At 47.3% G+C, this 141,410-nt stretch overlaps 5 protein-coding genes, 1 long non-coding RNA gene and 2 pseudogenes across 16 annotated transcripts in view; 5 read left to right on the top strand and 3 right to left on the bottom strand.

Annotated features, from left to right (window-relative positions):
* Positions 1-41,048, top strand: part of OLFM2 (olfactomedin 2) — a 73,130-nt gene extending 32,082 nt beyond the window's left edge. For 2 of the 3 annotated variants that reach the window (XM_003123228.4, XM_021083781.1), the window contains exons 2-6: positions 34,045-34,194; positions 37,154-37,300; positions 37,680-37,899; positions 38,234-38,340; positions 39,882-41,048. In XM_003123228.4, coding sequence (XP_003123276.1) covers positions 34,045-34,194; positions 37,154-37,300; positions 37,680-37,899; positions 38,234-38,340; positions 39,882-40,559 — 1,302 coding nt within the window. In that variant the 3' untranslated portion in view covers positions 40,560-41,048. Of the gene's footprint in view, positions 1-24,642; positions 26,099-34,044; positions 34,195-37,153; positions 37,301-37,679; positions 37,900-38,233; positions 38,341-39,881 lie in introns of those variants that run through there. The other variant, XM_021083782.1, reaches the window with a different exon arrangement.
* Positions 45,655-59,228, bottom strand: PIN1 (peptidylprolyl cis/trans isomerase, NIMA-interacting 1). The gene is made up of 4 exons (NM_001244371.1): positions 59,116-59,228; positions 56,379-56,591; positions 47,174-47,284; positions 45,655-46,278 (listed from the first exon to the last, which is right to left on the bottom strand). The coding sequence occupies exons 1-4, from the start codon at positions 59,171-59,173 to the stop codon at positions 46,169-46,171; spliced, it is 492 nt and encodes a 163-aa protein (NP_001231300.1). The 5' UTR covers positions 59,174-59,228; the 3' UTR covers positions 45,655-46,168.
* Positions 67,114-72,648, bottom strand: UBL5 (ubiquitin-like 5). Of its 3 annotated transcripts, none has more exons than XM_013987403.2 (5): positions 68,891-72,648; positions 68,484-68,550; positions 68,196-68,279; positions 67,998-68,035; positions 67,114-67,270 (listed from the first exon to the last, which is right to left on the bottom strand). In XM_013987403.2, the coding sequence occupies exons 2-5, from the start codon at positions 68,537-68,539 to the stop codon at positions 67,227-67,229; spliced, it is 222 nt and encodes a 73-aa protein (XP_013842857.1). In that variant the 5' UTR covers positions 68,540-68,550; positions 68,891-72,648; the 3' UTR covers positions 67,114-67,226. The 3 variants fall into 3 exon arrangements, with proteins under 3 accessions (XP_013842857.1, XP_013842859.1, NP_001191045.1); XM_013987405.2 differs by having other exon boundaries at positions 68,810-68,952; NM_001204116.1 differs by lacking the exon at positions 68,891-72,648 and having other exon boundaries at positions 67,177-67,270; positions 68,484-68,543.
* On the top strand, positions 73,209-82,132 carry FBXL12 (F-box and leucine rich repeat protein 12). 3 transcript variants are annotated; one of them, XM_013987420.1, is made up of 3 exons: positions 73,209-73,555; positions 73,666-73,772; positions 80,649-82,132. In XM_013987420.1, exon 3 carries the CDS (start codon positions 80,649-80,651, stop codon positions 81,468-81,470), a length of 822 nt encoding a protein of 273 aa, XP_013842874.1. In that variant the 5' UTR covers positions 73,209-73,555; positions 73,666-73,772; the 3' UTR covers positions 81,471-82,132. The 3 variants fall into 3 exon arrangements, with proteins under 3 accessions (XP_013842874.1, XP_005654901.1, XP_003123279.3); XM_003123231.5 differs by having other exon boundaries at positions 73,210-73,555; positions 73,666-73,738; XM_005654844.1 differs by lacking the exon at positions 73,666-73,772.
* On the top strand, positions 88,145-88,431 carry LOC110259656 (annotated as a pseudogene).
* Positions 97,471-115,582, top strand: LOC100738906 (zinc finger protein 177-like). 5 transcript variants are annotated; one of them, XM_021083776.1, is made up of 6 exons: positions 97,473-97,690; positions 102,192-102,279; positions 102,809-102,917; positions 103,695-103,778; positions 105,012-105,094; positions 106,574-111,675. In XM_021083776.1, exons 2-6 carry the CDS (start codon positions 102,232-102,234, stop codon positions 107,201-107,203), a joined length of 954 nt encoding a protein of 317 aa, XP_020939435.1. In that variant the 5' UTR covers positions 97,473-97,690; positions 102,192-102,231; the 3' UTR covers positions 107,204-111,675. The 5 variants fall into 5 exon arrangements, with proteins under 5 accessions (XP_020939438.1, XP_020939435.1, XP_020939436.1 ...); XM_021083777.1 differs by lacking the exon at positions 106,574-111,675 and adding an exon at positions 115,452-115,582 and having other exon boundaries at positions 97,475-97,690; positions 102,791-102,917; XM_021083775.1 differs by having other exon boundaries at positions 97,475-97,690; positions 102,791-102,917.
* On the bottom strand, positions 117,216-120,697 carry LOC100513397. Its single transcript, XR_115757.6, has 2 exons — positions 120,159-120,697; positions 117,216-119,253 (listed from the first exon to the last, which is right to left on the bottom strand). It is a non-coding gene; the product is annotated as an uncharacterized LOC100513397 (long non-coding RNA).
* On the top strand, positions 126,013-136,916 carry LOC100738867 (annotated as a pseudogene).

The raw sequence follows: 141,410 nt of genomic DNA, 5'->3' as shown, positions 1-141,410 counted from the left end.
GTGTTGCCGTGAGCTGTGGTGTAGGTTGCAGATATGGCTTGGATCCTGCGTTGCTGTGGTTGTGGTGTAGGCCAGCAGCTACAGTTCCGATTTGACCCCTAGCCTGGGAACCTCCATATGCTGTGGGTGTGGCCCTAAAAAGAACCAAAAAAAAAAAAAATTATTGGAGTATAGTTGCCTTACAATGTGTTAGTTTCAGGTGTACAGCAAAGTGAATCACATAAATCTTTTCCCATGTAGGTTAGTACAGAATATTGAGTAGAGTTCCCTGTGCTATACAGTAGGTCCATGTTACTTATCTATTTTATTTATGGTAGTGTGTATATGTTATTTCAAACCTCCTAGTTTGTCCCTCCCCACCATATATCCTCTTTGATAACTGTAAGTTTGATTTAGAAATCTTTGCGTCTGTTTCTGATTTGTAAATAAGTTCTTTTGTATCATTTTTATTAGATTCCACATGTAAGTGATATCAATCTGACTCATTTCACGTAATATGATAATCTCTAAGTCCATCCATGTTGCTGCAAATGACATTCGTTCATTCTTTTTATGGCTGAGTAATATTCTATTTATATATGTACCTCATCTTCTTTATCCATTCCTCTGTTGGTGGACAGTATTATGTAACTTTAGGGTATACAGTAAGATGACTTGATACCTGTAGGTATCACTAAATATTACCATGATAAATTTAGTTAATACCTCCATCGCTTCATAGAAATATCATTTCTGTGTGTGTGAGGTGAGAACATTTAAGATACTCTCTTAGCGATTCCCTGGTGGCCCAGAGGGTTAAGGATCTATCCTTGTTACTGTGGTGGCTCAGGTTCCATATCTGGCCTGGGAACTTCGGCTTGCTGCAGGCACAACCAAAAAAAAAAAAAAAAAATTACTCTCTTAGCAACTTTCAAATATATAATACGGTGTTGTTAGCTATAGTCTCTATGCCGTACACTAGATTCCCCAGACTTATTCATCTTATAATTAGAAGTTTGGGGAGGTGCCATGAGCAGAGAGAGACCTGATATATGGGGAGTTGGTCATGGAAAGAACTGGGAGAAGAGCACTGTGGGAGAGAGAAGAGCATTCTGGGAGAAGAGCATTCTGGGGGAAGAGCATTCTGGGAGAAGAGCATTCTGAGAGAGGGATTCTGGGAGAGGGAAAGAAGTGGGAGAAGAGCATTCTGACATGGGAGCAAGCTTCATGCCTTCTGGAAAAAGGGCTGGGTGGCTTGAGAGGAGGAGAGGGTAACATTTTATAGGTTGGCAGGGGACACTGCAGGCAGGGCCTCGCAGGCCAACATGAATTGTTGGGTTTTATTCTAAATACAATGAGAAGCTGCTGGACAAGTTGCGGTGGAGAGGGGAGCCATGATCTGATGCACATTGTTTGAGGATCCTGCTATCTTCCGTGATAGGAATTGGTTTCCAGGGAGTGAGTGTGGAAGCAGGGAGATCTGGGAGAAGGTGACTGCAAGAGTCCAAGCAAAAAACCAGTGATGGCTGGACCAGGATAGAAGGATCTGGAATGGTAAGCAGTGGGCAGATTTGGCACATGTCTTAGAGTGAGCCATCAGGACCTACTGCTGGATCAGATGTCGGGGTAAGGGAAAGTGAGGAATAGCAAATTGGGGTGTTTTGGAGAAAGCAGTGAGACCTAGGGAGCATTTTTAAAAGATAGGAGGACCAGAACAGACCAGATATCAGGTGAGTCACCCTGCCTTTTAATAGCCAGGAAGACATAATGGTCTCAACCCCCTTCTAAGCTCCATGGAAGGCCATTTATTCCCCAAGATTCCCCCCACCCCCGAGGGGGGGCTATATTCTCTTGGTCTTCCCTTCCTCAGACTTCTTGCTTCTACAGAATTATTATTCTCCACTTGGCATCTTGTGCCTTTCGGTCTCTGCTCTAACCTTTACCTGGACTGAGAGCTCCATCCTTGAGGATATGGAGAGTCTCAAATGCCAGGGCAAGTCACTCGAACTTGATCCTGAAAGCAGTGGGGCCACCTATCCATCCGTGAATGTATTCAACAGGTACTTTCGGGGAGCTACTGTGGGAGTACTTCAAGGGAGATAAGATGGTGAGCCAAGTCGACAGGTGCGTGGAACCTCCTTCAAAATGGGGAGACAGGGAGTTCCCATCGTGGTGCAGTGATTAACGAATCCAACTAGGAACCATGAGGTTGCGGGTTTGATCCCTGCCCTTGCTCAGTGGGTTAACGATCTGGCGTTGCTGTGAGCTGTGGTGTAGGTTGCAGACATGTCTTGGATCCCGCATTGCTGTGGCTCTGGCGTAGGCTGGCAGCTACAGCTCTGATTAGACCCCTAGCCTGGGAACCTTCCATATGCCGCGGGAGCAGCCCAAGAAATGGCAAAAAGACAAAAAAAAAAGGGGGGGGGAGACAGGAGTCCCCATTGTCACGCATCAGAAACTAATCCTACTAGTATCCATGGGGATGCAGGTTCAATCCCTGGCCTTGCTCAGTGGGTTAAAGATCCAGTGTTGCCGTGAGCTGTGGTGTAGTTTGCAGGCATGGCTCACATCCTGCATTGCTGTGGCTGTGGTGTAGGCCAGTAGCTGTAGGTAGCTTCAGTTCAACCCCTAGCCTGGGAACTTCCATATGCTGCATGTACGACCCTAAAAAGCAAAAAAATAAAGGGGGGTGGGGGAGACAGGTAATGATCAAATATTCACGAATAAATATAAGTGGCAGCTGTGATAACAGCTTGAGGAAAAGATTCTTAGTGTTACAGGAGCGTCTAATAAGGGGATTTAATCTTATTTGGAAGGTCAGGGGAAATAAGAGCTGAGATCTGAAGCAGAGAGAAAAGGGTATTCCAGGCAGAGAGAATTGCTTATGCCAAGGCTGTGGGGTGAGGAAAAATGTAGACAGTATGACAGACCAGAGAAGGCTTTAGAGGAGAAAGACAGTGTAGGATGAAAGCAAAGAGGTACATATAGATATAGGGCAGACCTGCAGGGCTTTGTGGCTGTGTTAAGGAATTTTTTTTTTTGTCTTTTCTAGGGCCGCATCTGCGGCATATGGAGGTTCCCAGGCTAGGGGTCTAATTGGAGCCGTAGCCACCAGCCTACGCCAGAACCACAGCAATGCGGGATTCGAGCCACGTCTGCGACCTACACCATAGCTCACGGCAACGCCGGATCCTTGACCCACTGAACGAGGCCAGGGATGGAACCCACAACCTCATGGTTCCTAGTCGGATTCATTAACCACTGAGCCACGACGGGAACGCCTGTGTTAAGGAATTTTATGTGAATGCTAAGAATAAAAGGACTCTACCAAGGGTTTTGGTTGGGAGGGTGACATGATCAGATATGCATTGTTGGAGTTTCCGTTGTGGCTTAGTAGGTTAAGAACCCCGCTAGTATCCATGAGACGAGGATGTGGGATGAACCCTGGCCTCACTCAGTGGGTTAAGGATCTGGTGTTGCTGTAAGCTGTGCTGTAGGTTGCAGACACAGCTTGGATCTGGCGTTGCTGTCGCTGTGGCATAGACCAGCAGTTGCAGCTCTGATTCAACCCCTAGCCTAGGAACTTCCATATGCCACAAGTGTGGGCCTAAAAAAAAAAAAAGAGATATGCATTGTAAAAATTCCCTGAGGCTCCCATGTATGGAGCGGACTGGTAAGCAAAGGGGGGAGTAGATCAAGGTAGACCAGATAGACTTTCTGAATTGTGAGGCTGGCTTGGACTATTGAGTGGTGAGAGAGAGTGGAGTTGTGAAAATATCTAGGAGTTAAAGTCAACCAGACTTAAGTGAGGGAGTGGAAAATGAGGGTGAGGATAAAGCCTGAGCATCCGAATCACTGGCCTGGGGAGATGGACATGGCGGCATAAGGAGTATTGGATGATGACTAGCTTCAAGAGAGAAGATCTTGAATTTCATTTTGAGCATGTAAGCATTGATATGCTTTTGAGATATCCAAGGGTGGGGGGCAGATCAAGGAGTCAGATGTATATATGGGTTTGGAGTTCCGAGGATGTATATGAATGCAGGTGATGATAGGAGATTTGGTAAGAGTAGGTACTGTTAGAGAAAGATGGAGATAAGGAGAGAGGCTAAAGCTAAGTTTAGAGCAGTGGTTTTGCACCCAGGAGACATTTAGCAATGTCTGAAGTCAAAGCTGAGAGGGGATGCTACTGGTGTCTGGTGGGTAGAAGCCAGAAATGCTGCCGAACATCCTCCAAGGCACAGAATTGTTATCTGACCAAAATATCAGTCCTGCTCGGTTTGAGCTATAGCTGACCTGGAGCAACATTTCATGGCCAGGAGGAGGATGAGTCTGCAAAGGAGTTCCACCAGGGTAAGAAGGAACCAAGCAAGCATGTGTGATGGCAGCCAAGGGACGGACGGAAACATATCAAGAGAGAGAAGTCAACAAGCTTGGATCCTGCTGAGAGGTCAAAAGAGATGGCGAGCTGAAAAGCATCCATTGAATTTAGAAACATGGAGGCCATGGGTGGACTTTGCAAGAGCTGTGCTGGTGGTCAGCTGGGGTCAGAAACCAGAAAGGACTGTGGAGGCATGAGTTCAGAAAGTGAGAGAATGGAGGCAGTTAGTGTAGGCAACTGAGAGGAGAGAATTAGGAGACAGATGGAAGGAGGAGTCAAATAAGGCATTTTGTTTTTTCATAGGAGAGACTTGAGTTTATTTAAAGACCAATGAGAGGAGTTCCTGTTGTGGCTCAGCGGTAACGAACCTGACTAGTATCCATGAGGATGTGGGTTCAATCCCTGGCCTTGCTCAGTGGGCTAAGGATCTGGTGTTGCCGTGAGCTGTGGTGTAGGTGGCAGATGTGGCTTGGATCCTGCATTGCTGTGGCTATGGCTGTGGCTCTGATTCCATCCCCAGCCTGGGAACTTCCATATGCCACAGGTGCGGCCCTAAAAAGGCAAAAACAAACAAACAAACAAAAAACCAAACCAAACAAAACAATGAGAAAGTTCTGCTTGAGAGGGAGAGGTAAAATATGTAAGAGAAGGACAAGGGATAGAATAGACGGATAAATACGGAGAAAAGACAGAGACATGCAATAGATTGTATAGGAAGGCAGAAAAGGACCAAAGCGAGAAGAGCTGTGTGATCCTTAAGGTAAAGAAGAGCTCCTTCAGTGTAGCAGGAGGGAGAGGCTGGGATGGGGCAAAGGTTTGTGAATTACATCAGGGGAGAAGAAAGGTTCCAGTTTATAGCTTCCCTGGATAGTCAGGGAAATTTGGAGGAGAATGGACAAAGGTTTCAAGTCTTCTAGTTTAGCTCGAATTGCCCCGTGAAGAGAGCTGTCTTAAAAGTCCCCTACTGAACCCCTGGCCTGAGCTCTGGCATCTGAGTTGAGAGAGATCTCTGATGGGGAGATGTCCAACATCAGTATTTATGAAGTAAGACTCATGATGGGTTCTTGTAAAGTCCCCAACTCTTGAAGATTAATTCTGTAATAGCTTATCAAGAAAGCCTTGCAATAATCCTGGAAACAGGCCCATAAAATCCACTCCAGTGAATATTTGACAATGACATCAGAAAACTAAAATCTCCCTACCCTCGTTAATCCTGGGACACACCCATCATTTGCAGTGAACATTTATTCAAGAGGCCTGGGGAGTCCCCGTCGTGGTGCAGTGGAAACAAATCCGACTGGGAATCATGAAATTGTGGGTTCAATCTCTGGCCTTGCTCAGTGGGTTAAGGATCCAGTGTTGCCGTGAGCTGTGGTGTAGGTTGTAGGCGCAGCTCGGATCTGGCGTTGCTGTGGCTCTGGTGTAGGCCGGCGGCTACAGTTCCAATTGGACCCCTAAAAAGGACAAAAGACAAAAGACAAAAAAAAAAAAAAAAAAAAAAAAAAGAGGCCTGCCTGGGCTTTATTTATCTATCTATCTATTTATTTATTTATTTATTTAATTTTTATTTTTTGGTGGGAGGAGTGCTCCATGAGTACGGAAATGCCCAGGAAGAGAAAACTTCAGCTACGGATTTCCCACTGATGGTGAAAGTTGAGCTAGAGCCAGGCGGGCTCAGATCACTGAGATAGACCTGGGGGAAACTGGGTTCTATGCTAGACCAAGCTCAGCTCAGGTCCTGAGATTGGGGACTAACTCAAGTCCTGAGCCATAACAGAGATATACCCCTGAGGTCTTAAGAGACTTCATGGTTGACTCCAAGACAGACTAGGGTCAAGGCCAAGCTGTGGATAGACAAAGGCTGAACTTGGGTCTAGGGGTAGACCGAAGATAAACCTAGTCCCAGGGGACCAGGAATGAATCTAAGTCCTGGGTGAGTCAGGACTACAGGCTGAGCTGGAATGGACAAGGCCAAACCCAGATCCTGGGATGGACCAGTGCTGAATCCACATCCTGATAGAAACTAGAGCAGAGCTTATGAGAACAGAAACAGAAAATTGCCTTCTCTTGGGGAAGCTGAGGAGAGCAGGCTTGCCCTCTGTGGGTCTCCCTACCTGTTGAGCCACTTCGCTCAAACTGCTGAGTACCTTTTTGACTGTTGTCCATTGTAAATGACATGGCATGTCCCAAGGACTAATGAGGGGAAGTAAATTTTATTTTCCAATACCAGGTGTTCTAGGACCCCAGCTGGAGCCAGCTCAGGCCAATGAACCCAGAAACAGCTTGGGAATGCCCAGGGTGGCCATGCCTCCCTCTGTGTTGGCAGCTCTGATGCAGACTAGAGGGATGTCCACGCTTCACACAGGTTCATCGCACAACATACAAACCTACCCATGTGTTTCAAACACACAGCAACGTGCTTGACACAGACATGCACATTGACGCAGCAGCTTCACACAAATCCTTGCACACACATGCACAGACCACATGATAATCTCACATATACACTGCCAGCCAGCCAAGGCAGTGCATTCAGACATAGCCTCCCACACTGTGACACTTCATGTTTACAACAGTGGAGTGTTGTAGCCTGTTGTAGCCATGTTGACCACAGTGGCCTGACAAGGGGACAGGGTGTTCTCTGAGAACAGTGCTCCCTGGAATTGTGCAGTGCCTTGCCTTTTGCATTCACATTTTCTTACCCACCTGCAGAATCTTGCACAGTCTTTTTCACTCCTTGTTTTATATACTCATATGTATAGTATGATGCTTGTACACACTCATGTGTGTTTTATATACTCATATGTATAGTTTCATACACTTACTGATGCTTGCACTCACTCATGTGTGTTCTTGGCCACAAGGACCCAGACCTGCCAGTCATTCACCTAATACACTCACAGGTGCTGTGCTAGTCAGTGTAGGTGAGGCTATACTGTGTAACAACCAGTCCCCAAGTCTCAGTGGTTTAGCACAACCAAATGAGCTATTGCTCATGCTGCAGGCGGGTTGGCAGGGCTCTCTGCCTCGTGTGGCCAGCTGCTGGAGGCTTCTCATCAACATGCACTTCTGCAATGGCTGAGGCAAGAACGTGGCAGATAATGTGCTGGCTGTTAAAACTCTTACCCAGAAGTCACTTCCATGCCCGTGGCATTGGCTAAAGGAAGTCCCTTGGCCATTGGCCAGGGAAGCACAGTCCTACCATGTGCCCTAGAGAGAATTGGAATATTTGGGAACACGTCTACCAGCTGCCACAGTCTCTGACACATTCAAAGAGTTATACACTCACAAATGCAAGTCTATACACGCACCCTTTGTTTTTCCCCGGTATGGATTTGTCTTTGGGACCCGTTCCCCTCCATGGGACGAGGTAGGAAGACACATATGCCCTCCCCATGGTTTGCCTCCAGAGCTCCTTTGTCTCATGGCATGGCTAAGGGGGTCTCTCTCTCCCTCCTGAGTTGGGGGTCCCAGGGTAACAAGTTCCCAAGCTGGAGCCATAGTCAGAACTGAGAAAACAACGCACACACCTTCTCTGCCCCCCGAGTGGGCGGTATTTTTCCACTGACACTGGGGAAGAATAATAATAGGCATTGAGAGGTCTCCGTATTAGCCAAGAACCTTCCCCATCTTGCCAGCTGCAGCTTGGAAGAGGAGCCTGGAGAGGAGAAGCAATTCCAGAGAGACCCCAGTCCTCTCCACCCACACGTCTCCCCCTCGCTACAGGGACCCTCTCCTTCCCATCTCACTGCCCGCCCCACTCCTCCTCTGACTACTTAAATATTCCAAGGCAGGAGATTCATGAATATTTATAAGGGCCTGGCAGTTGAGGGAGATAAAAAAAAAAAAAAACATTTGGAATTTATGAACCAGGATCCGTCTATAAATAACAGGCCTGTGGCTGGCGGGGTTCTTCCCTCACCCACCATATTCCTTCAACTTCAGCTCCAGCCCCATCCAAGCCTCCCAGAGCTACCCCCTCCTTCACACGCACACACGTGCACACACACATCTTGGCTGTGGATGCACGCATTCCTGTCCTTCAGGGCTCTCTCTATCTCTCTCTCTCTCTCTCTCTCTCTCTCTCTCACACACACACACACACACACGTTCCCACACAGCTGAGCACACAGACACACATTTGCACCTGCCTGGGATCTGGCCCACTGCCTCCCTTTCACACACAGACACATGCAAAATCTGCCTGAATTTGTTCAGGCAGCCTCCTCCTATGTTTGCGTGCAGGCAGATATAGGCACTCAGGCTCTCACTAGCATACATAACACACACAGTCACACACACCCAAAGAGATGTGTTTGGACCATTCCCTGCTTACAGCCCAAGCACAGCGCTTCCTCTCCATGGGCCTCCGTGTCCGCATCTGTGTAGGGGGTGCTGAGAGTCCCCTTATAGGGTGGTGTGCGAATTATTTTTAAACAATATGAATGGAGGCATTCCTCTTGTAGCTCAGTAGGTTGAGAACCTGATTTAGTCTCCGTGAGGATGTGGGTTCGATCCCTGGTCTTGCTCAGTGGGTTAAGGATCTGGCATTGCCGTGAGCTGTGGTGTAGGTCGCAGACATGGCTCGGATCTGGCGTTGCTGTGGCTCTGGCGTGGGCCGGTGGCTACAGCTCCAATTAGATCCCTAGCCTGGGAACCTTCTTATGCCACAGAAGCGGCCCAAGAAATGGCAAAAAGACCTTTTATATGCAAGGTACTATTCTAAGTACTGGTGAAATAGCAGTGAACAAAAACAGGTAAAGGTCCCCACCTGACATTCTGGAGGGGAGTAAAGATAATACACAAAATGAATGCATAAATGATGCAGTGTGTTGGAAGCTGATAAAGCATAGAAGGGCATGGTTGGTGCTGAGACACTCGTAATTCCTGACTAGTGTCAAGGAAAGTGTCCTGAAACAATGACGTTAGGTAAAGGATGGGGCAGGATGTTGCAGGCAGGAAGATAGCAGGTGCAAAGGCCCATTACAGGAGAAGCATGCTCTTGGTGTTATAGAAACAGGGAGGAGGACTGTGTGGCTGGAGCAGAATGAGTGATGGGGAGCATGAAAGCAGGGAGGTGACAGGGGTAGACTGTGGGCTGTGGGGAGGACTTTGATTGTTACAAGTGAGATGGGAGCCATAGAGGGTTCTGACCAGAGGGAAGAATATGATTGGACGCTTGCTCACAGGCGCCCTCTAGCTGCGGCTGGGGGGAACACTGTGGGTGGCAAGGGTGGGATCCAGGGGAGCAGGGCAGAGGTGACTGCACCAGGGAGATGACCATCAGAAGGGGGAGAAGTGAGTAGATTCTGATTTTAAAGAGGTAAGAGAGACAGTTAAAGCTGTCTCCTAATGCATGTAAAGGATTCATTCTCTAATTCCAGAACCGTTTGTTGAGCACCTACTGTGTGCTCTGTTCTGGCTTGAGGACACAGCAGTGAATGAAGTGATAAACATTTATTGGATGTTGCCCTTGGAATGCTGACAATATCATGGGGGAGACAGACAGAAACAAGATGAATTTTAAAATAGGGTCAAGGGGTAGTATGTTTTATGCAAAAAAAAAAAAAAATGCAGCAGAGTGAGCCTTGGAGCATGAGCTGCACACTGTAGTTTGTGTGGACTGGGCAGAATCGGGGATGCATTTTGAAGTGAGAGCTGTCCTCAGGATTGGCTGATGGATTGCATATGCAGGTGGAAACAGAATTTGGTTCCTGGGTGTGAAGATGAGCTTTGAAGGGACACCCACAAAAATATCCTCTTATGTTGAATGTCCATTGTTCCCCCCATCTTAGATTGGGTTCCTGAGAAGCAGAACCCAAGACAGGGGAGTTCTCACTGTGGCACCATGGGTTAGGATCCAACTGCAGTGGCTTGGGTCACTGTGGTGATATGGGTTTGATCCCTGGCACAGTGCAGTGGGTTAAAGGATCTGGCATTGTAACAGCTGTGGCTGTGGCTTGAATTCAGTCCCTGGCCTGGGAACTTCCATATGCTGTGGGTGTGGCTGTTAAAAAAATAAATAAAATAGAAATTTTTAAAAAGAAGAGGAAGAACCCAAGACAGAGATTTGGAGCACACGACTAATTGTATGTTGGGGGATAGGGGAGGGGGTCAGGGGAGGGGACTCAGGTAAATTCCAGGCTTGATATGATCCATGGGGTGGGGGGTGGGGGGTGTAAATTTGCACTGCAGAGGGGTATACTTTTGGATCCCATGCATCAATCAATCATTGTCTGCCCCTGGGGGTGGGATGCCTCCGAGGCATCTCCGGGGTATGGTAGCTCCAAAAAGCCAAGGACAAGTCTCCAGAGAAAGTCACCCATGCTGTCTGCGAGCCTCCATTCTCAGCAGCTGTGGGGTGGGTGCTCCCTGCTGCAAGGAGATCTGGGCAGAACCCCAAGAGCATCTCCTATACCCTCAGGCTCCAACAAAAAGGGTCACGGGAGCACCAGGCATTTATGCCAATCACAGCGCAGATGTCTGACACCAGAACCTGTTCTCGGCTCTCTCAGGATGAAAATCAGGCCAACTTGGCACTGGGGCTCCCCTGACACAGCTGAGATCCTTTCCGGATTCATTAACTGCTTGGAGACTCAGCCCTCCTCTTGCTAGGTTTGCCCAGGAACTGCAGAAGGGAGCTTCGAGGAAGAGCTACAGCCCCAAAGCAAGTCCAAATAACTCATTTCATTCTCCCAGGGTACTATAGGAAGGCACTGCCGTTATGCCCATTTTACAGATGTGGAAATGGATGCAGAGAAATCAAATCACTTCTCAGGATCACACAGCCAGAAACTGGAAGATGAACTCCCCGGTGGCTCAGCAGGTTAAAGGCCCGGCATTGCCACCTTTGTGGCTCAGGTTGCTGCTGTGGTGGGTGTTCGATCCCTGGTCTGGGAACTTCTGCATGCCATGGGGGTGGCCAAAAGATCCCAAACCCAAAAACCTGGAGGAGCCAGGATTTGAACTCAATAAATCTGGGGCTCTGGGGACTATTCAACTGCCTTAGAACCCACAACTTCTTCAAAACCCAAAGCCTCTTACCCACTCTGAGAGGAGAGGGGAAGAAGAGAGGAGAGGCTGAGAGAACAGAAGAGAGGGCATGTGGAGAGTTGGGGAGGAAGAGGTCACACAGAGGACTTGTAATGTGAAGGAGGTATTCATTCATTCATTCATTCCTTGGTTGTTCATTTACTCATTCAAGCCCTGATGATGCCTCCCTGCTCTGTCCAGCATGTGCTGGTGCTGGGACCACAGTGGGAAAGAGCAAGAGCACCCAACTCTGCCCTTTTGGAGCTCCTGGCCTGATAGGGAACAGACACTCAGGCAGGGAAATTACATATATACATCAGATATAAGAATGTTATGAGAGGGATGGGTAGGGAACCTTGGAGACATACACAGAGGGAACCCTGACCTGTCTGCAGGGATGCGGGAGGCTTTTCAGAGGTGCTGATGTTTATTCTGAGCCCTGAGGGATGCACAGCGTTTGGAGAATCCTGGGGTAGCTGGCAGGAGGGTGGCAGAGTAGAAACACCAGAGTCTGAACAGCCCCACAGAACTGGGTTTGTAAGTCCAACTCTACCACTTAATGTATAGAGCAAGCAGCACTGCATAAAGTAGTGTTTTAAAGAAACATTGTACAGGAGTTCCCATGGTGGCTCACCGGTAACGAACCCAACTAGTATCCCTGAGGATGCAGGTTTGATCCCTGGCCTCGCTCACTGGATTAAGGATCTGACACCGCCATGAGTTGCGATGTAAGTTGCAGACATGGCTTGGATCCCGAGTTGCCGTTGACATGGCTGTGGTGTAGACCAGCAGCTGTAGCTCCTATTCCACCCCTAGCCTGGGAACTTCCATATGCCGTGGGTGCAGCCCTAAAAAGACCAAAAAAAAAAAAATTTTACAAATATTGAGCACCTACTGTGTGCCCGGTGCTGTTCTAGGCATTGGGAACATGGTAGTAGCCAAGACATAAGGTCCTTGTATTTGTACATTTGTCTCCTAGTGGGTCACACACTACACCAGCCAACAAATACATATATATAGTATGATTTCTGCCATGACAAGTGTCAGGCAGGAAAATGGGGCAGAGAAGTTCTTCTTTAAGGAAGTCTTCCCTGAGAAGTCTTTTAAACTTAGCTCTTAACTATGGATAAGAAGAATCCAGCATTATCACTATTCCTTCAAAGACTTATTATTGTGGGGCATGACATTGGACAGTTGACTGGTGCAGACTGGATCTCCATAAGTATGTAGCTTGATAGTTAACAACAACTTTAGAGAGAGGCAGCCTGGCCCTGAGTCTTGTGGGTTGGCCATTTACCTGATGTCCCTCAGATCCATTGCTTGCCCTTCCCTGGCTCTGGGTATCAGAGAGGAGTTGACCCCTGAAAACTACATTTCCCAAGTTCCCTTGCTCACCGGCTTCCTGTTGGGTTTGGCAATTGGAGTTGGAGGCTGGAGGAAGAGAGAAGCCAGGGGACTTCTCCTCCTATTTCTTTGCTGCCGGCGGTGGCCTTAGCATCCTCTCCTTGGGTCCAGCTCCAGTAATCCCCTTTGCCCTGCCAACCCTGCAGCTTCTTACAGTAGCTATTCTTTAGATCACATCACTTTTCCCACCTCCCTCGTCCAGCCCTTCTGGCTCCTTGGCGCCACACTCCAGACATTAAATTCCTTCTGTGGAACCATCTAGCATGGCATCTTTCCACCAACAGACTGTGGCACATCAGGCTCTGCCACTTGCCTTTCCTCCCTAAGCTTTAGCTCAGGATACCCCCTATATCACACAGCTGTTGTGAGGTGAATGGAGGCAATACTCTCAGTAGCTGACCTTTTAGCTTTTTTTGTTATGGCTTTTATTTTTATTTTTATTTTTTATTTTTTATTTATTTATTTTTTGTCTTTTTGCTATTTCTTTGGGCCGCTCCCGCAGCATATGGAGGTTCCCAGGCTAGGGGTTGAATCGGAGCTGTAGCCACCGGCCTACGCCAGAGCCACAGCAACGCGGGATCCGAGCCGCGTCTGCGACCTACACCACAGCTCACAGCAACGCCGGATCTTTAACCCACTGAGCAAGGGCAGGGACCGAACCCGCAACCTCATGGTTCCTAGTCGATTCGCTAACCACTGAGCCACGACGGGAACTCCTGTGGCTTTTATTTTTAAATGCTCCCCCACCCCACGGTATATGGAATTTCCTGGGCCAGGGATTGAATCAGAGCTGCAGCTGTGGCAATGCCAGATCCTTAGCCCACTGCATCAGGGCTGGGATCAAGCCCACATCTCTGCCGCAACCCAAACCAGATTCTTAACCCACTGCACCACCACGGGAACACCCCATGGTTCTTAACTACATGTTAAGAACATGTGGTGTGAAGCTGTATGTGCCCAGGCACTCATTTACCTCTGCCACAATCCTAAGAGGCGGGTGCTGCTATTGCCATTTTACAGATGGGAAACAGGCATGGCGAGGTTCAAGTCGCTTGCCCAAGGTCACACGGCAAAGAGGTGGCACAAGGAAGTCCCTCGTGCACACGTATGCATGCATAGTGCCTGGCACACACAGGTTGCACTTGACAAGGCTGGTGATAATGACAGTCATCGTTACACCTGGAGCTGGTCTCTGGTGAGTGCCAAGGCTGGAGGTGATTCTGAAACTCCACCTTGGACGGATGCGGGAGCCGGCAGCCACAATGCGTGTTGATTGAGGGCCCTTCTGGGACCTGCCACCTGGCAGAACAGTCCTCGGGCTTCTGTTGGCTCCTGTCCCAGCCCTGGAGGAGAGGGGGCAAAGGGCCTCTCTACAGCAGCTTTGGCTGGAAGCAGCTGCTCAGTGTTTAGCCAGGATCGATTTCCCTTCAAGTGGCCCATTCTTGCTAACAAAGGGCTCCAGTGACCCAGGTGGCTGTCACTGCCTCCTCCCCTCCAAGCGGAGGATGTGCCTCGTGGCTAGAGCTCTTTTCTTTGAAAGCTCTGGAAAACTCCAAAGGATGGGCCGAGTCAGTGCTCACCTGGATCTCGCCAGTGAATTTTTCTTCCTCTCCAAATTCATATGTTGAAGTCCCCATCCCTGGGACCTCAGAATGTGACTGTATTTGGAGATAGGGTCTCCAAGCAGGTACTTAAGTTAAAATGAGGTCTTAGATGAGTTCCCTGGTGGCACAAGGGGTTAAGGATCTGGCATTGTCACTGCAGTGGCTTGGCTTGCTGCTGTGGCACAGGTTCAATCCCTGGCCCCAGAACTTCCACATGCAGTGGGTGTGGCCAAAAGAAATAAAGGGAGTTCCCATTGTGCCTCATTGGTAACAAACCCAGCTCGTATCCATGAGGACTCGGGTTGGATCCATGAGGACACAAGTTCTCTCAGTGGGTTAACTAGTTGCTGTGAGCTGCAGTGTACGTCACAGATGTGACTTGGATCTGGTGTTGTTGTGGCTGTGGTGTAGGCCTGCAGCCGTAGCTCCTATTTGACCTCTGGCCTGGGAACTTCCACATGCCACATATGTGGCCCTGAAAAGCAAAAAAAAAAAATAGGAAGGAAGGAAGGAAGAAAGAAGGAAAGAAGGAAAGAAAGAAAGAAAGAAAGAAAGAAAGAAAGAAAGAAAGAAAGAAAAGAAAGGAAGGAAGGAAGGAAGGAAGGAAGGAAGGAAGAAAAGAAAGATTTTATCTCCAAATAGGTTATACTCTGAGGTCCTGAGGATGAGGACTTCAAAATACAAATCTGGGGGGAACACAACTCAGCCTATAACAGGGAGGTTATGCAGAGGAGCCACCAACCACAGGAGAGGAACACAGCCACCGTGAAACCACTGCTTGGCAGGAAGAGAACCAGTGGAGTCAGTACCCCAAACTCTTACCTCTATCCTCCCTCTGTTCCTGCGGTCACTCACTGGCCAGACTTTGCTGGAAGCTGGAGAGTGGGGGATTTGGAGAGATGTGGGCTGCAAGGGTCAGCCTCCTGAAGCACAAAGCTGATGGAAAAGTGAGGAGAGCAGGTCTGGAGGGGTAAATAAAATATCCAGCTCAGCTCCTGGCCTCCCAATTTAAGCTTTAAATTGTGTACCATCCTTAGGAGTTCCCAGGTGGTCTAGCAGGTTAAGGATCTGGCATTGTCGCTGCTGTAGCACAGGTTTGATCCCTGGCTCCAGGAACTAATGCATGCCACAAGTGTGGTCAAAAAAAGCAATTGTGTATGTCCTCTTTGCTTGTCTTGTTTGTCGATGTATCTATAGGACCTGGCACAGAGTAGGTGCTCAATAAATATTCATGGTTGCCTTTGCCCAGGCTGTTCCCTTTGCTGGGAACCCTCAACACCAGGTTCCATGGTCAGCCTCTGCTATTATGACACCCAGTGCTGCTCCCATCATGGCCCTCGTCACACACTGTTGTATAATGGCCTCTTCGCTTGTCTTTCAAATATCTTGGTTCCCTTAACTGTCAAAACACCAATGTTGTCATCACCCTCCTCCCCTTTGAGGAAACTGAGACGCACAGAGAGAATCTTGCAAGGTAATGCAGAGCCAGGATTTAAATACAGGCTGTCTGGCCCCAGATCCTGGGCTGCCTTTCTGTGTTCCTTGTCAGCATCTATTTGCTTATTTTCATGCTGTAATCAATTTTATTGCACTCACTTGTATATTACATTGCCTATGTTAAGCCATTTGAATATATTAACAACAACTTCGGTGACATCAGTACTATTTTTAGCTCCATGAGTGGGGAAAGGAAGGCCCAGGGTGGCTAAATCGCTTGCCCAAGGTCACACAGCAGAGCTGAGATTGGAACTCAGGCAGCCTGGCTCCAGTGTCGGTCCCTCAGTGACTATGCTCTGTTGCCTGATCTTGGTTGGGGAAATTGAATGCCTGTCTTTGAAACCAAAGAATGTTTGTTCAAGGTGTAGCCTAATGATAAAAGATTTGGACCCTGGAGTTCCCGTTGTGGCTCGTAGGGTTAAGGACCTGACATAGTGTCCCTGAGGATGCAGGTTTCATTTCTGGCCTCACTCAGTGGGTTAGGGATCCAGCATTGCCGTGAGCTGCAGCATAGATTGCAGATGTGGCTTGGGTCCAGTGTGGGTGTAGGCTGGCAGCTGCAGCTCTGATTCGATCCCTAGTTCTTAGGAACTTCTATATGCCGCGGGCACGGCCCTAAAACAAAAAACAAAACAAAACAAAACAAAAAAGGGTTTGGACCCCAGATTCACTTGCCATCTCCACTGGGCAGTGCTGATGCCTGGCTGTGCCTGTGAATTATTAGCCTGCAGATCGGACCACTGTCACCTCCTGGCCACACGGTCCAGCCTTCAAGGCCTCCTCGCCACCCCAGCAAAGCCGTCCATTTTGTGCAGGGGCGGTGGGGGAGATCCCTGGCTACTGGCGTGAAATGCCTGAGCCAGCCACAGAAGATCAATTTCCCCCATGACGACCTTTTCCATGCGCCGACGGATTGATTTCAGGAATCTGACCGCAGCCAGCGCACCCGGCCCCCGCCCCCACCGCGGCCGCTGATGGCTGCAAATTTATGCCCAGGCCAGAAATTGAATTTCTGTAAGTCAAGAGAAGTGTCGGAAAAGCTCGCCCAGGCTCATTTTTACTTCTGACAAACTTCAGGCGAGAGATTAAAACCGGGGCCAATGTCTTCCAACACCAGGGACCGTGGCGTCACAGAAATGACCTCAACGTGGACATTTTTCTTACAGTCCCCGGCTTCACCTTGGCTTGCCAGAGCTAAGAAATTTTAAAAAGCAGCCAGTGGCTCAGCAGGTTAAGAACCCAACTAGTCTCGGAGTTCCCGCTGTGGCTCAATGGTTAATGAATCTGACTAGTATCCATGAGAATGCAGGTTTGATCCCTGGCCTTGCTCAGTGAGTTAAGGATCTGGCGTTGCTGTGAGCTGTGGTATAGGTTGCAGATGCAGCTCAGATCCTACATTGCTGCAGCCGTGGTGTAGGCTGACAGCTACAGCTCCGATTTGACCCCTAGCCTGGGAACCTCCATATGCTGTGGGCGTGGCCCTAAAAAGCAAAAAACAAACAAACAAAACCCCAACTAGTCTCCATGAGGATGGAGGTTCAATCTCTCACTCATTGGGTTAAGGAACCCATTGCTGTGAGCTGTAGTGTAGATCAGTAGTTGCAGCTCCAATTCAGTCCCTGGGCTGGGAACTTCCAAATGCCACAGGTACAGCCCTAAAAAGGAAAAAAAAAAAAAAAAAAAAAAAAAAAAGCAGCCAGACCTGCAGGCCTGCATGGTTAAAGGGAATTCCTATTTCTGACTTGCTAATATGAGGAAGGGGCACGCTCTGTGTCCCCAAAGGCAAGCCTCTTTGTTCCTGTGGCAAATATCAAGTCATTCAGAGGGATGGAAGAGAAGGCTTCTAATTCATCCCCATCACCAGCCAGGCCCCTTCCTGGTCCTGAGGCAAACCATCTCAGCAACTCTGTGAGGTTCTAATTAAGCTTTTTCGGGGGAGTTCCTGTTGTGGCTTAGCAGGTTAAGAGCCTGAATAGTATCCATGAAGATGTAGGTTCGATTCCTGGCCTTGCTTAGTGGGTTTTGGATCCAGCATTGCCACAAGCTGTGGTGTAGGTCACAGATGAATCTCGGATCCATTGTGGCTGTGGTTGTGCCTGTGTTGTAGGCTGGCAGCTCCAATATGACCCCTAGCCTGGGAGCTTCCATATGCCGCAGGTGCAGCCCGAAAAAGAAAGAAAGGAAAGAAAAGGCTTCCTCGGGCTGGAACAGAGAGAACATAAAAAATGTGGATAATTCCATAGCCTCTCACCCCCACTCCACCCCCTGCCAAAAGCCCAAAGGCTGGGGAGGGAGAAGCTGAGAAATCAAATGATAGCTCTAGGAAGGAAGAAACCCCGTCTTGCTAGAAAGACCTCTTTCGCTTGCCTTGAAAAATGAGACATCTGATGCAAATGTAGCTGTTTCTCTTTGGTACAAAAGCCCCTAAATATTAAAGAAATGAAGCCTTGATGTCTACAAAGAAGGGATCAAACACGAACTTTTTTGAAAGGAGAAGAGCTTTTATTGCACTGTGAACTTTTCTAGATGTAGCCTCTGGCAGGGACGCCTGCAGAACATGGAGTGTGGAGGATAAAGAAATAAATGACTGTCATTTGTGTGTGCATTCATTCAGGAAGTGTCTGGGAAGCAGCTCCTGCGTGCCAGGCATTGGGCTGTGAGCCAGGGAAACCTCAGGGAGAAATGAGGACCTGGTTCTTGCCCTTCAAAGCCGGGGGAGCACAATACAAAAATCCCTGACTGGTGTGCTTCAAGATTGCCAAGGTCAGGAAAAGACTAAGAAACTATTACAGACCAGAGAAGATTAAGGAGACATGATGATGAAATGCAATGTGGGATCCTGAATGGGATTTTGGACCAGAAAAAGTCCACAAGTGGAAAAACGGGAAATCTGAATAAAGTCAGGAGTTTAATCATAGTGATTCTGGTTTCTTAGTTGTGACAAATGTCCCATGAATATGTAAGAAGTTAACAACTAGAGAAGTCAGGTGAGGGGCGTTTGGAAGCTCTCTGTCCTATCTTCATAACTTTCCTGTAGATCTAAAATCATTCCAGTATGAAAAGTTTATTTTAAAAAAGTCAGCAGGCAGAGTTCTCCAGTGGCTTGTCAAGTTAAGGATCTGATGTTGTCACGGCTGTGACTCAGGTCGCTATTCTGGTGTGGGTTCCATCCCTGGCCTGGGAACTTCTGCATGCCATGGGCATGAAAAAAGAAAATAAATGAAAAGAAAAGAGGTGTTCCCGTCGTGGCGCAGTGGTTAACGAATCCGACTAGGAACCATGAGGTTGCGGCTTTGATCCCTGCCCTTGCTCGGTGGGTTAAGGATCCGGCGTTGCTGTGAGCTGTGGTGTAGGTTGCAGACGCGGCTCGGATCCCGCGTTGCTGTGGCTCTGGCATAGGCCAGTGGCTATGGCTCCGATTAGACCCCTACCCTGGGAATCTCCATATGCCGTGGAAGTGGCCCTAGAAAAAGGCAAAAAGACCAAAGAAAAGAAAAGAAAAGAGATGGAGTTCCCACTGTGGCTCAGCGGGTTCTGAACCCGACTAGTATCCATGAGGATGTGGGTTCAGTCCCTGGCCTTTCTCAGTGGGTTAAAGGATCTCGAGTTGCCTTGAGCTGTGGTGGAGATTGCAGATGTGGCTCGGATCCCAAGTTGCTGTGGCTGTGGTGTAAGCCAGCAGCTACAGCTCTGATTCGACCCCTAAGCTTGGGAACTTCCATATGTCAAAGGTGTGGCCCTAAATAGCAAAATTAATTAAGTAAGTAGGAGTTCCCATCATAGCTCAGTGGTTAATGAATCTGACTAGTATCCATGAGGATGCAGGTTCGATCCCTGGCCTTGCCCAGTGCTTGATCCGGTGTTGCTGTGAGCTGTGGTGTAGGTTACAGACGCAGCTTGGGTCCTGCGTTGCTGTGGCTGTGGTGTAGGCTGGCAGCTGCAGTTCCAATCTGACCCCTATCCTGGCCTCCATATGCCTCGGGTGTGGCCCTAAAAAGCAAAACAAACAAACAAACAAACCAAAAAAAAAAAAGTAAGTAAAAAGAAAAGCACAGAGAGGTTAAGGTACCTGCTCAAGGTCACATAGGAAGGAGTAGGTCAGAATTTGAACTGAAGCAGCTGTGCTATTAAACTCTATACCTGCCTGTTGATGCACAGGTATTTATTGAGCAGCTGCTATACCCTTCAGAGGCTGACTAGAAAACCAGAACCCTTCTAGGGCTTTCAGGGCCTTTAATTCACTTATATAGTTATAAAGATGTCAGAAAAATGAGAGACTAAACAGAGATGGAGATGAAACCCAGAGATTTGCAACAGTGGAGAGTCTTTATCCCTCTAGAACTCAGGGGTAGATAGACCCTAATAGAAGGCGTGGTCTAAACAGAGCCCAGGAGTAGGACTACCAGAGGGAGCTGAAGTCACAGAGCCAATGCTGGAGCCTAGGAGGCAGAGAAATTGGGGTAATACCCCTGCTTCTCCCTTGGTCCCACCCTCGGATCTTCCATGAATGCCTCCCATTGGCTGAACCTTTCCGGAAATGATTACAAAGGAGTGTAGGGGCTGTGGTTCCCAACCATACAGAGCCAAGCGGGGAAAGGAAAGAAAATTCAGCCATCAGGCAGCTGATGTGTGGGGGGTGGGGGGTGGAGGCAGGCGGGAAAGACAAGGGGCAGTTTTAGTTCCCATTTTACTAATGAAGGAGGTAAAGTGATCTGCTTAGGAAGTCACAAAGAGGAAGTGGACCGCCCAGGACTTGAACATTTGATCATGGTTCAACCTCCTACCGTTCTTTTGAGGATTGGCAAGAAACAATCTGCAAAGCCCTTAGAATGGGGCCTGGCTCTCAAGATATGCTCTGTAAATGTTAATTATTATCGATGATAATAATAATTTTATTTTTACTACCACTGCCATTTTTGTGATGCTAGAGGACCTTCCTTTGCATAGAACTGACAAATCCCACTGTCATAGGACTCTGTGTATGTGCGTGCGTGCATGCGTGCGTGCGTGCGTGTGTGTGTGTGTGTGTGTGTGTGTGTAGGGGATGGTACTAAAGTGCCAGGAAACTATTTGGGGCGGGGGGGGGCGGAGTTCCTGTTGTGTCTCAGCGGGTTAAGTATCCATGAGGAGGTGAGTCCCATCCCTGGCTTGCTCAGTGGGTTAGGGATCTGATGTTGCAGCAAGCTGCAGTGTAGGTCGAAGATGCAGCTTGGATCCTGTGTTGCTGAACTTCCATATGCCGCAGGTACAGCCATAAAAAGAAAAAGAAAAAAAAGGGAGGGGCCCAACCTGGAACCAGAACACCCCACTTTGCTGGGGCCTGAGCAGGTTTCCCCCACGTGAAGGAGAGGGGAAGTGTCCTAAGCTAAGAACACAGCACGGACCAAGGTCCAGGGGCAGGAAAGGAGATGGAAACAGGTGTTTGAAGACACAAGCGGTGGGGCTGAGGATTCCACTGCACACAAGTGGGCAGGACCTGCCTCCAGGTGGCATTTGGGCTTTATACTGAGGGCAGAGGGAGCCTTGTGAGTTTGATGTGGGGGTGACATGTCAAAAGCTGGCTCTGCCCTCTCTGGAGAGAATGGATCACAGGGTGATCCATTGAGCAAGGCTCAAACCAAGCTTTGGTGGAGAGAGACTTATAAGCACAGCTGCTAAGAGGGAGGACTGAAAGTCTTCTGGGCCTGGGGTCCAAATTCCACCTCAGACATTTACCAGCTCTGTGAGTTTGGGCAACTGACTTTCCTCTCTGTGCTTCCGTTTTTCCATCCATAAAATGGAGCTAATGTTAGTAGGTACCTCACCGGAGGAGGGGCAGCTTTCATATTTGTAAAGGCAGCTTAGAAGAGCATCTTAGTTCCTTCAGGCTGCTATAACAAAAATACCATAGAGGGGGTGGCTTAAATGACAGATATATATTCCTCACAGTTCTGGAGGCTGGGAAGTCTGAGCAAGGCATCAACAGATTCAGTGCCTGCTGAGAATCAGATTCCTGGTTCATAGATGTGTTTTTATACTGTGTTCTCATATAGCACAAGGGTTCAGGGAGCTCTCTGGGCTCTCTCTTGCTCTCTTTCCTTTCTTTTTTGGGCTGCCCCAAGGCATATGGAATTCCCAGACTAAGGATCAGATCCAAGACACAGTTACAACCTCAGCCACAGCTGCGGCAACTCGGGATCCTTAACCCACCGTGCCAGGCCAGGGATTGAACCTGAGTCCCAGCACTGTAGAGATGCCACTGATCCCATTGCACCGCAGTGGAAACTCCCTGGGGACTCTTATAAGGATATTAATTCAACTCTCAAAGGCCCAATCTCCAAATACCCCCACATTGGGTATTACGTTTCAACATACGAATTTTGGGGAGACAGGAACACTCAATCCGTAGCAAAGAGCACTGTATTATAAGTGTTACATAAAATATAAAACCAATTAGAGAGGCTTCCCAGGACTTTTAATCCCATCTCTCTGCTGAGGGTACCCAAGTAGGTATCTCTAGCCAAACCCTCTCTCCTCGGCCCCACAGCTGCCTCCTTGATAGTTCACCTGGATGTGGTCACAAGCATCGTGAACTGAATATGCCTCTTGATTTCCATCCCCCCTCCCCCGTTTTCCTCAACATCCCCCTCCCACTCTCCATGCGCTCCTCCCCCAGCTCAGTAAATGGCACCCCCTTCCGTCCACTCCATTGCTTCGGCCCCAAAAGTCAGAGTCATTTTCAACTCCCCTCCTTCCCTTCTACCCCATATCTGGTCCATCAAATTGTGGGGGCTCTGCCTTTAAAACATAGGAACCTGGGAGTTCCCGTTGTGCCTCAGCTGGCTAAGAACCCAACATAGTATCTAGGAGGATGCGGATCTGATCTCTGGCCTCGATCAATGGGTTAAGGATCCGGCATTGCTGTGAGCTGCAGTGTGGGTTGCAGATGCGGCTTGGATCTGGCGTTGCTATGGCTGTGGCATAGATTGGCAGCTGTAGCTCCGATTCTACTGCTAAACTGGGAACTTCCATATGCAATGGCTGTGGCCCTAAAAAGGAAAAAAAAAAAAAAAAACACCATAAGAACCTACCCCTTTGCTTTCCCCATTACGTCTACTGGGGTGCAAGCCCTCATCGTGGCTCATCTGGAAGACTGTGGGTGTGACAGCACGTTCAAAGGCCATGGCCTGATAAAGAGCTCAGGCGTCACTGAAGATCTGAAAGGAGGCCCATGAGACTCAGCATACTCAAGTTAAGAGTTTGTTTCTTCCCAGAGGGATGTCCTCAAATAGGGTCTTCTCTTATTATTCTTTTCTTTTTTGGCCGCCCCACAGCATATGGAGTTCCTGGGCCAGGGATCAGATCTGAGCCACGCTGCGTCCTATGCCACAGCTGTGGCAGCTCGGGATCCTTTAACCCATTGTGCCCGGCTGAGGATTGAACCTGCAACCCAGCGCTCCCAAGATGCCGCCGGTCCTGTTTCACCACAGCAGGAACTCCAGAATGGGGTGTTCTTGAGTGCTGGGGATGAGGAGGAACTTGGATTTTCTCAGAGCAAGCTGGTCTGATGACCAGAGTGGCCCTTGTGTTGTGGCCTGAATGCAGACCACAACCTGTCCATAAGCCCTACTCGTAGCTCTGTCTGCAGGGATCCATGGGGATTCTGACAGTCTGGGCCACACTCAGAGGGAAGGGACTGCGTTGGTAAATTCTTGCACAAGGCAAACCTTCCTCACACCCCACACCCTGGACCCTGGGAGCGGGGCGGGGGCAGTCAGTCAAACTCAGAGACCTGTGTCTCTTCCCACCTTCCCCAAGGAACTGTCTTATTCGTTATTCATCCACATTGGCACTGTAATGGTGGAGCCTAAGACAGCTGACTATGTCTGGGAGTTCCCGTCATGGCTCAGTGGTTAATGAATCTGACTAGGAACCACGAGGTTGTGGGTTCGATCCCTGGCCTTGCTCAGTGGGTTAAGGATCCGGCGTTGCCATGAGCTGTGGTGTAGGTTGCAGACTCGACTTGGATCCCGTGTTGCTGTGGTTCTGGTGTAGGCTGGTGGCTACAGCTCCGATTAGACCCCTAGCCTGGGAACCTCCATATGCCGAGAGTACGGCCCTAAAAAGACAAAAAGACAAAAAAAAAAAAAAAAGTATATCTGGACTGTGGCCCAGGGGAGATTGGGGGAGTCTTCTGCCAAGGCTTGGGTGGCTTCAAGGGGTAAGAGGTTGGAGGTCCCACTGTGGCACAACAGGATCTGCGGCATCTTGGGAGCTCTGGGACACAGGTTCAATCCCCTGCCTGACATAATGGGTTAAGGATTCAGTGTTGCTGCAGCTATGGCCTAGGTAGCAGTTGTGGCTCAGATCTGATCCCTGGCCTGGGAACTCCATATGCTTCGGGGCAGCCAAATAAGAAAGAAAGAAAGAACAAAAAAGAGGTTGTGTGTGCCAGCCTAAATAGCCTCTCAGGGCAAGATGGATTAACTGCGTCGGAAGGGAATGAATGGAGTGGATTTTGAATGAACGCACTTGCAGTCGACCCCCCACCCCTCAGCCCCTCATTGCAGCCACAGCTCTCAGAGGCCAAGCCCCAGATGCTCAGGCTGAGGGAGGCCCCTGTTCCCCAGCTCGGCACGGGTGAGCTGATATCTTCTTTAAGACCTGTCAAGCCTATCACTCAGTGGGGGAATTGGCCCAATACCTTCAGGTTTGACAGGGCCAGCTTGCTATTATCTCAAGCCCTCCAAAGGGACTCAGCCCCCGTCATGGCTGAGATGTAGCAGACAAGCATGTCCTTGATCATTCATCACAGCCTTTCTACTGTCCCCGCAGTCAGAGGGCTGCCTCGGCTGCCTCTGCTCCTGCCTCAGACAATCTGCAGCTTCATCTCAGATGGTCCCTCCCTGGGAGACACGGAAACCAATTCGGTGGCCAAGGGGAAGTACTTAGGGGATCTGTGATGCTAGCTCTCTGTCCCATGAGCCAATCCTCACCTAGTCGCTCAACAAACATTTCATCGTGCTGGCTGGGCTTGGGGGATTCAGCAATGAGCAAAGCAGACAGAAGCCTCCAATCCCCATGCTTTTTCCTGTCTAGGGGCAGAGGCAGGCTTGGAACCAGTACTCACACTTGTATGAGGTCCTAATGGCCATTGTGATCAGGGCTTGAAGGAGGTCGGGGGCGTGCAGCTTGATGGTGTAGACTCTGGAGCCAGATGGCCTGTGTTTGAATCCCAGCTGCACCACTTACAGGCTGTGAAGCTTTGGGCAAGAGACCAGAGCCCTCTCCCTCCCAGTTTTCTTCACCTATTGAAGGCAGATAATGACAGAGCCTACCTCCTAGCATTGAAGTGAGACCTCAAAACATGCAGAGTGCTTAGAATGATGCTTGATACAGAGTTGAGATAGAAGTGTGTGTGTCAGGGGGAAATGCACAGATGCCTTGAGAGGTGGGTGACACAGGGCCAGGACAGTGGAGGCTGCTTTTGGAAGGGACATTTATGCTGGAGCCCTACAAATGGGGAAGAGTTAGCCCAGCCATGAGATGGGGCAAGAGTTTTGTGTGACAAGAGGGTCTGTCTGGCCAGTGCAAAGACCCGAAGGTGGGGAAAAGTATGGCATGTCCCAGGAAGAGCAGGATGACTAGAAGATGGGCTACCAAGAAAGTTATCGGTGAACCTTGCCAATTGCCTGTTATGCTGAAATGGGACTCCCCTCCTCCACCAAATTACATCAAGGAGATACTCTAGGATGAGAAGCTGGCCCAGCTGCTTGGGGATTAGGATGGAGCAAGCATCTCTCTTCTTATTCAGCAAGACTTAACTCTCGGCTATCTGTGATTCCTCCTCTTTCTGCATCCACAGCTCCAAATCCAACAGACTTTCACTAATCTTTCAGGACCTTCTCAATTGAGGACTTGCATAAAGTTAAACCATTTTGACTTTGGGAAGCTCCCGAATTGGCCTCAGGTTATCATGAGGATGATAATAGGAACAGTAGCAAACACTTCTGCAGCATGTGACTATATACTGGTGACTGTTCTAATTGCTCACTCCTGCCCCGTGTAGAAGTTCCTCAGCCAGGGACTGAACCCACACTGGACCCACCTGGACCTGCACTCCAGGTGCCGCTGTGCCGGATCTTTAGACAGTTGCACCACAGAGAACTTCCGCTCCCACGCCGAGAACTGACTCATTCAAGCTTCCCAGCAACCCCTTGCGGTAGGTAGTTATTGTGTCCATTTTACAGATGGGGGCACAGTGGCACAGGGGGATTAAACGACTCACAGCAAGTGAGTGCCTGAGCCAGGACTTGAACCTGAGCAGCCTGACCCTGGGCCCCTGCTTTTAACCTTTTGGCTCTGTTCTGCCATTGGAGCAAGAAGGAGGAACATCCAGAGGACACGAATCTTTTCTATCGTAAGGATGTTGTCTGGAAAGATGCTGGTGACATCACACTGGACTTTTTTTTTGGGAGGACCGTGGGAGAGATCCTTGCCTGTTCTTGGAACTAAAAATAGTTAAGTTTTCTCCTGAGCATCTGGTGTGCTTTTGTTTCAGGACACTGGGAGCCGCACAAATGACCAGCTTTCCCTTTTTGAGTTGGCTGCTAAGGAGCTGGGAGCCAAATTTATGGCCCGACCATATGCTGGTTGTTCAGGTTTTTAAAGGGATGGGTTTTTCTTAGCCTTACTTCTGGCTCTATGTCCCCACTTTTCTCTTTCCTCCCTTTCTCCGGCTTTTTAGGGCCGCATCCATGGCATATGGAAGTTCCCAGGGTAGGAGTTCAATTAGAGCTACATCTGCCGGCCTACACCACAGCCATAGCAACACAAGATCCAAGCTGTATCTGTGACCTTTGGCGCAGCTCACGGCAATGCCAGATCCTTAACCCACTGAGAGGCCAGGGATCGAAGCTGCATCCTCATGGATCTTAGTCGGGTTCGTTAACTGCTGAGCCATGAAGGGAACTCAAAAAAAAAAAAAAAAAAAAAAAAAAACTTTAAAGGAACTGAAAAAAAATCTTCACACGAACAATATGTGTTTATTCGTAGAAAACTTAGAAAAGAAGATACATTTGAAGATGGCAATAAAAATCCCCAATTCTAATGGCTGTAGAGTGTTCCCTTCTATAAATGCATTTTACTTTTTTAATTTTTTTTTAATTTCTTGTCTTTTTTTGCCTTTTTTTGCCTTTTTCTAGGGCCGCTCCCGTGGCATATGGAGGTTCCCAGGCTAGGGGTCTAATCGGAGCTGTAGCTGCCAGCCTACACCAGAGCCACAGCAACGCAGGATCCGAGCCGCATCTGCAACCTACACCACAGTTCACGGCAACGCCAGATCCTTAATCCACTAAGCAAGGCCAGGGGTCGAACCCGAAACCTCATGATTCCTAGTCAGATTCGTTAACCATTGCGCCACAACAGGAACTCCTTTTACTTTTTTTAATCAATCCCCCTATTGGCAGGTGACTGGAGAGGAGAAAATCCCAATTGTCCAATTTTAAACAGCATTTTAATGAGCATTCTTTTAGTAGTTGAGGGCTTGTCCACACGATTTCTCTGGGCTAAATTATTATTTTTGTTTTTATTTTATGGCCCACCTGCAGCTTATGAAGTTCCCAGGCCAGGGATCAAATCTGAGCTGCAGCTGCTACCTGTGCCACAGCTATAGCAATGCTGGATCCTTTAACCCACAGCACAAGGCTGGGGATTGAACCCACACCTCCACAGTGACCCGAACCGCTGCAGTCAGATTCTTAACCCACTGCGCCACAGCAAGAACTCCTCTCTGGGCTAAATTCTTAGACTCAGATTGACTGTGTTAAATACAAATGCAGAAACCTTAAGGCTTTGTTTCCAGATTGGCAGACTGCCCTTCTGAAACATCTAATTCCTGATCTCTCATTTAATTGGAGCTATCGTGTGGTATTTTACATATCCTTGTAACCACTTGGAGTTCTCTCTGGAACAAGGCAGGGAACAAATAAATATAGGAGCCCCAAGCCACTTCTGCTTCCTGATTAAATTATCCAGCCTCAAACACGATAATATCCTTGACTTATTAAAAGGCAGCCGCTTGCTCTATTCCTGTTGGCTAATCCCTGATAGCCATCGCTCAATGGTTGGCTGCCCCCTGGGATCCTGTAGCAATCTCTGGGCCCCCAGAAGAACCAGGAATTGTTTTCTGAACCAAGATGTAGGTGGCGGAGCTGGTGGGGTTGTATATGCTGAGCTGATGATCCCGGACGTGACAGTGAGAAAAACTTTTCTTGCATGTTTCATGCTCAGTCAATCCTGGACCTGTTACGGAGACTGCTGCTTAATTGGGACAGCAGCCTGGGTGAAAGTATCTGAAAAATTCCCAGCCAGGAAAGACAATTTGAGAAAGAGCTACTTGAGTGCCTAGCTTATCTGCTTAGAGCCCATTAGCAAGAATTAAACTTGGAACCTGCAGCTCAGCCCAGAGAATGGCTGGCTTCCCCAGGGCACTGACCATATCAGAAGCGAGTCAGGCTACCAGATTGGATGTGTCTGTACCTGGAGAGGCTCTGGGCTCTTAAACCTGCTGTGACAAATATTTCCCTTCCTTATGGAAGTTCTCTATCCCTAGGACTGTGACCTTGGAGAATTTGTGACTTTGGTTCCAAGCTAAAATCTAGTCTCAGAGAGCTGGCATTAGGACTCTCAAACACTGAGCTTCCCAGGACATTCCAGCAGTTCCTGGGGACATGAGCTTGACTGTGTCTTTGAACTTGAACCCAATGGGTGAACCTCAGGCTCTCTGCCTTGCTGAGATTTGGCAGCCAAACCCCAGGCATTTAATTACGCTGCTGCAGAGAACGCTCTGGCGAGGTGCGTCCAACGCAGACAATTATTTTGGGAAAGCCGTGGAGGCCTTCTCTCCTTGCCACTTAAATCTTGCTTCTCTTTTACAATTCAATATTTCCTATGTTGAGAGAAAATGGCTTATTTGCTTCAGAGGACACGCTACGGAATGTAGGAAGATGTTCATTATGTTGAACCGGGCTGCTTTCTCTGTACAAATGAGAATCTTCGGGGGGTTCTGTCCAAATTGCTTGGGGACCAGAGCCAGGGGAGCACAGATGGAGATGCTTGGACTCACCTTCATGGCTTGTTTTTTGTTTTTGGGGTGTCTGTGTGTGTTGGGGTTTTTTGTTTGTTTGTTTTTGTCATTTTAGGGCTGCACTTGTGGCATATGGAAGTTCCCACGCTAGGGGTTGAATCGAAGCTGCAACTGTCGGCCTATACCACAGCCACGGCAGCATAGGATTTGAGCCATGTCTGTGACAGCTCATGGCAACGCTGGATCCTTAACCCACTGAGCAAAGCTTGGGATTGAACCCGCATCCTCATGGATACTAGTCGGGTTCTTAACCCTCAGAGTCATGATGGGAACTCCAAGGGTTTTTTGTTGTTGTTGTTGTTTTTAAGAGCTGTATTTGTCTTAAGAAAAAAAAAAAAGAAGAAGGCTAGTTCTGCATTCTTCCAGAACCAAGGGGGCGGGGCTTCCTGGGTCACCTTTCTTGTCTTGGGCCATCCTTCTTGCAGTAGGCCCAGCTTCCTCAGAAGCAAAACTGGAAGAGAGGAGTGGAGTACTGGTATTCAGCTGGGAGGTGATCCCAGGAGGAACCTGCGGGGGAAGGGAGGCGGGAAGCAAAGGAAACCCTGGCAAGGCAAGCTGATGGTGCCACGGTGGCACCTGGAGCCCAGGTCTCAATGGGACCCCTTGGGAAATTGCAGGCAGCATGCACCCAAGTTCTCCCGCCAGACAGGCGAGAGGGCTGGTATTTACCACTACCTCCTCTGTGGCTGGCATTAACTGGTATGGAGACTGCCGGGTGGGAGGTACTTCTGCCCACCCAATGCAGAGGCAGAGTGGGCTCTGACCACCAGGGAAAGCCTTTGTCGTGGGGGATTCTGGGCGCGCTGCGGTAAGGCTGGAGGGGCACAAGTGTTGGTTCCTCCTCCGTCATTCCTGTGCGCAATGAAGGCTGGGAAGATGAGAGACTTCCTTCCTCCATGTGGGAGAGGTGGGCTGATAAAGAGGGGGTTCCCTCAACCTCAGAAGTGTGTACAAAAGGCGCCGAGAATGACTAATTACAGTAGTTTCCGATGGCGTTTGTGAATGGTTGCTTTTTCTTATAAATTAGTGGAGGAGACAAGCTCTTCTGTACAGTGATATCCCTTGCTCATATCCCAATAAGCTTAAAAAAAAAAAAAAAAAAGACTTTATCGTGGAAGAGAAAAAGGTGAGCTAATAGCTGGGGTTTCCGGGATCGCTCGTAACTCACAGCCTGGCTTATCTGCTCCAGCTCAGGAGAACAGCATCTGCTATAAGTAACCGCTGTGCAAATGATCAATGATTGTGGGGCTTTGTCTCTCTGTAAAACCCGTGGGGTTTTATCAGAATTTCTGCCCTGTCGGCGGGAATGCCTTCGGGATAGGACCAGGTTCTTCCACTTCCCATCTCTTCAGTCACCACCCACCAGGACTTGCCTGGATGGGTGTTGTTACAGTCACTTCGGCCCTATCTCCCACCCTCGCCTCCGCTCCCTACGGCCTGTTCCCCTCATAGCCACCAGAGGGCGCCAGTGAGCACCTGAGTCGGTCCGGCCCATCCTCTTGAACAAGTTCAGAACCCTTCACCTTACTCAGCGCATTCCGGAGGCACACAAGCCCTGTTCTCATCTCCCCCCACCCCCATCCCCCTTGTTCACTCCTAGCCACACTAGCCTCCTCCATGTTCCTCAAATGCACCAGGCATGGTCCTGCCTCAGGGCCTTTGTACCTGCTGTTCTGCCTGGAACACCTTTCCCCCGATATCTTCATGGTTCTTCCTTCACTCTACTCAGATGCGACCTTCTCATGAATGCCTTCCCAGCCCCCTTAAAATTGCAACCGCCAGGAATTCCCTTTGTGGCGCAGCAGAAATGAATCTGACTAGGATCCCTGAGGACTCGAGTTTGATCACTGGCCCCACTCATTGGTTAAGGATCTGGTGTTGCCTAGGAGCTGTGGTGTAGGTCGAAGATGCGGCTTGGATCTGGTGTTGCTTTGGCTGTGGTGGAGGGTGGCAGCTGCAGCTCGGATTTGATCCCTAGCCTAGGAGCTTCCATAGTCACAGTAGCAGCTCTTAAAAAAAAAAACAAAAAAAAAACCTAGTAAATCTCCATCATTTCTTCCTTGCATTACTTCTTTCTGTGGTACTCATCACCCTTTATTTTTTATTTTTTTTATTTTTATTTTTTTTTTGTCTTTTTGTTTTTTGTTGTTGTTGCTATTTCTTGGGCCGCTCCCGCGGCATATGGAGGTTCCCAGGCTAGGGGTTGAATCGGAGCTGTAGCCACCGGCCTACGCCAGAGCCACAGCAACGCAGGATCCGAGCAGCGTCTGCGACCTACACCACAGCTCACGGCAACGCCGGATGGTTAACCCACTGAGCAAGGGCAGGGACTGAACCCGCAACCTCATGGTTCCTAGTCGGATTCGTTAACCACTGCGCCACGACGGGAACTCCCTCATCACCCTTTAAATACCTGATGTTAACTTAGTTTACTTCTGTCGCTGCCCACTTTAATGTGACTCCTAGAGGAGCCTTTGTGTTTGTTTGTGTTTTGTCCACTGCTGTTTTCAATATCCAGGATGGAGCCTGACACACAATAGGAGCTTAATGAATATTTGTTGAACCAATGAGACCACCCTGTTCTGATCAAAAACCAAAAGACTGGGACTTGTGATTAACTATGGTACATTCCTGGGAAGCTCAAGGGGGCTTGTTCTAGCATGTCCCATCCAGGGGGGATTCAACGCTTTTTGAACAGTGCTTCTCCAATCCCTCCAGATATTGCTCCGAGTTTGTGTGTCAAAAGTGTCCCTTCCTCTCTCCCCTTCTGGCCCATTCATCCTTCAAGTTCAGCTTAAATGTCCCTTCCCTGGGGCACCTCTTCTGAGACCCTCATCCTGGAGAAGAGCCCTGTTACTCTCTGCACTTTGTAGCTGTCACTGCAGCTTATAGTTCAAGACACATCACTGGGATTCCATGCTTGATGTCTGTCTCCTCTACATCCATACGTAGCCATCAAATGCTTTCTTCACCTCTCTCTTCCTAGTCCCTATCCCAGACCCATGCCTGGAATAGAACTGGCACTCACTAGATGTTTTCTAACAAGTTTGAGAAATTATGGCTCTCTTGAGTTCCCTGATGTTCATTAGCATTTAAAAGGCTCTGATAAGTCCTGCATCGAAGAAATCCATTTCACCCAGCAATGCACAAAACTTATTTGACCTCAGAGCACCCTTTTCTTTCCTAGCATTCCTGGTAAGACTGCCTGTGTTGAAAGGAGCATAGCTTGGGAAACACAGCCATAATTGATCCCTGAATTATCTGAGCAACATAAATTAACTTGAAGTTCAGTTTAGGAGGAGTCTAAACTTGATGCCTTGTAGTCAAGGGCTGAAGGTCTCTGTGAGGATTCTGTCACCCTTTGGCCATTACCTTGCCTGGGCTTCTCAGGAGCAGGGCTTGGGGGAAGGGAGAATAACAACAGTGGAGTCAAGCTTAGTGGCTCCCAAAGTATATCCAGACCCCATGTGTCACTGTAGGCAGGGGAAGCAGAGTGGGGGTGCTGTCCAGGTTTGAGGGTATGAGTGGGTCTATGTTCTTTTGTTTTTCTTTTTTTGTTTCTCTTTCTCTCTCTTTAGTTTTGGGCTGTACCCGTGGCATATGGAAGTTCCCAGTCTAGGAGTGGAATCAGAGCTGCAGCTGCCTACTACAGCCACACCCACAGCCACTCGGGATCCCAGCTGCATCTGCAACCTACACCACAGCTCACAGCAATGCTGGATCCTTAACCCACTAATCGAGGCCAGGGATCGAACCTGTGTCCTCATGGATACTAGTCGGGTTCATTAACCACTGAGCCATGAAGGGAACTCCCCCTTTTCTTTTTATAAATTTATTTTATTGAAATGTAGTTGATTTACAATGTTGTGTGGTTTCTGGTGTACCGCAAAATGATTCAGATATATGTATATGTAATATATAAATATATATAATAATATATATTCTTTTCCATTATGGTTTATTACAGGATATTGAGCATAGTTCCTTTTGCTATAGAGTAGGACCTTAATTGTTTATCCATTCTATATATACTAGTTTGTAGCTGCTAATCCTAAACTCCCAATCCATCCTTCCTCCATCACCCCCCCTTGGGAACCTCAAGTCTGTTCTCTGGTCTGTGAGTCTGTTTCTGTTTCGTAGATAAGTTCGTTTGTGTCATGTTTATATTCCACATATAAATGATATCATATGCTATTTGTCTTTGTCTGACTTACTTTACTTACTGTGATAATCTCTAAGTCCATCCATGGTGCTGCAGGTGGCATTATTTCATTCTTTTATATGGCTGAATAGTATTCCATTGTATGCCACATCTTTTTTTTTTTCTTTTTTTCCTTTTCTTTTTATGGGTGTACACCTGTGGCATATGAAAGTACTCCGGCTAGGAGCTGAATTGGAGCTGCATGCTGCTGGCCTACGCCACAGCCACAGCAATGCCAGATCCAAGCCAAATCTGTGACCTATGCTATAGCTTGTAGCAACACCAGATCCTTAACCCACTGAGGAAGGCCAGGGATCAAACCCAAATCCTCATGGAGACAACATTGAGTCCTTAACCTGCTGAGCCATAGTGGGAACTCCACCACATCTTCTTTGTCCATTCATCTGTTGAACATTTAGGTTGTTTCCATGTCTTGGCTATATTACAAATAGTGCTGCAGTCAACATCGAGGTGCATGCATTGAGTGGGTCTATGTTCTAATGGGGGTTATGGAGGTAGTGTTGTGTGCGTGTGCAATGCGTGTGAGAGAATGAATTCTCCTCTTGTGGAAGTGCTCACACCCCACAGTCCCTTGCTGTGTTCCTTCACCCTGCATAACTCAGTCTTGTCATTTGTGAAATGGAGCTCCCTGAGGAGGGATTGAGATCACATGTATCTGGCAGTCAACAATGATGTGGCACATTCCAAGGGTCCAACAAAGGGCATCTATCATTTCCCGGGAGCCCCCTTTTCTCCACCAGGGGTGTCAGGATGATTCCCTCATTGGGTTCCCACTCTCTGACCCCCACCCTCCCCGCAGACCCTCTTCCAGAGCCCAGAGGAAGGCTGGCAGCTGTACACCTCGGCCCAGGCTCCTGATGGAAAATGCATCTGCACAGCTGTGATCCCTGCACAGAGCACTTGCTCTCGAGATGGCCGGAGCCGGGAGCTGCGGCAGCTGATGGAGAAGGTGAGGAACTTCCGGTTCCCCCATGAAAATCTCCCCAATCCCCCGCCCCCTGCCCCTATCCAGGTCAGCCGGGGCCATATCTGGCCATTCAGATTATTCAGAGCTGGAGAACAACATGGCTCCCCTCCGGGAAGATATTTTAGTCAGCATCTGTTCATTGCTTCTTTGGAGGAGAAGCAGAGTGCTGTTTGGGGACAGCGAAGGAGAAGCCCAGTGGCCACATCTGAGCTTCTGTATGTGAGCTCTGGCCCCACCATGCACTCAGCCAGACTCACCTGCTAAGAAAGAGCTCACCTTCTACCCAAGAGGCTTACATAAAGATTCCTTCCCCCTCTGACTGAGGTTATTTCCCTCTTCAATACATTCCCAAGGAGGGAGTTCCTGTTGTGGCACAGCAGAAACCAATCCAGCTGGTATCCATGAGGATGCAGGTTCTATTCCTGGCCTCACTCAGTGGGTTAAGGATTCGGCATTGCTGTGAGCTGTGGTGTAGGTTGGCAACTTCCATATGCCTCGAGTGCGGCCATTAAAAAAAAAGGCATTCCCAAGGATATTTTGGTGCCCTTTATAGACTTTGATCCCTTGCCATTACCCAGATGAACTGCCCCTTAGTCAGCTCTAATGTCAGTGTTTAAAGGGACCAGCAACCTCCCACCATCATCCAGCTTCCTGTGGAGGAGGAAGCTGAGGCTCAGCAGAGAACAGAAGAGACCCTTGTTGGCACCAGAGTCTCCCACCCATTAACTGCCCTACCCACCACACCAGAATGGCTTTCCCCAACACTTTGGAATACCCGAGTGGTGTCCCCTGATCATTGATAATGGCTATAAAAGTATTTGGTGGCATCTAGGATGGGTATCAGGCTCTTGGCTTTCTGAGAACCTCCAAGTGTCACGTGAACAAAGGCTCAGAAAAGTCTTTTTATTTCAACAAGCATCCGGTGTTTTTCTGAGTTCACCTTGACAGAGGGGGTAGGATGGGGGGAGCTCATCTTAGCCAGGTGGAGGTGGGAGCTAGAGGGCTCTAGGTCTGGATTAGGACAGGTCAGGGCTGGAGTTCCCATCACAGCACAGCAGAAATAAATCTGACTAGGAACCATTAGGTTGCGGGTTTGATCCCTGGCCTTACTCAGTGGGTTAGGGAGCCGGAGTTGCCGTGAGCTGTGGTGTTGCTGTGGCTATGGCGTAGGCCGGTGACTATAGCTCTGATTAGACCCATAGCCTGGGAACCTCCATAGGCTGTGAGTGCAGCTCTGAAAAGACCAAAAAAGAAAAAAGAAGGACAGGTCAGGGCAAGGGAAGTTCAGTTCCCTCATTTAGCCTGAAAGTATTGATTGAGCATCTAATGTGTATTAAACATTCAGCTCTGGACAAGCCAGACTGCCTCTGAGTATCCCGCCTGGAGAAGGCAGATGAATAAGCACATTCCAGGTAGTATTTCTAGCTGGAAAGAAAATAACCATGTAAGGGGGAGAGGGGGAGTGGCTACTTGAAGGTGAGTGGACAGGAAAGGCTACTCTGAGGAGGTGACACTGGAGTTAAGAGGTGAAGGATGAGGAGCCAGCCATGGGAAGGCAAGAGGAACGATGCTCCTGGTGGAAAGATCAGCACATGCATTTCAGCAGCACGGACGCAACTAGAGATTCTTATACTTAGTGAAGTAAGTCAGCGAGAAAGACAAATACCATATAATATCACTTACATGTGGGGTCTAAAATATGGCAGAGATGAAGCTATGTACAGAACAGAAACAGACTCATGGACATGGAGAACAGATTTGTGGTTCCCAAAGGGCAGGGGGGAGGGAGTGGGATGGACTGGGAGTTTGGGGTTGGTAGATGCAAACCATTACGTTTAGAATGGATAAGCAATGTGGACTTATTGTATAGCACAGGGAGTATGCAATATCTTGGAATAGAAGATAATATGAGAAAAAGAATGTACATATATGAGAGTTCTCGTTGTTGTGCAGCAGAAACAAATCCGACTAGAAACCATGAGGTTGTGGGTTTGATCCCTGGCCTCACTCAGCGGGTTAAGGATCTGGCATTGCCCTGAGCTGTGGTGTAGGTTGCAGATGTAGCTTGGATCTGGTGTTGCTATGGCTGTGGTGTAGGCTGGCAGATGTAGCTCCTATTCGACCCCTAGCCTGGGAACCTCCATATGCCACGGGTATGGCCCCAAAAAACCAAAAAAAAAAAAAAAAAGTGCATATATGTATGACTGGGTCATTTTGCTGTACAGCAGAAATTGACAGAACATTGTAAATCCACTGTAATTTTAAAAAGAAAAAGGAGTCCCTGTTGTGGCTCAGCGGGTTAAGAGTATCCATGAGGATGTGGTCTGATCCCTGGGCTTGCTCAGTGGTTAAGGATTCAGTGTTGTGGTGAGCTGCAGTGAAGTTTGCAGATGTGGCTCGGATCTGGTGTTGCTGTGGCTGTGGTGTAGGCCAGCAGCTGTCGCTCTGATTTGACCCTTAGCCTGGGAAACTGCAGTGCCACAGGTGTGGCCCTAAAAAGATGAAAAGAAAAAGAAAAAAGGAAAAAAGCAAAGGCCCTCAGGAGGGAAGGAGCTTTGAGTCTGTGAGAATGTAGTTGGGCTGGTGGTTGGGGTGGATGAACATGGAGAAAGGCAGGTGAGGGGGCAGGACCAGCCCTCTGGGTCTGCAGGGCAAGGCAAGCCAGTCTTCCTTCTGAAAAGCTGCCCCCTGGCTGCTCTGTGTAGACTGGACTGCTGGGGGCCAGGTGTTGGGGGGCAGTGGTGGCGGGCAGGCAGGGAGGTGAGAGTTGGGAGGTGGTGGCAGCCAGACCCTTACGTAGCCTATGGACCGAATGTGCATGCGCCATGGGGAGGGTGCAGGTTGGTTGAGTGTTTGGCCTCTGGCCCCCGCCAGTCCTTATCTGTGGCCTCTCGGGGGCTGGGACAGGAGTCTGGCTCTCCCTAACCCTCCCAGTTCCTAGGTTCAGAACGTGTCCCAGTCCATGGAGGTCCTTGAGTTGCGGACCTACCGTGACCTCCAGTACGTACGCAGCATGGAGACCCTCATGCGGAGCCTGGATGCGCGGCTCCGGGCAGCCGATGGGTCCCTCTCGGCCAAGAGCTTCCAGGTGGGTCCTTCTGTGTTCAGGTCAGAGGTCAAGGGAAGAATTGAGATGGGTGCCTATTAGTTCCAAGAGTGGGGGCACATCTGGGAAGGACCAAGGGTTGGCTGGGATCTAGGGTCCAGGGCGGGCCAAAATGTCAAGGGCCAGGTGTGTATCAAAGGTAAGGGATGATCGTGTTCCCTGGTGGGTCAGCGGGTTAAGGATCTGGTATCATCACTGCTCTGGCTTGGGTCACTGCTGTGGTGCGGGTTTGATCCCTGGCCTGGGAACTTCCTCATGCCATGCACGTGGCCAAAAATAATAATAATAATAATAATGGTGAAGTTGTGGATGGATGATTGGGGTCAGGAATCAGGATCAGCGATTCCGTCTTGGCGGGCAGGAGCTGAAGGACAGGATGACCGAGCTGTTGCCGCTGAGCTCAGTCCTGGAGCAGTACAAGGCCGACACGCGGACCATCGTCCGCCTGCGGGAGGAGGTGAGGAATCTCTCTGGCAGCCTAGCAGCCATCCAGGAGGAGATGGGCGCCTACGGGTACGAGGACCTGCAGCAGCGGGTGATGGCCCTGGAGGCTCGGCTCCATGCCTGCGCCCAGAAGCTGGGTATGCCCTGATGCTCGACCGTGACCCTGAGCTCCACGCCCAACCCCAATACCCTCTATGTACCTGGGGCATGATTTTGACCTCTAACTAATAAACTTTGATCCTCGACCTCCCTGCCCAAGGTCAAAAGTAGACCCAGAAGCTGGAAATGGCCCTGACCCTACCCTTCCAGTCCCTCACCCCCCCAACCTAACTCTTCCTCAGGACCAGGTTTCTGGATCCTCCCTCATCCCTGGTCCCAGCTCTTCAGTTTGATCACAACACCTCATCCTTGTCCTGTTTCCCTTGGGCTCTTTTGTCCTCCACCCTCATCCCCCCTGTTCCTGCCTCCCAGGTTGCGGGAAGCTGACTGGGGTCAGTAACCCCATCACCATTCGGGCCATGGGGTCCCGCTTCGGCTCCTGGATGACGGACACGATGGCCCCCAGTTCGGATACCCGGGTGAGTGACTGTGCCCACCCCAGGGGACAGAATCTGGGGGAGACATAACCCATGGCTGCCCAGAGGTGCTCAGGGATTCCACATCAATGCTTATCTTGTAGCCTAAAAGGTCCTAGGACCTCCGGGACCCTTGGACCTCCCCCTGACTGTCTAGTGACCATCAAGTGACAAGAACTTTATAGCCCTGTGAATCCCCAAGTCAGTTGACCACTAATGGTTGCGTAGAGATTAATGATTACCAGTACCACTGACCATCTCCCCATGACCACTGACCTTGAAGCAACCACTGGTGACCAGTGACTTCCCAAGGACTAGGACCTACCAGCACCACTTGGTGACCTTTGAACTGGTGGCCCCCATGGTCACAATCGCCTATCACCTCTGACCCACAGAATCCATCCTTTAACAGCCCAGTGACTATCTTAGTGACTGATATTGATCATTGGGAAGCCACTGAGCGTCACAGATTAGAGGCAGTAAAGAGCCACTGCCCCTCCATGGTCACTGGCTTCCCAGGCACGATGGTGGTTCAGCCAAGGGGTTAAGAGCTTGGGTTTAGGATCAGACTCGGGTTCATATCTCACTTCTACCAATTCTTAGCTGGGGAACCTTGAACAGGTTCCTTAATGTCTCTGAGCCTCAATTTCCTCACCTTCAAAATGGTTCTGAATGTGGCTTAGCCCAATAACCAGCACTAGTCCAGGTGCTCGCAACTGCTAATTAACATGGTGAGGTGTTGCTGTGTGGCTCAGCAGATTAAGGACCTGGCATTGTCACTGCTGTGGCTCTAGTTAATAGCTGTGGCTTGGGTTTGATCCTTGGCCCGGGATCTTCTGCATGCCGTGGGTATGGCCCAAAAAGAAATAAAGGGGAGAGTTCCCACTGTGGTGCCATGGGATCAGCAGTGTCTTGGGAGTGCTGGGATGCAGGTTCAATCCCTGGCCTGGCACACTGGGCTAAGGATCTGGTATTGCTGCAGCTGCAGCATAGGTTGCAACTTCGGCCCAGATCTGATCCCTGGCTCGGGAACTCCACGTATCTCAGGGTGGAAAAAAAACAAAAAAATCAAAAAACATGGTGAGAGTGAATGATGTTGACAGAGGATGATAGTGACGTGCCGGTCACCTCATGGTTACAGAGATTACCCATGGGCAATGGATCCAAATGACCTCTTATCACCCAAGGGCAGTCCATTGACCACTAGCCATCCCACATCCACTGACCAGTGAATTCCTGGGTCGAGTGAGTCACCAGGGACTGCAATTTCCCCTGATCCTTGAGGGTCAATCCCTGTCCTCTGGGTCTGTTTTGAGACCAATGGTGCTCCATGACTAAATGACCCCAGTCATGGGGACTCTGCCTAGTCATGGTCCCTGGACGTCCCATGACTGAGTAATATCCACCTAGTGACTGTCAATCCCCAGTGACTACGTGATTCCTGAGTGGCTGCTGGGACCTTTGGGTCTTTGGCAGCGGTCCCCCAGTGATCAGTGGATTCCTGAGTGGCTGCTGTCCCCCAGTGACCAGTGGCTCTCCTGTAGGTCTGGTACATGGATGGCTATTACAAGGGCCGGCGGGTCCTGGAGTTCCGCACCCTGGGAGACTTCATCAAAGGCCAGAACTTTATCCAGCACCTGCTGCCCCAGCCGTGGGCGGGCACGGGCCACGTGGTGTACAATGGTTCCCTGTTCTACAACAAGTACCAGAGCAACGTGGTGGTCAAGTACCACTTCCGCTCACGTTCCGTGCTGGTGCAGAGGAGCCTCCCGGGGGCCGGCTACAACAACACCTTCCCTTACTCCTGGGGCGGCTTCTCGGACATGGACTTCATGGTGGACGAGAGCGGGCTCTGGGCCGTGTACACCACCAACCAGAACGCGGGCAACATCGTGGTCAGCCGGCTGGACCCTCACACCCTGGAGGTCGTGCGGTCCTGGGACACCGGCTACCCCAAGCGCAGCGCCGGCGAGGCCTTCATGATCTGCGGCGTGCTCTACGTCACCAACTCCCACCTGGCCGGGGCCAAGGTCTACTTCGCCTACTTCACCAACACGTCCAGCTACGAGTACACGGACGTGCCCTTCCACAACCAGTACTCCCACATCTCCATGCTGGATTACAACCCCCGGGAGCGGGCCCTCTACACCTGGAACAACGGCCACCAGGTGCTCTACAATGTCACGCTCTTCCACGTCATCAGCACCGCTGGGGACCCCTAAGCGCTGCCACGCGAGGGCGAGGGCTGCGGGGTGGGATGCCTGTGTCCCTCCAAGTTCATCTCTCTGTCTCTGCCGTGCCCTCTTGCTCTCTCCCCGTCTCCCCTCCTGTGCTGTTTTTTCTCTCCCCGAGTGCCCAGCTGTCAATCTCTGCCTGTTTTTCTATCGGTGCGGTTTCTCAATGTTGTCTCTTCTCCTTTCCGGATCTGATTTTGATACTTGGCTCTGTCTTTCTGCCTTTTTATTGATGTCCCTCTGTCTCTTGCTTTCTATCGATCTGACTCTTCAGCTCTTTCCCTATCTCTGCCTGTCTGTCTCTCTTCCATCCCCCTACCCTCTCTGCCTCCCACCCAGTCCCCGCCCCTCCTCCTCCTCATTCCACGTCCCCTCCTCTGGACCCAAGGAGTTGAGTGCATGGATCTGTTTCTTTCTTTTTTAATTTACACATTTTCTTTCCGGGTTGCTGGAATAAACGGGACCTTTGACATTTGATGCTTTCAGTTTGCTCTGTGTGTCCAGAAGGGGCTGAGGAGGCAAAGTAGAGGGTGAGTCTGAGCCTGGAGGCCCATCCCTGCTGGGTCCCCTTGTCCAGACAAGAACTTTGGCGGGGGGAGGGAACTGGGGTGAGGGACAGGGTAAGGGACAGTAAAGCCCAGCTTGGGGAGTGGGCAGGGACCCTGGCAGGGCCAGCTGTTTGGGAAGATGAGAGAGGAAACTCAACCCAGTTGTTTCAGTTGATCCAAACAACCGAGAATTCTATCATAAGGATGAACTCTGGTCTCAAATGAATATTCTTTGTCATTATTTTTTTTGTTTTTGTTTTTTAACTCATTGATCACACTGGTGCCTCACTGAGCTATCTGGCAACTCTTTAATTTTTTTTTTTTTTTTTTTTTTTTAACAATTTGGCTGCTTTTAAGAATATGGGCATGAGGACAGAGTTCCCCCTGTGGTGCAATGGGATCGGCAGTGTCTTGGGAGCACTGGGATGTAGGCTCGATCTCTGGCCCAGCACAGTGGATTAAGGATCTGGTGTTGCTGCAGCTGTGGCTTAGGTTGCAACTGAAGCTGGGATCTGATCCCTGGACTGGGAACTCCATATGCCTCCAGGTGGCCAAAAAAGAAAAAAAAAAAAAAAAAAGAATATGGGTATGAGGAGTTCCCATTGTAGCTCAGTAGGTTAAAAACCTGACTAGTATCTGTGAAGATGTGGGTTTGATCCTTGGCCTTGCTCAGAGGGTTAAGGATTCAGCATTGCAAGGTGTGGTGTAGGTCACAGATGTGGATCGGATCTGGCATTGCTGTGGTATAGGCTGGCAGCTGCAGCTCAGATTCGATCCCTAGCCTGGGAACCTCCATATGCTGTAAGTGCGGCAGGAAAAAGACCAAAAAGACCCAGAATAATTTTTCCTTTTTCTTCTCTTTCTGCTTTGTCATCTCAAAATCATTTTGTATGAGTTTGCCTGCTCTGGGTTAGCTAGTAACAAAAAGGCAGAAATAGTCTGAGGGTGTGCTGGGGGCCTTCTCTGGACATACCCACGTCCTATGCCTGGACTTGGATAGGGGCAAACCCCCGCTGTGGGGACGAACATGGAGCTGGGAGCTCCTGGAGGGGAAGGATGGGCAACACTACGAAGAATCAGAGCCAGGAAGAGGGCTTCCAGTGATGCTGAAGAAGTAAGCAGATGCCAAGTCCTCAGAAGCCCTGGCCATGTGACTTAAGGTGGGATGGTGGGAGGGGGCATCAGGGAGATGGGGGCGGGGTCACAGGAGGGGTAGAACAAAATGAAGGCTTGAGCCAGATCCCTGGTGGCCTGGGTGACAGACTTTGAGGAAGCGGGGGAGAGAGTCACCTTGGGAGCTGTGATCAGAGACAAAGGTAGTGCTGACCAGCACCCCACCCCCCACAGTTGCCCCATCGCACGGGCCCACTGGAATCTCCAGCAGAAACATTGTACAAAGAGCCCGGTGGGCCCAGACCCCACCCATCTGAGGCCACGGTCGGTAGCGGTGGCGGGGGGGGGGGAAGGGGGGGTAGAGGCCAAATCTGCTCCTGTAGGAGGAACCCTCCCTCCCTCCCTGTCTCTCTGTCTCTAATAAACGGACTCCCTCATTAAATCAGCTCCTCTCTACGCTGGCATCTCCGGGAACTCGGGACACTGGGGCCATCTTGCGAACGAAACCAATGAATAATAAATGTGACTGCCTAGTGCACTCATTTAAAGCCCATTTTTAAAGAAATCTTCAAGAAAAGCAATTAATTTCCATTTAAATTAACAAGTTTGACATTGAAAAGAATTGATTCCTGGATAGGCACTTTGAGAGGCACTTTGCTATGCGCCTGCTTTAAAAAAAAAATGTGAGGTGGGAGTTTGTGGCTCAGCGGGTTGCAAACTGCAAAACTGACAAGTATCCATGAGGATGAGGGTTCGATCCCTGGCCCCACTCAATGGGTTAAGTTAGTGGGGGGGGGCACAGGGCTGAGGTACCTAAAACATCTGCCCATGTCTCTCATTTGTATTGGGTATCAAGTAAGTGCCCACAGGCGCCTGGCATCATAACCGCCCCTTCTCTCTCTCACACACACAGGCAGCCCCAGTCCTCCTTATACTTTTGCTTTGGTGGCTTTTGTTCCTACCAAGGATGGGCAGGAGAAATAACCCACTACCGCTCGGTCAAGCCAGGATCTGCCATCCATGTGTATCCTAGGCCATTTGCTGACTTCTGCTCTTGTATACCTGGCTACACTGGGTGGGCTTTGTAGCCCATCCCATGACAGTACCCATGTTACCCTGAGTTGAAATGACCCACTCCAACCCTGCCCCATGGCCACGGAACCTGAGCACATGGCAGAAGGGTGGAAACCGGCTCCCTGGGGTGGAGGTTGGGCCAGGAGGTGCCAGACCAGTGACAAAGACTTATCCTCCAGAAGGCTTGGGCTTTTGGGCCCCACTTCCTGGCAGGAGGTTGGGAGTGTGGAGCAGGTGACAGAAATCATAGCTACTGAATCATGGATGCTGAGCTGGCTCTGGGGACATATTTATCTAAGAGCGACATTCTTTTGTGTTTGTGTTTTGGCCCATTCACAGCTAGACAAAGGAAGAGGGAGGTCTGTGCAGGCAGGTGGTCAGGCCCAGACAGGAAGACCCCCAGTGTCATGCAGAACAGACACAAGCCTAAGGACTAGAGTCGCCTGGGGCTTGGACGCAAACACACACTCATGCCCAAAGCGACAGGAGTGCCGAGAAAATTTCCCTGCCAGCCCAGCACAGGAAAAAGCACCCTCCACCACCCTGGCAACATCTCAGAGTCCAGGGAGATTTTCCCTGGGCCTTTGATGTTGAGAGGGGGCACAAGGCCTTTCTCAGGTGGCCCTATCACCTGGGAGCAGAACCCACCAACCCTTCCACCCCCAAGTGCTTATTTCATTTTATTTATTTATTAATTTATTTTGCAGCCGCACCTGCAGCATATCCAAGTTCCCAGGCTAGGGGTTGAATCGCAGTTGCAGCTGGCGGCCATACCACACCCACAGCAATGCCAGATCCTAGATGAATCTGTGACCTACACCACAGCTCACAGCAACGCCAGATCCTTAACCCACTGAGCAAAGCCAGGGGTCAAACCCACATGATCATGGAGACAATGTCAGGTCCTTAACCTGCTGAGCTGCAATGGGAATTCCCCCAAGTACTCATTTCTGATCCTCCCCAGAGGCTCCAATGGGGCAGGAGGGGTGCCTGCTCCCCAAGGATAGTTGGCGTGTGCGACAGGGCTGCTGCCTGCCTCGTGGCCCCCCACAGGTGGTGGGAGAAGTCTGTCTGGAAATGCAGCCAACCAGCTGGCTCTCCCCAGCCCACCAGAGCTGAGAGGAAATTCATTAAAGCTTCCTAGTGACAAATGCTCTGGCAGGCAGCAGGCAGTGAGCGACTGCTCCAAAAACGAGCCAGATGGGAGTTGGCCCAGGTAACTGTTTATGAGACTTGGGCCTTTATTAGAGACAGGAGAGGGGGGTTCCCTTAGGGTCAAGCCAGGCAGGGCCTTAATTTCCTCACGTCCTCAAGCTCTGCTAGCCCACTACCCCCATAAGCCGGGCTGATCCCCATTAAGGGAGGGGGGCAGAGCGGCCTAACCACTTCACCCTAGACACACAACCCCCCTGACTGAACTCTGAGCCCCAGCCCAGGCCCTGGCCCAGGGGCAGCTGTGAGGAGGTGATGGAGAATGGGTGGGACACACCCACAGCCCCTGCCCTGAAGAGGGGTCCCCCCATTTGCCCCAGGGATTCCCTCTGTCCCACAACAGCCTCCCCCCCCCCCACTCCCGCCGTGTTCTAGCACAGAGCCTCCCTCCTCAGAAGGCAGGGCAGGATCCCTGCTCTCATAGGCATGTGGCAGTGGCCCCACTCCCCTCCAGGCTGGCCCTCCCTATTGCCATGGTAACAGCATCTGTGGAGGCGGTAGGACCCAGGCACAACCTGCCGGGAGCACTTATGGTGACAGGGAAGCAGGCATCAGGGTGCTGGGCTAATTTGGTCTAGTTGAAGTGGTGCGAGTGTGCGTGCATGTGTGCATGGGTACAGAGTGGTGGTGGTGGTGGAGATGCCCAGAGCACCGAGATTGGCTCTGATGAATCCAGAGCTGTGCGGTCAGGGCCCTTGCATTCCAGAATATTCTTTTTTTTTTTTTGGCCACCCAAGGCATATGAAGTTCCTGGGCCAGGGATCTGATCTGAACCACAGTTATAACCTATGCAGCATCTGTAGCAAGGCTGGATCCTTAACCCACTGTGCCAGGCTGGGGAATCGAACGTGCGCCCCAGTGCTCCAGAGAGGCCGCTAATCCTGTTGCACCACAGCGGGAACTCCTCTAGAATATTCTTGACCACCCAAGTTTGAGGACTTCTGATACTCATCAGTGCTCTACTTCCGAGAGTCTGGCTGCTGCTAGGATGCCCCCAAGCCCAGGATGAGGAGAGGCTTCTGAGGGAGGAAAGTGCAGCCTGGACACTTGGACACAAGGATGGCAGGAAATGATCACTTCCCCAACAGTGTCCCACCCACCTCAGCAGGGAGGAAATGAGACACGGGACAGTGGAATAGTGGTTCCAGGTTTAATTGAGGGTGGAGAGGGCGCTGCACTGCTGTGTAGAGAGAGCCCCGAAGCAGCAGGCAGCCTGGGCCCCAAGCGGAGCATCTGCTTTTTGCAATTGAAAAGAGGAACATGGCATAACCAGAAACAACTTAAGGCCCTCCTGCCCGCACGCCCCCCCACCCCCTTCCTGGACCTGGGGGAACACAGGGGGTGGCTCGGCTAACTAGGCCTTCTCTTTGGGACAGGTCACCCCCACCTGCTGGGTCTGGGAGCCTGGAGGGCCTCTCCACCCCAGGCCCTTCTGAAGTCAATTCCTAAAAGGGAGGGGAGTCTGGCAGGGAGACCCCGATGGTGAAGAGCCCCCCTTCCAGCCATGTTGGGATCAATAAATACTGTGTGACGTTAGCAGGCAGGGGGACCCACAGGTCGGCTGGCAGCAGGGAGCAGGGTCTGTGGGCCCAGCCACCCCGTCCCGCCCCACCCCACACCGGGAGGCCAGGCCTGAGCTGTCCACACCCCTCACTCCGTGCGCAGGATGATGTGGATGCCGGAATCCGTGAACACGGGCCCGCTCATCTCCCCTGTCCGCAGAGCAAAGGAGGCGTCTTCAAATGGCTTCTGCATCTGACCTGGGGAAGTATGAAGGCTGGTGTGTGCGGGGGGGTCAAGACCCGGGCCTGGGGCCAGGACCGGGCAGAGCCAGCAGATGGGGCGCCCACATGCCCGCCCCTGGCCCTCATTCAGACTCATCTGTCACAGGTTTATGGCCCTGTCAAGGGGCCAAGCTGCGGCCCAGCTGGGGGCGGCAGGGCTATTAAGGAGGCCCCAGGAAGCCGGAGGACAGTGTGAGGGATGGCAGGCAGAGCTGCAGCCTCTACCGTCCACTGAAGAGATACTTTTTAGTAATGAACTGATCTCCCTGGGCCCGGTTCCCAGCCACTGCCACATCACTTGTCCTACCTGCCTCCTGGGGTGGTCCGCAGCCCCTTGCTGGCTCCCTGACACCCCTCACCCCATTCTGGGCCCCTGATGACCCTGGGGATGGAGGGGGAAGGAGGCGGTGGCCTGGTTCCCTCTGCTCCTCGCTTTCCACAGTCTCAGCTGCAGAGGCCGGAACTCAGCGGTTGCTCACCTGACCTCCCTCCTCCCCTCACCCTGTTGTTCCCACCCACCAGGGGAGGCAAGGGATTCTGGGCCTCCAAGGGCCCCAGCCTGACATCTCCAATGGGAGAATAGGAAAATGTCAGCAAGCACCCACCCTGGTGGGCCTGTGATGGGGCCAAGTGAGCAGAGAGACACACAGACCGCCTCCCCACCCTAAGAAAGAAGGTCATTGGGAGAGGGCTCTGCGGCCGCCACTCCAACAGGGGAGCCTATGAAGCTCGAGGAGGAACAGTGCTGCCACCTGGTGGACCCTAGAGGCCTGCGCGACAGGGGCCAGCCCACCCTATCTCTAGGTGGGGGGCAGGCGCTGGTGGGTTAGGGGTTCCCGCCAGGGTTTGGTGGTGCCCATTCCTCGCGCACCTCTGCTGAAGGCACCCAGGTCTCCCCTGGCCTTGGCGGAGTTGCAGTCGCTGAACTGTGAGGCCAGAGATTCAAAGTCCTCCTCTCCCGACTTAATCTTCTGGATATAGCCTGCAGGACACACCGGGAGACCTCCACGTCAGTGGCGGGGCGGGGCGGGGGGAGCTCCAGGGAGGGCGGCAAGGCACTCCCTGTGCGCATGCGCAGTCACACCTGGAGTCGCAGGCACCCACGATGTGGGGCTTTTCATGTGCATGCACACCGCGACCCTATGGTGACCTCAACAGCCAGCTGGTCTCACACCCCATTCAATGCATGAGTCTCCCCATAATGGGCGCCTGTATGAACACGAGTACGCATGCGCGCACACATGAATGCTCCGTGAAGAGCATAGCTCTTCCTGCCCCTTCTCTCGACACACACGCTATGAGAGAAAATCTTCCTCCGGGTCGTGTTAGGGAGGATAGCAGGATACAGGACAGATGTTAAAAAGGGTCCCCCCAGGGGCCTCAAGGCAGTGGTAGGAAAGTTTTCTAGAGGCTTCTAGGAGAAAGGCAAGAAGGCCAAGGCACGTGCCCAGTTCTGCCATAGGAGACGGCCAGGTCCTGGGCCCATGGGTCTCAGCTGTCCCTTCTGTCCAAAGTGTGAGAAAGGCCAGGGCCGCTCACCAGGGCATTGCCAGGGGACCCAGAGGCTGCCAGGCTGGGGCTCGGAAAGGGACGTGCATTGTTCCACGGAGTACGCCCTAGGGGCGGCTGACAAGACTCTTCCTCCAGCTGCCCTGACAGGGTGTGTTGGCAGTGTACCACATTCACCCACCGTATGTGGCCCGGACTGTCCCCACTGGGGACCGATGCTCCCTGGAGGGACAGGGAGGCTGGGCTCTGTGAGGGGAGGAAAAGATGAAGGACTCCCAGTAGAGGGCGCCAGGGGGCAGCAGCGAGCCCAACGCTAGCCTGGTGCAAACTTCACGGTCTGACCTCAATGTCACTTGTCATCCATCTATCTGCCCCAGACGACCAGGACAGCACTCCCTATCACCCTGCCACCCCAACCCCATCTCGCTGCACATCAAGGCTGCAACCGCCTGTCCCAGCATCTGCTTTGCCTGGCTGGTTCCATGGCTGTCCCTATAACCCCCACCTTCCCTGTATCTTGGCCACGCTCATACTGTCCTGACCACCCCTCTACCTCTGAGCCTCAAATGTTAGTCATCTGCCAGCAGATAATGCACTGACACACAGCACAGTGCTCGGCACAGAGAGACACCTTGACAAAGCACACTTGCTGTTGCCATTCTGTTCTCCCTTCTGTGTGGGCTGCCAGCCAGTGATGAGGCTGTCCCTACTCTCCCATCCACCCATCCCTGGTCCTCCTGGTCTGCACTGGCCGTCACCTTGACATGCTGCCTGTCAGACAGGCTCTCTGATGCAACACAAAAGCCCCAACCTCTACGGACTGCATGCTGCAGTGGCTTCTGCTATAATGTGCCAGTGTGCTCGGACCACCCCTCTGGGGCTCCCAGGTGGTCCCCCTAAGCCAGAGGCATCTTCGAGTGACTATGATCTGAGTGACTCTGGGCTGAACAGGCTGTCACTGGGATATCCCTCCCCGACCTCCTCTTCTCCCTGGATTCTGGTTCTCTCTCAGCCTCACCGGGGCAGCAACAAGATGGCCTCTTCCTCGCTCCTCTGTCCAGACCTCGGTAACGCCAGCCAGGGAATCCTGAGTGCACAGTGGCCCCCAGTGTACCTGTCCACCTCCAGGGACTCTGGCGAGGGCACCATTTACACCTGGGGAGTCAGGCCCAGCCCTGTATAAGCACCCCCTTGCTGCATCCTCCAGCAGCTGGGGGTGTGGATACAGCCACAGGATCCCCAAGACTAGATGGCCTGTCCAAGGTACATACACAGTGAGTATGTACAGGCAACAGCAGCCTAAACACTGACTAAGAGACAAGCTTTTGCCCCCTCCCGTAGTTCACAGCACCCAAATCTTCTTCTGATCGGCCAACTCCCTCAGAAAATATCCTGCTTGGATGGGAGCCTGACATGATTTCTAAAAAAATTTGTTTCATGGTTAAGGTTCTAGCATTGTCACTGCTGTGGATTGGGTCACTGTTGCAACCCGGGTTTGATCAAACTTCTACAGCGTGGCAATCGATCAATCAATCAAATAAAATAATAAATAAGTAAGTAAATAAATAAAAGTTTCTTCCTAAGCAAGCTCCCCTTTCAAAAGCTGACCGTCAGGGGTCTGGCCACAGACCAAGATGCAAAGCTGCATTCAGACCCCTGTGTATACCCTCACCTCGGTCTTACACACCTCCATGGTGTCCCCCACAGTCCTGGCCTGGCCCCTGTCACCCCTCAGCCTCTGCTTAATGGTCTCTTTCTACTGGAAGCTCATCTGCTGTTCCCTGGTCGCACCCCAAGTCTTCCTCACTGGGTGAGGTACTTCCCCAGGCCCTGCGTTTACCACTGTCCTGTTTGGGTGTCTGCTGCTGCTTCATACAGAGAGGATGGAGGCCCAGCTGGACTAGCTCACTGCTGTGTCCCCAACCTCTGGCGCTGTGCACAGAACAGGTGTTCACTAATGTTGAAGGAATTCGTGAATAAATGAGACTGAAACAGGCCCTGGGGAAGGAGGGAGAGGGATCCACCATTGGGCTCTGTAGGCAGAAATGCTGAAATCTCACGGCTTTTTTCTATGAACCTCAGGTACAAGTGCTAAAGAGGAGGCAAGCATGGAACTGCAACTGTCGTACATGGAATAGAGGGTCAACGGTGACCTGCTGCATAGCCCAAGGAACTCTACTCGGTACTCTGTGATGACCTATGTGGGAAAGAATCTGAAAAGGAGTAGATGTTCCTATGTGTCTAACCAAATCACTCTGTTGAACTGCAGAAATTATCACAACATTGTAAGTCAGCTATACTGCAGTAAAACTTAAAAAGAACATAAGCGCAAACCAGACCCCCTAGCCTGTTCCCAGAAACACTCCTCACCCAGGCAGGATCCACCCAGTCTTCATCCATCAGGGCACCTGAGGCAGAGGACGGTGGACGCTGGACCCCAACTGCTGTGTTCGGATCCCAGCTCTGTGACTGTCTCTCGGAGCCTCACTTGCCTGGTCAGTAAAATGGGCTAATTATCAGTTCCCACCTTGGAGGGCTGCTGTGGGGAGTTAAGGAGTGAGTGCCAGAACAGGGCCTGGCCCAAAGCGAGCCCCTGACAGTTATCTGCTGCAGTCCATAATAATATATGGAATAATATAATATATAACATATGGAATGTCTGAGTCCCTCTAAAATTCACACTTTGAAGCCCTGGCCCCCAGTGTGATGCTCTTTGGAGACAGGGACTTGACAGAAATAAATGAGGCCTTAAGGGAGGGCCCCAGATCTGACAGGATTAATGTCCTTATAAGGAGACACCAAAAAGCTCTCTTGTCTCTTTCCCTCACCACATGTACTGAGGTAAGGCCAGTACACAGAAGGCAGCTGCATGCAAGCCAAGGAAAGACGCCTCAGAAGAAATCAATCCTGTCTGCACCTTGATCTTGGACTTCCAGCCTCCAGAACTGTGAGAAATAAACATCTACTGTCCAAGCCATCCAGCCTGTGGTATTCTTTTGCAGCAGCCTAATCTGCACTATGACTATCTCATAGTCATATGAGATAGAAACAATGGAGTTTTCTATCTAGAAAATAGAACAATGGAGTGGTTTCTGATTCTTTTTTTTTTTTAATTTTTATTTTTTGGTCTTTTTAGGGCCATACCTGTGGCATATGGAGGTTCCCAGGCTAGGGATCAAATCGAAGCTGCAGCTGCCAGATTACACCACAGCCACAGCAACGCGGGATCCAAACCGCATCTGTGACCTATACCATAGCTCACGGCAGTGCTGGATCCCCGACTTGCTGAGCGGGGCCAGGGATCGAACTCGAGTTCTCATGAATACTAGCAGGGTTTGTTACTGCTGAGCCACCACGGGAACTCCCGGTCTCTAACTCTAAAAAGGTTTTTAGAGACAAACTAGGGAAGGGGCCTGGACAGGGAGAAAGGTGACAGGATTAGGTCTGCCTTCCCTAAAGACCCACATTCCAGCAGAGGGTGCGCAGAGAGACCAGAGACCTAGCCTGAAGCCGGCAGGCTAGAAGATGGCCACCCACCTCGGGTGGGAACTCTAGGCCAAAGGTACTCACTGACTGCCAGACCCTCGGCCTGTGGGGATGGAGGGATGGGGAGCAGGCACAGAGAGCTGCTCCATGGCTTGGCTTTCTGAGATAAGGACACAGGCAATGACAGGGAGCCAGTCTCCCTGACAAGCCTCTGGCTGCAGCCCAGCAGCTGCAGAGGAGCTGACGCCGGAAAAAGAAGCCTCAGCAGAAAACGTGGACACACTGGTTTTTGCTGCGGGTGGCCTGTCCCCTTGGGGCAACTGGGGAGCACAGGAGCTAAATGGGTATTGATGAGAGTCAGGACCCAGGCTGCCAGCTGCGGCGTGTGCTGCCCAAAGCCTGATCTCTTCATCACCTGGAACAAGCCCTGACGAGAACGGGGGGAAGGGGAACAACACTGTGAATTTCCACTTTCACAAAAGAGAAAACCAAAGCTGGCTGACATGGCACACCAGTGTCTGGTTACCAAGTGCATCAAGGCCTGGGCCATCTTGCTGCCCCCCTCATAATGACCCACAAGGAGGACCTGCCTCAGCCCTCAAGACACTAAATAGAACATCAGGCCAAGGTCATGAGAGGTCTGCACGCTGAGCTCACCAGGTCTCTCATGTCCTGGCCAGAGCTCTACCCATGGGCCACCGGGAAGCAGCAGGGGTGGCTGGTGGGCAGAAGCCTTGTTCTGATCACACACACTTAAATGCCTGGGGTCAAGGCTCTGTAGTGTAGACAGCAAGCGGCAGACACTGAGGCCCCTGCTCTGCACCTGGCTGGCCCTTGGATCTTCATGGTCAGCCCGTCCCCGTCCTACAGATGAGGCAACCGAGGCTCTGAGAATGAAGACATCTGCTCCAGTCCACATAGCTGGCACCGAGATCTGTCTCTGGGTGGCTCCTTACATCAGCCCTGCCCATCTAATCCATCACCCCATCCTCTTGATTCTGCCTCCTAAATCTCTCTAGAATCTACTCCACCCGCCTCCTACATATACAGTTCAAGTCACAGTGCTTCTGGTTGCAATTCCTCCCACAGCTTCTACCAGGCCTTCTGGCACAGGCAGGCCTGCAAATCCGACCCCTGCTGACACTCCTGTGTGTGTGCTGACTTAGGGCTAGGCCCCAGGGCCTGGATATGTACCAGGCACACCCCCAGACATGCCTTCCCAAGACCCCAAGCTGCCCTCAGCACCCCCAGGCCTGCACTGCAGTGTCAGCCCCACCAGACATGCCTCATCCGTCCTTCAAACTGGTGGGGTGGGGGGTGGGGGGTGGGGGGGAAGAACCTCTCTATCACTCCCAGGCAGTTCCAATGGCCCAACAGCTTTCCTTTCAAGTGATACCCAGATATCCCTATGTCTACCTGCCTTGGCCTCCTGTCACCTCTGGCCAGGACTGCCCCAAGGGCTTCTGTCTCTGCCTGGCTGCTCTACTGAACCCAGGCCCTCTTGCAGTTGCCTCTCCAATGTCTTCCTCAGCCCATCCCCTGACTGTGCCTCTTCCTGAGTCCCTTCCCTTGCCCAATGATGGCACCTTTTGGAACTCAATCTCCCAGTGCCCATCACCTCGTGCTCACTCTCACATGGCCTGGAAGCCTTAGAACAGGGACCACATGAGTTTGGAAGACCCAGAGGTCAACTTGTGATTCCTTCTGAGCTTCCGGCCTCGACCTCTTCCCCTGGGGCAGCCAAACCCCCTTCACCGCTCACAGTTCACTGCTGCTCCCAGCCCAGCCTGGGCCCTGGGCCTTCCAGCTTCCCTGGCCCATCCCGCTCTGGCCACATGGCTCTTCCCTAAAGGCTAGCACCGCAGGGCCCCTCATCCACATGGGCATGGGTTTCCTGTTGCCTCCAAAAAAAGGGCCCTAAGTCTTGGCCTCAGCCTGGGGCCACAAAGGTCCCACAATGTGGCTGGGACCTGCCCTTGAAGGGTCTCACCCCGCTTCCGTTCCCTGCACAGCCTTCCCCCGAGTCCTGGCTATAGTCCCTGCCGCTTCCTCTGCGGGAATCCTCCCTTCCTACAGGTTCGTGAAAAAATGCTGAGGGCGCTACCGTGGCAGGGCCAGGCTCTGTGTCCAGTGGTGGGAATACAGCTGCGCTTTTATTTTTTTAAATTTATGTTTTATTTTTTGTTTTTCCTTTTTTGACCGCCCCATGGCATATGGAGTCCCCAGGCCAGGGGTCAGATCAAAGTCCCAGCTGTGCGACCCAATGCCAGATTCCCACTGTGCCAGGCGGGGGACCGAACCTGTGAGCCAGTGCACCCAAGACACCGCTGATCCTGCTGCACCACAGTGGGAACTCCAGCTCTTTTATTATTTATTATTTTATTATTTTTTTAACAGCTACATCTGTGGCATATGGAAGTTCCTGGGGCAGGGGGTGAGTTGGAACTGCAGCTGATGCCTACGCCACAGCCATGGCAATGCCAGATCCACAGCTTGCAGCAATGCCGGATTCTCAACCCACTGAGCGAGGCCAGGGATCAAATCTGCATCCTCGTGGACACTACGTTGGGTTCTTAACCCAGTGAGCCACACTAAGAACTCGGAGGTGAACACTTTTTAATCTGCCTTCAAAATTCTGTGCAAGAACTTGGCTTGGCTCTGCAAGGCTGGGAGGTATGAGGCTAAAAGGTGCCATTTATCATGCGAGACCCTATATGGGGTGTACAGTGGGGGTGTGGGTGTGTGTAAGTAATATCCTGCAGGCTAAGTACTGGACCAGTGATGTGAATGTTAAACAGCCAATATGGATCAGCCATGCCAGGCTTGTGCCAATAACAACAGTCATGGAGTTCCCTTGTGGTACAGTGGGTTAAGGATCTGGTGTTGTTACTGCAGTACTGGCCCGGGTTGCTGTTGTGTCTTGGGTTCGATCCCTAGTCCAGGAACTTCCACATGCTACAGATGCAGGCAACAAACAAACAAAAAACCCAAAAAAACACACACATTTAGGGTTCCTGTTGTGGCTCAGCAGGTTAAGAACCCTACATAGTATCTGTGAGGATGGCCTCGCTTGGTGGGTTAAGAATCCAGTGTTGCTGCAAGCTGCAGCATAGGTCAGATATGACTCAGATCTGGCACTGCTGTGGCTGTGGTGTAGGACGGCAGCTGCAGCTCTGATTTGACCCCTAACCTGGGAATTTCCATATGCCGTGAGTGTGGCCATAAAAAGACCAGAAAAAAAAAGAGAAACAAACAAACAAACAAAAAAACCCACAAAAAAACCAAAACACAGGCATTCCTTCATGGCTCAGTAGTTAACAAACCCGACTAGGATCCATGAGGATGTACGTTAGAATCCCGGCCTCGCTCATTGGGTTAAGAATCCAGCATTGCCATGAGCTGTAGTGTAGGTGGCACAGACGTGGCTCGGACCCCATGTTGCTGTGGCTGCAGTGCAGGCCAGCAGCTACAGCTCCGATTTGACCCCTAGCCTGGGATCTTCCATATGCCGCCAGTGCGGCCCTAAAATAGCAAAAAAAAAACCCAAACAAACCCCAAAACACACACACACTCATAATGGCCACTAGCAATTATAGAATATTTACTAGATGCCAGGGGCTGTTATTCTTGCTTTATTGGATGAGACTAGAATCCTCATAACTACCCTACGGTGGATTCTATTATCATAACACTAATTTTACTAGTGAAAATACTGGGGCTTAGAAATGTTAAGTGACTTGCTCAGGGTCCCAGAGCCAGGAGCTGGCAGAGCTGGACGGGCACTCAGGCTGTTTGAGCAGGGGAGACAGACTAGTTATGTGGGGCTGGAGCACCTGGGAAAGGTCTGGGATCTCTGCTAAGAGAGGTTGAGTGGATGATGAAACCACAAGGGCAACCCCGACCAGTACTGTCCAACAGAACCTCCTGCAAGGATGGAAATGTTCTATATCTGTGCTATCTGAGATGACAGCCACTAGCCGCATGTGACTACTAAAGAGTGTGGCTAGTGTGAGTGGGTCACACCAACGGGTCAAAACCTGTTGGTTTTGTAAATAAAGTCTAATTGGCGCACAGCCACAGTCATTTGTTTCCACATCCCCTGTGGCTGCTCTGGTGTTACAAAGCAGAGCTGACAGAGATGGTGTGGCCCTGTGAGACCTAAAATACTTACCATGTGGCCTTTTAAGAAAAGGTCTGCTTACCAAATGCTGCTCTAGAATGTGGGGGGAACACAGAGCAGAGCAAGGAAGAGCCTCCTCCCACAGGGCAGAATTAATTCACTGATGCTGCAGATTAGTTCTAATGCTGCTACTTTTCCTGCCTCCCTCTTTTTTTGCTTTTAGGGCTGTACATGCAGCATATGGAGGTTCCCAGGCTAGGGGTTGAATCAGAGCTGCAGGTGAGGCTTACATGACAGCCCCAGCCACAATAGATCTGAGCCACATCTGTGACCTACACCTCAGGTTGTGGCAACACTGGATCCTTAACCTCCTGGGCGAGGCCAAGGACTGAACCCACTCTCATGGATACTAGTCTGGTTCTTAACCTGCTAAGCCACAAGAGGGACTCTCCAACTCCCTCCTGACCCATCCACATACGTGCCCCAGGACCCTACTTAATGATACTAAGGTCAAGGAGCAATGTGAATGAGATCTGAGGAGCCACCACCGTCCCCCCACCTCCCCTCCATGCTCTGTCTCACCTCACTGAATTTTCACAATGTCCCCTGGAGTATATGATGATGCCCATTTTACAGAAGTGAAAACTGAGCCTCAAGAAAGTGCTCTGAATCTCCCAAAGTCAAGAAGCTTACTGGGGTATAGCTACCATCTGAACCCAGGTCTGCTAGCCCCAAGGCTGGGTCCACCCCCCACCTACCCTGACTCACCATCAATTACCTGCTGGACAGGAAAAGAAGGGGCAGCCATGTGAGCCAGACTCATGCCATGAGCAGGCATTTTCAGGTCAGCCAAGGCCCCACCTGACAGCTGAGCTGGTGAGCCTGGCATGATTCCTACAAGGCCTGCTCTGGCCCCCGGGGGGAGAGGGACCCCCCCAGCCCTGTCTCCATCCCTGCTTACCGTTGATCAGCTCCAGAGCCTCCTCCTTAGTCCGGGTGATCTTCTCCTGCCGCCAGGATGAGGGCCGCCGGGACTGGCTGTGCTTGACCAGCAGATGCGAACAGCGGACCCTGGTGGGCTCTCCTTGTCCATTTTTGCTGCCGCCACTGCTGTTGCCACTTGGCCGCTCCCACTGGCTGGCATTAGTGATGTGATTGAAGTAGTACACCCGGCCTGGAAGAGGTGGAAGTGGAATTCAGCTGGGACCTGCTCACAGGACACCACTGGGAAGCCATGATCAGGGGCTGGCTGACGAACTACCTTTCATTCAGCAAGTCCCCAGTGCCACCAGGCCTTAGGGAGCTAGCATTCTAGCTGGGGACACAGACACCAAAGAAGCAAATGAGACCACCTTACAACTTCAGTCATTAATAAGGTCAAGGGGGGAGTGCAGGATTTTTGAGCACTAGCTAGTCTCAGACTACTTGTACTGCCTTACAATAAATGCTACACTTTCTTTCACCACCAAAAAAAAAAAAAAAAAAAAAAAAAGTTCAAGGGGGAAAATAACTGAAGGTTAGGAAGAGAGGAAGCCTCAGGGACAGAGAATGGTTCCAAGCATGCATTCAGCAAGGCCGGTCCAAATCTGTGGCTCCACCACACCCTCACATGTGATCTACCTTCCCGGGGCCGTGGTTTTCTCGCCTATAAAATGAAAATAAGGACAGTACCTGCCTGAAGGAGTGACTGTATGAATTCACATCTGCAAAGTACTTAGGACAGCACCTGGCACACTTAATTAAGAGTGTAGGAGGAGTTCCCGTCATAGCTCAGCGCTAATGAAGCAGACTAGCATCCATGAGAACTTGATCCCTGGCCTCGCTCAGTGGGTTAAGGATCCAGCGGTGCCGTGAGCTGTGGTGTAGGTCACAAATGTGGGTCAGATATAGCATTGCTGTGGCTGTGGCATAGGCTAGCAGCTGTAGCTCCAATTTGACCCCAAGCCAGGGAACTTCCATATGCCATGGGTATGGCCCTAAAAAGACAAAAAAAAAAAAAAAAAAAAAAGACTGTGGCAGCTACTAATATCTCCATGTTATAGACCACAAAACTAAGCAACCTTCCCTGGGTATTTACTCTGCTCCAGGCATAAAAGCCGGGGGTGGGGTGTGGTGGGGGAGATAGCAGGATCTGTACTCAGGTGTGCCAGATGCCAAAACTCTGCTCTTTTCCCCTCTGGAGTGCACTGTGCAGCAGAACTAGGGGCCAGCATTACTGGGGGCCAGATGTTACCCAGAGACTAAGGAGCATGGAGTGAGGGCTGCAAACAAGAAACCTGAGGCCACTCTCTGGCCTTTTGAGATAATATTCTGTCTAAAGAATGTGCATCTTCCAGGCTGCTCTCACCTTCTGAGACGGCCCACACTGTATCAATAAATCTACTTCTTATCTAAGGAAAAAAAAGAAAGAAACTTAAAGTAGGACCCAGTAGAGATAGGCTGTCATTCCAGGGGCCGAGTTTGTCTGGGTTATATGGAGGACTTCTGCCCAAGACCGTGAAGGGCTGGATGTCACCCAGGAGGAAGACTGTCAGGGTTGAGCTGAGCAGAAATGGCAGGAGTGGAGGCCCAGAACTGAGAAGAGCATCAGCTTTTTTGCTGCAGGTCCCAGCCACAGGGCTGCAAGCAGGGTGGGCCAGAGCTGAGCCAAACAATGCCTCTAAAACCTTGGCAATGGGTTCCATCTCCCTGAACCTGAGTGTACTCATCTGAAAAGTGAGGGCAAGGTGAGAGAATAAAGATATAACACTTCATGGGGTTAATGTGGAGAGTCCATCATGATGAGTGCAAAGTGCTCGACAGAGCTCCTGGCGTTCAATAAATTGGAATTATTACTGTGACCATGATGATTATGAGCTATGGAGGCAGGGGAGTGAAATGGTGGGCCTGCATCTCAGAGGTTTACAGTAACAAGGGCAGGGGGCTCTGGAGTTAGACTGGTATCTAACCCAGCCCCCAGCCCCTGAAATGAACGACTATGGGCGAGTTTCTTAAGTTTTCTGGCCTCGGTTTCCTCACCGGCAAACTGGGTGTTATTAACTACCCTACCTCTCAGAGTTGTGGCCAGAGTACACACTTAACACCCTTAGCACAATACTTGGCACTGAGATAAGACCTATTATTAACATTATTATGGGGGAAAAGCCCTAATCGGCTCCGAGCACAGAGACTATTCTCAGGCAGATAACCTGAATTCTCACATTATAGCAAACTCAGAATTCGGTGTGGATGGCAGGCACGTTAGCAGGAGGTTTAGGATTCGAAGCCAAGCAACACCCTGGGGCCACGCCCTGAGCATGGTGTTGGGGTGTCCTTCCCCAGGGGTGCCCCTTGGGCCCAGCAGGGTGCAAAGACATCCCCCCCCACCCCCGCCGGATGTCAGGTGCATTAGGCTGAAAGATGTCAGCAAGATCGGCAGGACCAAGGCCATTGCCTGGGGGAGCGCCGCGGGTACACTGTCCCCCTACCACCCAGGCAGCGCGCCGGGCCTCTCCGACCCAGTCCCTTGCCTCAATTTCCTCGGGTTCCCAGCTCCTCAGGCTCGCAGCCCCGGGGAGGGCCGGGGCCGTTACCCAGGGACAACGCGAAGGAGCCAAGACCCCACGGGAATCGAGCGGCCGCCCGCGTCCGAGGGACAAGCTAGAGCCCTGCTTCCATGGGCCCACACGGCCCCGCCCCAGCCCCGACCCCCGCTGCACCTGAGCTGCGGCTCATGCGCTTCTCCCAGCCGGGTGGCAGTTTCTCTTCGTCCGCCATCTTCCCTCCTGCGGCAGAGCCCGCTCCACCTCCGCCGCACCGCCTCTGCCGCCCGTGCCCGCCCACCACCGCCGCCGATTGGCTGGCCCCGTCACGCCCCGGGGCATGGCGACGACACTCATTGGGAACCCTAACTGTCCGGATTGACTCTCTGGCTTCCTATTGAGCAGAAGAAGGAATAGGCGGAGCTTCACATATTTCACCAGGGCTGGGCCTTCTTGAGGGCCTCACCCAAGCCCCGCCCTCCCCCTTTCCTCGGCCCCTAAGTGGTGGGAAAAGGACCTGAGCCCGCCTAATAACGCCCTTTGGCGAACTTCAAAGAAGTTTCGACCCCGCCTTTGCGTCCTTCGCTGCAGAGCCCATTCGATTGGCCAATGCCGCAGCAATTCCCGCCTTCTTAAGCCTACCCCCAGCCGGCGCCCCCACGTGGAAGTGCCTGGCTGGTGTGAGGGTAACCGCCGCAGAGGAGGTTCTTGGAAAAGGCACGCTGCCTTTGCTGTTACCATAGCAACCCAGTTACCTTGGTGATGAACAGCTAAGAACCCAGAAGCCTAAATTTGGCTTCTCCACCCTCCCTCTTCCCACCTGTTCCTTCCACATGCCCAAAGCTAGCCCACCTCCTTTTAGTTTTGTGTAAGTCTCTTTCCCTATGCTACTTACCTAGACACCTTCCACTTCCTTTAGAATCTACTTTACTTCACTTATTCCCTCACAGTCTGGCTCCTGTCTCCATCCTGGGTGACTGGTAGGTGTTGGCATTGCCATTCAGATGGGGACAAGGGGGAAGGTGCAGGTGGGAAGATGAGGAACTCAGTTTTGAGTCAGTTTAAACTTAAGTCTGGCACATGTGGGACACACCAAGGAGGTGGTTGGAGACCTAGGGCTGGAGACAAACATGGGAGTCAAAACACCAACAGGGAAGAGTTCACTTACAGTTCATCTATAGCACAGGCACTTACGTAACCGCTGAAAAGAATGAGGCTCAGTGACATGAAACGCAGAGGAACACGTCTATGACAAATTACAGAGGTAGGATGCTGTAGGTTAAGAGCATTCAGGAGTCAGATTGCTTTGGGTTCAAAGCCTAGCTCTACCATTTGCTATTACCTTGAACAAATTACTTAACCTCTGCACTTCAGCTTCTCCATCTGTGAAATGAGTTTAAGAGATAATACATATCGTAAATACCTTTGATATAAAGATTAAATGAGTTAATAATCTATATAAAGCACTCAAAAGCAGTATCTGGTCTTAGCAAGGATATATGCTGCTCAGTGGAAAAAAAAGTCATTGTACAGTGTAGCAATTATAGAATGTATGAAAGCATAACAAAACCAAAAAAAAAAAAATTCAGCAAATAAAGGTTAATTTGAAAGAATGACATCACTTACAGAAAGATATCAAAGCTTTAAAAAGGCCTTAAAAAGCAAGCTGCTGAACGGTATGAATGTTATTAGAGTATGCATACTTAGTTGTGTAAAAACTGCAGTTTTATATCACAGAAAATTTCTGGATTCATTCAAATATATTAATGACTAACTTAAGCTCTAATGTAACATTTTGATTCTTTTTTACAAGCACATATTAGCATAATAATAATATTCCTTTTTTTACAGATAATTTTAGACTTAGGGCAGAACTGTAAAAAACTGTTCAATGCCCTTCACCCAGCCTTCCCTTATATTAGCTTCTTACATAATAGAACAGAGGTTCTCCACCAGGGGTGATTTTGTTCTCTAGAGGACATTTGAAAATGTCTTAAGATCTTTTTGGTTGTCACAAATGAAAGAAGAGAGATGCTACTTGCATCTAGTGGATACAGGCAGAGGATGTTGCTGAACATCCTACAATGCACAACCTCCACAATAAAGAATCATCCACCCTGCGAGTTCCGATCCTGGCTCAGCGGTAATGAACCTGACTAGTATCCATGAGGATGTGGGTTCCATCCCTGGCCTTACTCTCTGGGTTAAGGATCTGGTATTGCTGTGAGCTATGGTGTAGTTTCCAGATGCAGCTCGGATCCCATGTTGCTGTGTCTGTGGCATAGGCCGGCAGCTATAGCTCCAGCTTGACCCCTAGCCTGGGAACTTCCATGCATCATGGGTGCAGCCCTAAAAAGGCAAAAAAAAAAAGAAAAAAGAAAAAAGAAAAAAGAATTATCCACACTAAACATCAAGAGCAGCAAAACTGAGAAATTCTGTCACAGAATAATGATCAAAACTAGGAAATCAGGAGTTCCCTTCATGGCTCAGCAGTTCACAAACCTGACTAGGATCCATGAGGATGCAGGTTTGATCCCTGGCCTCACTCAGTGGGTTAAGGATCTGGTGTTGCTGTGAGCTGTGGTGTAGGTTGCAAACATGGCTCAGATCCTACGGTGCTGTGGCTCTGGTATAGGCCAGCAGCTGTAGCTCCAATTTGACCCCTAGCCTGGGAACTTCTGTATGCCTCAGGTGTCGCCCTAAAAAGCAAAAAAAAACAAAAAACAAAAAAAAAAAACACAAACAAAAAAACTCACCTAAGACATCAACATTGGTACAACACTATTAACTAGACTTTAAAAATTTCCCAGGAGTTCCCGTCATGGCGCAGTGGTTAACGAATCCGACTAGGAACCATGAGGTTGTGGGTTTGGTCCCTGCCCTTGCTTAGTGGGTTAAGGATCTGGCATTGCTGTGAGCTGTGGTGAAGATTGCAGACACAGCTTGGATCCCGCGTTGCTGTGGCTCTGGCGTAGGCCGGTGGCTACAGCTCCGATTTGACCCCTAGCCTGGGAACCTCCACATGCCGCAGGAGCGGCCCAAGAAATGGCAAAAAGACAAAAAAAAAAAAAAAAAAAATTTCCCAGCGTTCCCGTTGTGGCTCAGTGGTTAATGAATCTGACTAGGAACCATGAGGTTTGGGGTTCAATCCTTGGCCTTGCTCACTGGGTTAAGGATCTGGAGTTGCTGTGAGCTGTGGTGTAGGTTGCAGACGTGGCTTGGATCCTGAGTTGCTGTGGCTCTGGTGTAGGCCGGCGGCTATGGCTATTGGACCCCTAGCCTGGGAATCTCCTTATGCCGTGGGTGCGACCCTAGAAAAGACAAAAAAATAAAAATAAAAATAAAAGAATTTCCCCATTAATACCTTTTTCCCCTTTTTTTCTTTTTTGGCTGCCTCACAGCATATGGAGTTCCTGGGCCAGGGAACTGACCTGAGCTGTAGTTGCAACTACATCACCTGATCCTTAACTCACTGTACCAGGGCAGGGATTGAACCTGAATCCTAGGGCTCCCAAGACACTACTGATCCTGTTGTACCACAGCAGGAACTCCCTACTAATAAACTTTTTATTTTTATTTTTGGCATGTGGAAATTCCTGGGCCAGGGGATGAATACCAACCACAGCTGCAACCTATGCTGTAGTTGCAGCAATGCCAGATCCTTTAATTCACTGTGCCACAGCAGTAACCTGGCAAATATCCTATTTCTGCTTAACTTTTGCAAACTAATTTTAGCATCTATTAGTGCATCTTGCCTACAGCAATTATTACTATGGTGACTCAAGGGTGGGTAATTTCCTATTTCCCTCTTTCCTTCTACAATTAACTGAAATCCTTTTATAATGAGGTGTCCCTTCTCTCCTATTCATGTACATATGGTTATTTATTTATATAAGCACAGGCTCGAGGCTATTTATTTTATTCTTTGGATTGTAGTCCAAATTATTATTATTTTGTTGTTCGAGTTGTTCTTTTTATCTGAGCACTACTTCCTGGTACACAAGATGCTCCACTCAGCTTGTATTTTCCCTACCCTAGCTCTGGAACCAATTACTTCTCCCAGGAGCCCTGGTTCCTTTTATTGGAGAATATTATTTAGAAACCAAGATCTGGGAGTTCCCATCGTGGCTCAGGGGAAACCAATCTGACTGGCATCCATGAGGATGCAGGTTTGAGCCCTGGCCCTGATCAGTAGATTAAGGATCTGATGTTGCTGTGATCTGTGGTGTAAGTTGCAGAGGGGGCTCGGATCCTGTGTGGCTGTGGCTGTGACATAGGCCAGCAGGTGTAGCTCCAGTTCAACCCCTAGCCTGGGAAAACTCCATATGCCTTGAGTGCGGCCCTAAAAAGACAAAAACAAAAACAAAACAAAACAAAAAGAAACCAAGATCTGGGTGCTAGGTGTGCTCATTGATACTAGGGTGTCACTACTTCTGGTCCAAGTGGATAAAACAAGGACATAGATGTATATATATATACATATACGCACACACCTATATTTCTACATGTGACAGTAAACATATTAAACAACAAAAAACCCATACTGATCCCTCCCAACTCTGTTTTTTGTTGTTGTTTTTGGCCACACCCCCAGCATGCAAAGTTCCAGGGCCATGAACTGAGCCCTACCATAGCAGTGACCCTCACCACTGCAGTGACAATCCCAGATCCTTAGCCGGCTGAGCCACATGGGAATTCCTGATGCCTCCAGCCCCACAGGATTCATTCTACCCAGCCCCTTCCACTGCACCTCCTCCTAGTTTTATTTGTAACTTCTTTCTCCAGCAGCAAGACAGTTGGCTCCAATTATGTACAATGTATTTATCCAACCCTGTGTGTGTATATATGTATAAAACTAGTTTTAGGATGGCTAAATCATACTGCTCTGAGGAATACATTTACCAACTACAGTACAGTGTTTGATTGTAATTCTCTTTGTCTCTAGCCTTATAGTATCAAGGTAAAATACTTTTCCAGTTATTTAGGTCAGCTCCTTTCTTCCACACTGGATTCAGTGGGGTCATGTGATTCACTTGTAATACAGGCAGATTCACCTGACAGCCTGCATTCCATCTATCTGCCTATATCCCAATCGACAAATGCTGAGTCCTGCATCCACCTCCATAGTTCCAGACCCAACAGTCCCATCATCAGAAAAATCCTTCCATACTGCCTTTTGATACAAAAGAGCAAGGAATTCCCGTTGCAGCTTAGCCAGTTAAGAACCCAACTAGTATCCATGAGGATGCCAGTTCAAGCCCTGGCCTCACTCTGTGGCTTGAAGATCTGGTGTTAGGGCATAGGTTAGCTAGGGCATAGGGTGCAGACGCGGCTTGGATATGGTGTTGCTGTGCCTGTGGCGTAGGCCAGCAACTGCAGCTCTGATTCGACCCCTAGCCTGGGAACTTCTATATGCTACACATACAGCCCTAAAAAAATAAAAAATAAATAAATAAAAAAGCAAAACAAAAATCAACAAAAACACTAATTAAAAAGAACGAGACAGGTAATTTATATAGAAAAATCAAAGGTAAAGCATAAAAAAGCAAACTGCTGAATGGTATATGAATATTAGCGAATGTATAAATTACTCCATTTGTATAAAAGCTATAGGTTGTATTTCAGAAAATTTCTGGATTCACTCAGCTATTTTTTTTTTTTTTTTCTTTTTGCCTTTTCTTGGGCTGCTCCTGCGGCATATGGAGGTTCCCAGGCTAGGGGTCTAATCAGAGCTGTAGCCGCTAGCCTATGCCAGAGCCATAGCAACGCCGGATCCGAGCCGCGTCTGCAACCTACACCACAGCTCAGGGCAACGCCGGATCCTTAACCCACTTAGCAAGGCCAGGGATCAAACCCGCAACCTCATGGTTCTGAGTTGGATTCATTAACCACTGAGCCACGATGGAAACTCCTCACTCAGCTATGTTAATGACTGCCATTGTTAGACAGAATGGTGTATAAATACGAAACTTAATTTTTTTTAACACACTTGGATTTCCTTATAAGAGGTATTAGCATAGTCAACTTTTAAAAATAAGTTTTAGGAGTTCCCATTGTGGCCTAGTGGAAACGAACCCAACTAGTATCCACGGGGATGCCAGTTCAATCCCTGGCCTCATTCTGTGGGTTGAGGATCCAGCACTGCTGTGAGCTGCGGCATAGGTCGAAGATGTGGCTTGGATCTGGCATTGCTGTGCCTGTGGTGTAAGCCAGCAGCTGCAACTCCACAATTTGACCCCTAGCCTGGGAACTTCCATATGTCTGAGTGCGGTCCTAAGATGGCAAAATAAATAAATAAGTTATAAATTACCTATTCATCAATAAAACTTTAAAATAAAAAAAAATAGTGTTTATTTAAATGCATTGAAAAAGGCCTGACCTCAGGAGAGGGAACAAGGTCAGGAGTGGGTTTTACTTGTTAACCAGTACTTTTTTATGCTGATTTGAACACAAAGACTCACCTTGTCAAAGTTGCTGTGTACTTTAAAAAAAATGTGTTGGGTTTGTTTTTTAGGAAGACAGGTGAGGAGACTGAGATATAAGAGCAAGAAGAGCAGGGATACCAGGAAACAGACATCTGTGACATGTCAGGAGAAAGCAGAGTCCTGGGGACAGGGGGGTAAGCCAAGGGCAAAGGTAGGGAGGTGGCTGAAGGAGACCAAGGAGAGACCATAACCAGTGGCCAGCACCCCAGGTAGCCGGCAGGTCTGCGTCCCAAGAAGATTGGTGGTGAAAGGCAGGCAGAAGGCTGGGTGGAGCCTGGAGAAGGGAGGAGCAGTGGGCCAGACTTATTATGGTTATGAACTGATCAGCCACATCAACAGAAGAGAGGGGAAAAAGGATGGAGCAAAGTTCTGGGTGAAATTTTTTCTTTCTTTCTTTTTTTGTGTGTGGTCTTTCTGTGTTTTCTAGGGCCGCTCCCATGGCATATGGAGGTTCCCAGGCTAGGGGGTCTAATCAGAGCTGTTGCTGCCGCCGGCCTACGCCGGAGCCACAACAACACGAAATCCGAGCCGCGTCTGTGATCTATACCACAGCTCACAGCAACGCTGGATCGTTAACCCACTGAGCAAGGCCAGGGATCGAACCCACAACCTCATGGTTCCTAGTCGGAGTGGCTCAGTGGTTAATGAATCTGACTAGGAACCATGAGGTTGCAGGTACAATCCCTGCTTTCTGCTTGGTGTAGGTCGCAGACACGGCTCTGATCCCGCGTTGCTGTGGCTCTGGCGTAGGCTGGCGGCAGCAACAGCTCGGATTAGACCCCTAGCCTGGGAACTTCGGTATGCCACGGGAGCGGCCCTTAAAAAAAAAAAAAGAGGCAAAAAAACCACTGAGCCGCAATAGGAACTCCCTAGGTGAAATTTTCAAGGGAGCTCCAGAATATGGCTTTGGGAAAAGACAGGGCCAAGCTTGACCCCAGGATCTGTGGCCAGGGTAATAGAAATGGAGTGTTAGATGTCCTGCCTACTCGCTCCAGAGGAAGAAGGATGGAGATGGCTAATACCACCAGGAATCCTGCTGTTTTAACTGCATTACCTCATTATCTCGAGATGGGATGCCTGGTTTTAGAGTAAGAAACCGACCACCAGAGAGGCTGATTCCCCAAATCCCACTACTAATGATGAAAATTCAGACTCAGTTGGTCTGACTCTTGAGGCTAGGTTCTTAGAATATATGCCACGCTGTTTCACTCTGTCCACTAGGATTTCATAAGTACCAGGAGATGTGGCTGCTTAACTATGCTTTATCTCATCTCCATAACACACCAAAGAAGTAAATACCATCATTTCCAATTTGGATAAGGCAATGAAGTTTAAGGGAGATTAAGTAACATGGTGCAGAGTCACAGCTGGTGGCAGAGGTGGGATTCCACCTATAGTCTGTCTGAATTCAAACCAGTATTCCTAACTACTGCACCTACTGTTCTTACTCAGAGGTTCCTCTATCTATTAGGATGCCAGTGATCCCAGGATTTCTTGACCTTCAGAAACATACGGCAAGCCCCAAAGCTCTGGTTTTCCAACTCAGGCTCCCAGCCCACTGGCTGACTCTTCACTGATCCAGTCAATCCTGAACTCTTACTGAGCAGCTAGTTACTGTGAAGATAGTGACAACCACATACCAACCCTCCCCTCAAGAGACAGCCCTCACTCAAAGATGACAACAATGAAGTAGCCTCTAAGTTTTTATTAACATGAGTTTTCAAAAACAAGCAGCCACACTATTGTGGGGGGTGAGGGTAGGAGAAGAGAGAAGGGCAAGGTAGGGGGGGAAGGAATTCTGCTTTATTGGTAATAAAGCTCCAGGTTCATCCCATCATGGATTTCATCTGAAGTAAATGAGTCAAGGAATCATCAGGGTGGGGTTGAACCCCCCCCACCCCTCCCATCTCTCACAGCTGGTAGCCACATTTTTGGACTAGGTCATTTTGATTTGAAAAGAATCCAAACTTTTAAATAAAAAGTACATGATCCTCTTGTACAACACATAAGCCTGAGTCTTACTCCACCGTGACTTCCTGCCCAACTAAGGTGGAACTCAGTAATAAATATTTTGACTGCAAACCCTCTTTTTTTTTTTTTTTTTTTTTTTGCCTTTTAGGGCCATACTTGCAGCATATGGAAGTTCCCAGGCTAGGGGTCGAATCAGAGCTGCAACTGCTGGCTTATGCCATAGCCACAGCAATAGCAACTCAGAATCTGACCTCGTCTGTGACCTACACCACAACTCAGGGCAAAATACTGGATCCTTAACCCACTCAGCGAGGCCAGGGATCAAACCCGTGTCTTCATGGATACCAGTCAGGTTCGTTACTGCTGAGCCATGATGGGAACTCCAAAGTGTCAAAGTCTTAGAAGCCATGTCAAAATACTTCACCAACCACCCTCCTGCCCCAACAAAATAATCACATGGCTCCCATTTTCTAAACACCATGTACCACATACTAAGTTAAATACATTATGTGCATAATCTCATATAGACTCCAGTCTATATATAGAACAAGGAGAACCAAGTCTGGGTATGAAAACCCTTCCTCAAGAAATCACAAAGGATACAGTCCCCCAGAGACACGTGGTCCTTAAAAATCGTGTACCTAAGGGATAAAAAGTTTTCAGAAAAAAACTTTAAAAAGGCTCTTCATTCTGGAGGCATGCTGAGGAGTTCTGCCTGAGCAAAGGGCTGGCTGCAGCACTCACCCACCCAAAGTCTCTGGCCAGCTCCTTTCCAGCTCCCATCTCCACCACTGTACTCACCACTTCTTCAATACGATCTTGTTCCAACGGGTGCCAGTTTGGGCTGCGATCAGCTTCTTAAGGTCCCCGATGGTGTCATCCGTACTGGGCACGAAGGAGTTAAGGAAAATGGAAGGGGGAGATAGAACGAGGAAGAGGGCATTCCAGGACCGAATGCACTCTGCCAGGATCCCACTCCCGTCCCCGCCTCCCAGGTTTAACTAGAATCACCCTACGGCACAGACTGAGCAGCCCGCCTCAAGCCAAGCACCCCCAGGAAACCACTGTCTCTTGGCCGCCAAAGGATACTTGCATTTAACGCGGACCTTCTTCCCCAGACGGTCGTTGCAAACAACCTCGATCATCCTGTCTGGAGCTACACAGGGTGGGGATGAGGAGGCAAGAGAATTTGGACTTCAGGGGTCTTCCAGGGTCCCAAGACCCCCAATTGTTGAGTCTTACATTCACGCCCCGCGCAATCCCCGACACTGAGGTCCTCCTGGGCCCCGAATCCTGTGTCCAAGGACTTCAGACTCCAGGCGACCGTGGAACCCAGGCAGCCAAACCTCCACCCCCCACTTGCCCCCCCGCCCTGGCCCCTTCCCGCTTCAGGTAGCCTGAAGGCCCCGCCTTGCCTCTCGCAGTCCCGCTGATCCACTATGGTCAAGTTCCATCAGCTTTCCCCGACTCCAGCCCTCTCCACCCGGCCCTCTCACCAAGAAACGCCTGGAACCAGCAGACGCCACAACCTCTTCGCTGGAAGGTAGAGCCTGGGACAGAGTCGACGCTAAGAACCGGAAGCGGAAGTGCTCGGCCGGAAGCCCTGGCCCTGGCTCCTCCCAGTGCCTGTCAACACTCCGCAGAGTTCGCCGCCTCCTGGGCGGGAAGTCGGTTCCCAGGAGCGGATTTGTGGTCCCAAGCCTGGGCAGGAGGACACCTGCAGACGGTGCACGGGGCCAAGTGAAGGTCGCAGCCCGTGCGGAGAAGGAACATGGAGAGTCAGAGGTCATGGACTGGCGCCCAGCCGATTGGATGCCGTTGGTTGAAAGCCCTTCACTGTGCCGAAACGCCGTCAGGTGTGGCATCTGCTGGGGAGGCCAGGGGCTCCTGAGGGACGTCCTGGGAAGGGGGGATGACCTCCTGTTCTTGAACCCGATGAAGCCTCTAACTGCAGCTTCAGGGCTACGGGGAGCTTAGGTCGAGTTCTGAGGCATCCGGTCCGCCCTCCTGCCTTCATTCAGGGTTTGGAAACGTTTTGCTCAGCCCTCCCCTCTGGCTATCTCGCCAGGGACATCTGGGGTGCAAACTAAAGCCAGCAAGCGAAGGAGCCTCCTGATCCTGGCCTGAATACTAGTATTTACCAGAATGAAGTTCCCATTGCACGCCAACCTGCAACACTGACAAGGAAGCTGGAAGCTGCACAAGCGCAAAATCTCCCAGGGCTGTTTCTCACGCCCTGCAGGGGGCACCTTGTACCAGATCCTAACCTTGCCTTTCGGATCCAGGGCTGGTGTGACACGGAACACCCCTCCCTAGATCCAGCCTGCCAGTAGACAGACCTAACCGTTGAACTGTACTTTCTCAGCTGACAGTATTCTCCTAGTTTGGAAAGCATAAAAGGATTCACTCTGAAAAGGGGCCTCCACTTCTGATTCAACCGGTACACTTTCTCAAATTGGGATGAGTTTAGGTGAAAGACATGAGATTCCATCCTGGGGAAAGGGCAGATGCTTGGTAACCTTGTCTGTGCTGCGCTGCCTTAAAGAATAAGTCTAAGAAATTCCACCTTGGTGTTCCCGTTGTGGTTCAGCGGTAACGATATTAACCGACTAGTTAGTATCCATGCGGACGCGGGTTTGATCCCTGGCCCTGATCAGTGGGTTAAAGATACAGGTGTTGCCATGAACGGTAGTGTAGGTCTCAGGCATGGCTAGGGAATGGTGTTGTTGAGACTGTGGCCGGCGCTGTAGCTCCAATTTGACCCTTAGCTTAGGAACTTCCATAAGTCGCACCTCAAACGCTAGAGTCCCAGGCCCTTCCTGCCTCAGAACTTTGACGTGTTATTCCTCTACTCCCTGCAGAATCCCTCTGAAAACCCCAACTTACGCGTTATTATTAAGCTGTGTCATCTCAGCACTTTCCTTCTCTGATTCTCATTTTCCTCATCTATGAAAGGGGATAGCAATTCCCACCCTAGGATTGCAGGAAGGATTGGTCTTGGCCCAGCCCCTGACGTCCTCTTGCAGAAGAACAGATGGAACAAGAGGAGAGATGGGAAGGTCAAGGATGAGCCTGAGGGAAATTTGGAAGGAGCACATCTTTGGATTCACATAGGAATACTAGGTCACGGAGTTCCCACTCTGGTGCAACGGGATCCACGGTGTCTCTGCCACGCCAGGACTCAGGTTTGATCCCGGGCCTGGCACAGTGGGTTAAAGGATCTGGCATTTTGGCAGGTGTGGCTGTAGGTCGCAACTGTAGCTGGGATCTGATCCCTGGCGCAGGAACTGCATATTCTGAGGGGAAGCCAAAAAAGAGAAAACAAAAACAAAACCAACAAAACAAAAAAACTAGGTCACACCAGCTGTTGATGGTGGTTACAGCTAGATGGTGGAATTGCTGGGTCTCATATTCCTCTTTTGGGCACTTTTGGTGTTTTCCCAGATTATCTACAATGAACATATGTTACTTTGTAATGAGGAGAAAAAAGTAAATGCATTTTTAACAAACACTGATTTCTCAGTGTTTGATTCAAAGTTGGCTCAAGCACAGGATCATGATACTAAGTTATGGGCTGGGGGAGGCTGAAAAGTAGTGAGGATCACTGCTGAAAGGGGAGGAAAATAAAGTCTGGGATTGTTGGGGGTTTGGGCCCCTCTGGAGGGAGGAATGGGGATCTACTGGGGGGCTGCCAACCCCAGCTGGACTAAGGCATCCTGAGGAAGTAGAGGGGGAGGACAATGGGAAGTCCCAGGACTAGGCTGCCACTGGGAGCCAGATGGGAGAGGGAGGTGCCTCAGGAGACAGGACACCTTATGTAAGAGACCTCTTTCCACATCCTGGTAATTATCATTTGGAACTTCCCATGAGGGGACTCAGTGGTCACGGAGGGGCCAGGTCAGCTCCATCCTCCTGTCTGGGAAACTGAAGGATCTGCTGACAGAGCTGCTCCTGGCTGGAGATAAATGCTTCCCAGGAGGGAGAGTTCTGGGTCATGACTCAGGGAGCAAACTGGGCAGGGCCTCTCTGTCTCTTGTTGCCTAAATTTCTGAGCCAGAGGAAGGAGCTTAGATGTGACAGTTCCTATCCCTCCACTCCTGTATGCTTGATGGGGCAGGAGATGATTCTTCTTTTCTTTTCTTTCTTTTTTGCTTTTTGGGGCTGCACCTGAGGCATATGGAAGTTCCCAGGCTAGGGCTTGAATTGGAGCTACAGCTGCTGGCCTAAACCACAGCTCACGTACACTGGATCCTTAACCCACTGATCAAAGCCAGGGATTGAACTTGAGTCCTTGTGGATACTAGCCAGGTTCGTTACTGCTGAGCCATGATGGGAACTCCCTCCACTGACTTTTTTTTTTTTCTTTCTTTCTTTTGATAGGCAAGTAATAGATTTATTAGGATAGGATGCTTGTGAGAGATGTAAGCAGGCAGGGAAGGGGGCTCTGCCCTGAGGATCTGGTAGGCTGCAGTTTTATCCTCTGGTTTTTTTTTTGTGTGTGTGTGTGTGTGTGTCTTTTTAGCTATCTCTTGGGCTGCTCCCGAGGCATATGGAGTTTCCCAGGCTAGGGGTCGAATCGGAGCTGTAGCCACCGGCCTACGCCAGAGCCACAGCAACGCGGGATCCAAGCCTCGTCTGCAACCTACACCACAGCTCATGCAATGCCGGATCCTTAAACCAATGAGCAAGGGCAGGGACCGAACCCGCAACCTCATGGTTCCTAGTCGGATTTGTTAACCACTGCGCCACGACGGGAACTCCTTTGTTTTTTTTTTTTTTTTTTTTTTTTTTTTTTTTTTTTTTTACCTCGTTCTTTCTGACAATTTGAGATCCTAGAAGTGGGATGCTTGGTCTGACAGGGGCTACAATCTTATGTTGCCAAACTGTCTTCAAAGATTTTGCATCAATTCTGCCCCAACTGCTGTGGTTGAGAAAGTCTGTTTCCTCATATCAGAGCCAGTGTGGGTATTTTTTGGCTTCCTCATCTTTCTTAATCTGATAAGTGAATTCCATAGTGTTTTACTTTGAATTTATTTATGGATAAGTGTAAGCATACAGATTATTTAAGTTTTATTCAGGTACAGTTGGTATACCAAATTGCACACATTTAGCATGTACATCTTAATGAGTTTGCATTTCTTTTTGAAACAGTTTTCAGCATCTCCAATTTCTTGTGTGTATTAAAAACATTTATTGCCATTTGTTGAGTGTGATTTGGCAAAAGCTACTCAGAATTAAACTCCTCATGTCCTTTGACCCATAAGCACAGCTCCTGTTTATTTATCCTATAGAAATAAAAACATAGGAAGTATATTATATATATGTGTGTACATAAACCTGCATACGTATATACATACATACATATGTAACAGAATGCTTAGCTCCAATATTGTTTATGGTAATAGGTCTGGAAGCAACCGGAATACTCATCAATACGGGAATGCTTGAGTAAATTTCACTGCCTTTATGAATTGCAACTTATAAAAATGAGTGCTGTTTACGAGAAGGAAGTCAGTTCAGGTTCTGAGGAGAATCATTTGACACCATCAATAAAAACGAAAAATTCAACACTCCTTTTAACAAGCTATTTATAAACAAAACAAAAGCTATTTCACTCTTGCAAATTTACCCTCATGTACATGCATCACAAAGCTCTAAAGCTGAGACCTCTCTCTGCGGAGTCCTCTGCTCTCGGCTCTGCCCTCAATCCCGCCTTCAGGGCTTGTCACCGCCCCAGCCCCGCCTTCTGGGTTCGGCCCTCGTCCCGGCCTCGCCCCCAGAGTAAGGTTTCCCCCCCCTTAACCCCGCCCTTGGTTTGCGTCACCGCCTCAGCCCCGCCTTCCCGGCTTAGTCCCAGTTCTCAGCTGCATTTTTGGTTCGGCGTTCAGATCCTGTGCTGCTCTGGCTCCAGTGCCCAGCCACGTCCCCGCAAGAGGAAAGCTGAATCTCTGCTGGCTACCTGAAGCCGCGACCACCTCCGTGCCAGCACCCTCACTTCCCCCACCTCCTTGGTCGCCCTCAGAACGAGTCCCCGAGTCCCTCTGGACGGAAACGGAAATGCGTGTCGGCGGGATGATGGCGACTTTTGCCGACTTGCCGGACTCTGTCCTGTTGGAGATCTTCTCTTACCTCCCGGTCCGGGACCGGATCCGCATCTCCAGGTGCGGCCCCGCCCCGCGGGAGGGAGGGGCCGGGCGGGGGGCATGCTAGGAGGTGCAGACCTGGACCCCGCGGGGCCGTGGTCGTTCTAACGGCGGGTCCCCTCCCCCAGGGTCTGTCACCGCTGGAAGAGGCTGGTGGACGACCGGTGGCTGTGGCGACATGTCGACCTGACGCTCTACACGGTATGCGGGGCTGGCCGGGAAGGCCTGGGCCTCGGTAGGTTTAGCCTGACCTCAAGGACCACGCCTCCAACCCTTGTTTCGAGCGAGGCTCTCCCAGGTGCTCCCGGCTGCGCCGCCTGCTTGCTCAGCTGTGACCTCTGGGCCTCAATTTCTCCATCTCCAAAATAATGGGTATAACCAAGATCGTTTGGGGAAAGGGCTTATTGATGAGTTTTCACGGAAAAGTAATTTTTTGTAGTCAACTTATTTCCAGAAGTAATCTCCTGAAGAGTGCAATCACACCATTTCCACTTTCTTCCGTTGTTTTTTTTTGTTTGTTTGTTTGTTTGTTTTTTTTTGCCTTTTTGTCGTTTTGCCTTTTCTAGAGCCGCTCCTGCGGCACATGGAGGTTCTCAGGCTAGGGGTCCAACCGGAGCCGTAGCCTCCCGCCCACTCCAGAGCCACAGCAACGCCGGATCCGAGCCGCATCTGCGACCTACACCACGGCTCAGGGCAATGCTGGATCCCCAACCCACTGAGCAAGACCAGGGATTGAACCTGCAACCTCATGGTTCCTAGTCGGATTGTCAACCACTGAGCCACGACGGGAACTCCTGCATTTTATTTTTCTTTTTATTATGAACTATTTTAAATACAAATGGAAATGCATAGGGGATAATATCTGAAACCATGTACTCACCATCTAGATTTAACCTTTATTAACCTTTGCTTTATTTGCTGCAGATCTTGAGAAACATAAATGTTTATGTATACATATATACATACAACATTTACAGGTTATTTGTTGCACTTTTTGAAACCCTCCACTATTTTTTTTCTTTATTGGTGGTGTGCGGAAGTTCCCGGACCGTGGATGGAACCTGTACCCCACAGGAGCCACACAAACAACTACAGTGACAATGTTGGATCCTTAACTGCTGAGTCACAAGGGAATTCCATTTCTAGAGTTTAGATAACCCTATTCTATTTAGATAATGAAATGCTATTTTACCCCTAACCAGCTTTTCTTTTGTTTTTTTTATGGCTGCACCTGCAGCATATGGAAAATCCAGTCAGAGCTGCAGTTGCCGGCCTAAGCCACAGCCACTGCAACTTGGGATCTGAGATGCATTTAGCTCATGGCAACAGATGGATCTTTAACCCACTGAGTGAGGCCAGGGATCCTACTCTCATCCTCATAGATACCAGTTGGGTTTGTTTCTGCTGAGCCACAATGGGAACTACCCCCAACCAGCTTTATTCACACATTGCTTTTGAGATAACTGGGACTTGTAAATCTAATTCATTCCTTTTAACCACGCTTAAATGAATATACCACAATTTGTTTATCGACTTTGCTGTTGACAGATGGTTAGATTATTTCCTATTACAAACAGCTTTTTTTTTTTTTTTTTTGCTTTTTAGGGCCCCACTGGTGGCATATGGAAATTCCCAGGTTAGGGGTCGAATCAGAGCTGCAGCTGCCACCCTACCCCACAGCAACAGCAACATGTGATCCGAGCTGAGTCTGTGACCTACACCGCAACTCACAGCAATGCCGGATACCCAAACCACTGAATGAGGCCAGGGATTAAACCTGCATCCTCATGGACACTAGTTAGATTCATTTTGCTGCACCACAAGGGGAACTCCACAAACAGCTTTATAAGTTCACAAATTGTCTCTTTACTATGTATATGAATCACCTATGGGGATCTTGTTAAAATGCAGATTCTGATTCAGTGGCCTGGAGTAGGGCCTTAGGTTCTGAATTTCTCACAGCTCCCCAGGTGTTACTAATGCTGCTGGTTCTTGTTGCACAAGAATGTCCTTTTGTCTATCTTCTTGTGTCCAGGTACTATTTACTCTTAAACCTGGAAGAGCAGTTTCTAAGATGTAGGGTCCTTTATATTTTTTTGTTTTCAGTTTTTCATCTGCAATTCCAAAATCAAAAAGCCAGCAAAGTGAAAAGTTTTCTGTAAGCTTGGCACAAATTCATTTGATGGCAAAACCTTATGTGAATTAGTGTAAGGCTATTCTTGTCTTTTCTTTTTTTTTTTTTTTTTTCTATTTCTTGGGCCGCTCCCGCGGCATATGGAGGTTCCCAGGCTAGGGGTCCAATCGGAGCTGTAGCTGCCGGCCTACGCCAGAGCCACAGCAACGCGAGATCCGAGCCGCGTCTGCAACCTACACCACAGCTCGCGGCAATTCCGGATCCTTAACCCACTGAGCAAGGGCAGGGACCGAACCCGCAACCTCATGGTTCCTAGTCAGATTCGTTAACCACTGCGCCACGACGGGAACTCCTTGTCTTTTCTCTTAACCTACATAGAATAAAAAGACATATTAAAGGATCAGGTTGCTATGGAGGTGCGGGTTTTGTTCCAGGCACAGTGGGTTAAAGGATCTGGCATTGCCAAAGCTATGGCTCGGATTCACTTCCTGGCCTGGGAACTTCCGTATTTCACAGGCGCAGCATTTAAAAAAGATCGTGTTATACTGAAAAATATTAATCTGATAATAAAGTGCTGCCCTTGACATTTGTACCATGTTAATTCTGAATTCTGAAATCTAACTGTCTCCAGGAGTTTTGGATAAGGTATCGTGGCCTTGTAGAGAAATTATTTTTATTGAAATCACCTTTTAAAAAATGATAATTTTTTTTTTACTATTTTATTATGAAAAATTTCAAACATATATAAAAGTTGAAAGAATAGTTCCTGTCATGGCTCAGTGGTAACGAACCTAACTAGTATCCATGAGGATGTGGATTCGATGCCTGGCCCTGCTCAGGTTAATGATCTAGTGCCTTGAGCTTCGGTGTAGGTCACAGATGAGGCTTGGATCCTGAATTGCTGTGGCTGTGGCTGTGGCATAGGCTGGAAGCTGCAGTTCCAGTTAGACCCCTAGCCTGGGAACTTCCATAGGCTGAGGGTAGGGTGTAGCCTTTAAAAGACCAAAAAAAAAAAAAAAAAGAATAGTACAAAGATCACGGAGTTGCCCACCATTAATATTCACCTTCATTTGTTTTTATCATCTGTTGATCCATCCATCCCTCTTTCCATCCATCAATCCATTTTACTTTTATTTTTAATTTTATTTGTTTATTTTTGGTTGCACACATGGCAGGTGGAAGTTCCTGGGCTAGGGATTGAACTCACGCCACAGCAGTAACCAGAACTACAGCAGTGACAACACCAGATCCTTAACCCACTGGGCCAGCAGGGAACTCCCCATTTTATTTTCTCTTCTTTTTTCTTTTTCTTTTTATGGCTGTACCCCAACATATGGAAGTTCCTGGGCCAGTTATCAGATTTGAGCTGTAGTTTCGACCTACTCCACAACTGCAGCAATGCAGAATCCTTAACACACTGCCTGGTGGGGATTGAACCTGCATCCCAGTGCTCCAGAGATGCAGCTGATTACGTTGGGCCACAGTGGGAACTCCACTTTACTTTTTAAAAAATTTAAAATTTTTTTGCTTTTTTTTTTGCCTCTTTTTTTTTGTCTTTTTAGGGCCCCACCGGCAGCACATGGCAGTTCCCAGGCTAGGGGTCTAATTGGAGCTGTAGCTGCCAGGCTACCTCAGAGCCACAGCAACGTGGGATCCTTAATCCACTGAGCAAGGCCAGGGATCGAACCCGAACCTGCAACCTCATGGTTCCTTGTCAGATTCATTTCTGCTGCACCACGACAGGAACTCCCAATTTTTTGCTTTTTAGGGCCACACCCGTGGCATATGGAATTTCCCAGGCTAAGGGTCACATTGGAACTGCTGCTGCCGGCCTACACCCCAGCCATAGTAACGCAGGATACAAGTTGTGTTTTCGACTTACATCACAGCTCAAGGACAATGCTGGATCCCTGACCCAATGAGCGAGGCCAGGGATGGAATCTGTATCCTCATGGATACTAGTTGGATTCATTTTCACTGCAACACAGGGGAAACGCCTCCATTTTATTTTTAAAATGCACTTCAAAATAAGTTGCAGACAGGAGTCCACTTTATCCCTAAACACTTTAGCACACATAATAGAGATTAACTAGAACGTTTGTTTTACATTTTTCTTTCTGAGGTACAATTTTTAAAAATCACAAATCATGAATAATTCTTGTAAAAAAGTTGACACATTGTAACAATGTATGGTGAAATGGATAAAGGATCAGGCATTGCAGCAGCTGCAGCCTAGGTTGCAGCTCTGGCTCAGATTTGATCCCTGGCTGGAGAACTTCATATGCCCTGGGGCAGCCAAAAAAGAAACCACCCCAAAAACCAAAATCAAAAAACCAAAGAATTAGTTTAAAAACATATTAAGTGGAGGGTGGGGGCAAAAAAATTCACACAAAAGATTCAAAATGTACAAAATAGTGAAAATTGGAAAGTAAAGTCTCTCTTTACCTCTGTCACCCAAGTCAACTTCTTCCCCAGGGAGGCAGCAGGTGCTCCTATAATCTTAAAAACAAAACGGGGGTGGGGTGGGGTGGGTATAAATTAGGAGTTAGGGATTAACATATACACACTGCTATATATATAAAATAGATAACCTATAAGAACCTACTGTATAGCACAAGAAACCTTATTCAATATCTTATAATTACTTTGAATGGAAAAGAATCTGAAAAATAATAGATTTTTTAATATGCATAACAGAATCACTTTGCTGTACACCCGGAACTAACACAACATTGTAAATCATACTTCAGTTAAAAAAATAAATAAAAGAGGGAATGAAATAAAACAAAACATACACATACATACACACTAAGGGGGAACAAAAACACAGATGCCAGTGGGTGTCCACATTTTAGTTTTCAGTGGAAACCACCAGATCGCATTACAAATTAGTGAGACCAAGTCCCAACCGCAGGACCAGATACCTGCTTTGCCACATCCTGGCCAATGTTTGATGTTATAAAACTTAAAGGATTTGCTCATTTGTCCTTTTACCAGTAAAGGTGATTCATTCTCTGGCTTTGTGACCATTTAAATTTTTTCCAAAAAAAAAAAAAAAGAAATTGGAGTTCCCGTCATGGCTCAGTGGTTAACGAATCTGACTAGGAACCATGAGGTTGTGGGTTCGATCCCTGGCCTCGCTCAGTGGGTTAAGGATCCGGAATTGCCGTGAGCTGTGGTGTAGGTTGCAGACGCGGCTTGGATCCCGTGTTGCTGTGGCTCTGATTAGACCCCTAGCCTGGGAACCTCCATATGCCATGGGAGTGGCTCCAGAAAAGGCAAAAAGACGAAAAAAAAAAAAAAATTGAGTTCCCGTTGCGATGCAGTAGAAGGGAATCTGACTAGCATCCATGAGGACGCAGGTTTGATCCCTGGCCTCACTCAGTGGGTTAAGGATCCTGTGTTGCTGTGAGCTGTAGTGTATGTCACAGATGTGGCTCAGATCCTGAGTTGCTGTGGTTGTGATATAGGCCAGCAACTGCAGCTCTGATTTTACCCCTAGCCTGGGAACCTCCATATGTTTTAGGTGTGGCCCTAAAAAGGCAAAAAAAAAAAAGAAAAAAAAATTTCCCAGTGGTGGTTTCTACCCAGGTGAGTTACTTTTAGTGGACAATATTTCTAGTGAGTCCCTTTCCCTCCACCCACACTTGCAAGTCTAAATTTGATCAGGAAGATTTGATTCCTCTATCAAAAGTAATCAACAGATTTTATGGTATGCATTGTCTTTTTTTTTTTTAAAGGTAAAATGTATATATAGTGAAATGCACAGGATATCATTTAGTTATAGTTTGTTTTCTTTTGCTTTTTTTTAGGGCCACACCTGCAGCATATGGAAGTTCCCACACTAGGGATCAAATCAGAGCTGCAGCTGCTGGCCTACATCACAACCACAACAACTCGGGATCCGAGCCATGTCTGTGACCTACACCACAGCTCACGGCAACACCAGATCCTTGACCCAGTGAGTGGGGCCAGGGATCGAACCCACATCCTCATGGATACTAATCAGGTTCGTTCCTGCTGAGCCACAACGGAAACTCTATAGTTTGTTTTCTACTAAGTCTAACTTCCCAGGGTTAATTTTTGCAGCTTTCACTATTACCAGGCTGCTTTTTTGTTTGTTTGTTTGTTTTCCTTTTTTGGCAGCTCAGAAGCACATGGAAGTTCCCAGGCCAGGGGTCAGATCCGAGCTGCAGTTTTGACCTACTTACATCACAGCTGTGGCAATGCTGGATCTTTTACCCACTGTGCTGTCCTGGGGTCCTATGTCCTGGTGCTGAAGAGACGACGCTGATTCCCTTGAGCCACAGTGGGAACACCAATTTTTTTTTTTTTTTTAAACCTAGATCAAACTTACCCTGGACAGTTTTAGGCTTTCTCAGTTTTCTGTTGCTTATTTCTATGGGAATCATTAGAAGGAGATAAAAAATACTGCTGGGTCACTTGGCTTTCTTCCTTACTCCAGGAGGTAATGAGAATCCACTCTCTTTCTAGAGACAGATATGTTATGATATCTTTCTACCAATTTTTTTTCCCCCTTTTGGCTGTGCCCATGGCAAGGAAAAGTTCCTGGGCCAGCACTGGAACCGGCGTCACAACAGTAACCAGAGCCACAGCAGTGACAACGCCGGATGCTTAACTCTGCCAGGCTACCAGGGAACTCTATGCCAATGTTTTTTTATTCAAACCTAGAGGTCAGAATATTCCAGGCTGGAGTTCCCGTCATGGCTCAATGGTTAATGAATCCGACTAGGAACCATGAGGTTGCAGGTTCAATCCCTGGCCTTGCTCAGTGGGTTAAGGATCCAGCGTTGCCATGAGCTGTGGTGTGGGTCGCAAACGCAGCTCTGATCCCAAGTTGCTGTGTCTGTGGCGTAGGCCGGTGGCTACTGCTCTGACTGGACTGCTCTGACTGCTCTCAGGACTCCTAGCCTGAGAACCTCCAAATGCAGTTACCCCCATCTCTACCTCTTACAGATGCGGCCAAAAGTCATGTGGCATCTCCTTCGCCGGTACATGGCCTCCCGGCTCCATTCCCTGCGGATGGGTGGCTACCTGTTCTCAGGCTCCCAGGCTCCCCAGCTGTCCCCTGCCCTGATGAGAGCCCTGGGCCAGAAGTGCCCCAACCTGAAGCGCCTCTGCCTACATGTGGCCAACCTGAGCATGGTGCCCATCACCAGCCTACCCAGCACCCTGAGGACCCTGGAGTTGCACAGCTGTGAAATCTCCATGGCCTGGCTCCTGAAAGAGCAGGACCCTACGGTGCTGCCCCTGCTTGAGTGCATCGTGCTGGACCGCGTCCCCGCCTTCCGAGACGAGCACCTGCAGGGCCTGACGCGCTTCCGGGCCTTGCGCTCTCTAGTGCTAGGTGGCACCTACCGTGTGACCGAGACGGGGCTGGATATGGGCCTGCAGGAGCTGAGCTACCTGCAGAGGCTGGAAGTGCTGGGCTGCACCCTCTCGGCCGACAGCACCCTCCTGGCCATCAGCCGCCACCTCCGAGATGTGCGGAAGATCCGGCTGACCGTGAGGGGCCTCTCTGCCCCCGGCCTGGCGGTCCTGGAGGGCATGCCAGCCCTGGAGAGTCTCTGCCTGCTGGGGCCGCTCATCACCCCGGAAATGCCAACCCCGGCTGAAATTCTCTCCTCCTGCCTCACCATGCCCAAGCTCAGGGTCCTTGAGCTTCAGGGGCTAGGCTGGGAGGGTCAGGAGGCCGAGAAGATCCTGTGTAAGGGACTGCCCCACTGTATGGTCATCGTCAGGGCCTGCCCCAAAGAGTCCATGGACTGGTGGATGTGACTGCACTACCCTGTCCCTGGGACCCCTCTCAGCTTTTCTTAATGAGCCCCAGACCCTCTGAGTAGCACCTCGTGGTGGGCAGGTAATCAGGCTGGAGAGGCCTAAAAGCCACAGGTAGAGAGAACCCAGACCTTGGCACCCTCAGATCATTGGAATCATTTGCCAGCTGCGTGGCCTCTGTGACATCAGCCAGCCTCTCGGAGGCCCGGTCCTCACATCCAGAAATGAGGAAGACCATAGCTACCTCATGGTTATGTTGCTAAGCCTTACTCTTGATCAGCCTTGGGCTTTGAGGAGGCCCTCCATGAGGGGCTGTTCTCAGGAACAGGATGGATACAGAAGGGTGGCCTAGGAGTCAGGGAGGCCTGAGGGCCCAAGGCCCCTTAGGAAGCCTGAAAGGGCTGTCTATGCACAAGCACCCACACACTGACATACCATAGACATGCCGACATGCCACTGACACGCTGACACGCCATCGATAGAACTACACTTGCACACAGGAGACACGGAGACAAGGGAAGGTGCACCTCATGCTTTGATAATCAGAATGTTAATAATGGATCTAAGTTGTACTTTCTGTATTTTGTATTCAAACTTTTCCAAGTTTTCCCCGTTATATATTACTATGCTATTAAAGAAAAATAATTGTGTTTTTCAAAAAAGCTTTCAGTTTATTCATTCAACAAAGGTTTCTCAAGCCCCTGCTATTTTGCAGGAACTATTCTAGGTCTTGGGGCCACAGTAATGAACAAAATTCCACAAAGAAGGGAGAGTGATAAACAAGGGAAAAGCTGTGTGATAATAAGCCAGGGCCACGTGATGGAGGCATGTGCCTAGTTGAGTGGGCAGGGTGAGCCTGTCTGAGCCCTGACCTGAGAGGTGATGAGAAACCAGCCCTGAGAAGCCCTTGGGAAGACAGAAAAGGTAAAGGCCTAAGATGGGCATGAGCTTGGCATTTTCCAGGGACAAGAAGAAAGTCCAAAAGGGTGAGCAATAGAAAGTGAATCAGAGGAGTTCCCATTGTGGCTCAGCGGGTTAAGAATCCAACTAGTATCCATGAGGATGTGGGTTGGATCCCTGGCCTCTCTGAGTGGGTTTAAGGATCCGATGTTGCCACGAGCTGTAGAGTAGGTCAAAGATGTAGCTCGGGCTCTGGTGGTGCTATGGCTGTAGTATAGGCTGGTGGCTGCCACTCTGATTTGACCCCTAGCCTGGGAACTTCCATATGCCAAGGGTGCTGCCCTAAAATAAAAAGAAAAAGAAGCAGTGGATCAGATAATTCTGGATGGCCTCACAGGTGGCTTTGGTTGTGGGGGTTCAATAAGTAGCACCTCCTCTTCCTGCCTTCTGAGTCTGAACCACTTGAAAGATGCAGGTGGCAGACTGCTGGTGATCCTGAGCACCCACCCATGAAACAGGCATTACTTTTGATCTAAGCTCAGTAGTTTGGGGGCATGTGGCCCAGTGGACTCACCACCTGCCTGCTGGCTCAGCTTCTCTGCATTGTGGTGGGTAGAGCACAGGGAGAGGAAGGGGGCTGAGATGGGTACCCAAGTTCCTTCTAACAAATTCACCCATCAGAGAGGACCTAGATGTTTCATGCTTTTCCTACTGGGGCGTCCATTAGCAATTCCTTCCCCATCTGGCAATATGAAGACCAGGGTGTGAGGGCTTCCCTGATGTGGCCATGATTCATGTCTGCTTGTCTAAACCTAGCAGCTCCAGCCCAGAGCATCCAGGAAACTGGATTGATCCAAGCTGGGGTGTGAATACTGGGAACGTGTAGGGCAGGGAAATGAGGTCTGTTATGTTGGTGCAGGGTGTCTAGAGATCTGGCGTCTATTATGGGGTGTATGATTGAAGGGTGGGCACCAGCCCTGTCCTGGACTCTGCTGGTGGCCCTGGAGATGGGCTGCAGATGCAATTTCCTTCCTGGAGTTCCCATTGTGGCTCAGCCGGTTAAGAACCTGACTAGTATCCATGAAGATGCAGGTTCGATCTCTGGCCTCGCTCAGTGGGTTGAGGATCTGTTGTTGCCGCAAGTTGTGTCATAGGTTGCAGATGTAGCTTGGATCTGGCATTGCTGTGGCTGTGGCATAGCTGGCAGCCGCACTTCTGATTCTACCCTTAGCCTGGGAACTTCCATATGCCGCAGGTGCGGCCCTGAAAAGAGAAAAAAGAAGAAGAAAAGAAATTTCCTTCCTTTCTCTCCCTCCCTGCATTTCCAGTGGGGATTGAGTAACAGACATGGAGTTAAAGGTAGCGTGACGCACACGGAAATGTTTAACTGTCAGTGTTGGCAGGTGGTGATGGGGGAAGTCCTGGTTCACAGTGTCTGTGGCAAGTGCAGATTTCTGGGGTGTAAATATCCTCACCACAGCTGGTTTCAAGCCACCAGCAGTTTAACAACTAGCCCAAGAAATGTGTGAACATTTAGCAATCGGCTTCCCTGCCCTGGTGTGAGCTGGCTAGGTGTTAGAGTTAGGGTTAGGGTTAGGGTTAGGATTACGGTTAGACGTGTCTTTCTCCCAGGCTCACCCTGTGGAGGACACACTCTGCTTTTGTGTCCCCTCCCCAGGGGTTAGCTCTAAGGGCTGATGGGGTTATGGGACATCAGACAGAGCTCCTCCTTTCTTGGGATTTCCCCTACCCCTAACTAGTGCCTTCTCCCAAATAAGGAATTGGGGGCTTAAGGCTACCCTCTGTTTTAAAAGGTACCTGGGAGTTCCCACTGTGGTGCAGTGGGTTAAGGATCTGGTGTTGCTGCAGCTGTGGTGTAGGTTGCAATCTCTGGCCTGAGAAATTCCATGTGCCGTAGGTGCAGCCGAAAAAGAAAAAAATTTAAAAGATAAAAAAGTAAAACGTACTGGAATTTATTTTCATCGAGTATAGTAAGGTGACAGACATGGAGACAACTGTTGTATGGCCATTAGCATAACTAATGCCATCTTGGGCTCTTTGAGTTCCTCCTGTACTTCTGCCAACCCTCCCCAGGACCGTGCTGTGCGGTAAATCACTTCTCCGTCGTCAAGAGCTGCGTAGTTAACAGGTATTGTTTAATAAGCAATTACTAGGATCAGGCAGCCTCTATGCTCGGTTAGTTCCCAAACAATGATGAAAACCTTTGCTGCTAATGTCTTCCTGGCGCCCACAAAAGGAGTTACCCATTTATAAATCTTGACTTAGGAATGCACATCCTGTTTCCAAGCTTCCCCCACACCCTAGGTTAACTGTAAATTGTCCCCGTGGCCCCTGGGGGTGGGGTGCAGAAGGCAGCTGCAAATGCTTCCAGACTGCTGTCCACCTGATCCTACCCTGTGAGCAAGTTACCCTGTAACAAACTGATCCATTGATTATATGGTGCAGGCTGCCTTGCTTTTTGCTCTCAAGATGCCTACTCATTTTGGTGGTCACTTTTCGTTCTCTCCATCCTCCAGTAGCTGACTTTTAAAGAAGGTCTTCTTGCTTACAATTCCCAAGCAGAAGGGGTAATGCCTCATCACGCAGGGCCGCATGAGGAGGCACCAGGATTGGTCAGAAGGAGTGAGGGGAAAGCATGGGCCAGAACCTTTATTATTTGTTTTTCAAGAAAGAATGGGTGAGGCAGGGGAAGCTAATAGAGCAAGCTTAGAATTGGATAATTTCAGAGAGTTCCCATTGTGGCACTGCAGAAATGAATCCAGCTAGCATTCATGAGGATGAGGGTTCAATCCCTGGCCTCACCCAGTGGGTTAAATGATCTGGTGTTGTTGTGGCTGTGGTGTAGGCCTGCAGCTGCAGCTCTGATTCGACCCCTAGCCTATAGCCCGGGAACTTCCATATGCAGAGGGTGCAGCCTTAAAAAGACCAAAAACAAAACAAAACAAAACGAAAAAAAAGGGATTAATTTTGGAAGGTTTAAAGTTCTAGAGGAGGTCCCTGTTGCCTGTTAACTGGATCCTGGACTGATTTAGTTCCAAGGGAATATTGGTTCAGAGTGCCAGAGTTAGAAAAAGGAGGTGTTTGGATTGGCTTGTTTACGTATGAAAGGAGGGCTCCCAAGAAAGTAGTTTGCTATCTCTAAGAACTAGCTAAGCCTGGGAGGAGTGGTCCTTCCCCAGGCTTGCAAAGACCTAAGAAAATAAAAAAATGATTAAAACACAATGAACTAAAAGGGTAGTCACAATAGCTGGACTTTTTAATTTAATTTTATTTTTTAGGACCGAAACTACAGCATATGGAAGATGCCAGGCTAGGGGTCCAATCCGAGCTGCAGCCGCTGGCCTGCACCACAGCCATAGCTACACCAGATCTGAGCCACGTCTGTGGACCTACACCACAGCTCATGGCAACACTGGAGCCTTAATTCACTGAGTGGGGCCAGGGATCAAACCAGCATCCTCATGGATACCACTCATGTTTGTAATCCACTGAGTCACAACAGGAACTCCTAGCTGACATTTATTGAGTGCTTATTATGTGTCCAGCACTGGGCTTAGTCCTTCATGTATAGACTCCTATTAGCAGCCAGTGAGCAAGGCAACTGAGGCCCAGAGAAGTTAAGTTGTCCAAAGCCACATGAGTAGTAAAGTAGCAGAACCTGAGTCATCTTATTCCATGATCTTAACCATGATGTGATGTTGCTTTGTTGACAGGCAACAGTGTCTGAAAGGATAGCTCAGTAACTCGGCAACACTAGACAAAAAAGATTTTTTTTTATTTTAATGAGGCATAATTAAACACAAACCACGTGTTTAAGTGATTTGATGACTTTTGACATGTGCATACTCATGAAACCATTGCCACAATCAAGATAATGAACATCACCCCCAAAAGTTTCCCCATAGCCCCAAGTAACCCTCCCTCCATTCCTGTCCCCGGGCAATCATGATCTCCATTCTGTCACTATAGATTGCTTTGTTTTTCCTAGAATCGTATGTAAATAGAATAATATAGTGTGTTCTTATGTGGTGTTTCAGGGGGTTTTGTTTCTCTCATCCAGCATGAAAATTCTGAGATTCATCCAGATTATGGCAGGAATCAGTAATTTGTTCCATCATATGGCTATATACAATTTGTTATCCATTCACTGGTTATTTGCAGTAAATGTATAATTTTTGGTTAAAAGGAAGTTTCCCTGATGTTGAAAGTAACACTTGCTTGCAAAGAATTTTAACATTGTATTTGCAGCATATGGAAGTTCTTAGGCTAGGGGTCAAATTGGAGCTGCACGTGCCAGCCTATGCCACTGCCACAGCCACGCCAGATCTGAGCCTTGTTTGCGACCTACACAGCAGCTTGCAGCAACGTCAGGTCCTTAACCCACTGAATGAGGCCAGGGATCAAACCTGCATCCTCATGGATACTAGTCCGGTTCTTAACCCGCTGAACCACAATGGGAAATCCAGTCTATAATCTTCTAACATTTTTTTTGTCTTGTTGACTGAAAAAAACAACAACAACAACACACCAGGTGAGAGTCGTGAATTAAGTTTTATTTGGGGCAAAATGAGAACTTTACCCACGAGACAGCCTCTCAGTTCCCAAGAGGTGGGCAGGGAGGGAGGTCAGTACCTGTGTGATTTTAGTGAAGGGGGTTACTGCAAACAAGCACACATTTTAGTAGAAGTTTGCTGCTAGTCATGAGGAGTAGATGTCTCCATTAATGACATTAATGTTTTTCTTTTTATAAATTTTTTTTTTTTTTTAATGGAGGAGTTCCTGTTGTGGCTCAGCGGAAACGAATCTGACTAGCATCCATGAGGATGCAAGTTTGATCCCTGGCCTTGCTCAGTGGGTTAAGGATCTGGCGTTGCTGTGAGCTGTGGTGTAGGCTGCAGATGCGGCTTGGATCCTGCGTTGCTTTGGCTGTGGCATAGGCTGGCAGCTGTAGGTATGATTCGACCCCTAGCCTGGGAACCTCCATAGGCTAAAAAAGAAAAAAAAATTATTATAGTTGATTTACAATGTTCTGCCAATTTCTGCTGTACAGCAAAGTGACCCAGTTATACATATATATACATTCTTTTTCTCACATTATCCTCCATCATGTTCCATCACAAATGATTAGATATGGTTCTCTGTGCTATACAGCAGGATCTCATTGCCTATCCACACCAAGTGCAATACTTTCATTTGCTGACCCCAAACTCCCAGTCCATCCCACTCCCTTCCCTTTCTCCTTGGCAACCACAAGTCTGTTCTCCATGTCCATGAGTTTGTTTCTTTTCTGTGGAAAAGTCCATTTGTGCCATAAATTAGATTCCAGACATAAGTGATATCATATGCTATTTGTCTTTCTCTTTCTTTTCTTTTTTTTTTTTTGGTCTTTTTGCTATTTCTTGGTCTTGGGCCGCTCCCGCGGCATATGGAGATTCCCAGGCTAGGGGTCCAATCGGAGCTGTAGCCACTGGCCTACACCAGAGCCACAGCAACGCGGGATCCGAGCCGCGTCTGCAACCTACACCACAGCTCATGGCAACGCTGGATCGTTAATCCACTGAGCAAGGGCAGGGATTGAACCCGCAACCTCATGGTTCCTAGTCGGATTCGTTAACCACTGCGCCACGACGGGAATTCCTCTCTTTCTGACTTAATTCAGAATCTCTAGTTCCATCCATGTTGTTGGAAATGGCATTATTTTGTTCTTTTTTTATGGCTGAGTAGTAAATGCTTTTCTAAATAGGAGGAGATGCATGGCCTCAATGCTTGCCTGCATCTACCCTGCTCTCATCCTGCACAACAATGAGGTGAAGGTCACGGAGGATAAGATCAATGCCCTGATTAAAGCAACTAGTGTAAAGGTTGAGCCTTTCTGGCCAGGCTTATTTGCAAGGGCTCTGGCCAATGTCAACATCAGGGATCTAGGAGGTCCTGTTCCCTTCTCCACTGCTGCCCCAGCTGGGAGAAGAAAGTGGGAGCAAAGAGAAGAATCTGAGGTGAAGAATCTGGTGGTGATATGGGCTTTGGTCTTTTCGTCTAAACCTCTATAACATAGTCAATAATAAAAAGCTGGAATTCCCGTTGTGGCTCAGTGGGTTAAGAATGCAACTAGTAACCATGATGTGGGTTCCATCCCTGACCTCGATCAGTGGGTTAAGGATCTAGCATTGCCACAAGCTACAGTGTCCGTCTCAGATGAGGCTCAGATCTTGTGTCGCTGTGGCTGTGGTGTAAGCCAGCAGCTGTAGTTACAGTTCAACTCCTAGCCTGGAATCTTCTATCTGTTGCCCTTAAAAAAAAAAAAAAAAAAAAGAGGAGATGCAAGAATTTGGGCTCAAAAAGTTTTCTTTTGAAAATATCTAACCTTCTGAAGACCTGTTCTGCCAGTTTTTCTCCCAGAGCACAGAGTGCCTCATTCCTGCCCAGAACCCTTTTCAGGGTGTGTTGAAGGTCAGTCAGACCCTGCAGTGGCTAGGGACTTCTTTCTAGAACTAGATGGCAGGCAACAACTTTTAGTTGGCTATCTATTATTGGGATTTAAAAAGAAATTTTTTTTATTACAGTTGATTTACAATGTCCTGTCAATTTCTGCTGTATAGCAAAGTGACCCAGCTATATATATATATATATATACACATTCTTTTTTTACATTATCCTGCATCATGTTCCATTACAAATGTTTAGATATAATTCCCTGTGCTATACAGCAGGTATTGTTGGGATTTTGAACAACAACAACAAAAAAATCATTGGCATCTCTTCATTTCCCTTCTGAGTTTGAGGCCAGTCACAGGAACCAGCGATAAAAAAAAACATTGGCTTCGTGTTTGATAAAAGCAGATTGGAACACGTGGCTTCACTATGCAGCCCAGTGGGCTTTCTGATATTTCACCCCTAAATGTGCCAAAACCTACTTGGGCATGACACAGCTGGTCAACCACAAGGCTCCTGTGGATGCTTGTCACATGGCCTCGGCTTGATCAAAATACCCTCTTTCTGGGGTCCAGCAGATTTCAAAAGTCAGAGAGAAAGTTGTGCAGGGTGCAAACTCGGTTCCTTCTTCTAAACCCATAAAATGTGTGGGTATGTTTGTGTAGAGAGGGGTCAGGACTATCACTTTAGCTGAAATTCCTCCTACAAGGACCCAAGAAGCCAGAGGAATGGAGTTTCTTCCCTTGCTCAGACTAAATGAGATGCATACCTATTATGCGTTGCTCCCAGCCTATGGACGGGGATGCTATCAGCTAGCTACGCCTGGGGCACTCAGCTGGGCCTGGACTAATTGGGGTGGGGGGCCTCCACAGACATTTCTTCAACCAGGGCCAATGCTGTGTGCACTGGCCCTTGTGGTTTCTTACTATGATTGTGATGAAATACAATTTATTTTTTCTTTTTAAGGCCACACGTGTGGCATATGGAAGTTCCCAGGATAGAGGTCAAATCAGAGCTGCAGCTGTCAGCCTACACCACAGCCACAGCAATGCCAGATCTGAGCCGAGTCTGGACCTACACCACAGCCCATGGCAATGCCAGATGCTTAACCCACTGAGGGAGGCCAGGGATTGAACCGAGATCCTCATGGATACTAGTCAAGTTCTTAACCCATTGAGCCACAACGGGAATTCCTAGCTGACATTTATTGAGTGCTTATTACATGTCTGGCACTGGGCTCAGTCCTTCACATACAGACTCCTATTAGCAGCCCAGTGAGGAAGGCAACTGAGCGAGGCCAGGGATCAAACCTTCATCCTCATGGATACCAGCTGGGTTCTTAACCTGTTGAGACACAGGGGAGCTCCCGGATACACATCCCTTTAAAGCTCTTCTGCAGAACTAAAACCCCCAACAAATGAAAGATGTTAACTACTCAATGAAGCATTCTCCATTCCAGAAAGAAGAAGGACCACTAGAATCACTCCCAGGGCCACTTAACACCAGCTTGCACCTACCGGATCCTCATCTTCAGTCCCATTTTCCACTCCCAAACTGTAAGAACATCCTGTCTTTTCTACCAGGAGGGGGCGCAGTCTTTAAGGCATTAGCCTGTTATGGTCTCCTTTGCCTTGTGAAGCAATATATGCTATTCTTTTCTCCTTCACCCAAAAGTCTGTCTCCACATTTCTGTTCAGCACTGGTGGACAGAAGCCAAGTTTCGGTAACAGTTGGACAAAAAAAAAAAAAAAAAAAATTAAACGTAAGATTCTCCCTCCTCCCCTTTGTATGCAATGTGCATCTCTGTGACACATTACCCAGACCTCCTTAGAGGTCACAGAAATACCTGCTTGATTGTAAAGAGCAATTTTCTCCTGGTGCCAGGGAGGGAACTCCTTACGAGATAACATTCTTTTCTTGATCCTATAAAAGGTCACATTGACCCACTATTCACCTTATACGTGCAGATCTGGGCTGTGTAAATTCAAGGCACGTGGCTTTGATGTGTGCCCTTTGTCTCCAACAAACATGTAACCGTGCTTTGACCTCTAATGGGTGGAACAATCCTCAGAACTTTTAGGGCCGCACTTGCGACATATGGAGGTTCCCAGGCTAGGGGTGGAATCAGAGCTGCAGCTGCTGGCCTATACCACAGCCACAGCAATGCAGGATCCAAGCCACATCTGTGATCTACACCACAGCTCACGGCAATGCCAGATCCTTTAATCCACTGCGCTGAGCAAGGACAGGGATTGAACCTGCAACCTCAGATTCGTTTCCACTGTGCCACAATGGGAACTTCTCTCAGAGCTTTCTGCAAGACTCTCTCCCAGGTTATGATCCTCAGATTGGCTAGAATAAAATTCATTATTTCTCTCTTAGATTGACTGTTAATTAACCTTTTTCAATGACAATTCCAAGATACACCTCAGCAACGATCATCAAAGAACTTTGGAAAAACAAGTTTTGGAGTTCCTGTGGAGGCTCAGTGGGTTAAGAACCCCACTAGGATCCATGAGGATTCAGGTTCCAACCCTGGCCTCGCTCAGTGGGTTAAGGATCTGGCATTGCTGTGAGCTGTGGTGTAGGTGATAGACATGGCTTGGATCCCACATTGCTGTGGCTGTGGATGTGGCTGGCAGCTGTCACTCCAATTCGAACCCTAGCCTGGGATCTTCCAGATGCTTTGGGTGTGGCCCTAAAAAGCTAAAAATAAAAAGGAGAAAAAACAGTTTTTTTTTTTTTTTTGCTTGTACCTCAGCATGTGGAAGTCCCCAGGCTAGGGATCAAACTCGAGTGGCAGTTGAGACTTGTGTCACAGTTGCTGCAAGGTTGGATCGTTAACCTGCTGTGCAACAAGGCAATTTCCTGAAAAAACAGTTTATTGGTCATAGGTTCTCTAAAGAACAGGGATATGCCTAAGATCTCAGAGAGAGAGAAATAAAGAGGAACCATGGACTCAGGTTCTCCCTTTACTGGGGCTAAAGGTGGGGTGCCTAGTGTTTTGAGGGTTCATTCTGTATTGGTGAATTTATTTTTTATTTTTATTTATTTTTGTCTTTTTGCCTTTTCTAGGGCCGCTTCCACGGCATATGGAGATTCCCAGGCTAGGGGTCGAATCGGAGCCATAGCCATCGGCATATGCCACAGCCACAGCAACGCGGGATCTGAGCCGCGTGTGCAACCTACACCACAGCTCATGGCAACACCGGATCTTTAACCCACTGAGCAAGGCCAGGGATCGAACCCGCAATCTCATGGTTCCTAGTCGGATTCGTTAACCACTGCACCATGATGGGAACTCCTGTATTGGTCAATTTAAAACATAAGAGCAGGAGAGCTCCCTTGTGCCACATGGGTTAAAGATCTGGCATTGTCATTGCAGTGGCTTGGGTTGCTGCTGTGGTGCAAGGTTTGATCCCTGATTTGAGAACTTCCACATGCTGCAGGCATGGCCTAAATAAGTGAATAAATAAAAATAAATCATAAAAGCAGAAACCAGGGTGCAGGCATAGAAAAGTGTGATCACTCAAGTAGTTTTCTAGGTTACCCGGGGCTCTCTAAAAGGTGACATTCATGGATGGGGCAATCTGATTTCTAATGGGTTGTCTAGCTAGTAACTGTGTTATGCAGCTGGTAACAGGTTTATTTGAGCTGGATATCTTTGAAATAGATGCCTCATCAGTCAAAGCCGATGCCAGCCACTTACATGTTGCCTCTTAATTTATTTGTTCATTTGTTTTATGACCATACCTGTGACATACGGAAATTCCCAGACTAGGGGTCCAGTTGGAGCTGCAGCTGCTAGCCTATGTCACAGCCATAGCAACGCCAGATCCAGTTTGCTCAACGCTGGATCCTCAACCCACTGAGCAGGGCCAAGGATTGAACCCGAATCCTCCTGGATACTAGTCGGGTTCTTAACCAGCTGAGCCACAGTGGGAACTCCCACATGTCACCTACTTAAATGCAAAGCCATTTTCTGATATTCTTGGGGGAGAACCCTATTCCCCTAACAAAAGAAGAGCCTTTTTCTGCCTAACTGTCAAGATGCTTGCAGATCTGGTTAGTCTCCCTCTTGCAATAATCGTTTTAAATGAAGTCTTTCTTTACTGATCTCCAGAATTATTATTATTATTTTTTGGCCGTGCCCAAGGCATGTGGAAGTTCCCCAAGCCAGGGATCAAACCCTCACCCCAGAGCCACTGCAGTGACAACGCCTAACTTTTAAACTGCTCTGCCACAAAAGAACCCCCAGAATTATTTTTATTTCACAATGCAAAACTAACAAGAATCCTCAGAGTCTGCTTTTTTTTTTTTTTTTTTTTTTTTTTTTGCTGCACACATGGCATATGGAAGTTTCCAAGCCAGGGATTGAATCCAAGCTGCAGCCTTGACCTATGCTACAGCTCCAGCAATGCTGGAGACTTAACTCACTGTGCCAGGCCAGGGATTGAATCCACTACAGAGACAATGCCAGATCCTTGACCCACTGTACCACATTTGGAACTCCTTCAGAGTCATTTTTTTTTTTTTGTCTTTTTAGCGATGCACCTGCAGCATATAGAAGTTTCCAGGCCAGGGGTTGGATCGGAGCGATAGCCACAGGCCTAAGCCACAGCCACAGCAATGCTAGATATGAGCCGTGTTCATCATCCACACCATAGCTCACAGCAATGCCGGATCCCTAATCTACTGAGCAAGGTCACACAGATGGAACCCCTGTCCTCATGGATTCTAGTTGGATTCATTACCGCTGAGTCACAGATGGGAACTCCTCCTTCAGAGTCATTCTTGACACCCTGCCCCCAAACATCAAATCCATCAGCAGATAGTCATGGCTCTGCCCCAATTCTCATACTAGAGCACTGTCCCACCCCTTCCATCCTTGCCTGCCACCCTTGTCCAGACATCTCCGTCATCAGGATTATAGTATCACACAAAAGACAGCTTTAAAAAATACACATCCTTGGAGTCCCCACTGTGGCACAATAGTAGCACTAATGATCTGGCTTGTCTCTGTGGCAGACTTGGTTCGATCACCAGGCCTGGCACAATAGGTTAATGATCCACTGTTGCCCCAGTTGTGGCATAGGTCACAACTGCAGCTTGGATTTGATCCCTGGTCCCGGGAAATTCCATAGAAGAAAAAGAAAAAAAATTACATCCTGGAGTTCCTCGGTGGCTCAGTGGGGTGAGGATCCATATTATCACTGCAGTGGGTTGGGTCGCTGCTGTGGCTTGGGTTTGATCCCTGACCTGGGAACTTCCCCATGCTGTGGGTGAGGAAAAATCACACTAAAAAATTCCATGCTGTAGCTCAAAACCATTCAGGAACTCCCTACTGCACTCAGAGTAAAACCCAAAATTCTCATAGTTGCCCAGATGGCCCCATATGCTCTTACTTTGTTGCTTCTCTGACCTCATTTTCTGCTAGTCTCTATCCTGCCTGATTCCCGTCAACCATTTTATTTATTTATTTATTATTTATTTATTTATTTTTTGTCTTTTTTTTGCCTTTTCTGGGGCCGCTTCCCTCGGCATATGGAGGTTCCCAGGCTAGGGGTCGAATCGGAGCTGTAGCCGCCAGCCTACGCCAGAGCCACAGCAACACGGGATCAGGGCCGGGTCTGCAACCTATACCACAGCTCATGGCGACGCTGGATCCTTAACCCACTGAGCAAGGCCAGGGATTGAACCCGCAACCTCATGGTTTCTAGTTGGATTCGTTACCACTGAGCCACGACGGGAACTCCGACGGTCAACCATTTTAGATACTGGGCTTCTTCTGATATTCCCCCTCCACCCTCAAGCACTAAGCACTGTTAGAACCCAAAGGTATAGTGGGTAGGAAAAGTGCTTTTTTTTTTGAGGGGGAGGCCACACTTGCAGCCTATGGAAGTTCCCAGGCTAGGGTCACACATACTGCCCTACACCACAGCCACAGCAATCTGGGATCCAAGCCTTATTTGTGACCTACACCACAGCTCACAGTACTGCTGGATTCTTAACCCACTGAGAAGGGCCAGGGATCGAATCCGCATCCTCATGGATATTAGCTGGGTTTATTACCACTGAGCCACAACGTAAACTCTGGAAAAATGCTTTTTTTTTTTTTTTTTTCTTTTTTGCTATTTCTTTGGGCCGCTCCTGCGGCATATGGAGTTTCCCAGGCTAGGGGTCGAATTGGAGCTGCAGCCCCCGGCCTTCGCCAGAGCCACAGCAACGCTGGATCCGAGCCGAGTCTGTGACCTACACCACAGCTCACGGCAACGCTGGATCGTTAACCCACTGAGCAAGGGCAGGGATTGAACCCACAACCTCATGGTTCCTAGTCGGGTTCGTTAACCACTGCGCCACGATGGGAACTCCAGAAGAATACATTTTTTTTTTTTTTTTTGTCTTTTGTCGCTATTTCTTGGGCCGCTCCAGCGGCATATGGAGGTTCCCAGGCTAGGGGATGAATTGGAGCTGTAGCCACCGGCCTACGCCAGAGCCACAGCAACGCGGGATCCGAGCTGCGTCTGCAACCTACACCACAGCTCACGGCAACGTCGGATCGTTAACCCACTGAGCAAGGGCAGGGACCGAACCCGCAACTTCATGGTTCCTAGTCGGATTCGTTAACCACTGCGCCATGACGGGAACTCTGAAAAATGCTTTTTTAAAATAAGAACTTTCCAATATAGAAAGTTTTATGTTTGATTTCAAGAGCAGCTGAAGATAGAATGTAATACCTTTGTTTCCCAGGGGATGGCAGCACATAATCAAATTTGCCATGTAAATTATAATTTCATAACAGGAATTAGGAGGAGTTGCTAACGTTTGTATTACACTTCACCATAAGGGAAAAAATGGAATTTTTCATAAGGGAAAAAAACGAATTTGTATTTTTTTAGGTATCTACTTTACCAGCTGGATATTCTGATTTATATCTATGATTTAAATCAGAGCATGCCCCTCATCTCTCAAAACTCCCCAATAATAATCAAATGGAAATGAAAATTTAGATGTTTATGTACAGTGTCTAGGAGTTAAACTAATAGAAAGATACAACCAGTTGAAGAAAAATTTAAACTTTAACACCCTAAAAGCGTTCCCATTGTGGTGCAGCAGTTTAAGGATCAGTGTTGTCACCCCTGTGGCTCAGGTTACTGCTGTGGAGCTAGTTCGGTCCCTGGCCCGGGAACTTCCACATGCCTCAGGTGTGGCCAAAAAAGAAAAAAAAAGTTGTTAAAAATAAATTATCGAATGAACCGCCATTGAATGCAATTTGGAAAAGTGCTAGGAATATTCCATTGTGGCAATCACGTATGACATGTTCTCTTGTATATATTTATTCTACTATCTGTCCTCCTCCCCAATTGAAATAAAAGTTTTGTGAATGCATGACTCAAATATTCCCTAAATGAATGAATGAAAGAAAAGTATTCAGGGAAACAATAGTAACTGCTTAAAACCAAAAAATTATACATATATAAAAGATATAAACATGTACATACATAATGTCTAAAAATCCACTATTTATTATATAAAACGAGATAGAAGTTTCTGTTGTGGCTCGGTGGGTTAAGAAATCTACGTAGTATCCATGAGAATTCGGTTCGATCTCTGGCCTTGCTCAGTAGGTTAAGGATCCTGTGTTACCACAAGCTGTGGCTTAGGTGGTCGATGTGGCTCAGGTTTGGCGTTGCTGTGGCATAGTCCGCAGCTGCAGCTCTGATTCGACCCCTTGCCCAGGAACTTCCAGATGCCGCAGGTGCGGCCCTAAAAAGAAAAAAACCCCAAAAAACTGGATAGATTTAAATTAACAGCTCCAAGATTAATGTACAAATGTTAAGACAAGTTCAAAGAACTTGAAACATTTTTGAGAAGGACAAGAAAGTTTGGAAATAAAGAATAGTGAAGAGGGATTTATCGGTTATTTACTGCTGTATAACAAACCAGTTCTGAAACATTGTCTCCCAGCACCAAGCTGCAAGAGCTCAGAAAAAAGCATTCTTTGAGTCTCCGGCTGCACGGTCCTTCTAGGACACGCACGAGGACCCGCCCAACCGACTTTGTACAGCTGTGCTCCCCCCCCCCCCAGCACCCTCCTCTCGCCTGGCTCCGCCCCCAAGGCTCCCAATTGGAGCCCGCTAGGAGGGGCCCAACGGCATCCAGTGGGGGGACACTAGAACTGCTTAGGCCAAGGCTGGAGGACGCGGTAGCAGCACCTCCCGCCGCCTCAGGACCTTCCTAGGTCGGGGCTCTGAGCCTTTCGCTTTCGGAGGACTAGCGTCTTTCCCGTTATAGCGCCACGACCTTCTTCGGGATCTGCCTCTGGCACTGACTAGTACGGCCCCGCCACTGGGAGGGCGGGGTCTCGGAGAGGGCCCGGAGACGGTGCCCCGGGGGGCGGGGTCTCTTTAAAGGCGGGGAGACCAGGATCCAGAGGAGCAGGGTCTGCTGGGGCCGGAAAACTAGGCTCAAGGGGGCGGGATCTAGGCGAGGGCGGGGAAATGGGCTCGGGAGGGCGGGGTTTCTTTAAGGGCGGGGGAAAAAAAGCTCCAGAGGGCAGGGTCTCGGAGAGGGCGGGGAGACTGGGCTCAGTTGGGGCGGGATCTAGGTTGGGGCGGAGAGATGGGGCTCCAGAGGGCGGGTCTCTGCGGGGGCGGGGCCCTGAAGCTTCGGAGGCGAGGTCTCGAGCGACAGGGGACACGCTGGTGTTGACCGAGTCTCCGTGTCCTTCCGTCCTCGTGACCTCGGCATTTTGTCGGTTTTTCGGGTGAGAGGCGCTGGTGAATTTTAGTCAAGGAAATCCCTTTTTGCCCTCCTCGTACAAGAAAATTTTACCCGGGATTTTTGCTTTTGTGAGCGGCATTGAGGTGAGGTTTTAAGATAGATTTTTCAGTTACTTACGTTTGATAAATTCGTCTGGGAAAAATACTTTCTCCGTTTTCCAGGGTCAGTGTAAATACGTACGTGTAATAAAACGAAAGGGAGGTGAAAACGTAAATAACAGGTCTTACAATTACATAAAGATTACTCAGCTCTGTACTTCCCAAGTCAGTTCCGACTCTCCTAGAGGCTATAATCACCGCAGAGTTTTAGAACATAGGGATCTCTTAATATTGATATTGTTAAAGTGAATGTTGGTACCATATGCTTGTATTTAAAGCGTGATAGAAACCTAAAGTATAAGGGAATTACATGACGTTTTATGTCTTAAAAACAGAACTCTCTGGGAAAAGGAGGAAGCAGCTTTCCTAATATTAGTAGCAGAAAATCGAATTTACTAACCTTAAACGAGATGCGTTTTGACCAAGTGGGTTTTTTTTTTTTTTTTTTTTTTTTTTGTCTTTCTGTGATTTCTTGGGCCCCTTCCGGGGCATATGGAGGTTCCCAGGCTAGGGGTCAAATTGGAGCTGTAGCCACCGGCCTACGCCAGAGCCACAGCAACGCGGGATCCGAGCCACATCTGCAGCCTACACCACAGCTCAGGGCAACGCCGGATCCTTAACCCACTGAGCAAGGCCAGGGATCGAACCCACAACCTCATGGTTCCTAGTCGGATTCGTTAACCACTGCGCCACGAGGGGAACTCCGGATTTTTTTTTTTTAATGACCTGCAAAACTCATGGATGAGAAATTGGACGAAAAATAATTTTGGAGGCAGTTCAGCAAAATAGACTCCTTGGTTCCAAAAGTATTTCTCACACCTTACCTTAAGAATTTTTCTGGAGTTCCCGTCGTGGCCCAGTGGTTAACGAATCCGACTAGGAACATGAGGTTGCGGGTTCGATCCCTGCCCTTGCTCAGTGGGTTAAGGATCCAGCTTTGCTGTGAGCTGTGGTGTAGGTCGCAGACGCGGCTCGAATCCCGCGTTGCTGTGGCTGTGGCGTAGGCTGGCGGCTACAGCTCCGATTCGACCCCTAGCCTGGGAACCTCCATATGCCGCGGGAGCAGCCCAAGAAATAGCAAAAGGACAAAAAAAAAAAAAAAAAAAAAAAGAATTTTTCTTAAGGGAGTTCCTGTTCTTGCGCAGCAGAAACGAATGCTACTAGGAACCATGAGGTTGCCCGTTTGATCCCTGGCCTTGCTCAGTGGGTTAAGGATCCAGCGTTGCTGTGGCTGAACCTGCATCTCAGTGCTCCCAAAATGCCACCAATCCCGTTGTGCCACAGCAGGCACTCCCATTTTAATATTTTTAATGTTTATATTACATAGAATTTATTTTTTACATTTTTACATTTATTTATACATATTTGTACATTTTTTACATTTTACATTTATATGCTTTTATCTACACGTTTTTATTTATATTTTTATGTTATTTTTATATGTATTTACATTTTACATTCATACATTTAAAATTTATATTATTTTTATATTATATTTTTTGATTTTCCATTTTACTAATGTACTCCAGGCCACAACTTTGGCACATTATAAGCAGCTTGCAATAATGTTGCCTTATTTTTTATTTTTCATTTTTTTTTAGGACTGCACCCTCTGCATATGTAAGTTCCCAGGCTAGGGGTTCAGTTAGAGCTGCAGCTACTGGCCTACACCACAGCCACAGCAATGCCAGATTCGAGCCTCATCTGCGACCTACAACACAGCTCACACCAACACCAGATCTTTCACCAGATCTTTCACCTGAGTGGGGCCAGGGATCTATCCTGCATCCTCATGGTTACTAGTCAGGGTTGTTACTGCTGAGCCACAAGAGACAGGTGTGTGGGAGGCTGCCTGGAGCCAGATGTTGGAGGGTCTTCCCTGTTGAGATTGGAGGAGGTACTCTAGAAGACCTTAAGTCCTTAAGGGAAGGGGCATAATCAGATCTGTGGTCACATAATCAGATCATCTTTTTTCTTTTTTTTTAGGGCCACACCTGTGGCATATGGAGGTTTCCAGGCTAGGGGTCAAATTGGAGGTGTAGCAGCCGGCCTATTGCTACAGCCACAGCAATGTGGGATCTGAGCCGCATCTGCAACCTACACTACAGCTATGGCAACACTGGTTCCTTAACCCACTGAGTGAGACCAGGGATCGAACCTCTGTCCTCATGGATGCTAGTCAGATTCGTTAACCACTGAGCCACGATGGGAACTCCAGACCATCTTATTTTATCTTTAGAAATAATGTAAGGCAAACATTATCAAGCATTATAAGGCAACATTTTTGGGAGTTCCCATTGCGGTTCTGCAGTAACAAACCCGACTAGTGTCTGTGAGGGTGAGGGTTCAATCCCTGGCCTCACTCAGTGGGTCAAGGAACTGGCGTTACTGCAAATTGTCACAGATGTGGCTTGGATCCAGTGCTGCTCTGGCCGTGGCATAGGTCGGCAACTTCAGCTCTGATTCAACTCCTATCCTGGGAACCTCCATATGCCACAGTTGCTGCTGCAAAAAGAAAAAAACAAACAAACAGTGTCATGCTTTTCTCCAGTCACCTTCAGTGTTGCTAATGTCAGTGTGGCTTTGCAGTTTTTTTTTTTTTTTTTTTTTTGCTTTTTAGGGCTGCACCCTCGGCATATGGAGGTTCCCAGGCTAGGAGTTGAATCAGAGCTACAGCTGCCTGCCTACACCACAGCCACAGCAATGTGGGATCCTAAAAGCATCTAACTATCTGAAGACCTGTTCTTCCAGTTTTTCCGGAGCACACAGTGCCTCGCTCCTGGGCTCCAACCTGAGCTGCTGCCGTGGCTCATGTTTTACTCCATGTAGAGACTGATGGCAAGCGCCAAACTTCAGTTCACATCCCCATCCCACCTTCCACCCCAGTCCCTAGAAAATCCTTTGATCTTTCCTCTGATATGTTTACCATACTAACCACTTAGGATGTCTCTGCTGCTTCTCACCTCCTCCAAGGCCTCCTGGGCCCTGCTGCTGCCCCTTACCAGCCCCCTGCTTCTGTTATTGCCCTCCCCAGTTCTGTCCTGTGAACAGCAGCCAATATAATCTTAAAAAAATATAAATAGGAACATAACATTCAGAGTTTCCTGGTGGCTCAGTAGGTTAAGGATCTGGCATTGTCACTGCTGTGGCCTGGCTTGCCGCTGTGACAGGAGTTTGGTACCTGGCCCCGGGCACTTAACCAACATTTATTGAGCACCTACTGTTTGTTGGGTTAGACATAGGGAAGCTGCTTTCATTATGGTGATGGTGGTTTTCTAGTAAGTGAATGGTTATTGAACACCCCCCTGACCCTGGAACTTTTGGTGTGGCCAAAAAAAAAAAAAAAAAAAAAAAAAAAGGAAAGAAAAGAATAGAAACCTTCTGCAAAACTCTTCTGCTGAGCCTATTGAAAGGTATAAATCCAGATGCTCTTTTGCCTCTGTCTTCATCCAGCTCTGCTTCCCTCTCCTCCCACATTCCTCTCCAGACACCCCAGTCACCAAGCTCCAGCCTTCTCCCCACTGAGCTCCCTTCCTGAGCTTGATCTTGCCTTGGCCACTATTTCTGGGAGACCTTTTTCTTCTAGGGCTTCCAAAGGCCAGGAAGAGGTGGGAGTGCAGCCCCAGAAGCCCCCAAGTCTGTGCATCATTGGCAGTGCCTTTTAGGGTTTGAGATATTTGGGGCATAATATTGAATTATTCTTTTTTTTTTTTTTTGGTCTTTTTAGGGCCCCACCTGCGGCATGTGGAGGTTCCCAGGCCAGGGGTTCAATTGGAGTTGGAGCTGCTTCTCTACACCACAGCCACAGCAACAAAGGATCTGAGTTGCACCTGTGACCTATACCACAGCTCATGGCAATGCCAGATCCTTAACCCACTGAGCAGAGCCAGGGATCGAGCCCACATCCTCACGGATATGAGTCAGGTTCGTAACCCACTAAGCCACAATGGGAACTCCATTATCCCTTGTTTTTGATTTATAAACTCGGACAGTTGACTTGCAAAACTGTTCTGAAGCTTGAGTCCCCTCAACCGTCTCAGGAGTTTACTAGCCTTTCCCATGGGCTTTCTGGTTGTGAGAGACAGGACCTTTTAGGGACAGGCCTGTGAGAGAAGGGCCTAAAAGGAAATCTGCCTGAACAGATGCTGACTCACAGACATTGAAAAACTTATGGTCTCCGGAGGAGACAGGTTGGGGGGTGGGGGGATGTGCTTGGGTTATGGGATGGAAATCCTGTGAAATTGAATTGTTATAATCATTATATAACTACAGATGTGATAAATTCATTTGAGTAATAAAAAATAAAATAAAACGAAAGACAGAGAGAAAAAAAAAAAAAAAAAAAAGGCAATCTGCCTGTGGGCAGCTGGGGGCGGGGCGGGCTTGTGCTTTGTTTTCTGCAAGGTCTTGTGAAGCAGCCTCCAGGCTTGTGCCGGGTGGAATCTGGGGATGGTCTATCACACACAGCCCCTCTCTTGTCCTCCAGCTCTGGTTGTTCAGGACTCCGTCTATCTCCAGGAGGGAACATGGAGGCGGAAGAGACGGCTCCAGGGCTGCTGACAACCTGGTCACAGGTAACCAGAAACCCCCCTCCTTCCAATATGGCAGTTCCTTTCCCTGAAGGGTGGGTGGCCTGGAGCCTCAAACCCCACCGGGACTTGTCCCCGCTATTCCCCTGATGGTGGCTAAGGGACTTCCTGGAGAATGCTCTCATTGCTTCAGTATTTATGAACTTTGTTCAGTGCATTGTCCTTTTTAGCTCAATAATCTAGGCTATGATAGAAAACCAAGCAAGGCTATGAAAGATGATTTTGAGTCAAGAACTCTTGGGAACATCACTCCTTCCTGTACTAAGTATTTATTCTAGGCCACATGGGTTCACAGACTAGTTGGAGAGGGAAGTTCAGCCTGGTGTGGAAGAGCTAATACACTGACGGGGCAACGTGGGGCTGCTGAGGGCAGGCTCGCCTTCCTGTCTGAAATTCCCAAGCCTCAATCCCTTGGTGCCATCCTCCTCGTGCCCTGCCCTCCTGGGACAGGGATGGAGGTGGGGCTTGGTGAGCTCAAACATGCATGATGTTTCAGGATCCCGTGACCTTCCAGGAAGTGGCAGTGGACTTCACCCAGGAGGAGTGGGCCCTGCTGGCCCCTGCTCAGAAAATCCTGTACCGAGATGTGATGCTGGAGAACTACAGGAACCTGGCCTCAGTGGGTAAGTGAGCCTGGCCTCATCTCTCTCTTTCTTTTTCTTTTTAGGACATATGGAGGTTCCCAGCCTAGGGGTCGAATTGCAGCTGTAGCCACCACCACAGCCACAGCAGTGTGGGATCAGAGCAGAGTCTGTGACCTACACCACAGCTCGTGGCAACGCTGGATCCTTTAACCCACTGAGCGAGGCCAGGGATTGAACTTGAGTCCTCATGGATACTAGTCGAGTTCGTTACTGCTGAACCACAATGGGAACTCCTCTCTCTCTTTTTTTTTTTTTTGGCCATGTGTAAGTTCCCAGGCCAGAGATCAAACCTGAGCCACAGCAGTGACAATGCCGGATCCTTAACCCAGTGAGCGAGGTTGGGGATTAAACCCACATCCCCACAGACACTATGTTGGGTCCTTAACCTGCGAAGCCACAACAGAAACTCCTGCAGTGGGATTCTTAACCCACTGCACCACAGCAGGAAGGCCATAGCTATTTTATATACAGTAGTGTGTGTGTTAATCCCAGACTCCTAATTTATCCCTCCTGCTCCCATTACTTGGTTTTCTTCAAGTAATTGGAAGCTTCCGTGCTCCTGATGTGTGTCTCTGAGCTTGGCTCCCTGACCCCTGTAGGGTATGCTGTGAAGTAGTTAGAGTTTGGGGTCCTGGGTACTGCATGCTCCTGGGTCACACATGGGCATCTTCTGAAAGTGTTGGCCCCACTCTGTGGGGGAGTTTGCTTTTTGTTCCTGCACAGCCCCCTACCTCCTGTGTCTTTCACACGTGCCAGGGTATCATCTCCGCAAGCCCAGCCTGCTCACCCAGGAGGAGCTGAGGGTCAAGAAGAAGAGAATCCTCCAAGACACCTGTGCAGGTGAGGGCTGGGGAAAAGGGGCTCTTTTAGGGAATTTTTCAAATGTCATTTTGTCTGAGAGGTTATTTCTGGCCACTTGGGATGAGTTTTCCTCTCAAAGCTTCTACTTCCCTTACTTTTTTTTGTCCCATTTTGAAACATTTTTTAAATTAAAAAAAATGTGGGGGGGCTGCACCTGGAGCATATGGAAGTTCCCAGGCTAGGGGCTGAATGGGAGCTGCATCTTTTGGCCTATGCCACAGCCACAGCCACAGCAACAGGCGCTAGGGTTTGGGAGTCCTGCATCTTTGACCTACACTGCAGCTAGCAGCAATGCTGGATCCTTAAGCCACTGAGCAGGGCCAGGGATTGAACCTGCATCCTGATAGATACTAGTTGGGTTCTCAACCCACTGAGCCACAAAGGGAATTCCATTCTGTCCCACTTTTGCTCTCAGAGAAAGCTGTCCTGTTTCCTCTTTCCAGAACATTTCCATGGGTGCTACCTGCCCATTTTTCCAACATCCCTAAGCTTTGCTTGCCTGTTCGTAGCCTCTCTCAGACTATTAGCAGCCATCTCATTCTTGGCAAAATTGTTTCTCAGCAACTCACCTGACATTCCCACCCCACCTCGTTCCCATTCTTGTCATATTCTACGCATTGCTGAAATCTTGGAGTCTTTTTTTTTTCTTTTTTTCTTTTTTTTTGCTTTTTAGGGCTGCACCTGCCAGCTGTGGAAGTTCTCAGGTTAGCGGTCAAATCGGAACTGCAGTTGCTGGACTGCACCACAGCTCACGGCAACACCGTATCCTTAACCAGCTGAGCGAGGCCAGGGATTGAACCCGCATCCTCATGGATACTCTTCGGGGTCACGACCACTAAGCCATAACGGGAACTTATGTCTATCTTTAACTGCTGGTGTACTCGTCCCTGTCACACTGACTTTTCATGTTTAGGGTCAGTATTTGAAAAAAAATCTGGCTGCCTTTTCTTTTAATTTTTCGTTTTTTCCGTGGTCTATGGAGTTCCTAGGCCAGGGATCAGATCCAAGCTGTAGTTGTGACCTATGCCGCAGCTGTGATAATGCTGGATCCTTAACCCTCTGCACCAGACTGGGGATCAAGCCTTCGTCCCAGTGCTGCAGAGATGCTGCTGATCCCATTCCTTCACAACAGGAACTTCATTTTTTTTCAGATCACTCTTATCATTTATTTCTTCAAAAATTTAAGTATTTTTTTCCTCTGATTCATTTCAGACCAGATTTCTCAACTTAAAACCAAAGAGATCACTGCCAAGCGGAATAAAGTTTGGGCAAAACCATTTACTGGCAGGAAAGGGGTAAGGCCTATGAGCACTCATTGCTGATTCTGTGCAGGAGAAGCCTGGGATTGCCAGGAGAGAATAGCACTACTGCTTGGAGAGACAACTTGGGGCCATTGGCCTTTACCCAAGAGAAGTTGTGTCTCAGGAGAAAATCTTAGGGTATCATGAATTTGGGGAACATTGTAAACTGATTACAGTATTTATTTCATGGGGAAGTCCCACAAGTAAGCATGTCCATAAATATAACTTAGACAGTGAGCACTGACACATAATTCAGGTTTTTTTTTTAAAATTTTTTTGCCACACCTATGGCATATGGAAGTTCCCAGGCTAGGGGTCAGTCGGAGCTGCAGCTATCAGCCACAGCCACAGCCACAGCCACAGCAATGCCAGATCTGAGCTGCATCTCTGACCTACACTGCAGCTTGTAGCAATGCCAGATCCTTGACCCACTGAGCGAGGCCAGGGATTGAACCCACATCCTCATGGATACTAATTGGGTTCCTAACTTTCTGAGCCAAGCAGGAACTCCATAATTCAGTTTTTACTTTAATTTATTTTTATTTTTATTTTTTTTGCTTTTTAGGCCCACACCCATGGCATATGGAGGTTCCCAGGCTAGGGGTCCAATCAGAGCTATAGCTGCCAGCCTATGCCACAGCCATAACAACATCAGGTCTGAGCCACATCTGCGACCTACACCACAGCTCGTGGCAACATGGGATCCTTAACCCACTGAGCGAGGCCAGGGATCGAACCCGCAACCTCATGGTTCCTAGTCGGATTCATTTTTGCTGTGCCATGAGGGGAAATCCCAGTTTTTATTTTAAACAACTATGGAGAAAAGAACCTGTACGTAGGAAGCCTTCTGAATGTGGCTGTGATGGAGCCTTGTAGTAGAGCATTTTCCCTACGCAGTTTGAACTCAAACAGGGTGGAAGCAGTACATATGCTCTGAAAATGATAGCAACTTTTTTTGGGGGGGGGGAGTAGCTTTATTGCTTTTCCAGGCAAATCCCCTAAAAACTATTCCCTTCTCTGGGAGTGAAGAGGAAGTGGTTTTGTAGTTTGAGAGTAGAAAATAGGGCCACAGGTAAGGATCAGGGTAGATGCAAGCTTTCATTCTTCTTCATAGTTGGTGTTTAGTGGTCCTGGGACTGGATCTGGTAGTTCTTTTTTCTGGAATGAAGAATACTTCATATTTGTTGGGGGTTTTGGTTCTGGTGTCTGGACTTCCTGAGGTTCAGGTTCTTTGTGTCTCACCACAGAAGGAATACAGTGAGAGACTAAGTGATAGAGAAGAAATAGATTTTTTATGATAAGATGCTTGTGAGGAATATAAGCAGGCAGGCGAGGAGGCTTTGCCAAAAATGGTAGCGACTTCCAATGTAGGAATTTGCTTTCTGTTAATATATACTTTCTATGGGGGAGAATTCCCATGAGTGCAATGAATGTGAAAAAGCCTTTAGTTACTGCTTATCCCTTAATCAACAGGCACCAACACAATCTGGAGAGAAATCCCATGAACACAGAGTGGGTGGAAAAGCCATCAGAAGGAATCCTGACCTTATTTTGCCAAAGGGAAATTGCACAGGAGTGAAATGCAATGAACATAAAGAATGTAGGAAAGCATTTGGTTATCCTTCATCCCTTGGGATCCCTGTGCAATCTCATGCTGATGAGAAAGCCTACACATGTTTTCAGTGTGGGAAAGCTTTTGGTCGCTACTTGTCTCTTAGAACACATGAGCAAACCCACACTGGAGAGAAACCATCTAAGTGTAGCCAGTGTGGGAAATTCTTCAGATCCAACTTGAGCCTCGCTGTACACAAGAGGATGCACACTTGGGAGAAACCACATGAATGCAGTGACTGTGGAAAAGCCTTCATCAGGAACAGTGACCTGACTGTGCATAAGAGAGTACACACTGGGGAGAAGCTCCATTTGTGCAGGGTCTGTGGCAAAAACTTTAGCCAGAAGTTCTATCTGATGGTGCATGTGAGAACCCATACTGAGGAGAAGCCCCACCAATTCAGTGACTGCAGAAAAGCCTTCAGTAGGAGCGCTAAGCTGAATCCCCACAAGAGGGTACATAACAGGGGGGAAGACATAGCCATGCAATGACTGTGTGGAACTTTCCAGTAGGCATCCATCACATGGGAAACATGTGAGAACTCACAGTGAAGACAAGTCCTAGGAGTGGAGGCAGGGAAGCAAGTCCTCATTGATCTTACCCGAGAGCAACTCTGTGACTATCTTCAGTGTGGGGAAGCTTTCTGCTGGGGCTTTTAACTATTGCACAAGGCAATTCAAGGTGAGAAGCTGTGTAAATGAGAAGAATGTGGGATTGCTTTTATCCGGGTCCTAGCCTGAGTCTGGAGATCTAGCTCATGAATTTTCTGTCTGTGTTTTTGAATATAAACATTTAGGTCTAGAGCTATCCCTCTAAATACCCCATTTGTCTACATTACGTGGGTTTTGATCTAAGGTTTTTTAAAATTTTGGTTTAGTTCTAAATATTGTCTGATATCTGTTAGATTGATTTTAACTCCTATAGTCCTTTAAGCCTATCAAAATACTACTTCATTTGACTGTCACCTAGATGCTCTCCTTCCCCCGAATCCTACCATATCTATGTGTCTTCCTTTGGTTCCGCGGGTGTGTGGTCTCCTTTGTTGTATCAATCTGGTAAACCTGACTTTGTCAGATTATAGGTTTTGTTCTTGGTAGTCTTTGGCTGATTGAGTTGGGACAATGACATGTAGTCATAAATATGTTCTACTCGCTTATCTTCTGAAAGGTCTTCTGGGATAGTTTCCTATCCATTATTGATTTTTATATGTAGTATCAGTGGCAGGGGGACTCTGATTTGATTTAATTTAATTTTTTCCCTTAGGCAACCAATTTTCCTAGAGCTCTAATCAGAAAGTCAAGTCCCAGAAGTTGTTTCTGTGTGCATGTTTTTGTGTTTCTGGCCCTTCCATTCAGTTCTGGTCAGTTTATTAATACTGCATCAAGATAGCACCATCTTTAATAATTTCATAACTATTTTTTTTTAATATCCAAGAGGCAGGTTCCTACAACTTGTTCTTACAAGTGTGGCTTATGTCTTCTGTAACTTTTATTTCTCCATATTCATTTATTGATTTTTTCAGAGCTGTAAACTGTAGAAATGGAAACACTTTTGTCTTCCCTTAATAGAAATAGCAATTCGACTGGAAAACGAACAAACAAACCTAACATTAAACTTGGGCAACTGTTTAACTGCTGAGCAGACAGCCTAGTAAGACTGTAGATTTTTCTCCTTCTTCACACATGCCCACATCACATGACCTGATAGGCTAGTGTCCTTCCCAGGGCTCCATTCAAGAGCTTTGTATATAACTATACATACAATGAAATCATTTGGCAATAAAAAGGAATGAAGGTCTGGTACATGCTACAACATGGATGACCTTTGGAAAACATTATGCTCAGTGAGTGAAAACAGTCATAAAGGGCTACATACTGTATGATCCCATTTACCTGAAATATCCAGAAGAGGCAAAGCCATAAAAACAGAAAGGAAATTGGTTAGCGTTTGCCTGGGCTGGTGGAGGGAACTCGATTAACTAAAGAGGCAGGAGGCATTTTCTGGGTTATTGGATTGATGGAAATGTTCTAGAATTCCTTCATTCTGAGAGTGGCACAACTCAGGTTGAGTTGAATCAACCGCTTGAACGGTACATTTAAAATGGGTGAATTTTATGTAAGTTGTACCTCACTAGAGCTGTTATCAAAGGTGCTTCCATTGTGCATTCATTTTGATAAATCTGGCTACAGTCTCCATAACTGTAGGATATACTCACAAGTACTCAATTGTGACATCATCCTTGCAATGTGGTATTTCTCATAGAGGACAGTCACAATCTATTTTCTCAAATGCTGGTATCCAGTTGTTAATGAATCCTTTTGCAGGTGAATGAATGATCTAAAGAGCATAATACTCTTTAAGTCATTTACTGGGATCCAGGTCGGGTATTTATCTTGGCAATGTCATCTCTTTCAGGGTCTTCCTCCTTTTATTTCATAGTTTCCATGATGCACTTTTTAATTTGGTTCTTTTCCTTGTGTTCATTAGAAGTCTTTTTGGAATTTTTGTGAGACATCAAATGGTTTTCTTTCATAGGCTTTGGGTACTTCCAACTAAATCAAGGTTTAAGGTTCCTGGAGAAGGCCTAGAGGTATTCACATTTTGCTGGTCCTCATAGAGAATTGTCTTTGTATATTGAGTTTGCTTGTAGCAAATTTGCTGCATTCTTAATCTCATACTGATTCGAAGATCTTTTGAGGGATTTCTACAGATAATCATATCTACAAATACTGACAGATATTGTTTACTCCTTTTTAATCCTTATTAACTTTCTTATGCTTTTGTTGCCTGTCTCTGGCCAGGGCTTGAACCATATGGATGAGAAATGGTCTTGAGCACTGTTGCTTTCTTCCTGATCTTAAAGGGCATTCTTTTCATATTTTCTCTTTTAAATGTGTTGTTCGTTGTAACATTTTCATAGATAACTTTATCAGGATAAGAAAGTTCCCTTCTCTTTCTAGGGTGTTAATGTTCTTTCTCATGAATTTGAATTTTATCAAATATCTGTTCCATATCTCCTGAGATGATAATATTTGTTCACTGATGTATTTCAAAACTCCTAGCACAATGGTGGAACCCATGGTAGGCACTCAATAAGTATTTGTTGAATGAATGAATGAATACATGTAACTTTTTTTTTTTTTTTTAACTTGGTATGGTGAATCACTTGAATTGCTTTTTCCGCAGTGATTGTAACATTGCATTTCTGGGTAACTCTAGCCATTGCATATCTATTATATATCATTTTTCCTAGTTTTCTAGCTAGGAGTTTTGCATCTTTGAGTGAGATTGGCCTGCAAATTTACCTTTGTCCTGACGTTCTTTTGTTGTTAGGATTTGACAGCCTCATAATTGCCCATAGTTGGGGCAATTTCCCCAAAGTCCATGCCTTCACCTAGATTCACCTGTTGTCAACCGCTTTTGTTTCTGGACAATTTTTAAAATCTCTTTGCTTGTTTGTAATTTTCTTTTATGGATGAGCCATTGCAGACTAAAGACTTCTTTGCTATTGATCTTGAGGACTGAGAGGTCAAGAACTGGAAGATCTGAGAATTTTCCCTACTGACAAGCTAACTAGGTAGCCTGCCACAGTTTCATGGATGTTGGCCAAAGACACCAGAACTTCTGGGTCAGAGACCAATGGCTTTATTACAGTGCAGCAGGCGGCATATACTTCATGATCCTGTCAATTCCCCTTAACTCCCAGATTTCCCTGGAGGGGTGATGTAAAGTGGGCCCAGGTAGCTCCTCCATATGCCGTGGGTTTGTGTCACAGCTGAGGAACCCCAAGCTTTTCTAATGAGCTGCAAACAAACCTGCCTGATCTTTGCCCCAGAGGGAGGACTCAACTCAATTACACTGGACAGCAAACACCTGCCCTCTGTTCCAAGGATGTTTTTTATAATAAACATCCCTGAAGACATAGTCCAGAACAGAATAAGATACATGGAAACTCAAGCTAGCTGTGAACTTTCTTTGGACATTTTCCTCTATCAAAATATTAACAACTCATGAAATGTAACATGAATAAAATGTCATTAGCACACCACCTATATTTGGATTTCTCCCCACAAATATCCTTTGTTGAGGATTCAAAGTATAATTAGTTTCTCTTTTAAGTATATGTTTTTGTGGGTCGTGGTAAGCAGTGGCTTGATGTGGGATCTCAGTTCTCGGACCAGGGATTGAACCCCAGGCCATAGTTAAAACATTGTTTTAAAAGAACCTTATGTAGGAAGCCCTTGGAAAATGGTGTAAATACAGCCTTCTGACACAAGTCACTTTTATTCAACTCAAAAGAATCAGGACAGGAACTGTATACCTGCACAGAAAGCTGCCATTTTTTTTTTTTCCACAGAAAAAGTTGTGAAAGCCTTCACAAGTATCCATCCTTGTGTTTTACATGGGAGGACACACAGTGGGGTTCCTGTTAGTATAATGACCATGCCTTCAGGTGTGGCTCTTCATTTAACTACTCACAGGAGAACTCCATCTGAGAGAGATCATACCAACATGTGAACTTGGGTTTGCCTTTATGTTGCATTCTTAAGGTGGACCCCCAAGCTTGTTAATTTTGTTTTGTTTTTTTCTCATGATATAAATACCCAAGGCCACCTATATCCCTCTAAATGCTAAGATACTGAACAAGGTGTGATAGGTCATCTTTGTTACTTATCATGGCTCAATTCTAAATACTGTCTTCTTTCCATTTTGACGACTTCTTAAGACTCTTGAGTCATTCGGGAATATGTTTTCCAAATGCAGTGCCAGGAGTTCTCAGTCGTCTTGTTTTTCATTTCCAGTCTTGGTGTTTGTGATCAGAGCTGGTGACCCATAGGATATGGATTCTCTTTTGGGACTTTATGGTCCAGTGTGGCAGACAGTGCTTGGCTGCCTCTATGTCCACTCCCCCCTCTTCTTAACTCTCAGAACCTGGATTTTGCTCAACTTGTTAACTATAAAACAAACAAACAAAACCCCAAAAGTCCAGGTCTCTCTCTTTTTCTTGAAGGAATGTTCCATATGCCTGGTGCATGGCAGACGGGCAGAGCCACTGGTGTGGCTTCTGGGAGAATTGTTGAAAAGGGGACAGTCCCATGCTTGTTATCATCACTCTTTCTCCTTGGTCCTTCCTCCTTTCTGCCTGGAAAATAGATACAATGCCTGGGGTTGGAAGGAAGTTACCTTCTGACCAGGAGGCAGAAGCTACAGGCAAAGATGGCGGTGCCTGAACTCAAGGCTCCACCTTAGTGGTTTCTCTGATTGGCTGTACCAGCCCTGAACTGCTTATTGCTAGACTCATGGCACATGAGAAATAATTTTTTTTTTTTATAAAGTCCTCATTGTAGTTTCATGGTGGGGGAGCTGTCAGGAATTTTTTTTTTTTTAAATTACTCTCAGGAGGAAATTTCTATTATTCCCAGCTGAGTACAGTTTCTGCTAGTGGGGTGGCCATGAAAACCCACCACTTGGGGATCCAGCTAGGGGGCTTAGGTTGCTGATGGCTCTGCTTGCTGTCCCTTTCAGAACCTACCCCTGGGGCTATGCTAAGACTACTTCTAGCAGTGACTAAGCATGGCAGGAGTAATAGTGCAAGCCTATGCCCTGGGGCTGTAGAGCTCTAATGGCAGCCATAGTTCAAGAACCACCCCCACTGGCCTGGCCCAAACTTGGCAAGACTGCATTGTGGTCTGAGACTCTCCCTCCCCAGGCCTCCTCAGCCTTTCTCCCTTCCTTCTGACTGGATCTGACAATACATAGTAAGATATCAGGGATGGGATTGGCACATACACACTACTATGTATTGAACAGATAATTGGCAAGGACCTGCTATATGGCACAGGAAAATCTCCTCAATATTCTGTAGTAACCTATGAGAAAAAAGAATGGATTTGTATATATAAATTTTTATATACACAAACTGATTTATATATATATAAACTGATTCACTTTGCTGTACATTTGAATCAAATACAACCTTGTAAGTCAACTATATGCCAATAAAATTTTTTAAAAAAATCAGTGGGACTCATTGATAACCTTGTCAGAGCTGATTCTGTGACCTGTTGTCCACAAAAGCCTGATTGAAATGGAGAAACAGGAGAGAAATTAGGAGAAAAATTTGAGACAGTAAAGAGATTTTTTAGGTCTATTTTATTTGACATTACTAATAAAGCCATGCCTATTTTCCATTATATATTTCTCCAGCCTTCACATTTAAACCTTCGGTGTACTTTAGATGGGTCTCTTGTAAACAGGATATGTAACTGGATCCCACCTCCTCCCCAGATCCAATCTGAAAACCTCTTTCTTCTTCTCCCTCTTCTTCCTCTTCTTTTTTGGTCTTTTTAGGGCCTTATCCATGGCATATCCAAGTTTCCAGGCTAGGGGTCGAATAGGAGTTAGAGCTGCTGGCCTCCTTCACAGCCACAGCAACTCAGGATCTGAGACACTTCTTCGACCTACACCATAGCTCACAGCAATGTTGGATCCTTAACCCACTGAGCAAGGCCAGGGATTGAACCCATATCTTCATGGATACTAGCTGGGTTTGTTAACTGCTGAGCCACGATGGGAACTCCCTGAAAACCTCTTTGAATCTGTAAATCCACCTAGTTTTTATTATGATTCCTAATATACTGAAATGATGCCAACTGCTGTGGAAATCAGTATGGAAGTTCTTCAAATTATGAAACAGAAATACCATATAATTCGGCAATTCCACTTCTGGGTATAAATCCAAAAGTGGGACAGGGACTTAAATATTTGCATATCAATATTCACAGCAGCATTATTCACAGTAGCTCACCAATGCCAAACTCAAAAATTTCCAAATTCAATTTTTGTTTCTTTTCTTTCTACGGCTGCACATGCAGCACATGGAAGTTCCTGGGCAAGGGGTTGAATCAGAGCTGCAGCTGAGGCCGATGTCACAGCCGTGGCAACCCTAGATCTAAACTGCATCTCGGACCTACGTAGAGGGTTGCTGCAAGCCAGAGCCTTAACCCACTGAGCCTGGCCAGCAATCAAACCCACATCCTTACAGACAACATCAGATCCTTAACCCACTGAGCCACAACAGGAACTCCCCAAATTCAACACAGCCCAAACAAGAGGATTTTCAGCCATTTGGAGCACATCTGCTTTGCATATCCCAGAAATGATGCCTAAAATCTGCTAGTCATGGAGAAGATAAATCCTGGGGCTATAAAGACCTCAACGTGCTGCTTGCTGCCCTTCAGAGCTTTCTGACTCAGAGACTCCCCACCAGGCTTCTCAGCAACATCACCTAGATACATAAACCTCCTCCACAATTACCTTCTAGGAGTAGTTTGCCTACTTTGCTTAGGAGTAGCATCACCATGCTTTAGCTAGGTTATCTTCTCATATGATGAGGGACTTTTCCCACATATAAACCTGTCAGTTCTACCTAAATAAAGCATCTGTGTGCTACTGCCATCTCATGGTCATATCTTTTTCCTTAGCCCCGGAAACACTTAAATTCCCTACTTAGGTGGTATGGCTTCCCCCTTCTCCAACACACATTTAGTTTATTTTTCTGATCCGGTTGGAGTTTATTTTCCTGATAGCATAAATGTAATTTTATCTTCTCTCATATGGCTAACCAGTTTGTTGTCTTAGCACTTTTCATTAAAAACTCCATTTTTGCCCCAGTGATCTGAAATAACATTTATGAACTAAATTTCCATATGTTTTGGGGCCTATTTCGAGATATTCTGTCTTATTCCATTTGTTTTCTACTCATGTACCAATACCACAGTTTTAATTATAGCACCTTTGTGCCCTGCTTTAATGTCAGTGGGCATCATCGCTTGTTTTTCAGTGCTTTTCTTGGGTATCATCAGATGTTTGTTCTTTCATACAAACTCCATCAATTTACCTAATTCCATTAAAAAAAAAAACTTGTTGGCATTCTTATTAGAATTATGTTACATTTCTGTAACCTGGGAAAAACTGATATCTTTATGATGTTAAGCCACTTTATTGAAGAACAAAGGATGTTTTTCCTTTTGTTCAAGTCTATTTTGTGTCTTTCAAAAAACCATAGGTTTTATACATTTCTCGTTAAGTTTAATACAAATTTTTTTTTGTTATTGTAATTCAGTTTTTCTCTACCATTGTATCATCTGAGTGGTTATTGGTTTTGTAGATGGAGGCTTTTGATTTCTAAATGGCAATTCCATATCCTGCTAAGAGACTGAATTTTTTCATTGTTTATGTGAAATTTATCATTGATTTTCTACAGCTTTCCTTGTACAATATATCATATGCGGAGATAGTTTTACTTCTCTTGCAATTTTTTTTTTTGTTTTTTTTTGTCTTTTTGCCTTTTCTGGGGCTGCTCCCGCAGCATATGGAGATTCCTAGGCTAGGGGTCTAATCAGAGCTGTAGCTGTCGGCCTATGCCACAGCTGCATCTGCAACCTACACCACAGCTCATGGCAATGCCGGATCCTTAACCCACTGGGCAAGGCCAGGGATCGAACCCAAAACCTCATGGTTCCTAGTCGGATTCGTTAACCACTGCACCACGACGGGAACTCCCTCTCTTGCAATGATTATGTTTGCAATTTCTCTTATCTAATTGCATTAGCTAATGTCACCAGTACGTACACACACACACACACACACACACACACACACACACACCGCAGATATATAGCTATACATATAGACAATCATCTTAATAAAGTATTCATCAATTTCTATTTTCTCTAGTGCTTATAGCAACAACACTGTTGAAGTCTGTCAAATGGAACTATATCCAGCCTCTTGGGATAGACTATGATGGAAGTTAATGGAGAAAGTGAATGTATATGTATGTATGACTGGGTCACTTTGACATACAGCAGAAATTGGCACAACAATGTAAACCAACTATATGCTAATAAAGATTTAAAAAAATTAATTTTGTCAAAGGCTTCATCAGCATCTATGGAGATAATCATATGATTTTCTTAGATATACTGATATGGTATGTTACTTAATAGATTTCCTAATAACTGAACAAACCTTTAATTCCTAAATCGCACTTGGTCAAGGTTTATTATTTTCTTATTGTAGTTTTGTATTCTATTTAATATTTAACATAGCCTATTTGAGTCAGTACTCATAAGTGTACTTTTCCATTTTTATATTCCATCAGGTTTTGTGTAAATGTTATCTTGCTTCATAACAAGGTATTAGGGAAGTTTTTCTTTACTCTCCTTGCTCTTAAACAACTTAAGGAATATGAGACTATCTGAACTTTGAAGATTTGGTATAATTCCCCTATCAAACCATCTGGGGTCACATTTACCGTCTAGTGATGCTTGCCAAGGGTGCTAAAACAGTTCAATAAGGGAAGAAATAGTCTTTTCGACAAATGGTGTCCGGGACAACTAGATATCTACAAACAAAAGAAGGTAGGTCCTGCACCTATACACCAAGCCTTGGATAGGACTTCTAGATATCCACAAATAAAAGAAGGTAGGTCCTGCACCTATACACCAAACTTTGGATAGGACTCCGTCTCGAATACCGCCCTCCTGGGATGTGCACAAGGAAAACCCCGCCCTCGCGTCCGTCCTGCTTCTAACCGGTCTTCTGCGCTCCGCTGAGCCCTCTGGCAGGACGCCGACCTCCAAGCCTGATCGATTTGGAAAGCATGATTTGGATTCAGGTCCAACTACAGCCCCCAGCATCTAGAACAAACGACCGCGGCCCGCATACTTCCCTATCCCCTCCGCAACTCATCCAGATCCTGGCGCCCCCGAGGCTCCGCCCCTTATGCTGATCGTGGTGCTGGTGCTGGTGCTGCCCGTCCCGTTTACGTCTGGATTTGCGCTTCTCTCCGTGGCGGAGTTTGGTTTTCTCCGCTGTTGGCGTTGGCTTCGGCGCTCAGCCCCGGCCCCTTTGGCCTCTCGTACCGGTTGAGGCACGCCACCTGCTCCTGCTAGTACCCCGCGGCCGAAGCTTCCCTCCTTGGTCCCTCGGAGATCCTCCGCCAAATCCGCCCGCGCGGGCCTCGGTTGTGGCTCTGGGTCTCTGGTGGAGGGGAGGCCTTTTCTCTTTCCTCTAGGCGCCTCTCTTCAAAGTCTACCAAAGCAATCTTTGTATCTTTTCTTCCGAAGGAAAAGCATTTATGTTTTGGAAAACGGCCCAGCGCCCTCTTCTCACCGACATGGCGATTGTGGCGCCTTCCTGTGAGCCCTGGACAGAAATGCTCTGGCTGTGAGCATCCTTATTGAAGTTTGATGAATCATTCGGGTGTTTTCTTGTTGTGGACTGACTGTTCCTATTTTGCATGTCTGTATACCTACATCTGTCTCCATGTGTGTAGTTAAAAGTTTATAAGAAACTCTGAGAGTAAGGAGATAGAAATGTTGCAGACATGATATTTGACCTTTAATACTGGGTTAATTGCATAGCATGTAACAACAAAGGATTGTGTAATGACTCCTACAAATTAATACCCCAAATGAAAACTCAATATGAAAACGATGAAGAGGTTTGGGTAGGTTCTTTAATAAAGAAAATAAAGGAATGACAGATTCATGAAAAGATGCTTGATATCGTTAGCAACCTGGGAAATGCAAATTAAAATCACAATATTATGTATTATACACACTGAATAGTTAAAACTAAAAATAGAGTGACAGTTCCAGTATTGGTTGAGAAGTGCATACAGCTAAGGGAAACATACATTTTTTTTTGTCTTTTTTTTTTTTTTTGCTATTTCTTTGGGCCGCTCCCGGGGCATATGGAGGTTCCCAGGCTAGGGGTCCAATGGGAGCTGTAGCCACCGGCCTACGCCAGAGCCACAGCAACGCGGGATCTGAGCCGCGTCTGCAACCTACACCACAGCTCAGGGCAACGCTGGATCGTTAACCCACTGAGCAAGGGCAGGGACCGAACCCGCAACCTCATGGTTCCCAGTCGGATTTGCCAACCACTGCGCCACGACGGGAACTCCGAAACATACATTTTTAAAGATTATCAACTTGGGGAGTTCCTGTTGTGGCTCAGCAGTAAAGAACCTGACTAGTATCTTTGAGGATAGGGTTTGATCCTTGGCCTTGCTCAGTGGGTTAAGGATCCAGTGATGCTGTGGTGTAGGTGCCAGACATGGTTTTGATCCTGGTTGCTGTAGCTGTGGTGTAGGCCAGCAGCTGCAGCTCCAATTTGACTCCTAGCCTGGGAACTTCCATGTGCTGCAGGTGTGGCCCTAAAAAGCAAAGACAAACAGAGTATCAACTTGGAAGTTACCTTGTGGCACATAGGGTTAAGGATCAGCTTTAGTTGCTGCTGTGGCAAGGGTTCACTTCCTGGCCAGGGAACTTTCACATGCCATGGACATGGCCCCAAAAAAAGTATCAACTAAATATGATGTTGATACCACAACAATAATATATACACATGCCCACAAGTTGAACGTAGGCACTACTCATAGCATAATTTGAAATATCCCTAAGTTGTATTGCTTTCATGTTTTTTCATTTGGTTTTCTGTCTACTGTCCTGATTGGATGATTTCCATTATTCTATCTTCCATATCACTAATTCATTCCTCTGCATTATTTATTCTGCTCTTTATTGCCTTTAGCTCAGTTTGTATCTTTGCAACTGAATTTTCTAGTTTTTCTTGGCTCCTCCTTATATTTTCTAGTTCCTTTCTGAGAGAATCTGCATTACTGTTCATATCCTGTCTTAATTCCTTCAGTATTTTCACTATCTCCCTTTTGAACTCAAAGTCTGTCAGACTGCAGAGGTCTGTTTCATTGCTGACTGCTTTAGGTGAATTCTCCTGTTCCTTTAACTGGGAATCGTTTCTGTGATTCGTCATCTTGCTTGTGCTTTTCTTTTTCTGTGAGTTTGGGGAAGCCAAACTAGTCTTGTAAGGCTACTTCTATGCAAGAATACTCCTTTGTATTTTGGGGGGGGAGGGGGTTACTATTTACTTTTGGTGTGGGAGTTTGAATATTTGCTATCTCTTTCTTTGGTGTGAGCAAGCTGTTATTCTCAGGATGCTCAGTGTGTTTTCAGGAAGAAGGAGGCAATAGGTAGGGCCAGCAGTCAGTGCCTGGTCGTTGGGCTCTCACCAACAGGAAGGATCTGGAGGAAGGTGGTACAGGCTACTCCTAGTTGCAGGGCCCTGGGAAGTGGTAATAAGCTCTAGGCAGATCTTCAAGGTGACCAGAGCATTTGGCAGTAGCAGCAGCAGGGTTCCCAGGGGATTGAGAACAACACCACCTTGTGTTTGATTGCAGTGCCCTCCTCTGAGGTTCTTGGAACCGCAGGTGGTGCCTGTTCAGGGAACCCTATTGGGAGCAGGCCATGACCGTCTCTAGAGTCAGTGATAACTTTGGTGGTTTGCCCCCGCCACCTGTAGACCATGCATGAGGCAACTTGTCTCACTTAGCCCACATAGAAGATGCTGTACAGGCTGCTCCTAGCTGCAGGATCCTGGGAAGTGACAGAGACCAGGCGTGTAGGTACTGCCTGGAACGTCTGGCAGTGGTAGCAGCAGGGCGGGTGTGTTCCTGGAGGTACAAGAGCACCAACAGATGGTGTTAGGTCACAATGCCCTCCTCTGTGGTGCCCTTTAGGTGAATGGGGATGCAAGTGATTTTTGTCCAGATATCTCAAATGGCAGCGGGCCACGCCCACTTCTGGAATCAGGGATAACTGCTGCCCGCAAACCACACAAGAAGCACTCTGTCCCACTTAGCCCATGCAGGAGGTGCTGCACCAGCTGCTCCTAGTTGTAGGATCTTGGGAAGGGACAGTCACCAAGTGTCTGGGTGCTGCCCAGAGCGTTTGGCAGTGGCAGCTGCAGGGCAGGTGTGTTCCCAGTGGCAGCTGCAGAGCAACAGCGTATGGTGCTTGGTTGCAGTGCCCTCTTTTTTTCTTTTTTGCCAACCCCTGAGGTGATTGGTGTTACAGTTGGAGCCCACTCACAGGCCCCCAGTGGTGGCAAGTCGCGCCTTCTTCTGGCCTCTGAAATGACCACCGCAGTCAGTCCCTGCTACCTATAGATCATGCAAGAGGCACCACGTCACACTTAACCCCCTGATGCCCTTAGCCAACACAAGAGGTGCCTGGCCACCGGTAGCCTGCACAAAAAGCACCCAGTCTCCCCTAAACAAGCAAGAGCTTCTCGCGGCTGGTAGCCAGTGCCAGAGCTGCCCCGCCCTCTGAGAGCCCGTGGGCATGCGCACGCTCCAAGCAGGGCGTTTCCTATGGCGTCTGCCCATCCTCCTCTCCCCTCCCCAACAATGGCGCCTTTCCTCTCCGGCGAGTAGGGACTTTCTCCCTGGTTCCCGCTGAGTGGCGTTCCCCCCCTCCTCAGCCTGTGGTGTGCTGATCCCCCGCCCGTGGCACACTGCTCCTTAGCCCCTCAGACTGTCCCCACACAGCCAGCCCCAGTCCTCTCCCGGAGACTGACCTCCAAAGCCTGAGTCTCAGCGCCCAGCCCCTGCCAGAGTCTCAAGCTGTGGTGTCCAGGCTGGTGGTTCAGATGATCTGTGTGGCTCTCACTCTGCTTTGCTGTTCTCAGTCCTGCTGCTGTGCTTTTCTCCACGACTTTGAGGTCCCGCCAACGCCGCTGATCTTTCCGTCAGTTAGGTAGTTTCCCAGGATGTGGCTTCTTTTCTCCTTCACAGCTCCCTCTCGGGAATGCTAGTCCTGTCCTGATTCCTTTTCTCTCTCTTTTTCTTTTGTTCTACTCAGTTATGTAAAGAGTTTCTTAACCTTTTCGGAGGTTTAAGTTCTTCTGCCAGCATTCAGTTGATGTTCTGTGAGAGTTGTTTTACATGTAGATGTGTTTTTTTTGATGTGTTTGTCGGAGAAGGTGAGCGCCACCTCTTACTCCTCCGCCATCTTGCTCCGCCTCCGAAATATCCCTAAATTGGAAATAACCCAATGTAGATTAAGAGAAGGATCTTCCGTGTGTGGCACAGCAGAAATGAGTCAGACTAGGAAACATGAGGTTGCGGGTTTGATCCCTGGCTTCTCTCAGTGGGTTAAGGATCCAGCGTTGCCCGTGAGCTGTGGTGTAGGTTGCAGACGAGGCTTGGATCTGGCATTGCTGTTGCTCTGGCGTAGGCTGGCAGCTACAGCTCCGATTAGACCCCTAGCCTTGGAACCTCCATATGCTGCAGGTGTGGCCCTGAAAATACCAAAAAAAAAAAAAAAAAAAAAAAAAAAAAAGATAAATGAAGGTGAAATATATTTTCTGCGGCATACTCTTCAGCAAAGAAGAATCAAACCACAGATAGAGAGTTCTCTGGAGCCTAGCATTTAAGGATTCAGCCTTGTCACTGCTATGGCTTGGATTTGATCCCTGGCCCAGGAACTTTCACATCCTGTGGGCAGAACCAAAAAATAAAACAAAACAAAAAAATCCCTCCAAGTAGATGCCAACAAATTGGATGAACCTCAGAAACATAATGTTGAGTCAAGGAAGCCAGATAAAAAAGAATGCATGCTGTTTGATACTATTTCTTTAAAATTCAAAAATAGGCAGACTAGCCTAGAACGTTAAATGTCAGGATAGTGGTTGTGATTGGGAGGCATTGCGTTGTTTTGGGAAAGAGACAGAGATGTCTAATATGCTGAATATAGAAATATTCTGTCTTGACCTGAATGATAGTTACCTTGGGCTGCTCATTTCTCGATAGTTCATTGAGATTTTTATTCATGATTGCCTCCCTTAATTGTATGTATGCAGGAATTCAATAAAAGAAATTTAAGAACTAGAACTATGGGAGTTCCCTCGTGACTCAGTGGTAACAAACCTGACTAATATCCATGAGGTCGTGGGTTTGATTCCCTGGCCTTGCTCAGTGGTTTTAGGATCTAGCGTTGCCATGAGCTGTGGTGTAGGTTGCAGACATGGCTTGGATCTGGCATTGCTGTGGGTGTGGCATAGTTCTCTAGCCTGGGAACTTGCATATGCTGCAGTGTGGTCCTAAAAAGCAAAACAAAGAAAAGAAATAGAATTATGTGTTGTACTACCTAATATTGAATGAGAAATGCAGATGTAGAACAAAATCTACATAGAGGATGCATAAAAAGAAAACCAGTACTAGATGGGAAAAAGGAGAACTAATCAGTAGTATGAAAAGGTGAAAAGATGAAAAATGTATTTATATAATAGTCTTTATAGTTAACTGTGAGATAATATGGAAAGACTTAAATTTCAACATAAAAGAAATGATTCAGTAACATGATTCAGACCCTGTTAGAGTGGCCAACATTAAAAATGTATTTTGAAGTTTTTCTAAAATAGTGCCATTCATGTTTAGATGTCTTTGTGTCAAGATTGGAACACTGTTTTTCTAAGTGAAGTATAAATTACCACAGTCCTCTGAAGTGGTTATTTACCTGTTCTTTTTTTTTTTGCTTTTTAGGGCCGCACCCGCAGCATATGGAAGTTCCCAGGCTAGGGGTCGGAATCAGAGCTGGAGCCGGAGACACCGGCCTACACCACAGCCACTGCAATGCCAGATCCTTAACCCACTGAGTGAGGCCAGGAATCGAACACGCATCCTCATGGATCCTAGTCTGGTTTGTTAACCACTGAGCCAGGGAGGAAACTCCTACTACCTGTTCTATCTTTATCTTACCCTTAGCCAGTCTTGTCTCTATCAGGACTATATTTGTGTATGTGTGGTACTCCTTATACTTTAATGGGATTGATTCTTTCTTTATACTGCTCATCATCACTGATAATCAAGAATTTGCATTGCCCAGTTGAAGTGTGAGATCCCTAAGAACTGTTTGCTCCTCAGTGCCTAGTACCTGGCCTGGCATAAGGAAGCCCCTTTTAAATATTTGCTCATGGAATGAAAGAATAAGAGACAGAGGGAGAAAAGGTTCCAAGCCCAGCCAATCTCCAGCAGGGTATTCTCAGGGAGACTTCCTTTTTTTTTAATTAAAAATTTTTTTTATTTATTTTATGGTCACACCCACAGCATATGGAAGTTCCTGGGCTAGGGATTGAATCTGAGCATATGCCACAGCTGCAGCAATGCCAGATCTTTTTTTTTTTTCTTTTTCTTTTTTCTTTTTAAGGCCACACCCATGGCATATGGAAATTCCCAGGCTAGCACTCAAATTGGAGCTACAGCTGCCGGCCTACTCCACAACCAGAGCAACTTGGGATCCTAGTCACATCTGTGACCTACATTGCAACTCTTAGCCGTGCCAGATCCTTAACCCACTGAGCCGGGCCAAGGATTGAATCTACATCCTCATGATACTAGTTGGGTTTGTAACCTGCTGAGGTACAATGGGAACTCCAATGCCAGATCCTTTAACCCACTGCACTGGGACAGGGATTGAATCCACACCTCCCAAGCTGCTGCAGTCAAATTCTTAATCCACTGCACCACGGCAGGAAATCTGAGACTTTTGATTTCATAAAATCTTTTGTATTTCTCCTGTCCATTATGCCTAGCAGAGGGTCTGGACTGAATTCTGTCCATATTAGGGATAACAACAACCACAGGAGATCAGGCTCTTAATACACTAATCTCTGTGTACTCCTGGCTCACATTTCCTAACTGGTGATTTGGTGCTAATTGCTAATCCTGTGTGAACCTCAGCTTTCTTGGTTATTTTGTGACAGTTTAATAACCAACTTACTAGATTGTTGGGACAACTAAAGGAGTTTATATAACTACTGATAGGTGCTCAGTACATGGTAATTCTCATTATTAATATTTGTGTGTTGTAGTATTAGATTTTTTTTCTTTTTTGGCCACCCTGCAGCATTTCTTTTTTGACCTATGCCACAACTGTGGCAATGCCAGATCCCTTAACCCACCGTGCCTGACTGGGGTTGAATCTGTGTCCTGGCACTGCAGAGATGCCACAGATCCCGTTGTGCCACAGCAGGAACTCCTTAGATGGTTTTCAATGTCTGTCATGTTTCATCTGCAGAGAGATATTTAATGATTGAGGAAAAATGTCTGCTGCTTAATGATTGATGTTGCAAATCAGTTACCCAGACCTCCCAGCATACAAAGAGAAATTGAGATCAACCTCTTAATTTACTCAAAATCTTCTCTGGAGTGATCCAAGCAAATGAAATGTTTTGAAAACTCTCACTATCAGAGTCACAGGATGGCAGCCCTCGGTCTGACTCAGGTGTGTGGTGAGTCCTTGTTGATACTTCTTTTTAAATAATGTACTTCATGCTGTTGCAGTACTCAGAGGTAAGAGAACATGCAGGGGACCGACCATACAAGAGGGATTGAAACGGCCAGAGTTGGAGTTCCCTTTGTGGCTCAGCGGTTAATGAACCTGTCTAGGATCCATAAGGATGAAGTTTCAATCCCTGGCCTTGTTCAGTGGGTGAAGGATCTGGTGTTGCTGTGAGCTGTGGTGTAGGCTGCAGTCAAGGCTCGGATCCTATGTGGCTGTGGCTGTGGTGTAGGCTGGTGGCTACAACTCTGATTGGACCCCTAGCCTGGGAACCTCAATATGCTGCGGGTGCAGCCAAAAAGCCAAAAAGCAAAAAAAAAAAAAAAAAAAAAAAAAACAAACTGTAACTGCAATGTATACATCTAAGGATGACCTGACCCCCTTGCTCTACAGTGGGAAAATAATTAAAAAAAAAAAAAAAGTGGCCAGAGTTCATGTTCTTGGGATATGGGATGCAAGAGAGTGTATGCGTGCTTTTTGGGGCTGGGGAATAAAAAAATGTTCATGAACATTACTGTGTGTGTCAAACAGCTCTGCTTCTCTGTACTCTAATTTGTATAACTCTAAAGTGGAGTTTTTAACCTACTCTTCATGTGTAGCAAGATTCAGCAAACCATGTTCTTATGTTCTTGCTCCAGGTAACTCAGGGTGCTTCGTCATGTTATGGAGACAGTGTGTTTGTGGTGTGCTCTGTGCATAGCGTGGAACAGTTTACAGGCCTCTGATTGTTGGAAGCAGACAGGCTTCAGAGCTCATGCCATTCTTCTTCTCCCTGAGGTCATCTTTCTTTGGACTTTTCTTGTCTTCATGAGAGGAAAACCCAGGAGACACAGATGGTGGCTGGGTCACCGATGGAATCTTCTCAGGCAAGTGGAAAGAGGATTTTTCTTCAAAATGTCATATGTATTTCCATCTGGTAGCCATGTCATGACCCCAAGTTTTTTTTTTTTTTTTTTTCCTTATTTGGCTGCCCCACAGCATATGGAGCAATTGGACCAGGAATCAGATCTGAGCCGCAGTGGCAACCCACTGTGCAGCTTCGGCAACGCTGAATCCCCAACCCCCTGTGCTGGGATGTGGATTGAACTTGCGTCCTAGCACTCCAGAGACACTGCTGATCCTATTGTGCCACAGTGGGAACTCCGACCCCAGGTTTTTTAAAGCCATTCATGACCCTGCTTAGGGAATGAGTCCCAAGTGAATTTCTCCACGACCACACCATCTTAGAATATACATGGATTATATGGGATATGATTCTTTTATTTCAATATTTATTAATTCTTTCTGATCCTTAATTGTGCTTGTTGGCTTATTGTTTTGCTGAGTTATGACAGATCTTAAGGAAGGATATGAAAATATCTAATCTCAAAATTTGTATGTCACTGTGGAAATAATTTATTGGTTATTAGATTTTACAGTGGTGCATTGTGATTAGAGCTAACTGCAACTTATAGAGAGAGGAGAAATAGGGAGTTACCATTGTGGCTCAGTGGTAACATAACCTGACTAGTATCCATAAGGATGTGGGTTCGATTATTGGCCTTGCTCAGTGGATTAATGATCCAGTGTTGCTGTGAGCTGTGGTGTAGGTCGCAGATGTGGCTTAGATCCTGTGTTGCTGTGGCTGTGGTGTAGGCCGGCAGCTGCAGTTCTGATTCTACCCCTAGCCTGGGAACCTCCATGTGCTTCAGGTGCAGACCAAAAACAAAACAAAACAAAACAAAAAAAAGAGAGAGAGAGAGAGAGAGGAGGAATAAAGCAAGAACAGCCCACAGTCAGGTTGTGGTAAGATAAGCTCAGTCACGTGACAGTGATGCTGGTAAATCCACATGACTGGCTTCAGTCAGACAGTGTATGTAGCTAGGGAGGAGAAGAGGTCTGGGCCCAGGAGTACTATCGGCTTCTAGTTCTACCTCCCTCAAACCCTCCTGCATCTTTCTGAGAACATCAAAGAAGACCGTATTTTGCTGAAGCCAGCTTGTATTTGATGGTTTAGCACTTAAGTGACTTTTGAGGGTGTGGCTGTGAACTTTACCCAGGAGGAGTGGACTTTGTTGGATCATACTCAGAAAGATCTCTACAGAGACGTGATGTTGGAGAACTACCAGAATCTCATTACCCCAGGTGAGGCTGGCATCATTTCTTCACCGAGCCCTTTATGAAATGAATGTTTCTCAAATGCCTTTGCTGTCAAATGGGAATACTGCGGTAATCAGGACAGACCAAGTCCCTGGCCTCATGAGTCTTACTGTCTGGAGACTTCCCCATGAAAATGACCTTTATTTCCTTCAGAGACTGAAACTCTTAAGATTTTAAATGTGTACAAGGTTGGACATTGCTTTTAGAGCTCTCCAGTCATTTGAGGGCACCCAGAGAATGTGCTTGGATTTTTTGTGCCTTTAAAAAGCCTTATTGTATTTGTTTGTGGTTTGCACGATTATTTTGCTGTTTTTAAGTTAAACTTCACTGTCTTCAGAAACCCTGAAGGCTAAAGTGTTGGTTCCCTATTTAAGGACATGTTTTTCATATCTTGCAAGGTCCTCTTTATGTATTTTTCCCTGAAGCACGGTGTGAATCAGCTCTCTTTTGGAAGGAGCAGAATAGCTGAGGACAGGTCCAAGAGGAGTTCTGGAGGGTGAGTTCTTAGAAGTTAGGGTTTTATGCAGAGTAGTGCTAGTCTGGGAAGGGGGCAGTGCCTTTGGAACTGTCCATCTGCAAACTTCACTTACACTCTTTCGTCTGAGAAGACTGAGGCCATTTGGTTTCTGAGTTTCCTCAGTAACTTTCAACTCCCATTTACCTTTCTTTTTTTTTTTTTTTTTTTTTTTTTGCTTTTTAGTGCCACAGCCACTGCATATGGCAGTTCCCAGGCTAGGGGTCAAGTTGGAGCTACAGCTGCTGGCCTATGACACAGCCACAGCAACACAATCTGAGCCGCGTCTACATACTACACCACAGCTCATGGTCCTTAACCCACTGAGTGAGACCAGGGATGGAACCCGCAACCTCATGGTTTCTGGTCGTGACAGGAACTCCCAACTCCGATTTACCTTTAAATCCCATTGTTCCATTGAGAACAACTGCACAAAGATCTTTCCAGCTTATTTGAAAATTTCATTATTTACAGATAGCTCTTTTCACATACCTTATGTTTTCCTGATTTTTTTTTGAAATATTACAATATTACAATGTTGTGTTAATTTCTGCTGTACAGCAAAGTGATTCAGTCATACATATAAACATATCCATTCCCATATAGGTTATCAAAGAACATTGAGTAGGTTTCCCTGTGCTATACAGCAGGTCCCCATTGACCGTCTATTCCATATATTATGATGTGCATTTGCCAACCTCAACCCCCCAATTCATCCCTCCACCCTTGTTTTCCTGATTTTATCATCTTTTTGTTTACCATCAGCCTTACTTTTCTAGGGTATGTATTATAACTTGGTAAATTATTTAAGGTTTGAAACCATATCCTTATCATTGTCAGACTTCTAACACAACCAAACTTTGTGGTCCATCTTTCCTTTTGTTTTATCATTTTTATTATGTTCCATTCATATTAAGAAGGACATACACATGTGCCATATGCTTTTTTTCATTTTTAAAGTTTTATTGAAGTATAGTTGATTTACAATGTTATGACAGTCCTTGCCACACAACAAAGTGAATCAGCCATACACATACACATATCGTCTCTTTTTCAGATTCTTTTCCCGTATAGATCATCAGAGAACATTGGGTAGGTTTCCCTGTGCTATACAGCAGGTCCCTGTTGACCATCTATTCCATATACTATGGTGTATATTTGCTAATCCCCAAACCCCAGTCCATCCCTCCCGCCTTGTTTTCCTGATTTTATCTTTTTTTTTTTTTTTTTTTTTTTTGTCATTTTTGGCCACCCTGTAGCATACAGAGTTCCTGGGCCAGGGATCAGATCCAAGTCGCAGCTGTGACCTAAGCTGCAACTGTGGCAAAGCTGGATCCTTAACCCACTGTGCTGGGCTAGGATTGAACCTGGTCCCAATGCTGCCAAGATGCTGCTGATTCTGTTGCACTATAGCGGGAACTCTTTTTTTTTTTTTTTTTTTTTTTCCCAAGGCCATGAACATTCCACAGACTTTATATTGGACCTCAGGTAATCCCAATTATATGATTAACACAAAATAATAAATCCTTAGTCATATGAAGTTAAAAAATGCTTCAAACCAGTACTCTTTATGACAGTGACAAATGTTATAAAAAGAATGAAATTGCGCTTTCTCTTGGACACATATCACTCATTAAAATGGCATATTTGCTAGAGAGTTCCATGTGCCTACACATATCTACTGGCCACTCACGATTCATTTCCCCCAACATTTTCTATAGGTCACATCTCTATCCTTCTATTAAGATGCATGAGTGTATGTGTGGTGTGCAGTATGTGCAGTGTGTATGAGTAATATAATGGAACATGGAAATCTGTATTGCAGGTCACGGAAGCAAGCAATTTAGACTCTACATACTATTCCTCAAATCTAAAGGAAAATGGCTTCTTTGGATACTAGTATTGATCGTGACTAGTGCAGGGGAATTAATTCTCATGTGTCAGGTGACATGCTACACCTCTTCTCTGTATTTCCTTTTGTCCTTTTAATAACTTTATGAGCTAACCATTGCATTTTTGGTTTTGTGTGTATTGCTTTTTATTTGCATTATATATTTTAATTTGGTTTATGAACTAAAGCATTAAAATATTTTAAATACCCAAGACCATATTTCTCTGACTTACTATGTAAGTGTTCACATAAATTAAGTTAAATATCTCATATAAACTTTCTTTTCCCCAGTTTAATAATAGTTGCTTGTTTCCAAACTGATGATACCAGAGGATCAAATAACAAAACATCTCAGCAGTAAGACTCTTTCATGCCTCTTAGTTAACATTACCAGTCCAAGATAGACGCCAGTTCTTAAAGAGAAAGCTCTTTTTTCAATAAATTATAAAATGTTAAAAGAACATATTCACTGGCATTTTGAATGCACTTTTGCTTGTTTCATAGTTTCTTAAAAATATGCTCCATTTCAGAGTTCCCATCATAGTGCAGTGGAAACAAATTCCACTAGGAACCGTGAGGTTGTGGGTTCGATCCTTGGCCTCACTCAGTGGGTGAGGATCAGGCATTGCCATCAGCTGTAGTGTAGGTCACAGACGTGGCTTGGATCTGGTGTTGCTGTGGCTGTGGCGTAGCCCAGCAGCTGTAGGTCCAATTTGACCCCTAGCCTGGGAACCTTCCGTTGCCACTCATGCGGCCCTCTTGATGTGGCCTCCTCTTGTTCTTCTGGAGTAGGGTATCTTTTTTAAGCTTTCCGATCCATTTGGGTGGGGGTACAGCAGGAACTCTTATAATAATTTTGCATACTATCAGCCTTACTTTTGCAGAATAAGTATGATAACTTGTAAATTGTTGACAGTTTTTTTTTTTTTTTTTTGGTTGTTCATTTTTGGCTACCCCATGGCACCTGGAGTTCCCAGGCCATATGTTTCTTTATCCCACTGTGCTGAGTCAGGGATCAAACCTGTGTCTTGGTGCTGCAGATATGCCGCTGACCCCATCATGTACAGCAGGGACTCCTATTTACAGGGTTATTATTATTATTTTTTTTGGTTGTTGTCGTTGCCTTTTTAGGGCTGCACCTGCAGCATATGGAAGTTCCCAGGGATAGAATTGGAGATGCAGCTGCCAGCAGCCATAGCCACAGCCACACCATGTGGGTTCCAAGCCTTGTCTGCTACCTACACCACAGATCACACAATGTTGGATCCATGACCCACTGAGCGAGGCCAGGAATAGAATCCATACCTCACGGATACTAGTTTAATTTGTTTCCACTGTGCCACAATGGGAACTCCCAAACATCAGATTCTTTAACCCACTGTGCCAGACTGGGGATTGAACCTGCATCCTAGTGCTGCTGAGATGCCACTGATCAGTTTGCACCACAGTGGAACTCCTAGGTTGTCTTTTTGTTGTTGAAGTGTAGGAGTTTTTAGATGGCCAACAAACACATGAAAAAATGCTCAACATCGCTGATTATAAGAGAAATGCAAATCAAAACTACCATGAGATATCACCTCACACCAGTCAGAATGGCCATCATTAATAAATCCACAAATAACAAGTGCTGGAGAGGCTGTGGAGAAAAGGGAACCCTCCTGCACTGCTGGTGGGAATGTAAACTGGTACAGCCACTATGGAGAACAGTTTGGAGATACCTTAGAAATCTATGCATAGAACTTCCATATGACCCTGCAATCCCACTCTTGGGCATCTATCCGGACAAAACTCTACTTAAAAGAGACACATGCACCCGCATGTTCATTGCAGCACTATTCACAATAGCCAGGATATGGAAACAATCCAAATGTCCATCGACAGATGATTGGATTCGGAAGATGTGGTATATATACACAATGGAATACTACTCAGCCATAAAAAACGATGACATAATGCCATTTGTAGCAACATGGATGGAACTAGAGACTCTCATCCTGAGTGAAATGAGCCAGAAAGACAAAGACAAATACCATATGATATCACTTATAACTGGAATCTAATATCCAGCACAAATGAACATCTCCTCAGAAAAGAAAATCATGGACTTGGAGAAGAGACTTGTGGCTGCCTGATGGGAGGGGGAGGGAGTGGGAGGGATCGGGAGCTTGGGCTTATCAGACACAACTTAGAATAGATTTACAAGGAGATCCTGCTGAATAGCATTGAGAACTATGTCTAGATACTCATGTTGCAACAGAAGAAAGGGTGGGGGAAAAACTGTAATTGTAATGTATACATGTAAGGATAACCTGACCCCCTTGCTGTACAGTGGGAAAAAAAAAAAGAAATATAATTCACCTTTCTGCCTGTGATTTGTTGTTGCTTTTTGTGTAGGTTACTGATGTTTGTTCAGTGACTTTTTTTCTTATCTGCCCACTTTATTTTTTATTTTTTAACTCAATGAATTTTATTATTTACAGGATTTCCATCCCAAACCCCCAGACTATTTCCCTGCCAACCCCAACCTGTCTCCTTTGGAAACCACAAGTTTTTCAAAGACTGTTAAGTCAGTTTCTGTTCTTACGTTCATTGTATCCTTTTTTTTCAGATTCCACATATAAGTGGTAGCATATGATATTTGTGTCACGCTGACTAACTTGACTTAGCATGATAGTTTCTAGGACCATCCATGTTGTTGCGAAAGCCATTATTTCATTTCTTTTTATGGCTGAGTAATATTCCATTGTGTATATGTACCACATTTTCTTTATCCACTCCTCTGTCGATGGACATTTAGATTGCTTCCATGGCTTGGCTATTGTATATAGTGCCGCAATGAATACTGGAGTACATGTATCTTTTTTTTTTTTTGTCTTTTTTTGCCTTTTCTAGGGCTGCTCCCTTGGCATATGGAGGTTCCCAGGCTAGGGGTCTAATTGGAGCTGCAGCCACTGGCCTATGCCAGAGACACAGCAACTTGGGATCCGAGCTGCGTCTGCAACCTACACCACAGCTCATGGCAATGCCAGATCCTTAACCCACTAAGCAAGGCCAGGGACTGAACCCACAACCTCATGGTTCCTAGTCGGATTCGTTAACCACTGAACCACAGGAACTCCAACATGTATCTTTTTGAGTCTTGGTTTTCTCTGGATAGATGCTCAGGAGTGGAATTGCCAGATCAAATGGTAATTCTATTTTTAGTTTTTTAAGGAATATCCATACTGTTTTCCATAGTGGTTGTACCAATTTACATTCCCACCAACAATATAAGAGGGTTCCCTTTTCTGCACACCCTTTCCAGCATTTATTTTTTGTAGACTTTTTGATGACAGCCATTCTGGCTGGTGTAAGGTGGTGGCTTATAGTAGTTTTGATTTGCATTTCTGTAATAATGAGTGATGTTGAACATCTTTTGATATGTTTTTTGGACATCTGTATGTCTTCTTTGGAGAATTGTCTGTTTAGATCATCTGCCCTGTTCAGTGACTTTTATTAATTATTTTTGTTCTACATTTTTTCTAGTGCAGCTCTTAAAATCTGTGTTCTGTTAGTTTGCTGGTCACCTTAGAATGACAGAAATTTCTTTAATGCCTTAAGCCAAGAAAATAAAATTAAAAATTATCTTTTGGTTTTTGTCACTTGGCTTGGATTGGGCCCCTCCTTCAATGCTTGGCCAGGCTGTTTACAACTCTTCCTTAGCCTTCCCTTCCTGCTTGAGTGGATCTTGAAGGTCAGCCAGAAGTGAAGGCTTGTAATCCTCCCTGGCCTTTCTGAGAATGCATCTGGCCCTGGGCATATTTGTAGACTTCTTAATTCTCTGGTAAATGTTTGAGTTCTTAAAAGCCTCTATTCACCCACATATAACATTCCCAACTTGTTCCTCCCAGGGCTTATCTGTCTGTGTACTATTTGTCCCAACCACTTTCCTTTTCCTCAAGCTGCTGTGGCCAATACTTGACCTGTAGATACTTTCAGCTGAAGCTGCCTATAATGCTGCCTCACTCCTGGGAACTCTCTGAGTTGGGGGAAATAAAGGGAAGCTCCTATGCTGGTATTTGAGGAATCTGCCAGATAGGTCAAAACACACAATAGGAGTACTTTCTTTCTCTCTGGCCATGCCTGCAGGATGTGGATGTTTTCAGGCCTGGGATCAAACCCATGCCATAGCAGTAATCTGAGCTACAGCAGTGACAATGCTGGATCCTTAACTGCTAGGCCACTGGGAACTCCACAGTGGCAGTTCTTTGAGAATGAAGTCCAGGTTGCTCCTTTTGGCAGTAGCAGCTTGTTCAAGGAATACATCTTGCCATCTTCATGGCTGCAGCTGATCTGGAGAGCATGGATGGTAGGTGGGAGGTTAAAATGCCACAGTACTTTCTCATTGAAGTATAGCTGCTTCTTTCTTCTTAAGCGTTCACTTGGTTGCATATTTTTTACTAGATTCCAAATTCTGCAAGAGTTGATTCTGATAGTTTTTGTAAGCTTGTTAGATGTTTTCTGGTGGGAAGGAGCCACCAGAATCTGCCATATTTTGTGATGTCATTCTCTGTGCCATATGCTTTGAAGCAACTTTATCCCATAACTATTCTCCAAACTTGAATTTTTCTACTTTATTTCAGAATTGGATTTGCAGCCTAAAACCTAAAGTCATACACCTCTTCAGGATGTTTCTCTGGAAAAATCATCAAACAGAATTCAATTGGTAAGATCTCCAAGAAGTAATTTTTCCCCTCCTGACCAGGACCAGAAGCACCAAATCCATGAGAATCATACCAGATAAATATCATTTACTCAAAGGGAGTAGCGTCAATGAAGAGATTCTCTGAATATCAAGTATTTTTTTTTTTTTTTTTTGGTCTTTTTGAGGGCCGCTCCCATGGCATATGGAGATTCCCAGGCTAGGGGTCGAATCACAGCTGGAGCCACCGGCCTATGCCAGAGCCACAGCAATGCAAGATCCGCGCCGCGTCTGCAACCTACATGACAGCTCACAGCAATGCCAGATCCTTAACTCACTGAGCGAGGCCAGGGATCGAACCCCAAACCTCATGGTTCCTAGTCTGATTCGTTAACCACTGAACCATGACGGGAACTCCTGAATATCAAGAATTTGAGGAGTATTCCAACTTACTTCCAGCCTGTTTCTTCTCAGAGATCTCACATGTAAATATCCACATATATATCTTTTTTTTTTTGTCTTTTTGTCTTTTGTTGTTGTTGTTGTTGTTGTTGCTATTTCTTGGGCCGCTCCCGCGGCATATGGAGGTTCCCAGGCCAGGGGTTGAATCGGAGCTGTAGCCACCGGCCTACGCCAGAGCCACAGCAACGCGGGATCCGAGCCGCATCTGCAACCTACACCACAGCTCACGGCAGCGCCGGATTGTTAACCCACTGAGCAAGGGCAGGGACCGAACCCGCAACTTCATGGTTCCTAGTCGGATTCGTTAACCACTGCGCCACGACGGGAACTCCATTTTTTTGCCTTTTTTTTAGGGCTACACCCGCAGCATATGGAAGTTCCCAGGTCCAATTGGAGCTGCAGCTGCTGGTCTAGACCACAGCCACAGTAATGTGGGATTCTTAACCCACTGATCCAGGCCAGGGATTGAACCTGCATCCTTACAGATACTAGTTGGGTTCATTACCACTGAGCAACAACAGGAACCACACACACACATATATATTTAAATCTGATATCCAGTTTTTGAAACACAATTTAACCTAAATAATGATCAGAAATACTAAGGTGCTTTGTGAAAATAGAGAATATAATGCTGGGTCCTGGCCTCATTGGTTATTCAACTTAAAATTTCTCAAAAACAGAGCAGAAACTCTATACACTTAATGGAAATGGGAACGGTTTTATTACGATGATGTTTCCAATGCATAAACATTGTGAAGGGGAGGGGAGAAATCCTGTTATTATAATGAATATGAAAATCTCCTCAGTTATTACTTATACCTTAATCAGCAGGAGAGAAGCAATGCTGGATGAAAACAATTTGGCTCTAACCTATGTGGAAAAATATGACACACATGAGGACTCACATTAGACAGAAAACTTCTAAGGATAATCATAGTAGGAAAACCTTAGAAAATAATTTTTTTTTTGTCTCTTTGCCATTTCTTGGGCCGCTCCCGCAGCATATGGAGGTTCCCAGGCTAGGGATCTAATCGGAGCTGTAGCCATGGGCCTACGCCAGAGCCACAGCAACGCGGGATCCAAGCCACGTCTGCAACCTACACCACAGCTCATGGCAACGCCGGATCGTCAACCCACTGAGCAAGGGCAGGAATCGAACCTTCAGCCTCATGGTTCCTAGTTGGATTCGTTAACCACTGCGCCACAACAGGAACTCCAGAAAATAATTTTATTAATACTTTGCTCAAGGAACTCAGTGTTGTGGAGAAAACCTCTTAGTGCGTCCAACATGAAAAAGTTTCTGGTCAGCTTTCAAATCTCACTGGGCACCAAAAAACTCTGAAACAAGGGAAATTGTTTTAATGCCAAGAGTGTTGGAGAACTTTTGTTAATCAGTCATCCCTTAAGGTACATAGGAGATACCACACTGGGGAAAAGCTCTATGTGTGTAGAGAATTGTCGGGAGCCATAAGGCTGCTCCAGTAAAGAAAGCAAAGCCACAGTCAGCACCTGCATGAGGCTTGTCTGGTTAGCAGAGCTACAGACAAGCTGAAGAAAGAAGGATTGCAGAGCAATCCCTTGAAAGACATTGGCTCCAGGAAAATAAAAATGATATCCCCTAAAAAATATGTTAATCTATTTTTCTGTGTTTATCCTTCCTTTTCTATCTCTATTCACAGCTTTCTTACTGCTAAAGATTTGCCCTGGGTACGTAAAACACTTGAGCCAAAACAGAGTGAAGTTATTTAAACAATGTAATGGAAAAAGCCTTTGTTTTGGAGTAACAATTTATGGCACCTATTTTGTGAGAGTATACAGGGGAAACTTATGATTTCAGTCCCTTTACTTAAAAAGAAGTTTGGGGCTGGGAAAATGTTGTTTGGCCTATAAATTGCTATTTTTTATAATAGATGTATTTTTTATCAAATAACAGTGTCACCTGTAACTTTTATCCCTTGTGGGGGCATTTGTTAATTTTTGGGTATAATACTCCTTTCTATTGAAATTGGTGGTTTGGAACTTACGTAAATCAGCACAATAGGTTAAATGCTTAGCTTGCTGGCGCCAAATAAATCGTGGTTTTAAGAATGCCATGAGCCCAAGGCTTTCATGCGTTTTGTTAACTACATACACCTTTAATTAAAGAATGTTAGGTATCATAGTTTATTACTTATTAAAGCTCTGTTCTTAATATAGAATAGAATAGCTACTGTTGTTGACCTTTTAAGAAAAATACAGTGTGAAACTTTAAGTTTGTAATCTTGAAGGAAAATCTAAAGTTGAAAGGAACATGTTTTAATTAACCTTCTTTTTTTGTATCTCAGGTGGAGGGAACAAAAGGACTTTAAATCAAATGTTAATGTCAAATCTTACACGAAACCTGATTGTGATAGGGTATAAAAACTGATGCTTTTCATTTAATAAATTGGGTCATCTGCAGCATGCAGCTGAGGAGTTGGCTCCAATTCTTTCCGCGCCGTTTGTAGCCCATCCTCTCCTTCGGCACTCCCTGGCTGCTGGGGCTGGACCTCGGCAGAGAATGTGGGAAAGCTTTCATTCATTCCTCATACCTTATAGGTCATATGGGAATCCACAGTGGCAAAAAGCCCTATGAATGTATGGAATGTGGGAAAGCCTTTACTCTATCTACGGGACTTGTCTTACACATACGAATTCATAACAGAGAAAAACCATTTGAATGTAAGGAATGTGGAAAAGCTTTTATTTATTCCTCCTATCTTACAAAACACATAAAAATTCACAGTGGAGAGAAGCCATATTTATGTAGGAGTGTGGGAAAACTTTCACTCGTTCCTCAGGACTTGTCTTACACATGTGATTGCACACTGGAGAAAAACCTTATGTGTGTAAGGAATGTGGGAAAGCCTTTAAAAATTCCTCAATGCTTAATTACCATGTAAGGATGCACACTGGAGAGAAGCCATGTAAATGCAAGCAATGTGGGAAAGCCTTCACTCAGTCATCAGGACTTACTGCACATTTAAGAATGCATACTGGAGATAAGGTCTATAAGTGTAAAGAATGTGGTAAAGCATTTGTTGGGTCCACAAACTTCAGTATGCACATGTGAATGCACATGGGAGAAAAGCCTTAGAATTGTAAAGAATGTGGGAAAGCCTTTAGATACTCCATGTGCCTGAGTATTCACACGCAAACTCACACAGGGGAGAAACCATATGCATGTAAAGAATGTGGGAAAACCTTCACTCAATCTTCTGCACTTGCTAAATATCTAAGAACTAAAGCATGTGAAAAAAACCTGCAAATGTTCCTCAGACCTTAGTATCCACATCTGAACTCATCTGGATAAAGATCTCATGAAAGTAAAGAAGGTGAGAAGGCTTTACTCAGTGTTCATTCTCACATGATTTGTGGGAACTTACCTTGGGCAGAATTTGAATTCATCTAAGATGTGTGGGAGAGCAGTAATTGTTCACACCTTATAGGATGTATAAAAACTCACACTTGAAGCGTTCCTGTCATAGCTCAGTGGAAACAAATCTGACTAGTATCCATGAGGATACAGGTTTGATCCCTGGCCTCACTCAATGGGTTAAGGATCTGGCATTACTGTGAGCTGTGGTTTAGGTCACAGGTGTGGCTTGGGTCTGGCATTGCTGTGCCTACAGCTCCGATTCGACCCCCTAGCCTGGGGACCTCCATATGGTGCAGGTGCAGCCCTAAGAAGAGACAAAACCCTAACTCACACTTGAGAGAAAAACTTGGCTATAAGGCATTTAGACAAGTCTTTTGGTTGTTGCTTTAATGTTAATTTACATACTTGAAATTACTGTGAAAGCCATGTGAAGCTAAGAATGAAATACAGAGTTCCCTCATGGCTCAACAGGTTAAGGATCTGGCATTGTCACTGCTGTGGCTCTGGTTACAGCTGTGGCATGTGTTTGATCTCTGGCCCAGGAACTTCCACATGCTGCAGGCCTGGCCAAAAATAAAAAAATGAGATACCGTCTTAAAATATTTCACATGCTTTAAAAAGCACATTGTAACTCTCACTGGGAGGAAACTATATATATGTAAGAGATGTGATGAAAATTTTATTTGGTGTTAAGGTCTTACTATCTATTCGAGGAGTTTCCTTTGTGGCTCAGTGGTAATGAACCCAACTAGTATCCATGAAGATGCAGGTTCAATCCCTGGCCTTGCTCAGTGGTTAAGGATTTAGTGTTGCTGGGAGCTGTGATGTAGGTCGAAGATGCAGCTTGGATCCTGTGTTGCTGTGGCTGTGGATGTGGCCAGCAGCTGCAGCTCTGATTTGACCCCTAGCCTGGGAACTTCTGTATGCCGCAGGTGCAGCCCTAAAAAAAAAGTTAAAAAAAAATCCGTGCGAGACTTCAGCATAAAACCCTATGATTGTAAAGGATACAGGAAGAACTATACTTTCTTTGCATATCTTTGAAGAACTCAACATTTAAATACTCTGCAGATGCCTTCTACATGGAGGCAATCTGGGAAGCCCTCAGATTCCTGAAAGCTTTTTTGTGCTAGGAGACTCACGAATGTAAGAAATGTTAAAAATCATTTAGGTGTTGGGAGCTCCTGCTGCGGTGCAGTGGGTTAAGGACCTGGCATTACCACAGCTGTAGCACAGGTCACAGCTGTTGCTTGGATTATATTCCTGGCCCAGGAACTTCCATTTGCTGCAGATGTGGCCCAAAAAGAAAAAAAAAAAAAAAAAAAAAAAAAAAGCTCAGGTGTTAATGAGTGAGGCAATGTGCAGTGGAGAGGAACACTGCCAAGGGAAGCAATCTGGGAAAGCTCTACTTCTGCCTCCTAGATTCATATTCTTGGATAACCTCACAGAGGCAGAAAATATTATGAATGTGAGAAATACCTTTGTGTATGTGTATTTTTTTTGGATTTCAACCTTTAGTAAAAATGGCAATTCACACTGGAGAGAAATTGTTGATTGTCAGGTACATGGGAAATGGTTTATCCTTTTTATAAGTCCTACTCTGCCTGTGAAAACTAACCCTGGAAGAAGCTGCATGAAGGCAAACATATGGAAATACTTTTTCATAAATACACATCCCTTAAGAGACTCATCCAGTACTCATTGGAGGGATAAACTATGAATGTGAAGAATTTGGGGAAGCCTTCACTTATTGTTTTTCACTTACTGTACACAGAGAATTCATGTTGGAAGAGGAAGTGAAATAAATAATGTGAAATGAGATTGCCTTTTTGTGTATTTTTATTCTCTCTCTCTTTTTTTGGCCTTCAAAAGTTCCTGGGCCAAGGATCAAATCTGTGCCACAGCAATGACCTTAGCCATTGCAGTGACAATGCTGGATCCCTAATCACCAGGACACCAGGGAACTCAACTGTGTCTTATTCTCATGGGAAGCACTTGGGTCCTTAATTTTCTGTGGCGGTTTTGATTATAAAGGTGCTTTTAGGAGCTCCTGCTATGGCGCAGTGGTTTAAGCACCTGACTGCGGCAGCTTGGGTTGCTGCAGAGGTGCAGGTTTGATCCCTAGCTCAGCACGGTGGGTTAAAGGATCCAGCATTGCCACAGCTGCAGCTCAGATTCAATCCCTGGCCCAGAAACTTCCATATGCTGTGGGCGCAACAATAAAATTATATTTTTTAAAAAAGTGCTTTTAGGAAGTTCTCTTGTGGTGCAGAGCATAAAGGATCCAGTGTTGTCCCAGCTGTGGTGCAGGCTGCAACTGTGGTGGGTTTGATCTCTGGTCCCGGAACTTCCACATGCCACAGATGTGACCAAAAAAATTCTTTTAAAGTGACTCTAAGTAGTTCCCATCGTGGTGCAATGGAAATGAATCCGACTAGGAACCATGAGGTTGTGGATTCGATTCCTGGCCTTGCTTAGTGGGTTAAGGATCTGGCATTGCTGTGAGCTATGGTGTAGTTTGCAGATGCGGCTCGGATCTGGTGTTGCTGTGGCTGTGGTGTAGGCCGGCAGCTGTAGCTCTGATTCGACCCCTAGCCTGGGAACCTACATATGCTGTAGGTGTGGCCCTTAAAAAAAAAAAAGTGACTAAATAGAATTTCTACTATATCACACTCATTTCATATAATGGTGTTTCTGTCATGGCTCAGCTCTGAAGACTTCATTTACACTGTAATGTCTTCATTGCACTATGAGATATTTGGAAGGTGAATGGGCAATGCAAGGGCATTTTAAAAAAGCTTTGGGTGAGTTCCTGTTGTGGCTTAGTGGGCTAGAGAATCTGATGTAGGAATTCCCTTTGTGCCTCAGTGGTAACTAACCCAATTAGTATCCATGAGGATGTGGGTTTGATCCCCTGGTCTTGCAAATGCAGCTCCGATTCGACACCTGGGAACTTCCATATGCTGCAAACAAACAAACAAACAAACAAAAAAACCTGTTGCAGTCTCTGTGAGGATGTGGTTTGATCCCTGGCCTTGCTCAGTGGGTTGCAAGCTGTGGTGTTGATTGCAGATGTGGCTTGGATCTGGTGTGGCTGTGGCATAGGCCAGTAGCTGCAGCTCTGATCTGACTTCTAGCCAGGGAACTTCCATAAACTGCAGGTGCGACCATAAAAAGTAAAAAAATTGGGAAAAAGAATTCCCTGGTGGCTTGTCAGATTAAGGATCCCGTGTTGTTACTGCTATGGCAAAAGTTCAATGCCTGGCCCAGGAACTTCCACATGCCATGGGCACAGCAAAAAAAAAAAAAAAGAAGTTTTTATGTACTGCTTCCTGATACATTTACAAGTGGGTCATAAAAATAGGCTCTTTATGATCTTTTTTGATTATTTATAGGAAATTCTCTCTGGCCTTGAATGGCAAGTGTATCTAGTCACCTCTTCAACATTCCTTGTCCATTGGTCTATTATAAATAGATTGTCTTCAGGCACATAAAAAACATTCCACTTCTCAGGTTTCCTTGGATTGTATAGGAGAGTCTGTTTCACAGTCCCGGCTAATAAGAGGCAGGTGGAAGTCATTGATGTGGATTCAGGCAAAGCTGTTAAAAAAGAGCAGTCTCCTGCCACCGTCCCCCCACCAAAAGAGACAGTCTCATAATGGCTTTTTCTCTTTAATTATTGCCCTTTACCTTTTCTCCTTCCTTCCTGGAAATCAGATACCATTCCTGGAATTTTAGTGATTAAATTTTGTGCTATGAGGATAAAAGCCACAGAAAATAGGGTTTGGCTAAAGGATGGAGACAGTTCCCTCCATGGTATCTTTGCATCAGCCAGTGGTGTTGGTTTGTAGACTTCTTGGTACCAGAGGAAAGTCAGCTCCATATCAGGCTGAGCACTTATATTTGAGCAGCATCCTTGAATAGATGGCACTTAAGTCCATTAGATTAGATGCTTTCACCAGAGAACTTGCAAGTCTTGGGGAACCTCTAACTTTAGCAGTTTGGGTAATGGTTGGAAGTAGCAAATGGACTGAGAAGCAGTGGCCCGTGAAATAGGGACAGAATTGATGGGCAATGTGACACCAAATGAAGGAGTAATGACTAACCAACTGTGTTGAATGCTAATTGTGCAAGACAGGTGAGGATCAGGATTTGATGGTGAAAATCGTCCGGGATCCTTTCAAAAGCTGACTTTGTGGAGCAGGCTGCGGAAAGCTGTCACTGCAATACATTTCAGAAAAAGAAGATGGCTAGGCATTGCAGACAACAAAGGTAGGTACTCCTCTTTGACCTTACAATCAATACCTTAATCTTCCAGCTTTACATTGTGTATTAGTGTTCTATTGTTGCTGTAACAAAATGGTGTAAAGCAATAATAAATTGCTACTTTATAGTTTTGGAGAT

The sequence above is a fragment of the Sus scrofa genome, chromosome 2 (assembly GCF_000003025.6).
Source record: "Sus scrofa isolate TJ Tabasco breed Duroc chromosome 2, Sscrofa11.1, whole genome shotgun sequence".
NCBI classification, from domain to species: domain Eukaryota; kingdom Metazoa; phylum Chordata; class Mammalia; order Artiodactyla; family Suidae; genus Sus; species Sus scrofa.
The sequence above is the reverse complement of the archived record's forward strand: the minus strand, read 5'-3'. Positions and strand labels throughout refer to the sequence as shown.

Bases quoted from the DNA above. Each gene is read 5' to 3' on its own strand.
- PIN1 (NM_001244371.1), bottom strand. From the start codon at position 59,173: ATGGCGGACGAAGAGAAACTGCCACCCGGCTGGGAGAAGCGCATGAGC. The intron at 47,285-56,378 runs GTAAGCAGGGAT...TGTGTCCTGCAG, and splicing joins GGCTCTGGAGCTGATCAACG to GCTATATCCAGAAGATTAAG. The intron at 46,279-47,173 runs GTGCGCGAGGAA...ATACTTCCCCAG, and splicing joins CCTGGGTGCCTTCAGCAGAG to GTCAGATGCAGAAGCCATTT.
- UBL5 (XM_013987403.2), bottom strand. From the start codon at position 68,539: ATGATCGAGGTTGTTTGCAACGACCGTCTGGGGAAGAAGGTCCGCGTT. The intron at 68,280-68,483 runs GTATCCTTTGGC...CTTCGTGCCCAG, and splicing joins AAGGTCCGCGTTAAATGCAA to TACGGATGACACCATCGGGG. The intron at 68,036-68,195 runs GTGAGTACAGTG...TTTATCCCTTAG, and splicing joins AAGATCGTATTGAAGAAGTG to GTACACGATTTTTAAGGACC.
- FBXL12 (XM_003123231.5), top strand. From the start codon at position 73,452: ATGCGTGTCGGCGGGATGATGGCGACTTTTGCCGACTTGCCGGACTCT. The intron at 73,556-73,665 runs GTGCGGCCCCGC...CCCCTCCCCCAG, and splicing joins GACCGGATCCGCATCTCCAG to GGTCTGTCACCGCTGGAAGA. The intron at 73,739-80,648 runs GTATGCGGGGCT...TACCTCTTACAG, and splicing joins TCGACCTGACGCTCTACACG to ATGCGGCCAAAAGTCATGTG.
- LOC100738906 (XM_021083775.1), top strand. From the start codon at position 102,232: ATGGAGGCGGAAGAGACGGCTCCAGGGCTGCTGACAACCTGGTCACAG. The intron at 103,779-105,011 runs GTGAGGGCTGGG...GATTCATTTCAG, and splicing joins CCTCCAAGACACCTGTGCAG to ACCAGATTTCTCAACTTAAA. The intron at 105,095-106,573 runs GTAAGGCCTATG...CTTAATCAACAG, and splicing joins CATTTACTGGCAGGAAAGGG to GCACCAACACAATCTGGAGA.